Source organism: Henckelia pumila, chromosome 3 (assembly GCF_033568475.1).
Source record: "Henckelia pumila isolate YLH828 chromosome 3, ASM3356847v2, whole genome shotgun sequence".
In the NCBI taxonomy this organism is placed as follows: Eukaryota; Viridiplantae; Streptophyta; class Magnoliopsida; order Lamiales; family Gesneriaceae; genus Henckelia; species Henckelia pumila.
In genome coordinates this window covers 53,050,482-53,163,566 of record NC_133122.1, presented here as the reverse complement: position 1 = coordinate 53,163,566, position 113,085 = coordinate 53,050,482, and the positions used below count along the sequence as shown (strand labels likewise).

General features: G+C 35.4%; 5 protein-coding genes and 2 long non-coding RNA genes across 31 annotated transcripts; 5 read left to right on the top strand and 2 right to left on the bottom strand.

Annotated features, from left to right (window-relative positions):
* The first annotated feature begins 5,568 nt into the window (after positions 1-5,568).
* LOC140887020 (THO complex subunit 4C-like) lies at positions 5,569-8,708 on the top strand. Its single transcript, XM_073294016.1, has 6 exons — positions 5,569-5,775; positions 6,644-6,787; positions 6,871-6,939; positions 7,246-7,430; positions 8,179-8,238; positions 8,340-8,708. The coding sequence occupies exons 1-6, from the start codon at positions 5,569-5,571 to the stop codon at positions 8,506-8,508; spliced, it is 834 nt and encodes a 277-aa protein (XP_073150117.1). The 3' UTR covers positions 8,509-8,708.
* Positions 8,709-10,464: 1,756 nt separating this feature from the next.
* On the bottom strand, positions 10,465-13,256 carry LOC140891563 (glucan endo-1,3-beta-glucosidase 2-like). Of its 2 annotated transcripts, none has more exons than XM_073300117.1 (3): positions 12,914-13,256; positions 10,937-12,190; positions 10,465-10,861 (listed from the first exon to the last, which is right to left on the bottom strand). In XM_073300117.1, the coding sequence occupies exons 1-3, from the start codon at positions 12,969-12,971 to the stop codon at positions 10,686-10,688; spliced, it is 1,488 nt and encodes a 495-aa protein (XP_073156218.1). In that variant the 5' UTR covers positions 12,972-13,256; the 3' UTR covers positions 10,465-10,685. The 2 variants fall into 2 exon arrangements, with proteins under 2 accessions (XP_073156218.1, XP_073156219.1); XM_073300118.1 differs by lacking the exon at positions 12,914-13,256 and adding an exon at positions 12,537-12,668.
* A 2,270-nt stretch (positions 13,257-15,526) lies between these two features.
* LOC140890670 (uncharacterized) lies at positions 15,527-19,709 on the bottom strand. 5 transcript variants are annotated; one of them, XR_012152246.1, is made up of 6 exons: positions 19,201-19,709; positions 18,941-19,047; positions 18,610-18,718; positions 16,484-18,478; positions 16,037-16,406; positions 15,527-15,956 (listed from the first exon to the last, which is right to left on the bottom strand). It is a non-coding gene; the product is annotated as an uncharacterized lncRNA (long non-coding RNA). The 5 variants fall into 5 exon arrangements; XR_012152244.1 differs by having other exon boundaries at positions 19,307-19,709; XR_012152247.1 differs by having other exon boundaries at positions 18,610-18,675; positions 19,307-19,709.
* A 15,796-nt stretch (positions 19,710-35,505) lies between these two features.
* LOC140891537 (uncharacterized) lies at positions 35,506-41,809 on the top strand. 13 transcript variants are annotated; one of them, XR_012152552.1, is made up of 9 exons: positions 35,506-35,731; positions 35,827-36,010; positions 36,134-36,691; positions 37,737-37,855; positions 37,973-38,232; positions 38,313-38,392; positions 39,281-39,331; positions 39,849-39,956; positions 40,052-41,809. It is a non-coding gene; the product is annotated as an uncharacterized lncRNA (long non-coding RNA). The 13 variants fall into 13 exon arrangements; XR_012152544.1 differs by having other exon boundaries at positions 39,471-39,956; XR_012152549.1 differs by having other exon boundaries at positions 38,313-39,956; positions 40,052-40,138; positions 41,299-41,389; positions 41,607-41,809.
* A 3,595-nt stretch (positions 41,810-45,404) lies between these two features.
* On the top strand, positions 45,405-46,346 carry LOC140888732 (uncharacterized). Its single transcript, XM_073296431.1, has one exon. It carries the CDS (start codon positions 45,405-45,407, stop codon positions 46,344-46,346), a length of 942 nt encoding a protein of 313 aa, XP_073152532.1.
* Positions 46,347-47,494: 1,148 nt separating this feature from the next.
* LOC140890715 (mechanosensitive ion channel protein 2, chloroplastic-like) lies at positions 47,495-53,264 on the top strand. Of its 8 annotated transcripts, none has more exons than XM_073298723.1 (10): positions 47,495-47,753; positions 47,874-47,958; positions 48,312-48,448; positions 50,004-50,150; positions 50,288-50,385; positions 50,465-50,575; positions 50,718-50,781; positions 51,961-52,104; positions 52,263-52,319; positions 52,954-53,264. In XM_073298723.1, the coding sequence occupies exons 3-10, from the start codon at positions 48,374-48,376 to the stop codon at positions 53,005-53,007; spliced, it is 750 nt and encodes a 249-aa protein (XP_073154824.1). In that variant the 5' UTR covers positions 47,495-47,753; positions 47,874-47,958; positions 48,312-48,373; the 3' UTR covers positions 53,008-53,264. The 8 variants fall into 8 exon arrangements, with proteins under 8 accessions (XP_073154824.1, XP_073154825.1, XP_073154826.1 ...); XM_073298724.1 differs by having other exon boundaries at positions 48,303-48,448; XM_073298725.1 differs by having other exon boundaries at positions 47,833-47,958; positions 50,013-50,150.
* Positions 53,265-69,776: 16,512 nt separating this feature from the next.
* On the top strand, positions 69,777-71,495 carry LOC140887917 (transcription factor MYB17-like). The gene is made up of 3 exons (XM_073295520.1): positions 69,777-69,979; positions 70,102-70,231; positions 70,863-71,495. The coding sequence occupies exons 1-3, from the start codon at positions 69,847-69,849 to the stop codon at positions 71,377-71,379; spliced, it is 780 nt and encodes a 259-aa protein (XP_073151621.1). The 5' UTR covers positions 69,777-69,846; the 3' UTR covers positions 71,380-71,495.
* Positions 71,496-113,085: the final 41,590 nt, after the last annotated feature.

The window sequence follows — 113,085 nt, the reverse complement described above, 5'->3', positions numbered from 1 at the left end:
ATAGCGTATGCTGGTAAACTAGATCCAACGTAGAATTTGACTTTGGAATTTGCATTAGGTATTTACCGTTGAATATTAAGGAGGCTTATATTTGATTTGATGGTTAAATATATTTCAAAGCTCTTTAGGATGTTAATTGGGCGGCCTAACTTGGGAAATTTCTTCTCAGACACAAGTTTTCTCCTTTTCTCAAATATGTTTTTATGATGACGGTTCTTCGATGTATATTGGATAAATCATCAGAGTAACGTAATAGTTTACAATCATGTTAATGATTAAATAAATCACACTGAACAAGTTTCGATCAACATTTTTGTCGGAAGAAATGTTGATGTGGATAATCAAATTACTTTTTCATTTTTTTTAAACAGACTACCTTTTTTTTCTCCAGTCAATTAGTTATTAATAAATAATAATTGCAAAATTTTATAAAAGTTAAATATTTATTTGAATAAAACATCAAGCTAGCTTTGTGATTTTTGACTTGGACATCTTTGCTCTTCCAGAAAAATTTTACGGGATCGTTCGTTACACACGAGAAGAAGAATAATAAGTATCAAGTCACGTGGTACATATAAATAATATAATGAAGCTACGTACAAATTACAATAATCCTATTTCAAATTTCTGGAAAAACTAAATTTCATTTCTGTCTCATTTGATTTTCAAGTCTACGAAGAGATAAGGTGGCTTTTACTTTTATCTCAAAAGAAAATGTACACCTCCACTACATGAAAATTGAAATAATGAATATTTTCCGAAATGAGTTTGAATAAACTTATTTCTGTGAGTAACGAATGGAAATGTGACAAAAATAAAGTTTTCTCGGTCATTTACTTCTCACCCCTACACGACTACTACACCTATGAATGACACTACACTACATCATGATTAAAAATTCCAAACCAATTTATTTTGGTTGAATTAGTTACTTTATTTGCTTGATACAAGCATATTTCGAGTCTATGCTTAAGTTCCGTTGGTTGTGCGGACAATTTCGCTTTGTTTAGTGTTACAATTTGATGTAATTTGATATCCGATGTACTTGTACTAAAAAAAATAAAAAAAATTCCAAACCAATTGGATCAATAAATGTACTTAATATTTGAGCTAAGGCTAAAATTTTTACTCCAAATCCCACTATTTATAATTAATGGTATTACATAAATCTTTTTAAAATAAACGTAAATAAATTTCATAATACATGTCACGAGATCGGGCCAGCTCGTGTCGTAAGGTTTGATTTTTTGGGCCAGATCAAACCAGAATATAATTCTAAGTCCATTTTCAGGACCCAGAGTGGACTGGATTGGTGTTGTATAGGTCAGGCATCGGCCTTAGCCCCCAAAAGACCAACCAAACCTAGGCTTGTTTCGGAAGTTAGAAAATTGGATGGTATAGAAAAGAAAACAATGAGAATTTCAAAAGCGGTTTGTTTAATTGTTTGGGAGATTTGAAGGGAGGAAAAAATAAAGAAAAATCGTGTGAAAGATTTAAAATAAATTTTTATTTTCGTTTGTTTTTCTTTACTCTTTTATTTTCTCTCTCAACCTCCAAAGTACGCATCAAATCAAAAGAAATGATGTATCCGCTAATATGTTATGTATGTGTGGAGACTTGAGATGATTTGTACTTTGTAATGCTTCAAATGGAGGATTATTTTGTTTAAAGTTAAATTTAATTTAAATGGAATTTTTCTTAATTGCTTTAGATGAGATAGACCTATCATTTTCATTTTTTCTCATTTAATTAATTTAGGTAGTGTTTTAGAGAAATTTTAGAAAGCACTTATCAGCTTTTCATGATATTTACATGAAAAAATAAAAAAAAATATTTATCTTGAATTGATTTAAGCTCAATGACTTCTGGTTGAACTGATATGTTATCTCGTTAATGGTATTAAAAAAATAAACTTCAAAAAATAAATTGTCTTTCAATTTTTAAAAATAATTTTCGGGTTATTTACCCGCATCGAAATCTATATCTATATATATATAAAAGCAGAGTTTTTACTAAATATATTAGTTTCCCGCCAAAACATACTTTTACTATAAATGAAAATTATGGATGAAATTTTTTTAAAACTATAGATAATATTTTCGGTTCAAATAATAATAATAATATGATGATTAAGGTTATAGATAATGTATTCGGTTCAAATAATACTAATAATATTTTTGGTTAAATTTGTAAAAATAAATTTATATTTACTACTTTTATCAATGTTTGTTTTTTTAATTTCAATTGATTTATTGTGTCCATATACAAATTAATCTTACCAAAAATATCGTAAATAATTTAAATATCGTGTATATATATGTCAAATTAATAATAAAAAACTTACGACACAGCCTAAAACATTAATATGATAATTTTTGCTAATTTTTTATGCCTATATATATGCAAAATTTTTCATTAATTACTAGCAACATTGGCACACACGTGTGTAACAAAAAATTTGATAAATGCGTTTGTGCTTAATTTAAATATATTTGATATAGTGTTTCAAAAATTGAGTTAGTTTTGGTTTTCTCTTTTTGTTTTGCATAAGAAAGAGAAATATAATGCTAAGTAATAGAAGAGAGAAAAAATAACTGCATATACAAAGAAAATGGATGTGGAAAGTTATTTTTTGAAATGTGGATTTTACCGATGAATATTATCTACTTTTTCATTGTTTTTTTCTGTAAAATATATAGTAAGGAATTATTTGAAAATTAGAAAAGGCTATACCAACTTATCAAAAAAAATTAGTATGAGACTCACATCTTTAATATAATAGTAAGAGATATTCACCTATCAAATATAAAATTAATTTCAAAACTTTCCAAATTCATATTGAGATTGAAATTAAGAACATTGAAAATATAAAATAACTTTAAATATCTGTATCGATTATAATATTTCATTAATTTTTTTATTTTAGGTTTATCGATTGTTTTCTTATTATTATTATTATTTAATTGATGTATTTTTTTAAAAAATAATAACATTCATAATTATTTCTCATATGTTTATGTGAGTATATTGGTTTTGAAATAATATTAAACAAAATAATATTAATATATTTGCATGCGTGAATCGTGATCAGCATATACATATTATCAATAATAACTACCAGCTATACAACAAATAATAACAAAATTGTAATAAATAATTTGATCCGTCTTTAAGAATTTTTATAATTCATTAAATAAAATAAGTATTATCAATAAAATTTAAAATACTTATTTGAAATATTATTAATTTAATTTCAGTCAATTATGTAGGTGTGTGAAAATTCTCATTAATTGTATATATATGATAATTTTCGGTTCAAAATTTGATATTTGATTGGATATTTCAAATTTTAAAAATTATTGATTGTTTCAATATTTTAGGTTTCAAATTTTTTTATATCATGATTTTTTGTTCAAAATTTATCCGATGTTTCAAAATTTTAAATTTTTTGATTCAAAATTTAAAAATTTTTAATGGTTCAAAATTTGAAATTTGATCGTATATTATCGCTATTTTTTTTATTTCAGTTAGATTTTATGTTCATATATATATATGTGAAAATTTTCATAAATGTTATATATAATAATATACCAATTTTTTGTTCAAATTTAAAATTTGATTGGATGTTAGTATGTTATCAATACTTTATAATTTCAATTAATTTTTGGTCAAATATGTAAAAAAATTTTTTTGTAAATTTTATATATAATAATGTATCAATTCTCGGTTTAAACATTGAAATTTCAAAGGATGCTATAAATACTTTATAATTTCTTCTAATTTTTTTGTAACCATGTATATGTGTAAATTTTGATAAATATTATATATGACGATGTAACATTTTTCAATTTAAAAAAATGAAATTTGATCGGAAGTTATTGCTACTTTTTAGTTTTAGTTAAATTTTTTATGTCTTATGTATATTTGAAAATTTTCATAAATGCAATATATGATGCAGTACCAATTTTTTATTCAAATTTTAAATTTAACAAGATATTATCAATACTTTTTAATTTAATTTCAATTTTTTGTTGTGTACATATATGAAAATGTTCATAAATACTATATATATTGTAATGTATCAATTTTTTTTGTTTCAAAATTAAAAATTTGATAGAAAGTTTCACGAATTCTTAATTTTGGTTGACTTTTTGTGTTATATATATGTAAAAAATTTCAAAAATGTTATTTATAATAATGTATCAATATCGATTCAAAATTTGATTATATATCATTATTTTTAATTAATTTCAGTTAAATTTTTTTTGCCCCTATATATGTTAAAATTTGCATAAATGTTATAAATGATAATTAGGTTTTGCTTAAGATAATCGATATTATGGCTGGACCCACCTGAAAAATATAGAATGCATTAAAATATATACAATGATGTATCATTTTATTCAATTTATGTTATTATTTTGAGTGTTGTGTTACTTTTATATGTTTAGTTCTCACTAATATTTATCATATTAAATATATAAAAAAATTTATATAATATTATTTTTTTGAATTTTTTAAAGAGTATCGTTGTAAATGTTTGGTATATTGATTGTTAGTAAATCAATTTTATATGTATATTAATTATAAACTTGATATAAATTTTTTATGATATATATTCTAAAAAAATAATAATAATTTATTAAAATATTAATACTCTGGGGTGAAATACTAGTTTAAAAATAAAATCCAGGATGTCGGGTCGGGTAAATCGATCAAAATCCTCCACAAACCCAATATATATCAGATATGGGCTGTCTCCTCTGCAATAGTCTTGTAAATCAAGAAACCCTAGCCTCTTCTATTTGTAAGTCTCCCCACGCCGCACGCAGCTCTCGAATCCCCTCCGTCTTTTCAGTATTTAACTAATAGATTTCATTACCGTTCGATTCTTCTTCGATCCGCGCAAGATCTGTTGTTCGCCGTCTTCGCTGTTCGGGATTGATTCTGGTATGGTTTTTTTAAATCAACTGCACGTATTTCGATTTTTATGTTAGAGTTTTCTCTCTTTCATTCTACGAACATGATGATGCGATTTTTTTAGAATGAATTTGCTGCTGAATTTTTTTGATTATTGTGGGAATATTTGTTTTTCTAGGCTTTTCTGCGATGTCGTTAAGATCCGTTTTAATTGTTTAATTTAATGATGTCCTGGGACTCGTTTTTTGTTCTTTGATCTGATTTTACATATCCTGTTCAATGGATTGGTGGATGCTAATTATATTTTCATCTACTTCTTTTCATCTTCTTTATTCATGATAGATGTGCAAATACCATGTTCTAATAATGGGCCCTTTTGGAATTAATTATGTTTCTAACAAAGTTAAATTCTTTAGGTATCGTCTTAGCACATATGTATAGGTGAATTGATTTGCATTTTCCACTTTGAAAGAAATAACTGATTTTGATTTTGTTTTGGATCATGCTGTTGCTCTGATGTGAACTTCTATCATTTTTGTATGGGAAAATCGCCCGATTTGCAATTGGATTCCCACTTTTCTGCCACTGGCACTTATTTAGTAGTGTGGATGGTGTTCTTGTCACAGGAATTTGCTGTATTTGGTTTCAATGGCCTCCTTGGATATGTCGTTGGATGATATGATAAAAAGTCGCAAAAATAGTGAGCGAAACAGAGGATTTGGCAGCTCAAGAGGCTCACGAAGGGGACGAGGGCCAGGAGGGTCATCATCCTGGGGTGTCAGCAGAGCATATGGGCCACCTCGCAGAGGTCCACTGGGACTTAATACTCGACCGTCAGCTCAAATGATTGCCAAGGCAAGATTAAAATTGTGGATGTCTTATGCATTACATAGACAAATCTGCTACGCCCTTAGTACGTTACATGAAGATTTCTTGTTTTGCTTTAGAAATCGAAATCTGAAAGATTTGCGGCACTATTCGTCATTTGGGGGAAGACACGGTTTTGAGCCTGGAAAAATGTTATGTTGTAGCAAAAGTTCCTGAGTTTTCTGACAGTTTTTCTGTTCGTGAGGCGGTTTTTCAGTAAATGTTGGTTTCTGACGAGCAATTTGCGATGGAGCTATATGTCAAAAAGTGGAAGAGTTCCTAGCCCCTTAGGAAAGAATGACACTTTGCATCTTATATAGAGGAGCTTCATTATCTTTATGCTAAGAGCTTTTGCCATTAACATCCATTAAGAACTGAAAGCATGAAACTGCTTTTCCATATTTATCGATAATAATTATTAATCAGGGCCTCTCTGTTTATCGTTACCGGTATTCATTTGGGGGAGTTAACGATGGATTGTTTTGATGTATGAAGAATGATAATATGATCTATATCATCCGTACATGCTGGAGTTATTTGGGGAGTTAGATTTTCTGTCATTTCTCAGTTCATGGCGTTTTGCAAGGGTGGCTTCCTTCGCTGAACTTCAGAACTGGAGCTCCACGTCCGGCATGACACTAGTTGGCATGCTGTGGATTTTATCTCGTCTACCATCAACAATGTAGACTAAATTGCATTCCCTTCTTTTCAATGGATTAGATTCTCTTTTAGAGCGTTTTCAATGTGACTTTGTCCCGGATATTTCCTGATGTTTCAATAAAAGAATCTCAACTATTTTTTTGTGGTCTAATTCTGACGCTTTTCGCAATCTCGATGATTGGTTTGCTTGCATCAGACCTTCCGCAGAACCAAGAATATGATGTGGCAGAATGGTCTTCTTGAGGATAGTCTTAAAGCTGCTGGGTTATCTGGATTAGTAAATGGTACAAAGTTGTACATTTCCAACTTGGACACTGGAGTTTCTATGGAAGATATAAGGGTACCAATTTTGAGCCGTGTCTTTTGCTATTTTATGACTTTGCAATACTTTTCTATAAGTGCTGAAGATGGGCATGGGGACAGGATCTATTTTCTGAGATTGGAGAGCTGATGCGCTATGCAGTTCACTATGACAAAACTGGACGTCCAAGTGTAAGTTGGAGCTATATATGATGAGTTAAATTTTTTATCCCCTTCCTCATATTGGCTGCTGGTCTTAGAAATAGTTAATGGAAAATGTGTTATTGTTTTTGTTTATATTTTATTTGCCCTGTGTAGGAGGGTTGCTCTGTATATTCCGACTAGCTTGTATATTTTTGCTTTTGATTTTGATCGTTCTTACCGTTATTGAGTGGAAAGGAAAGCAACCAAAAGCATTCTCTGTTATTTTTTACTTGCAGTACTTGATTGCTTTAATTAATTTTTCATCTTTTAATAATTTCTTCGCCTATTAAATAGGGATCCGCTGAAGTGATTTTTGTCCGAAGGAGTGATGCATTTCAAGCGCTTAAGCGATATAATAATGTCCAATTGGATGGGAAACCCATGAAGGTCGAGATAATTGGTGCTGATGCTGAGATCCCTGTTTCTGCTCGTCTGAATGTTTTTGGAGGTGCTAATGGAAAAAGAACTGTTGTAATGGGGTATGCGGTTCTAACCTTTTTAATGTGTATTTTTCTTTACTTGGTTGTTATCAGCTACAGTCTATGGTCATTTGAATATAAGGTTGATAAGATATCGAAGTGTTTTTTTTTTCGCCTTCTTGTGTTGATTGGTCTTATGCAAGTTCAAGTGATACTTGTCTGTAAAATTTTCCAAGTTATCAAGAATATCCTGGATAATACCAAGATTTTCTACTTGGATTGATATATCCAGTATACTGATCTATAATCCACTTTATTTGATATGTTCTCTGAAACTAATAATGTTGATCTGTCAAGGGAGATCTGGTCTGATTCTTAAGAGTAACACTCTTGTGTGACGGGTAAATCCTACCCATATTTATAATAATAAGTAATACTTTAAACTTTTGACATAAAATGTAATACTTTTTAATGGTTAACCCATATAAGAGACCCGTCTCAAAAAAATGACCTTGAGACCGTTTCATATGAGTTTTTGTCGATTCTTAATTAACATCAGATGTTAGCATGCTTCCCTTGCTGTACGTGAATATTAATTTAGTGGCCTTTTTACTCCTGGATCCTTCTTTTAAGGACTTCTTAGCTTGTTTGCTGTGTGTGTTATTTGTTGGCAATCCATTTGTTGATGTTTTTATGCTGGAACAGCCCAATTATCGGGGGGTCAACTTTGTTCTGTATATAGCTGTGTCAGTAGCTATAATTTTAGGAAAGGTTGTTTTCATGATACTTTGTGATTGATAATACACAGGTCTGGAACTGGTCGTTTTGGGGGTGGCCCTAGGGTGGACAAGAATAGCCGTGGTCCCATGTAAGTTGCCCCTAAACCCATTGTTTTGTACTATCTCAGTGATTTGTTTTACAGGAGCTGGTTACTATTGTACCAGTAGCTTATTTTCATCACGTTGACAGTCATAGGGGTCGTGGTGGTGCAAATTTTGGTCGTGGAGGTGGACGTGGTGGTGGCCGAGGCCGTGGTCGCGGTCGTGGTGTGGCTCATGGGAGAAAGATTTTGGATAAATCTGCAGATGAACTTGACAAGGAGCTGGAGCACTATCATTCTGAAGCTATGCAGAGTTGATGGTTTACTTCAACCCTTTTCTGAACTTGGTCTGGAAAGCTATGTATTAGATAGATCTTTAGCTGTACAAATTCGAGGTTTAATGTTCTGCTAGATTTGGTTTTGGCTCTATTGCTGATGGTTGCTTGTTTGGGATTTTGGATGATATTACGGTTTCTCCGTGGCGTTCATTTTATGTTTCATTTGCATTATGACGGTGATATGTGGCCTTTTCATTTTCAATTTAGAAGTTTGCAGCTCATTTGAGCCAGTAATGCCCGGTGACACTTTGATATGATAATTTTTTAGATCCTTTTTTATATAGTTGCCTTTTCCTTGGATTTTTTAAATTTTGATTGATAAAATTTTGTAATATTGTGTAGTGATGTTTTAGTCATTTTCCTAATATATTTTTGTTTTGGTTTTTATTCATAATCATGTCGCTTATGAAAATAATAATAATATTAGTTCTCATATGGTATCGCTATTTCAAAAATGAAAAAATAGGTCAATTCTCTAGATGTTCCATATCTCTAATCTCCCATGCCTTAGTTCTGTACAAACGTTATCATTATTTGTGGTTTAAAGAAGAGAGATATATGCTTCTTTTTTAGGCTATAATCTTAATCTTAAGTTTTACAAATGTATATGATATTCATACATTTTATATATTTAGTTAACAGAAAACACAAAATATAATGAGGAGATTATTTTATTTGGAATCTTTCATCGTCATAGTAACAAAAAAATCTCTGATTTTAGTATATACTCTAACTAAGCTTTAACTATATTATAAAAGAGAAGCTCAGTTTTGCAATCCATTACAAGACAGGTACAAAAACAACGATATAATACCACTGCCCTTCCACTCCTGTATAATTGAATATCGTGATTTCAGCATTTTTGTTCGTTAAACAATTTTAATTTTAATTTTTTTTAGCATATTTTGATATGTTATTGAGCTCTCAGATAAAAGGCCAAATTCTTCCACAGCAGAAAACTGAAATGGATCGAATCTCTCAAAGATTTTAAGCAAAGTAAAAGAATTCCCCATTCACATTCGAAAAAGCTTAACAGAGTTCTCATCTTAAACTCCGTGGAGAGAAGATTCACAAAACCACCATTAAGCTGATCCGAAGCTAGACGGCGAAATCTTCCTTTAGCGTAAAATCTAATCGAGATTCCAGATCCATCAGCTTCTCTTCGGTGTGGTTAAAGCAAATACATCATCATCGAGCATTTTTACACTAAAAATCTGAAACAAAAACTTCAAAGAGTGTAGAACTCACGAGAAAACGCAGTAATCTATGGAGAAAAATAGGAATCTGCGTGTCCAGGAGTACCAAAAATATATATGTTTTTATGGCAATCGCTTCTATTTTCTGTGATTTTTTTCACACAGAGGAAATAATCAAATATGCAAACCGATTGCGGCAGGAGACAGCGAGAAAATTGAAAACAGAACCAAAAAAAAAATAAAAACAAAAACTAAAAATGTAAGCAGTGGCTGGGCCGCAGGTATAGTCGCCGTTTATGTTAGTTCCCATGACCTCTATTTATACAAGGAGATTAGGGTTTAGTTTGAGGCGACAAAATATAAAATAGGGTAAAATAATATTTTATAGTTTATTATTTTGTAAATATCTTTTTTTCCTTCTGTTTTTGTTTAAATAGCTTTCATTTTTGAACTTTTTTTCCAATAAAATAAAATAAAATATATTCCAAGCCGAAATGTAAAAATTTTTAGAAGCCAAAACAGAGGAGTTATATAGTAATAGGAGCGAGTGAATAAAATTATAGAATAATCAATTTATTTTTTTCATAAATTTTTTTTTTTTTTTTTACTTGAGAGCACGGTTGCAGTTAAACCTCAAGCACAAAAGAATTAGCCATAAAGTTGGGACCATGATCTCATATGCTTAATTTTAATACTCATTCACAGTCCATAAATATATTTTTTGGCACCATTTGCTCGACTAATGGTCAGTACTTATCATTCGAAACCAATCAATCATTGAATCATTGAAAATAATTGGTGAAGTTCCAATGCCAATCCCCTGGGATATCCTATCCTTGGAAAGGATCGAAACTGGGATTCAGACTAAACAATTCTCCATTTCTTTTGCTTCTTTTTTTTTGCAGGACAAACAGAAACTTGGCCAACAATTCCAACTCCAAGTTACGTCCGAGCATGGAAGCTACAAAAGAACCGAAATCCACCCCAAAATCGCGACTACAATACAGTTAAATGACTGCGAGTTCCCATATAGGAACTTGGCTGGAGAGTTGGAGCTCTTCGAATCCATAGCCGGAATGGTGCTGTTCAGCATTGTGCCATTTTTATCACTTCCACGGAAAATGCACAAACCATGACCTGCAAAGATAGGTAAAATGAGTGAAACAAATCAAATGACTTGTAATTTCTTGAAAAAATAGTTTCTATATTTACTTGGATTTGTAGTCGTAATGGCAGCCACCCCATTGAAATCACAGCTTCCAGACGTCTTTCCCATTTGATGATAATAGGCATCGAATGCATATGTTGCGTGGGCGAACACATTATCTGGATCATAGCATGCTTGCCCCTGCAGTATCGATGAACAATCTACTTTCCCAGGTCCACAAGCCCAATCCAGAGCAGCCTGCACCATTTTGGGGTCGGCGCTGTCTTTTGCTGTGCAATAAGTCTGGTTTGTTGTGTCATTCGCCAACACGGATCCTGAGCCGATCAAGTTCAACACATACACGGGAACCCCATTTGCATCAAACAATCCCCAGTTTTTCTCAGACAGAGGCCCTGCTTTCGTATCCTCGTTGTATAGCTCGTATATGTAAGTGCTGACGCCAATCCCAGGATGTTTTGGAGTTCCAGTTTTGTTCAATATGTGTCGTATCACATTGCTGTTGTAAGTATTGGCATTATCTAAAGTGGCATCAGGCTCATTTGCGTCCCCTTTCGAGGGCCAGCCTGTTTCGGTAACCATAACAGGAAGATTTGTGATGTTTAGTGAAGCCATTGCAAAATACGCGGCATCAACCATAGCATCAAACACATTAGTATAGTGAAGAAGAGTGTTTGCATCAACGGCTTCTTTGTTACTCGGAAGAGGCTTGAACAGGGCATAATCTAATGGGATCACACCGTTTGATTGCATATAGTCAAAGTAAGGATATACGTTGAGCATAAAATACGAGCTTGTTGATTGAAGAAAATCAAGGACAGGTACCAAAACCGGATTCCACGAATGATTAAAGAACGCTTGGGACGGCGGGAATGAGTCAAGAATGATGGAAGATGCAAGTGGTGTCGAAACCTTGATCTGTCTATCAAGATTTGAAGCCACAAGAGCTGAATGGATGAATCTGAGGGCTTTAACAAGAACTGGAGCAACATTCGGCAGGGACGTAAAAACCTCAGAACCAACACAGATTGTTGTAATGTTGGTGGCAGGATAGTGTGCAACCACGTTCTGAGATACCCAATTCGCAGCAGTCGAATTAGATTGACCAAGGCCTAGAAGCTGGTCGTTCGGCACAGAGATAGCAACTCGGATACCTGTGTTAGCAAGAGCAAGGAGCATTCCTCGATCTGCATTGTACAGCCTAACGTGGCGGATTTGCTGAGCTTTGAGGAGTGCAACTACTTGAGTCGGGTGTGGCATATCTGAGAGGTCCGTTCCAATGTTCACTCCAACGAATGCATCTACATGAGACAAGTTAAATTAAGCTGCCAAACTCTATGGAATATAGTTGATATCAATAAGATAACTCGAAACATTTTAAGTTAGCAATAGGATTGTTACCATTAGTTAATCACTTCAACAAACTCGCAGTTAGGATTTTCTTTTCAGTAAAGTTTCACACGATTCAGTAAAAGGACAAGAGATTGGATGGTGGAAAGCAAAAATATTCCCGTGTAATATGAAGCCTATCAAATGGTTACAATTTCCTGCTAGAGCCCGGACAACTTACTTTCACTTTCAGTGAAATAAAGCAAAAAATAAAGGCACATCAATGAGCTGGAAACCATGAATTTATCCTTTTGTTACCTCATTAAGGTCTTATGTTGTCTTCTACTTCGAACAAAAAAAAGAGGTTCCATATTCACACAGACACACAGTGTGTGTGTTTGTGTGTGACAAGATTGCAAAAATGGCAACACATAAGATGTGCTAAAGAACAGATTCTGGCGTTCATTTGAGACGAGTTCCCACCTGCATTTTCAACCATAGTTCTCCCCCTTGCTCGAGGTTTTTGTGCTGTCTAAAATCTATGATATGTGATCACATACACGCATAATCAGATGAACAATATATAATGGCTACACACGAGCAAGTTGTTCGGAAAAAAAAACCCAACTTTAAAATCAACGAAAGCAAATCATGTAAAGAGTTCGATATAAAAAAGTTTGTTGTTTTTTGTTTACCTTCATCAGCTGAAACAACAGATACCATCAGTAGCAAGACAAAAACCACTAAAACCATGTTGTTAAATACTTCGGAAGCCACCACAAAACTGCAAGAAAAGAAGAAGGGAGAGGCTTGCTGGAATAATGGTTAGTAGAAATTAAGGTTGGAGCATATTTGCATTTAAAAGAGAGAGAGTCGTGAAAGAGGTGAAGCACCAATCACCAAAAGTTGTTGTCAGATGATCCAACGGCTATGGAGTCGTCAGTATTCTGTCCTTTTCTCTTTCATTCGTTAATCTTTAGGAGAGGAATGAATTACCTTTTTGCTGCATTTCACATATTCCAATAATTTATTATATACAGAAACCACAAACAGATTCATGTTTGGAATTAATACTTTTCTTGGTAGCCGTTAGAGGGTACAATTTTTCAGATGTTTGGATTATATATTAGTGAGAGTGGAGCGAGTAGATTAATGTATAATAGATAGGGCCATAATGTTGCAAACATTTGACACGATCGCTGAGGTTGTCGGAGAATACAGCCAGCCAGCCTGCTTTCAACGGTCAAATTCTTTCTTCATTTCTTATTTTTCACAATTTTCATTTTTTGTTTAAAAACCAACTCAAAAAAAAAATTTCTTAAAAAATGATGGTTGGTGTCCAGATGTACAGTATAGAAATGATTTTTTGGAAAAAAAATTATTAAATAAAAAAATAGGTTTTAGAAACTAACACCCAAAATTTCCAAGTGTAAAGAATATTTTTTTTTTTAACAAAAAATCAAAATCATAGGCACGCATGGTAGAAAAAGAGAGACTCGTGTATTATACTATGCAAGTGTAACCCAGAACAAGAAAACGCCCTAGAACAGTAGAACTCATTTTTCTTTAATTTGTAACCTCGGAAATATTAAATACACGTGGGATTTGGAACTTGGAAGTATTGCTCGGCAATAGGCCGCCTAGTGTGAATATTTGAAGTCAATAAAGTCCTAAATTCCTAATCATAAGCCCAAATTACAAGAATTTGGATCAAACCCAAAACTGAGAAGAAAAGGTACACAACATGGCTCGATCGCACAGAAAATAAAAAGAGGAGCCCGAGATACAAATCTAAAGTGGGATAAATGATAGATATGTAAAGTGTGATAAATGTAAAGTAAATTAAACCCTTTTTTTCATTTGAAGTGTGATAAATGTAAAGTAAATTTGCGTTCAAGAATTCGAAGTTGTCGCTGCTTTATTACCATGTTTTCGTGCGTGTTGGAGACATCGGAAACAACACGTAGTGCATATTGTTGTATAAATTTTTTTTTGTCTCTCCAGTTTTGGCATACGAAAGTTGCATCTGATTGTATTTAATAGGAGTGCAAACGAGCCGAGCTACTCGTGAGCAGCTCGTGAGTAGCTCGGTCAAAGTTCGACTCGAGCTATGCTCGAGCTCGAGCATACAATCAAGCTCGAGTCGAGCTTTAAATCTATGCGCTCGAGTAGTTCGCGAGCTACTCGATAAGACACATATATAAAAAATATATAATATAAATAAATATATATAAATATAATATAAATATATATATATATATATATAAATATATGCGCTCGAGTAGTTCGCAAGCTACTCGAGCTTTAAACTTGTTGTGATTGATAAAACACAGGTCTGAAAGTGGTCGTTTTGGGGGTGGCCCTGAGAATAACCGTGGTCCCATGTAAGTTTCCCCTAAATCCATTGTTTTGGGCTATTTTAGTGATTTGTCTTAGAGGAGCGGGTTGCTAATTGTACCAGTAGCTTATTTTCACTATGTTGAAGTCATAGGGGTCGTGGTGGTTCAAATTTTGGTCGTCGTGGTGGGAGAGGTCGTGGTGTAGCTCATGGGAGAAAGATTGTGGAGAAATCTGTAGATGAACTTGACATGGAAAGCTATGTATTAGATAGCTTTACAAATTCGAGGTTTAACGTTATGCTAGATTTGGTTTTGGCTCTATTGGTGATGGTTGCTTATTTGTGATCGGATGATATGTACCGTCTTCTCGGTGACGTTTATTTTATGTTTGATAACTTGCTTTTTCATTTTCAATTTAGCAATTTGCAGCTCATTTGAGCCAGTAATGCTACACGCTTTGAATGATTACTAGGTAGGGACACCTCAATTTTTGAAGAGTTTACCCTTGTTTATAGTTAGTATAATAGGGAGGGAATGCATCAAATTTTCATTCAATTCATGTATGATTTCAATTAAAAATTTCAAAATGACGGATTTGAAATAAACAGGTGAAAATAATGGTTTGCATCTAAAACTTAAACAAATAAGTTTCAAAAATTTAACAGGAAAAAGGAGAACAAGGTCGCAGAACAATGGAAATCAGAAGGTTAAATATCAAATGGAAATTTATCCAAAAAGAAAAAAAGTGGCAAGTATTCAAATGTTGAATTAGCATGTCCCACAAGTTTATTAAGGAAGTATTTGCAATCACTAAAAAAAATTGTTTGTTAACTTTTAACTTAAAAAATCATTTTTGTGTGTTTTTTAAACTTAGATTATGTGTTAGCTTATGCTTAACTTAATTAAAATCCAATAGATAGTCATGTGATAATTATGATTCTTCAAAAGTGATTCTAATAAGAAAGATCATTGTTAAAATCACTCTAATAACTTATTTATCAAACACTACCCAACTTTGATTTTTAGATTTTCACATATGTTTCCAAACACTGCCAACTTTTGATTTTTCTTAACTTTTTTATAATTTATAAATTAATCACTTCTACAAAAGCACAATCTATTGCAAACACTCTCTAACTCTACCATGCATCTGACTTTCCAGATTGTTGAATCCTTGGCAGATGTCATACATGTTCCCTCAAACAATCTCTTGCGATCATACGTGTTTTTTGCATGAGTAACGAAATCAGTTCCTGGTTTATATCGCCCTTCCATCATTCTTTCAAACTCTCTCTCTCACTCACCACCTCCTCTCTCTTTGGGAATTGAAGAACCGGGAACAGCTTTCCTAGATTCATTCTTGTCATTGGGCCCCAAGGATATTCATCTTCAAGAAAATCTGATCCATACAAAACATTAAGTATTTGAATAGGAAAACAAATGTCAGATATAACAATTTTATTCATCACATGCACTAACCAGCTTCAAAGCGTTACAGTCAGCATCCTCTTCTTCGACTTTCCGTTCAGTGGCAGCTAGTTCCTCCCTCAAAAGCTGATGTTACACCAACGTTAACAACATGAAAACCCTACTATAAGCAGTTTCCTAACACCATTGAATTATCGATTTCAGATACATGTCACGTGTAAAACTCTCTTCATACCATCCCACAATTCATTTATAAAGTATCTAGAATCTCATTTTGGCAGTGTTCTAAATGTCGGTTGCCTAGGCACCGCTTAAGCAGTAGGCAGTCGTCGATTGCCCCACCTTTGTCTGAGTCTGAGGCAGTTCGAAGCCATCCAGCGGGAGAGGCGGTTGATGAGATGAATGATTTTAAAATTCCAATCTAACATCAAAGTCAAATAATTTTAAAAACCAATCAAAGACAATCAATTTAAAAAACCCTAGATAAAATAAAAATACCTCTCTTTTGAATTTACTTTGGTTTCAAGTGTCATCCACCATCAACCAACCGCCTGCCTCAAACCACTTCCAGCCGCCATCCGCCGTTGTCGCCATCAATCACCACCTTAATTGTCTTGTTAGTTTGCATTTATATATTTATTTGCACTTTTTTTAGATTTTATTATATTGTATAAAGCTTCTTTACGTATAAATATTATTTAGTTACATATATCACATAAACATTATGATTATTTGTGATTCCTGATTACATTGCATGGTTATATATAATTACCTATAAAATAGCTAAAAAATTCAACCGCCAGGCGGTCACTGACCGCCCTGCCACCGCCTCCCGCCATTTACAACATTGCATTTTGGTGCTAAAAATTAGCTGAATATGTTCATAACTATTGACCTAAATAAATTGATTACAAATAAAAGCTTGAACAAATCAGGCACGGGCTTGCTTATTTCTGCTTCGATAACTACTAATTCCACAAAAACTCGTTGTCTACTTGGGGGGTTTTTACAAGAACTTGGCTTTTATTTCCAGATATTCTATATCGATAATATTCATCAAACCACCATCTGTATTTCATAAAACATTCGAACTTTTAACAGAATATTAGGCAGCAAACAACAATTTTATCATCACATTTCAAGAATACATCATATAAATATAGATGTGCAAGCAACACACACGAACTCACGCACTTAAAATTATAATTCCCTACAAAACCAAACCATATATCGGAACACAAGAAATCGAAACCTCTAAGAACTGTCAATTTAGTAACATAAAGAATATATCATATGCATATAAATGCGCACGCAAGCACGCCCACACAAGCACGTATAAAATTACTATTCCCAATAAAACATTATTATTCCCAATAAAACTAAACCCTACATCGGAAGATAAGAAATCGAATTCAAGTTTTAACCTCTAAGATCTACAAATTTGATAATATATATGAAGAAAATATCATATACCTACATATGTGCCACATCACATAAAATTACTATTCATGACAAAACCGAACTATACATCGAAACATAAGAAATTGAATTCAAGTTTTAACTTCTTAAGTTTTATCATCAATTTAATAATTAAAGAATACCTCATATACACATAGATGCACACACGCGCATAAAATTACTATTCCCGACAAAACCAATCCATACATCTGAAAAATCGACATAAAAGGAAAACATACCATAACCATAAAGAAAATTAAATATTGATGTATATTCTTTCAATGGAAAAAATTAAAAAAGGGAAGTAATTCAGAGATTAATCGAGCATTTCTTCTTTTTAGTATTTTCCATTTTGTTAACCTTTTATCAACACTCACTACTAATCGTTCTCAACATTTAATAAAGATAAGTGACAAAATATCAATGCATACAAAAGCAACACATTGAGATGCTGAAAGGTTTGTAAGAGTCAAGAACTGAAGCCCACTATTGTATAATTAATGAGATGTGTGTGAGATCAATAACAAGGATTGAATAAATGTTTCATATGGTCTATAATTCTAGCAGCATGGAGAAATCCTGGGATAGTAAACACGAAAAATAAGAAAAAAACTGATCATGGACAGAATGAAGATGATAGACCATGTGAAAACAAACAATAAAAAAGAAGGCGGTCACTCCTAAAAGCAAAAGCCGACACAACCGTTAACCACTCATGAACAAAGCAGAACACATATCTAAGAAAATTTTAGGCTAACAAAATAGCAGATCTAAAAACAAAGAAACACCGGATTCACAGTAAACACCTATGGACAAAGGAAAACACATAAAAACAGAAATACATTGTATATCATGTATACAAACAAAAAGGAGAATACAAAATGAAAATCAGATCTCAATCTAACAATAAAAGAGAAAGCAAAGAACGTTGTACAACATGTGCGTAAAAAAGTGAAACCAAAAAATCGATGGAAATAAACCTGCACCGAGCTTTGCAATCCCAATCAGAATCCTATCACGCGAGACGGCAAGCACCTATGGACACAAAAATTAAAATCAAATGAGAAGAAAAGGGAAAGCAGATGTGTTAATCAAAATATGAAAACAGAAGAATATTGTAAGTGTGTAGTTAAAGAGAAGAACCAAAAAAGTCTACGGAAACGAACCTGCACCACAATTTGCATTCCAAAAGTGTAGGCGATCGGAAGATGGAAGAATGATACAAGAGAATACTGAGCAAAAGTGATCCTCTTTCAGATTTGAGTAAAAGATTTGCTTCCAAAGAAATAAAAAAAAACGATCAAGAAACAAAGCTAAATGAGAAAGACAGCCTCGGAAAGCAATTAGCATTGGGTGAGACAGTGAACAAAACTTAGAACACGATATAACATGCAAAAATGTTATAAAGATGCAGGAACCCCAAGTGACATGATTTAATTTCAGAAGTCTTCCAAGCTTGTAACAGCATGTGGGAAAAACAAAAAGGAAAAAGTCTACCGTAACAAATCAATATGAAGGTTTCCACTGCGAGGAAGAAGCCGCAAGCCACAGAAAGTCGAAAGAGAAGAGGGGAGAAACCCAAACAAGAGTCAACGGAGGTAGATCTGGCCAACAAGAACAACGATTTACCAAATCAAGACTGTAATAACAAAGCGAAATACAAAATTTTTCAATCCCGTCACAAAACAAAACAAAACAAAAGACATTAAAACTTTGCATTAACGAAGGAGGAGGAGATGACATTCAGGTTGTCAAACCTTTAAACAAAGAGCCGATAAAACAATAAGCACATGTGGACACAAAGTAAGAATGAGATCTGATCCGAGAAGAAAGGAGAAAGCAGCACGTGGGTAAAAAAAAAACCTAAAAAAAACGATGAAACCAAACCAGCACCAAGCCTTGCAATCCCAAACAGATTACGCAACACACTTCCGACTATACGTTTCATCGTAGTGTAGTAAGATGAAAGCGAGCGACAGAGAAGCGGTAATCACTGTTCCCCTCCACCACTCTTCCGTCGACAGGTTTTTCTTGTTGGGCGGCGTAGGTCCAAACATATAGACACGTGTATTTTTGAAACAGGAGAAATTAGCATCGAGCAGATCAAAAGATTGAGGAATTATGCGCAAATGTCATATTGAAGAAGCAGGGAAGAGAGTTGATGGTGACTGGCATCCATTGAAGCGGTGGAGAGCAAATAATTAAACGCGTGTATTGCGGGATGACGGCAAGCGGCAGGAAACTGGTCCTCCTAACAATTAGCAGGTTTTCATATATGTAGATGTAGATATGATAATTTTTTTGATCCTTTTTATAAAGTGGCATTGTCCTTAGATTTTTAAATTTGAGCAACATGTTTTTAATAAAATTTTGTAGTATTGTCTAGAGATGTTTTTTTTTAAAGTAATTTTCCTAATATATTTTTATTTTTGTTTTTTTATTCAAAATCATATCGCTTATAAAAATAATAATTCTCTATCATTATTTCAAAAATGAAAAAAGGTTAATTCTCTAGATTACCATAACTTTAGTCTCGTATGCATTAGTTTTTGTCGATTTAATCTGTAGTGACCCGTGTCGTGATCACCTACTAATCAGAAGCTTAAGCATGCATTTAACTTAATTAATAAATCATCATAATTGACAGCGGAAAAACATAAATAAATCCTCAAATAATGATACAACCAAATCGAATAAATACCAATTAAAATCTTAATCTAAAACTCTTCTGAAAACTCCTGCTACCAAGCCCTGGTCACCGACCAACTACATCTCTCGCTCCTGATCCACCTGTAAACCTGCCCCGTCGAATGGAGTGTCCGAGATAAAAACAGAGACGTGAGCGCTAACGCCCAGTACGTAAAGTAATGAATATACAGGTCTATATGATGCATGCAACATGAACTATGAATGCTCTGGGTAAATAGGGATCATATCTGGAAAATCATGCTCAGTACACAGGCGTCTCCAATATGTGCACGCTGCTCCAAAGATCCAGTGGGTGCCACACATATTGAACCCGATCTTGGACTATCACCGTCCTGGGTAAAACCGCACATGCTGCCCCGTCGGTCCAGTGGGTGTCACACGGTACCCGATCGTATAATAACAACAACCATAGGGCTGAGCGACCTTAGAACAACTTGCTATCTCAAAAGGATAACAAGCTCAACATGATATGCAAATGCCGCATACAAATCATGAACAGTAAATCATGTATATCATGACAGATAATAATGCAACACATAAACATGTATATTCAGCTGGCTATCTCAGTCTGTACTTACGTACCTTAGTTCTACTAGGCAAGCTACACCAGCTCTAATGTCCAAACCTATAGTTCGCACTACAATGCAAAGTACTCATGTATTACCACTTTAATCTAAAAGACTTAATTAGACTATAGCATACTCCCTATTTACTATAAGAAACCAAAGTCATACCTTCGTCCGTCGTCAGCCCGCTGATGACGCATGCCCCAGAGCCTGGGCATAGCCTAGCTACGACCCCTAGACGACTCGCAGAGCTCCGCCGCCTGTCTGCTACTATGGACATTGTTCGCTATAAAAAAAAATACTATTTCCTACTCCAACTCTTAAAGAAAGAGTCCCGAAGCCCTTAAAATAGAGCCATTACCGGGAGAGGAGAGGAAATTGATATTCCAAAATGAGAGTCTCGGACCCCTTTTTGTAGGCCTGGGTTCGGAGGCTCCGAACCGGGCATGGTTCCCACGTGTAGAGTGCATTTTTGACACCTCAATCTGGCGGGAGTTCGGACGGTCCGAACTGGGTTCGGAGGGTCCGAACTGCCACTTGTCCGAACCACTTTTGACACATGTTCTGCACTGAGTTCGGAGGGCCCAAACTCGGGTTTGGAGGGCCCGAAGTGGTCCGTGTGCTCCGAACTGTTTTGTTCCTTCCAAAGTCATTTTTTGACCCCCGGGACCTACCCAACCATTTTCGGACGTTCCAGATCTGATTTTTCACTTATTTTAACCAAATAAGGTCTCCTTAAACATGTTTTGACACTTTTAAAATTATATGTTATTTTCTAACATGTTTAAAATCTCTTAATCTTGTAAAATGGAACCGGGCTACTACATAATCTGTACAAATCGACCGCCACTTTAGTCGTAAGACTATAACTAAATTATCACAATATTATCTTAATGGATTAGACATAGAAATCACAATTTCAAGCCCATAAACGAAACTTTTCAATATACACCAAACAAAGGTGCTTCAAAATAATAAATGAACATAGACTCCATAGTGAAAGTAATAAATCACTTCCAAATTGTCAATTCTTCTATGCATAAGCATGTATCTTTAGTACCATGAATGTAGTAACCCGCATTTCTAATTAGTGATTAATGAGTAATTAATCACGTGATCATGTTTAGATTAAGTAAAAACATGATTAAGTAAGTTCCTGTTGGGATAACGGACTTCAGAAATGGATTCAGAGCACTCGAATTAGTTGAATTGGTTCAGCAGGATCGGACGGTCCGATGAGGAGTTCGGACGATCCGAAGTGGATCGAAAGCTCCGTGCCAGGATCGGAGGCTCCGATCGAGATTGGACGCTCCGTCGGCAAGATCGGAAGTTCCGATCTGGACCAGGGCACACGTCATCGCTTACGTCAGCAAGGTGACGTCATGGCTGACGTAATATTGAGCGATCGGAAGCTCCGAAGGTGCGATCGGAGGCTCCGATCGAGTTCGGACGGTCCAAACCAGGTTCGGAGGCTCCGAACGTTGCCTATAAATAGAGGGTCCGAGAATTCATTTTCTCGCACCAATTTCCTCTCTTTTCTCTGATTCCTAAGCCTTATAACTCAGATCCAGGGAGATCTAGGTGTCCTACGGGGAATCCGAAAGTGGCTTAGTGATCTAGACGTCGTCGCGGAGCTTTGGCCTAGTTTTGAGGCTATCGACAGCAAAGGGCTAACGATGGACGCAGGTATAGCTTTGGCATCCTAAAAATATTTAGGAGTATGCTTTAGATTAGTTAAAGCTTTTAGAGCTTAATTGTTAATGCATGGATATTTGCATTGTAGTAGCAGTAGACTGGACTTGTAGGCTTGAAGTCTAGGTCAGTGGAGCTAAGTTTGACCAGCAGGGTTAGAGGTACGTAAGTACTGACCGAGATAGCCGGCATGATATATTTGCTTATATGTTGCATGAGTATGTGCTATATGTTTTATCATGTTTTAGCATGTTTTACTGTCTTAGCACATACATGATTTTACGTATGACTGCATCCGGAGAGATGTGAGTCATTGACAGTCTCCATAGGGAACAGTGATCTCATATTGGACTCGAGTCAGGTATGACAGTTTCCATATGGGTCTTGTATCCTATTTTAGATTCAGGTCAGGATGGGATTGGCTCAGCCCTGATATGGAGTATACGAGTACCCCGCGGAGTAGCTCTCTAACCGGTAATGTATATTCTCGGCGCCATGAGCAAGTATTTTCACTTGAGTTTTAAATCATCTGTGTGCGCATATTTGTATTTATATCATTGCTTCGTATTGAGCGTTCTAGCTCACGCCCCTGTGTTTGGGTATTGTGTACCTTGTGGCGGGGCAGGTTTGATGCTGGATGGTCCAGGCGGCTCTCAGCAGGATTGAGCTTTGGGAAGTGCGAGGTTGTAGAGGGTAGGGATTTATTTACCCTGAACCTTCGATTTGGTTGTATAACAGTACTTATACACTTATGGTAGCGTCGGTTGTATTATGTCGATTGGATTTGTTGTATTTTAATTATCCATACTTTACGCTTTAAGCTTTTATTGCGTGCGCTTTTACTATAACTTTGATTAGGTAGTGGATCCGGGTTGGGTCACTACATTTTTGGTATCAGAGCGACCATTGCACTGGGAATATCGTAAAGCGGATTAAGTAATTATCTGTTCTTGTGCAACAGATGGCAGATTACGACGAGAGCCACGGCAGCATAGACGGCGGTCGTTGGGGCGATCCGGATGATCGTAGATGTCGGGGACAGCCCGAGGATCGCAGGCGAGTGAGTATGCGCAGATTCATGGAAGTTAGCCCGAAGCCTTTGACGGGTGGCGAGTCAGTCGAAGAGGCGGAGGATTGGCTTGAGAGGATGGAGCAGTGCTTCCAGGAGTTCCATTGCACGGCTGAGGATAGGATGGAGATTCTTGCCTTTATGCTTGAGGGAAGAGCGAGGAAGTGGTGGAGATCTACTTCCGCACCGTTCATAGCAGCTAGAGGTGCAGCTACTTGGGTTGAGTTTCGTACTGCTTACCTGAGGTTGTATTTTCCTCCAGCTCTTCGTCAGGCGAAAGCCAGTGAGTTGTTGAGTTTGCGACAGGGGACGATGTCGATCGAGGAGTACCAGCAGAAGTTCTTTGATCTGCTACCCTTTTGTCCTCATATTGCTGATAGTTCTATGGCGAAGTTTGATCATTTCCTTCAGGGTTTGAATCCTGATATTCATCGGATGGTTGTTGTGGGCGGCGATGGGACTTACGAGGATTTGGTGGACTGTTGTCGCCAGGCCGAGGACAGTATTTGGAGGAACAGGGGACTTTACTCTTCTTCTTCCAAGTCAGCGAGTGCTAGTGCTTTGGGCCCTAGGGGGCAGTCCTTCAAGAAGCCAGGAGGTACTTCTTCTTCTTCTTCTTCTGGATCTGGTGGAGTGCATAACTTTGATGGCCAAAGGCCGAACCGTTGTCATCAGTGCCGACGCAGGCATCCGTCAGGACAGTGTGGTCGATCGACCAATGCGTGTTTCCAGTGTGGCCAGGAGGGTCACATGAAGAGAGATTGTCCTATGCTGGTTGGAGCAGCGAGTGGTTCCGGAGGTTCTCAGGCATCTGTTCAGCCACCTCAGTATCAGCAGCCACCTTTCCAGCAGCAGTATTCGCAGCAGCGCCAGCAGCCGCAGCAGTCTCAGAGACAGCCTACTCAGACTCCTTCTCGGGGTCATTATTCTTTGAGGCCACGTGCCCAGGGTCAGGTCTTTGCGCTTAACCAGGAGCAGGCAGAGGCTGACAGTGATCGGATGATAGCAGGTATCTGTAGTTTATGTGGTTTTCCTGCATATGTTTTAATTGATACCGGTGCATCGCATTCTTTTGTCTCAGCACGTTTTGCTAAGAAGTATAAGTTGCCATATATTCCTTTAGACGTGTTATTAGTGGTTTCTACTCCTATGGGGAGCGAGATTTTAGCCAAACGTCTAGTTGTGGGTTGTATTTTGGATTTCGAGGGACATCAGCTTAGTGCTAACCTGATGAATCTAGCGATGGAGGATTTTGATTGCATCATTGGGATAGATCTATTGACTACCTACCGAGCGATAGTGGATTGCTATCAGAGGTTTTTTCAGTTTCATCCAGAGGATGACGAGTCATGGTATTTTTATGGTGAGGGAGCGCGACCCCTGATGCCAGTGGTTTCAGCTCTGAAGGCCCGGCGTGCTTTAGAGTCTGGCGGGGAAGGCTACCTTATCTACGCCATTGACGCATCCTTAGGAGAGCCAGATATCCGAGAGATACCAGTGGTTCGTGACTTTCCAGATGTGTTTCCGGAGGAGATTCCAGGTTTGCCACCAGTAACGGAGATTGAGTTTGGCATTGAGTTAGTGCCAGGGACCGCATCGATTTCCAGAACTCCTTACCGATTGGCACCGTCAAAAATGAAAGAGCTGCAGAAGCAATTGCAAGATCTTCTTGATAAGGGTTATATTCGACCTAGTGTTTTGCCATGGGGAGCCCAGTGCTGTTTGTCAAGAAGAAGGATGGGTCGATGCGGTTGTGTATTGACTACCGTCAGTTGAATCAGGTGACAGTGAAGAATAAGTATCCTCTTCCGCGGATAGATGATCTCTTTGATCAGTTGCAGAGTACTTCTGTCTATTCGAAGATTGATCTTCGGTCTGGGTATCATCAATTGCGAGTTCGACATGAGGATGTTCCTAAGACAGCATTTCGTATGCGGTATGGACACTATGAGTTTCTAGTGATGCCGTTTTGTCTGACGAATGCACCAGCTGTTTTTATGGATCTAATGAACAGAGTTTTCCGCGAATTTCTGGATAAGTTCGTGGTGGTGTTCATCGATGACATTTTGGTGTATTCTCGCAGCATGGATGAGCATGCCTACCATCTCTATACTGTACTGCAAGTCTTGAGGGAGAGACAGTTGTACGCGAAGCTGAGTAAGTGTGACTTCTGGATTGACCGAGTTGTGTTCCTTGATCATGTCATTTCTCAGGAGGGCGTATCTGTTGATCCTAGTAAGACAGAGGCTATTTTAAATTGGTCACGTCCAACTACAGCTTCTGAGATTCGTAGTTTCCTTGGTTTAGCAGGATACTATCGTCGTTTTGTGGAGAATTTTTCTCAAATAGCTAAGCCTTTGACTCAGTTGACGAAGAAAGACGTTTCTTTCGTTTGGTATGATGCTCGTGAAGAAATTTTTCGTGAGTTGAGACGTCGTTTGACGACAGCTCCAGTTCTTGCTTTACCGTCTGGATCAGGTGATTTTGTAGTCTTCACTGATGCTTCTCTCCAGGGTTTGGGGTGTGTGTTAACTCAGAATGGCCACGTGATTGCTTATGCCTCCAGACAGTTGAAGACTCACGAGGAAAACTATCCCGTACATAATTTAGAGCTTGCAGCCATTGTCTTTGCTCTTAAGATATGACGTCACTATTTGTACGGAGAACGATTTGAGATCTTCACCGATCATAAGAGTTTGAAGTATCTGTTCACTCAGGCTGAGTTGAACATGCGGCAGCGTCGTTGGATGGATCTGTTGAAGGATTACGATTGTGAGATCAAGTACCATCCAGGTTCTTCAAATCCTGTTGCTGATGCGCTTAGTCTCAAAGTTTATGTGAGTTCCCTTCGTACCAGTTCGGTTTCGAAGGCAGTGGAGGAGTGTTGTTCTTTGGGATTCACGTTCCGTCATAAGAAAGAACAGCAAGGGATTCGTGTTTCTTCTATGCTTGCAGAGCCAGCGCTATACAGACGAATCCGTGAAGCTCATAATTCTGATCTGAAAACTCAGAAGTTAGCCCGGCTGGCTGAGAGTGTTAATAATTCTGGTTTCCATCTGCAAGGAGACGGTCTGTTGTGTCTTTTTGGTCGAGTTATGGTACCCGAGGATTCTACTTTGAGGGATGAGATCTTATCGCAAGCTCACCGCAGTCGATTCTCTGTACATCCAGGCAGCATGAAGATGTATAAGGATCTTCGCACTCGATTTTGGTGGAAAGGGATGAAGCGCAGTGTTTATCAGTTTGTATCCCGATGCCTTATGTGTCAACAAGTCAAGGTAGAGTTTAGACGACCCGGAGGGTTACTTCACAGCTTAGAGATTCCTGAATGGAAGTGGGAGCATGTGACGATGGACTTTGTCACCCACTTGCCTTTGTCTTCCAGGAATTGTGATGCTATTTGGGTTGTCGTGGATCGGTTGTCGAAGTCAGCGTATTTTCTTCCCTATAACCGCGATTACACCTTTGATAGGATGGCGCAATTGTATGTGCGGGAGATTGTGCGATTGCATGGGATTCCGTTGAGCATTGTCAGCGATAGAGATCCGAGGTTCACTTCGAGGTTTTGGGGTAGCTTCCAGCGAACCCTTGGTACTACCTTGAGCTTGAGTACGGCTTATCATCCAGAGACGGACGGACAGTCAGAGCGTACTATTCACACTTTAGAGGATATGCTTCGCGCGGCGGTGATGGATTTTGGTCCAGCGTGGCATGATCATTTACCCTTAGTGGAGTTCGCCTACAACAATAGTTTTCATCGCAGCATTGGCATGGCACCATTTGAGGCTCTTTATGGACGCCGTTGTCGTACACCTTTGTTTTGGGACGAGGTTGGCGAGCGTCAGGTAGAGGGTCCTCAGATGATTCAGCAGATGATTGATGCAGTAGAGTTGATCCGACGCAGGGTTAAAGCAGCCCAGGATCGACAGGCTGGTTACGCGAACACTCACCGCAGGCCACTTTATTTTGAGGTAGGGGAATATGTTTTCTTGCGTATGTCACCTTTTCGAAAGGTGATGAGGTTTGGTCGCAAGGGTAAGCTAACACCTAGATTTATTGGTCCTTTCGAGATTCTCGAGAAGGTTGGGGATGTGTCTTATCGTCTGGCCTTGCCACCCGATCTTTCGGAGATCCACGATGTGTTCCACGTGTCCTTGTTGAGGCAGTATGTGGCGGACGAGTCGCATATTTTGCATCTAACTGAGGTAAAGGTAGATCGAGATCTATCGTATGTGGAGAAACCCCTACGGATTTTTGACAGGAAGGACAAGATACTTCGTAACAAACGCATACCATTGGTTATGGTACAGTGGCAGCGCAGAGGTACAAAGGAAGCTACTTGGGAGTTGGAGAGCCGGATGTTAGCCGAGCACCCCGAGTTATTTTGAGATTTTGTACTTCTTTGTATCGAGTTTGTACTTGTTCAGTTGTAATAAGGAACATTTGGTTGGCTAATTATGTTTTCCTCTAAGACTTAAATTTCGAGGACGAAATTTTTTAAGTGGGGGAGAATGTAGTAACCCGCATTTCTAATTAGTGATTAATGAGTAATTAATCACGTGATCATGTTTAGATTAAGTAAAAACATGGTTAAGTAAGTTCTTGTTGGGATAACGGACTTCAGAAATGGATTCAGAGCACTCGAATTAGTTGAATTGGTTCAGCAGGATCGGACGGTCCGATGAGGAGTTCGGACGATCCGAAGTGGATCGGAAGCTCCGTGCCAGGATCGGAGGCTCCGATCGAGATCGGACACTCCGTCGGCAAGATCGGAAGCTCCGATCTGGACCAGGGCAGACTTCATCGCTTACGTCAGCAAGGTTACGTCATGGCTGACGTAATATTGAGCGATCGGAAGCTCCGAAGGTGCGATCGGAGGCTCCGATCGAATTCGAACGGTCCGAACCAGGTTCGGAGGCTCCGAACGTTGCCTATAAATAGAGGGTCCGAGAATTCATTTTCTTGCACCAATTTCCTCTCTTCTCTCTGATTCCTAAACCTTCTAACTCAGATCCAGGGAGATCTAGGCGTCCTACGGGGAATCCGGAAGTGGCTTAGTGATCTAGACGTCGTCGCGGAGCTTTGGCCTAGTTTTGAGGCTATTGACAGCAAAGGGCTAACGACGGACGCAGGTATAACTTTGGCATCCTAAAAATATTTAGGAGTATGCTTTAGCTTAGTTAAGGCTTTTAAAGCTTAATTGTTGATGCATGGATATTTGCATTGTAGTAGCAGTAGACTGGACTTGTAAGCTTGAAGTCTAGGTCAGTGGAGCTAAGTTTGACCAGCAGGGTTAGAGGTACGTAAGTACTGACCGAGATAGCCGGCATGATATATTTGCTTATATGTTGCATGAGTATGTGCTATATGTTTTATCATGTTTTAGCATGTTTTACTGTCTTAGCACATACATGATTTTACGTATGACTGCATCCGGAGAGATGTGAGTAATTGACAGTCTCCATAGGGAACAGTGATCTCATATTGGACTCGAGTCAGGTATGACGGTTTTCATATGGGTCTTGTATCCTATTTTGGATTCGGGTCAGGATGGGGTTGGCTCAGCCCTGATATGGAGTATACGTAGCTCTCTAGCCGGTACTGTATATTCTCGGCACCATGAGCAAGTATTTTCACTTGAGTTTTAAATCATCTGTGTGCACATATTTGTATTTATATCATTGCCTCGTATTGAGCGTTCTAGCTCACGCCCCTGTGTTTGGGTATTGTGTACCTTGTGGCGGGGCAGGTTTGAAGCTGGACGGTCCAGGCGGCTCTCAGCAGGATTGAGCTTTGAGGAGTTCGAGGTTGTAGAGGGTAGGGATTTATTTACCCTGAACCTTTGATTTGGTTGTATAACAGTACTTATACACTTGTGGTAGCGTCGGTTGTATTCTGCCGATTGGATTTGTTGTATTTTAATTATCCGTACTTTACGCTTTAAGCTTTTATTGCGTGCGCTTTTACTATAACTTTGATTAGGTAGTGGATCCGGATTGGGTCACTACAATGAAAGTACTTCATAAAATTTTGCAGCTTTTTAGTGGTCAATAACTAGATTACTTTAATATTTTTCTCTACAAGGTTCTGCTCCCACTAACCTTCTGGTATATATAATGTTTCATCATGTTCTCAACAAAACTCAATGAAGAGAAAACATTCAGAAACCCTAAATAGCATTAATGTGAGACTTGTTTCAATCGATATAACTTTCAATCTTGCATATTAAATGCTAATAAACTCTAGAGAAAAATCCTTAAGATTATTTCATACCACTCTCTTTCTATGGATCACCGCTGAATAATATTGTTGTCACATCCATCTAATGCGAATTTGAAGTAAAATGGCTACTAATTCAATTACCACATGGAAAGAATTTTCTAATACATGAGAAAATATTTTCATGTTAATAATTCTCTTCCTTGAATGAATTACTTAGAAAAAAGTCTAACATTATGTTGTTTGATGTTGCCTAATGAGACTTTCTTTGACTTGAAGACTCATTTAGAATAAATGACAATTGAACCAATGAACCAACTTTTAGACTTCATTAGTTGCTATTGAACTCATCTCATCATTCATAGCATTGTACCACAAATTAGATTCTTTATTGCTCATGGTTTGTGAAAAAACATATTAGGATCATTTTAGATCAAGAATAAATAGTCAAATTATTTCACATACTATATAATCACCTGAAATTTGTTGATCTCTTAATTTCACTAGATCTTCTTAATGTTGCATCAACACTTTCACAAATTTGGATTGTGTTGTTTCAACCACATACTCAATATCTTTATGAGATTTAACATCCACAAGATCATGATCAACAATTTGTGGAATTTGTATGATTAGTTCAACAACACAAAATTTAACTTAAGGGATGTTGTGATATAACTTGTGTAGATGTATGAACATCATAATGATCAATATTCTTTATTTGATCGTTCCCACTAATCAAGTCATTCTTAAGCAATTACAAATTTATGGATTCCACGGACTTTAAGATTTATGAGACTATAATATACATCCTTGATATCTTTTGGTATATCCAATGAGATACCAATGAATGATTCTTGGATGTAATTTGTTTTCTTATGTATTCAACTCTTAACTTATAATACTATCCCCAAATGTGTATATGTTCCAAACTAGATTTTCAACCTTCTCATAAGCCGAATGACGTCTTTTGGACAACCTAAATTGAAATCCGATTTATCATATGCTCAATCGTCTATAAGAGTTTTTAGTTCACAAGAACTTACGAAATTTAGAGCTTTTAATCATGCTCCACAGTCCACACCATGTCCATCCTTAATATATCTACCATAGTGCCTTTTACCTTATCTCATCTCACGATCTTAATTTATATATCACATGGATTCTCTACTTTAACCTTATATGTTTTAAAAAACATCAAACACTTCATATGTATTATGAAGCAAGTAGAAAAACACATATCGTGAGTAATCATCAATAAATGTAATAAAGTATTTATGACCATATAAATCCATATGCGAACAAATATCCATATAAATGTTCTCCAATATGTCTAAATTCCTCTTAGCATCTTTATTTGACATATTGATCTACTTACTCTCAATGTAATCTAATAAGTGTCAAAACCATAAAATCAAGATGTCACATAATAGAGGAATATTAATTCATAACAAGTTTCTTAATATCAATATTTTCTTGAATATACAATGTATAATAGTAGATATAATTTTGTAAATTAATGCGAAAAAGACATTCAAAAAAATATCACTTCCAAAATATCAGATTTATACAGTAAATAAATAATAAATCAGAAAATTAAGGAATATCCATTCGATACTAGTCGTAAAACTGAAATCAAATTCCTATAAAAATTTGACACAAGAAGTCTTTTCCAACTACAAAATTAAATCACCATGTAAAATTAATTTGCATGTATCAATAGTCTCCAAATATGAGAGCATCTAATTTTATGAATAGATGATGCAAGACTCACTTCCAAATGACTTCCTTATTATTTGTAATTATTGCAATATATTGGTAATATGGATTGTAAAATCATAATCAATCCATCAAATGCTATGATTAATATTAAACCATATTGGATTAATAAATAATGAGAATTGAACTAGAAATATCTCATATATCTCAAATTTAATAATCTTAAAATGAGTATTTATATTCTTTATGTGCATGACATGATCACACGCTCGAATTATTAGTGAGCTTTAAACTATATTATTAAGATGTTTGTGATTATATGTACATTATTATACTGTTCGATTGAACCACTGATTCCAATAGAAATATTAATCTTTATAAAACTATTTTCAGAGAAAATGAAATATCTCTCACTTTTCATAAAAATAATCATATGAATAGCTGGTTTCTATAATGACAAGTGGTTCATCTTTCCTAATAGTATAATCAATGTCCTTATACCCTAATGAAGAAAAATTTTCTTCCTCCACACCTTATAATTAGAACCTTGAATTTCTGGAATTTCACGAGTAATATCAAAGTAATTAATAGGACAAAATGTTGTAAATTAAATAAAATACATGCTAAAGTTATCAAATGAAGCAATAAACCATAAGACATGTTTTACCCATGTAAATCATGCTATAAAAATGAATCACTGACTTAAAAATTACCTGTGGGCTAAATTTTTAATTCAATTAGATTCATATGTAACTTGATGATATAACTATTGAATTATATTTCATTCTTAATCCCTGTGGGTAAATTAAAAAAATAATTCAATATCATATCCTAATTAATTATATTTAACATAATAAAACTTCCAGTGGGATAAATTTCATTAGTCAAACATAATTAATTACAATTTATGCCCCTTAACTAGAAGTGATCCAAATAATTCATGTATAATTTTAATTCAATCAAAGATGTTGTTGCTACTCTTCAATGAATTAAAATTATACGGATCACTGGAACATTAATGTCTTTATGCATAAATATTTATTCCCTATAATCATTCATCCAAATAGTTTATCGAAATTAACCAAATACGATAAATTTATGAATAATTATAAAATATATTTTTATGTAATTTATGTCCATTATAACTAAATGTAATTCCAACAATTAATGATAATTTTAATCCAATTAAAGATGATGTGGCTACTCTTTAATAAACTAAAATTATACGAATCACTAGGATGTTAAATTACTCATGTATAAATAATTATGAAATTTATCATAAAAATGTCCTTTATATGACCCAAATATCACTTAATATATAATTTTGCATAATTAAAGGTGCTATGGCTAAACCTTAATTACTTAAAATTATACGGTTTACTTGATATAATTTTGGCTTTACTTAATTTTTTATATATAATAATTGTTCAATAATACAATAAACATGTTCTCAGGGTGCTCTCAGAAAAGATAGGGAGGGCTAATGTCTCTTTAAAAAATATATCTCCTAGACAAAGGAGCGTTCTCAAGAAAGACCAAAGAACTCTATAAGATTATGTTTCCTTATGTATTATTTTATAGTTATTATTCAACTTAATCACCCATACAGATGGATCTTTATAAGCCAAAATTTTTATTAAGTAAATTCATTATTCAAATTTTAACTTAATTTGTTCATGTATTAAAAAAAAACTTAATTTGTTCATATAAAATTATAAGAAACAAAATAATAATTAAATATGAACAATATGTGAATTTTTTTTTGACAAAGACAATATGTGAATTTTAATATGCCAATTATCTTAATGTTATTCGCATGCAATATCACGATAACAATAAACGCAATATCATAACATGAAAAATTGCATGTACAATCAAACATTAATTACACAATTTTGCTATAATGTATCTCATGCAAATAATTCTAAATAGGATAGTATTCAAATTTTGGAATAAAAAATATTTCTAAAATCAAATTTTAGAAATTTATAATTTCTATATATAATATAAATGACATTCAAATATGCCAAATTCCAAAATTTGAAAATTCTTAATAATCGGGAAACAAACCAAACTGCCAAATCAATAATTTTGAATATCAAAATTAATCCAAAAAATATTTTAAAATCGGGTCAATATTTTAATTTTTCAAAAATTTTCAGATCATGTACAAACAAACATGACCTTCAATTAAAATCTCTAATTTGAACCAAAATTTCTAAATTTTCGAAATTAGACTGCCAAACATGACCTTGAATCAGAAAGTCCCCAAATTAAAGACCTAATATTCGAATTAAACTCTAGCCCAAACCCAAAACCTAACGCCGCCTTTGTCGGACCCACGCCGTACCTGAATGGCCGGAACCGAAGGAAAACGCCGGAAAACAGCAAATCATGCAGGAAAAATCCCGACTTCCAGGCCAATTTCCGACAATATTATCCAGCCGACTACTTCATGGGGGTCGTCCCTTCATGGGTTGTCAGTGCATTCTCAAATCTCAATTGCCGAAGTTGGGTTCCAAATAGCGGCCAATCATTTCGATTTTGAAACTCTAGTTCACGTTGATTATCAATTTTGAAATTGATTTTCCCAAACCTGATTTTTGGGTTTTTTTTTAAAAAAAAAAATTGATCCGAAAATTATTTTAAAAATTATGATATAAAATCAGAATTATTTATATCAATCTGATTTTCATAATTTTACCCTAAAATCCCAAAAATATCAAGGCAGGGGCAAAAACCGCTCTAATTACCAACTGTTAAAAATTTAGGGACCATGTATGCCACTATTTATAAGTGTTTTTTAACCATCATAGAGAGTCAAGATTTGACAAATCTTGATGACATTTATCCGAGATATGATAATTCAAATCTTAAAATATTTAACATCAATATGAGATGTCCCTATATTTATCTTGATGAAATATGTTGACCATATTTAAATTATTTTATGAACTAAATTAATATATATATATAACTAAATTAATATATATATATATATATATATATATATATATATATATTGGCCTTGTTCTTAGATTTTTTAATTTATAAGCCACTTGAACAATATAAGTAATTTAAATATAAAGAAATAAAAATACTAATGATATCAGTATATGATGCTAAATCACCTAACAAAGGAGGCCTTTCTTTACATCATCAAATTCAAGCTCCCACATGTTTGGTGCCAAAGACCTTGCCGGTCTTTCATATATATCAGACTTTCTTCATAGCTCTTTTAATTGCTCCACCTAAAATATATGATAGGAATGTTACAGGAACAACACATAATTTCTATCACCCTATAGATCAACAATAATACTTTGAAATACCTTATCTTCAAAATTTGTAACAGGTTCTTCGTCTTTCACAATAACTCGATTTCAGTTTCCATTGGATCCTCCACGTTCAATCTTGACTTGTCATTCTTCTTTAGATGAACACAATCAAATGTAAGTCTGAAAACAAATAGAAAAAAAAAAATATTTCAATCGCATTTATCATTTATAAAGAAGACTGCTATTGTACAAATGTCAATTGTAGGGAATAAAGTTTCCCAAGAATCAGACACCATAGGCTTTATGTATCAATCAACTCCCCATAAAGAAAAGACATGTGTCCATAGTTCTTAAATCTCGAAATCTTTTAACAGACACACGAAAATTACTAAAAATATATGTTTTACGAAGATATACAATATTTAAAAATAACGGGAAAAGTGGAACAAACCTGAGTTAGAGAAACATAATCCTTCAAACCACGGCTCAATTCTAGTTTTTGAGATTTGCACTACAACAAAAATGGTCATTGACAACAGTTGAAAGACAACGCTTTTTACAAAAAGCGTTGTTAAAAAAAGAAACACAACGCTTTTATGAGAAAGCGTTGTCTTTTTTTTTTAAAATTTTGTAAAAGACAACATTTTTTTCATCATCCACAATGCTTTTTAAAAAGCGTTGTAGATGAGCGTTTTTTTAATATCTACCACAACGCTTTTACTATTGTCTTTTGTTTTTTTTTTGATTTTAATATATATATATATATTTTTTTTTTTTTACGTTTTTTTTAAAGAAAAGTCCTCTCTCTCTCTCGTGAGTCTCATGATTCCCCCAAGACCCAACCCTAGCCACCCATTTATTGTTGTCGATTCGCTGCCACGGGCATCGGGAATCTATGATTGGAGCTAGAATTCTATTAGAGCTCATCCTAAGCTTCGTTTTGATGCCAATCTAGCAAGAAATCGTGACTTGAAGATTTGAAGTCGTCGCCCCTGTTAGACCATACTTGTGCGAGTTGTTGTTATTCGTTCTTCAGGTGATTTTCGTCCATGTATCGAGTTGTGTGCATACTTGAAGCTTTTTGTGCGTAATGTATTGTCTTTTTTTTTTTGTATCGGAATGGATCTTCAGGTTCTATGATTTTAGTGACGTTTGCAACAATTGGGCATTGGGTGAATCTCAGGAAGAAATTGCAGAGAAGGAGCGAATTGAGGGAAAGAGAGATGGAGAGAAACTGAACAATTGTGATGAATGTGGTGTTTGTTTCCATAAGCCTGCACATTTGAAGCAGCATATGCAAATCCACTCTCTTGAAGTAAAGATTTTGATACAGTTTATGTTTTTCAGCCGATTTTTCTTTTATTTTTGGCGCTTCTGTGTCACTTGAAAACTGTTTCTTACTTTTGTATGTTGCGATTGAAAAGATATCATCTTTTAGATTGAAGTGAGGTTGGATAACCTATTCATTTTCATCTTGGCGTGAAGCATTGGATCCCACATACAAGAACTCCAAAATGCGAGAGGCATTAAATTTCCTTGAATGGATTAGTACCAGGTGGGGGACTGCCTGAGAAGCTCCATCAAGTGAACCTCTGTCATGTTCTATTGTTTTTCGAGGTTTGAGGATTCTTTTATGTTTTGAGGTGGACTGTGTTATGATACGGAGAACCAATGCTTGAAACTCTACAATCTGAAAAATGTTGGACATTTTTTTATATCTAATAAGCTTTCCTTTTTTGTCTTAAATCTTGATTTTTCGTCCATGTGTCGAGTTGTGTGCATACTCTTGGGTGGTGTACAACATTTATTTGTAGTACCGAATGTTTGAACTATTGAGTTTGGAGTAGAGCCAGAAAATCGAGTGATATAGCTTGTACTTTTAAAAGTTGCTGGAGCTGTCAAAAGTGGGGCTATTTCCTGGGTGGAATTGTAGAGGATTTGAATTACACCGTCGGATTCTTTGATCGGAAATAGAGCGAGTGCTTCTAATTGCAAGGTAAGGCCTTTCGAGGTTGACTTTTTTAGCAGATTTCTATGAATGTGAACCACGATGGTACGATACGTGCGATTTTATAAAACATGTTTCGACTTGTTATATTTGTTTGGTGGTATTCCTTTTTAAGTCACGTATCTCATTTTACTTTGGAATGTTTCAAAGTGTCCATTTGCATTATATTCTCTCTTTGGTTGAAAATAAAAAATTATAATAAAGAATAATTTTCTAACTTTGTTTTTTTGTCATTAGGTGTTATTGCATCATCATATATAAAAATGGTTGATTGGGGCAAACAATTCGGCACTAATTTCATTGTCATTCCATGGTCAGAATAGTGGTGCTGATGAACTAATAATAATTCAGCCAAGACACAATTTTAATGAACAAGTTTATAAAAATGTATTTGGTGCATTCTATATATGGTCCTTGAACGTGATACACAAGTGGAGTTTGGGCAAAGCCCTTGTATTAGAAAAACTACTGTTTTGTTGGAGAAACCATAGTTCTAAGAAATAATTGTTTGTATGAGATTTTGTTTCCTCATTTTCTCACAGGAGGTACGCTACTGGCCATAAAAATCATGTGTATATAATGACAAAGAAATATGGTCAAGTGTTCATGGGAGAAACCATAGTTCTTAGAAATAAGTGTTCTTTTACACCCTTGAAATCAAATTTATTACCAAAAAAGGAATTGATTCCTCCCCTTTGATTTTATTATTTTCTGTTTTGTGTACAGCAGTAGCATGCATAGAGAAGGGGTTTTGGATTTTTGTTTTTAATTTTTGACCGATCTATGTTTTCTTGAGGTAAGAACTTTTGTGTCATTTGTCAATGATTGAGTCTCGTACTTGGTTCTTTTTTCCCTTTTTTTAAAGTTATAATATACTTGAGTTCTTTTTTTTTTTTTTTTGTAATTTCTTGCTTTTTTCCTTCTTGTATGTTTGCTGTTATATGTTATTCCCAATCGTTGGATCTTGACGGGTTTATGATTTCAGAATATTGCCGCCTTGTCTCCATTTGTTGAATGAATGTGATTTGTGCAGATTGGCTCTAAAAGCCTTTACAGATAAAAGTTTCCAGATATATTGGACCATCTCCAGAGCTCTGTGCATGGGAGCCTTCTAACAGAAGATGGCTCACCTGATATCATTGCTATGAAAAGGTATATTTCAAAAGGAGTCCAATTAATTATTCTAGTATTATCTTATTCTGAATGAAATATGTTGTTTGCATGAAAATTTTCTAGTTTTCATTTGTAAACTTTTTTCGGAGACTTCAGGTTGTTCAAGGACATCGATCTTGACCAAGACAACTGTCTATCATACTTTGAATTGAAGCAGCTAGTGACCGATATCCAGGTCGGTGTACTTCCAGGCAATGCTGATATTGCAGCATCGAAAATGATGGAAGAACTTGATATAAATGGAGATCAGATGATTAACGCGGAATAATTTGTGACGGGATTATCCAAATGGTTGAATCTAACTTGCAACAAAAATCCCAGCTCGGAAAAGAGCGAAGACGATAATTATCAAATATGTAAACATCAATAAGTCTTCTAGTTCACGAGTGTTAGCTTTACATCATTGTCTGACTTTGTCTAGCAAAAAATCGTGCAGAAAACATGGGAGCAGACTGATAAAATCATCGAGGACAAGTTCATCGAAAACATGTTTGCTTCTCTTACACGTCCGGACAGGTAAAGATTCTCCATTTTCACAATCATTCTCCAGCTGAAACTGGGCTGCCATGCTGATTTGGGGTACTTGTTTTCTGCTATTGTTCTCTTGATTCTCGCTCACGGGCCCATGAAACTGAGAGTCCGTAAACGGCTGAGGGATATAGGAATCTTTACCCGTGCTGGAAGCTCCTTTTTACTATTGTTTTTGTGGTTTTGTTTCCTTTTACATTTAGTAGCCTGTACAGTTTCTGCTGTGAATAGTGTTAGCGGGAAGATGGTGGGTCTGGGGCTGGACCCGCGAGACAAAAGTGCGCTTTTGGAGTTCAAATCTGAGCTCCAAGACCTTTATCGCAACTTGTCTGGTTGGGACGATTCAGTTTCTGTTGATGGTAATTGGACTGGTGTCACCATTTCCAGCCAGAGTGGGCGGCTCACTGCTCTTAATCGTTATGGCCTCAACTTGTTTGGAAAGATTCACCCTTTTTTTACAACCTTTATTTTCTTGAAACCATCGTTTTATCGCGCAACTGATTCAATGGCTCTGTCCCCTTGTGTTTTAGGCTTTTAGCCTCTTGAGGAACCTTAAGACTATGGATCTTAGTTATAATGTCTTTTGTGGTTCTGTCCCTCAAGAACTTGCAATACTAAAAAATCTGGTTCAGTTGGATCTTAGCCATAATGAGTTCACGGGTAAAATTCCCTTTTGGATTGGAAATTTTTCTTTACAACTTGAGAAACTTGATCTTGGATTCAATCATGTTAGTGGTGAGATGCCGTCGAGTTTGTATTACTTGATGTCGTTGAAGTATTTGGATTTGTCTTAACATTTGGGGTTTTCTCGAGACATGTCCTTGTTTCATAATGAAGTGCTTTTAATGCACAATGCATACCAAAACAATCTTTCAGGTTGATTTTGCCCAAATGTTGGATGTAGAGAGTCTGGGCTTCAATGTGAAGGTTATATTCAACTATCTTCTAGATCCCTATCTACTTGTTTTCCCAAATCGTTTGTTGCCAAATATGTGTGTAAGTTTATTTTTCATTTTGATATATTCATATTTGTTTTATGTTTGTTTTTATTTTTAATAATTTACAGTATGAAGATACAAACTAAAGAAAAAGAAATTGTTGCGGCTTTTATGAAAGTTCGGGAAGTTAACATGTGCTAAAGGGAAGAATTAAAGTTTTTCAAGATTAATGCATAGTTTTTTGTTCATTGATTTATCATCACGAGCTCTGCATTCAAGTTTCAACTCGAAATATTGCTATTTTTCTGTCTTTAACTAATTTATTTTCTAGTGTTCATTGAGTTAGAATTCGATTATTTAAGTTTCAAGTTTCAACTCATGAGATTGTTTAACTCAAACAAATGAAGGAAGGGTAGGAAGAATGCTATGTGGGTAGTAATTTATGTTTAATATATTATGTTTAAATATCTAAATTTGTCACCAACAATTTTTCTCTACTACCATAGGGTCCTCGGCAGCCAGATGCAAAACAATGTGCTCTTTATGTGATGAGATATATGCGACATATTATTCAAGAAGTTGAGAATATCGAGAACGTTTCACTACGATCAATAGTAATCTTTCTTAACTCAAATAACTACAACTAAATTGTTTTAAATTTGCAAAATTATTGTTGATTGATTTTTTATTTACATAATCTATGTGACAGTTCTCACAAGGTGAGTACTCTTTAGAAGAAATTAAAGAGGTGTTTTCGGAGTTGACAGAATGTATACAAGAACACGTTTATGAATAGGTATGCACATGTATTTTGTGTCTTGAATAATGCTACTATTGGAAGTATTCACACAAGCTTGGAGGTAAAATTAAATTCTTGATATATATATATATATATATATATATATATATATAACAGATTTTATTGCACAAAGATAGTTGCTTTAGCCGTTGAAGTTAAAATCTTGGAACTCTGTTTAGCTTAAAAAAAAAAAAGAACAGAATCTAACTTCTTGGATGGAGAGAATTTAGAGTTGACAGAAGAGAGTGAGCACACGCAGGCTTATTATTAGATCAATTCCTTTCTTGTATGCATGTGATCACTTCTCTTCTACCACCTAATTAATTCCCTCTCTATTTTGTCTCTCCTCTTTGTTGTTTAATTATATTAAAGCCCTTTCTGTTCACAATTTTATGCCCTTTCCTGTTATTTGTTTTAGTATTTTCTCTTCTCTATTGGCAGCAATATTTTTTAGATGCTATTGAATTTGTGGTCTTTCTTACTTCGATTTTACTAGCTAGCTAGCTAGAAATATTTGTAAACAATGTTGTTCCACTGAAACGCGTGAATGGTGAAATTAGTGACAGATTATATATATATATTTCATTCTGGAGGAAATATATGTGGTAATTGGAATTGAAATATTCTGTCATTATGAGGTTTATATCTGTTAGTCTATTTTCTGTTTCCTGATGTTTGATATGTAAATCCAACTTATGAACCAAGGAGAGCATCATATGAGCATTTTTCATCGGTTAGATTTGCTGGAAAATGCTGATATTGGCATTTTGGGTTGTTATTTACTTGGATACAAGTGAGATTTGAGCTACTGGTTAGTAAAATTTCTTAATTTCCAGCACGATTTAGATGTAATGACATGGTTTTTTTTTTTTCTCAACTCTTTGGGTAAATAGGCTGTTAACTGCATATAAACTCAAAGTTTTCCTGTTAAAAATGAAAAATCAGGTAAGTATGGTTATTTTTTGGGAATTGAAATATTCTGTTTATTTTCATTACGAGGTTTGAATATGTTAGTCTATTACATCATATCCTGGACTCGGGACGTGACACTATTCTTATTCTACTTGTGTAGGACGGGTATCTAATGTTAAATGAAAGAGCTTTATATTTGTATGATAAATTTGTTCCATTCGATTTGCATTTCATTCTTCGACTAGGTTTGGCCGACCTAATGCCTTTGCTTGAACCTGAATATATTCGAAGTATCTCGAAGGAATCTTCCTCAATTTCATTTGGTGGAAACAAAATGTACTCGTTTACTCGTTATCTATGGCTTTCTTTAATGTTTTAATTGTAGATTCATGCTAGCATATTCTCTCCATTTATTTTTTATGTACTCAATTTCAATTTATTTTATGTTGTTTGCCACTCATCTTTGATTTTCCTACCTTCTCAATTATTTCAAATTTAATTTTCCCCTGTTGTGTTATATATTTAACCTGTGTTATCTAATGTCGTATTTCAGAAGTCTGGTTCTTACTGGTGGCGGAGATCGTCGCTAACTGTGATGGGCATTCCCTTGGGCCTTTCCTTCTGTAGTAACTTGTTTTGTGCGGAAATCACATTTTTTTCATGCTTTAAGGATTGGGACAAATATTATCAAGATTTTTTGTATGAAATGTGTTTTAATATGATTTGGGTACATATCTTGTACTTTTTATGAGAATATTTTGCCCTACGGCTTTGCACTTTCATATATTTTAATGATGTTATTTATATAGAAATTTAAATTTGCAAAAACACGTCAAAAACAACGTTTTTTATTGATTATTTTCGCTCAAATTAACAACGAAGCGCAATGCTTTTTAATCCATCTCTAGAACGCACAACGCTTTTTTACACTTAATAAGCGTTGTCGTAGCTTCAATATACAACGCTTTTTACGCCTTGTCATTTCTAGAAACAACAACGCTTTTGCAGCGTTGTCTTTTACTCAATCTACAACGCTTTTAGGTGTTGTCTTTTCAAAATACCACAACGCTTTTAAAGCGTTGTCATTTCATTAATCTACAACGCTTTTTAAGCGTTGTGTTTTTCAAATACCACAACGCTTTTAAAGCGTTGTCATTGCATTAATCTACAACGCTTTTTAAAGCGTTGTCTTAGCCAACTACGATAATGCTTTTTAAAAGCATTGTCGTTTTCAAATATCACAACGCTTTTTCCGCGTTGTCTTTGACCGCGGTCTTTTACAACACTGCCTACGAAAACGCTTTTTTGGGACAACTACAACGCGGAAAAAGCGTTGTTGTTGGCCTTTTTTCTTGTAGTGTTGAAACATAAAATCCACTATTGAGCAGAAACAAACCGAAAGGGATCCCATTTCTAAACTGACTACAAATCTAAATAGATTTCCAAATGCTAAGCGGCCAGAGTGAAGGGAAAAGAGATGGGAGGCGGCCGTGAGAGATATGGAGAGAAAGAGGGAAAGAGGCGGCTAAGTAGGTGGGTTAGGGTTATTTTGAGTAGCATGTGTTAATTTTAAGTGTTGTGTATGTATATGTATTAGTATGTGTATGTATAGATAGTGTGAGTGTAGGATGAGTGTAAAAGTGTCACTACACTTATTAAAGTGCTACTTTGAATATTACAACTTTAAGTTATAAAATTGCACTCATTTTTTTTTTATTTTTAAAGACAATAAAATATATGTTCAAGTTAGTTGAACGGGTCAATCCAGCGAATTTACCCATCACAACTCACCATGACAGAGCGAGCTGGGATGACTCACCTTTTACACTTCTAAACTTTGGTGGTCTTTTATTCCATACTGAATTATTTTTGAAAATAAAACATCAAATACTATTTCTATAATAATTCTAAAAATACAACTAGTATATTGTACATCAATATTAAATCAAATATATCGTGAGCTTTTACTTTTATATTATGTGATTTTGTATTCAATATATCTTAATATTTTGATAAATTAAAATTTTGTATTGAATTACAAATGTTGTTATGCATGTTGCAATACTTTTAATTTTAATCTCGACATATTCATACAAAAATAAAATTTTGTGCAAAGATTGCATACAAAAATTTTCAAGATCAATAGAAAGATTGACATTGAATAGATGAATGTGTCCATATTAAAACTGAAATTCAACCCATGATCAACATTGTATTCAACTCAATGTACAAATATGAAAACTCCTACCAAAAAACTCCACCATAATGAGAACTCAACTCAAAAATGAAAAACTCCACCTGATATCTTTACGTGGACCTACAATATCCAGGGAGACTAGAGCCAAACTCAATGCGTCAGGCATTGTGACTTTCCGTGCTCGTTCGTCCACAAAAAGGGTCAAGAAACCCCATGAAACAAGGGTAAATTGAAGGAAATACAGACTCAATGTGATATATACATAAGCAATATATGTAAAGTCGTTCGTCCACAAAAAGGGTCAAGAAACCCCATAAAACAAGGCTAAATTGAAGGAGATACGGCCTCAATGTGATATATACATAAGCCAGATATGTAAAATATGCACATCAAAAATTTATAAAGTACAACGCATATAAAAATGCATATTCAGATGAATATCTTAGTCAGTATTTATATTTATATATCTAAAATATACCAGTCTAACATCCCTAAGCTCCGGTCTTAGACAATATGACCAAACTTGTTGGCATCACTAACTGAACATACTAACAATCACCCCCAACTGTAGAAGAGTGGTTAAATTGCATACTTGCATGTCTTCAAATTTTAAATTTTGTGTATGTGTTTAGGTGCGCATATGTCAACATCATTACGACATATGAAATGGACGAATGAAATTTGAATAAACAAAATATAATTTTTTTATTTCGAAAACAAATCTAATGTTTTATTTGAGAGGTTTCTTGCTTGTGTTAATAGTAGCTAATTTTATTAGGATTCATAAATCATTTCGTTCATTTTTTTAAATTTGTAACATGAAAATGAGACAAAGTATTATTTTGTTTCGATATGATGGGAAATGGAAAATTAACGAGCAAGGAAAACCTGAATGGAGTTCGGGGTTGAATGGGGGCTCCGCAACAATAAATATTGATGACTCTGAAGCAACCTTAAAAAATTTGAAACATGAAGTGTTTGAGAAGTGCAGCCTGAACAAAAGTGAGATTGATTTGATATTCAGTTACTTGACACATGTTGGTGATGATATTTTTGGTCCTATATATTTCAGTGGTGATAAGTGTCTACAGACATATATATTATTTGGTGATGCACATCATAGGCCTTTGCTTCACGTGGAAATAACGGAAAAAATTCTAATTAATTGTGACACTAATGTCGATTCTACAAATGATTTGCTTGATGACTGTGGTGGTTCTAAACTAAGTGCATCTATTGAAAATGATTGTATTGGTGATTCTGAATTCTGCCTACATGGAGGTGATCATTGTGTTGGAAATTTTTGTGATGAACATGATGATTATGCTAATGCTGATATTTATCCAGATGAACATTTTGAGGGTGTCTTTATACTAAGTAATGGTGATAAGATACGATCCGAGCATGTGGAAAATGGGAATGAAGAACACGGCGTTGGAGAAAATATAATTAAGAATGTGAATTCTAGTGTCACACAAAGTGCTGAACTTGAGATCCATCAGTGTGAATTAGTAGTCGGTGATGACCATAATTCTTTTTTGTCTGGTTCTAGCAACGAGCAGGTACTTAGTTTTACGGATATATCTAATTTTTTAGTTGGAAAAGAGTTCAACAGCAAAAAATATGTTCAAAGAGAATTGCATAATATAGCCATGAAAGCTTCATTTGAGATGAGAGTTGTAAGATCCACAAAAACTTTTTATTGGGTAAGATGTGTAGATGATACTTGCAGTTGGAAAGTTCGTGTAGCGAGAAAGAATGAGGAGTCATCACGTTTTTCAATCTGGACTTATTGCAATAAGCATACTTGTGACTTGGCTAACAGGAGGAGGAGACACTGGCAAGCGAGTGCAGTTATAGTAGCAGATACATTAGTAGAAAATTTTAGAGGGCAACAAAAAATGCCTTCTTTAAAAGCAATAAGAACAATTATGCAAAATAATTGTGCAGAGATTAGCTACTTCAAAGCGTGGAAGGGGAAACAACTTGCTATAATTCAATTGAGAGGAGGAAAGTTTTAGGTTACTCCCTGCGTACTTGTATATGCTCAAGCAAGTAAATCCCGATTCAACAACATATTTGAAGGTAAACCCGAATGACAGCTTCAAATACATGTTCCTGGCATACCGGATATGTGTTGATGGATTTAAATACATGAGAAATGTCATATCAGTTGAAGGCACATATTTGAAAGGTAGATATAAAGGTGTTATGCTTATAGCAACTGCACAAGATGGAAACCACCACCAATATCCCATTGCTTGGGCAGTTGTTGATTCAGAAAGTGAAGAATCTTGGACTTGGTTCTTTGAGAAGTTGCATGAGTTGATACCTGATGATGATGAACTGATTTTTATTTCTAATAGGCATAAAGGAATCATTAGTGGTGTTGCCTCAGTATACAAGAAAGCACAATATGGTCATTGCTTGTGGCATCTTGGACAAAACATCAAGACAAAACTGAAGTCCAAAGCGGGTGGAGTTGCACTATTTATGCGAACAACTAAAGCTTACACACAGATGGAGTTTGATGAATTATACGATGAGATGAATAACAGTTATCCAAGCATCACAAAGTATCTTGAAGACAACATTTATCGAGAAAAATGGGCAAGATCGTATTTTCATGGTTCAAGATATAATATAATGACAACCAATGGATCAGAATCAATCAATGCAAAGTTGGCACAAGCTCGTGATCTTCCAATAGTTGCTATGTTGGATGCAATTCAAAATCTTACTTCATCATGGTTTAATACTCACCGCATAGCTGATGTTGCTTCAACCGGACATCTTACTCCATGGGCTAAGAGAACGGTTCGATCAAGATTTATCGAGTCACAAAAAATGGAAGTTTTCCAATTGAATACCTTTGAATATCATGTCACTGGAGTTGGTCATGATGCAGTTGTGGGATTAAATAGAAGAACATGTCGTTGCCGAGTTTTTGACATTGATAGACTTCCGTGTTCACATACTATAACAGCTGCAGGTCAACATAATATGAATATTTATGAATTGTGCTCGCATTATTACACGACAAATGTATGGACGTTGGCCTATACAGAAACAGTTTATCCAGTGCCCCCCCTCTAATGAATGGAACATACCTGCTGATATTGCTTTTATGACTGTACTACCTCCTGTGGTTAAAGTACATAAAGGAAGAACAAATAAAAAAAGAATTCCTTACGTTGGAGAATTTGCGAGCAGGAATAAGTTGGTTGTTTAAAGTTTATTATCTGATGGGTCTCATGCATTTATAAAGGCAATAGTGAGTGGAGGCTAACCAACCTAACTTTGATGTAATTTTGAAGGCACAATTTTGTAAGGTGGATGTTTTTTTTATGATTATTGCATGTTTTTGTACCTTTTGAATCATGGTTTAATGTGGTATGGCCAACTGTAGTTCATCTATGGGTTTTTTCTACATTTTGAACATATTAAATCTGAATCCTTAAATTATGAATAGTTATGTAAATTTTATATGATGCAGACCTTTAGCTAGAAGCCTTAAGATATATATATTATTGTGATTTTATTTCATGTAGTTTATTATTGGAATTTTCAATTTTCGAAAACGTGTAATAAGGCATTTGAAGGTATCAATCTTTGATCATTTGATATTAACATTTGTTGATGAGTTTTAGATCGTAACAACTTGTTTTAATTGGTAATATATGAATGTCGATGCAATTTTAAATTATTCCAATGAATTTTATTCTTCAAACTAAATCTGTATGTCGATATAATTTTTTATTTTTATTTTTTCATTTTGAAACAAAGACTTATATGTAATGTGTGAATTTCAATTTTTTGGGTCCCAAGCCTTTGAAATTTTTGTACGATAAGCATATAACAAATAAAATAATTAGATCGAATTTTTTCTTTGTTTTTTTTCTAACTAATGAGATTAATTTATGTGTTGCACGGGAAAGTCTATGCTACCCCAAGGGCCTTTGGGGTGGCGTGACAGAGTATGATTGATTTAAATCAATGAGTCCCATTAATTTTAACCAATCACAGATTGCCACACTACCCATGGGCAGACATAATATTTCTCTGTGTTGTACTATTTTAATTGGTGAACAATAACAAAAAGCATTTTAGAAAGGTAGATGATGGATTTTCTATTTGCTAAACGTTCTTAATTTGTTTTTCATTTAGAAGGGCATAAAAATAAAACTAAATAAATTAAAAGGATGAAGGTCATTTTTCAAAATGTTAGTCAACGAAGGCTAATTGATTAAATATTGCCGGAAAAACTTTTGTGGCCTTGGAGGATGGTATAGGAAGGAGGAATTCCCTCCTAATTTTTTTTTTTTTGGTGTTTTCACCGTAAAAACAGTGTTGCGAGGTCTTTTGGCCTAAATTTATCGTATCGCTTTTCGTTCAACAAAGCCTGTGGCCGCTTATCGTTCAAGCATGGCTCTGACCGATTCGATGCAAGAAGCCATGAAATTTCCAACTTACGGGTACCAACATCACGTCAAAGGATTACGGGTAGAAAATTTAGCATTTATGTTCTTTGGTCTATTTAGGGTTCCATTTCGTCCAATTATACTTTAATTGATATATTTAGGGTTCCATTTCGTCAAATTCTGCTCGAATCCTTTCGTGTAGTGATCAATCTCATTTGAAGGGCCAGAATTTGAGATTGAAGGGCTAGTTATACTTGTTGGGATCTAAATTATCGTCGGTTTCACTGGTATGGTCCCGCTCTTTGAAAGTTCTTTTTTTTTTAAATGTTTAACTAGTTCAAATAATTGTTCGTAGATGGAAATTTTGTTTATTTCCCCAGTTTCATTTGGTTTTATTGTCATCGGTTAAACTAAGTTGACGTAGAATATCATAATACGTATACTGGATAAGGGCGTCTGATTTTCTTCAATAATTGATGTGAAATTCCGCGGATTGTTCACGGTGATCTGCAACCTTATTGGAAAAAAAACCACTGAATAAATTTTCTGATCATAGTGTTTTTTTCCCACGGTATTATCCACTCATGTAATGTTGTGTGGTTCTTCGTGGAACTTGACAGTTTTTCTTAAGTCATTTCAGAAACAGTATTCTCGGAGTACGGGGATTCCCAATAGATTTCTTAAACGGCCTTCCTACCTCCAATGCCAATGCTCCTGAAATTCAGGCCTGTCTTTGGATGCCACTTTGGTGAAGAATGGCACTTTAAATTTAGCATGGTAATTACCCAATTACTACTAGTTTTTCCAGATGGAATTTGTCGTTTCGTTGGAGAATCAATTTGAGTCTCCCTAACATTTGGTGAATTACATGGTCATTTTGTCATGATTTAATTTTGCAACTCAGATGTTGCGATAGTTATTTTTCATAAATCTTGCTCAATTGATCAGTACAAAAACCATGAAATATTCGAATTACTCAGTACCAAATGCACTGTCTGAATGAGGAATATCCCCCTAAGCTGATGATCGTTAGGTTGCTCGGTTTTCTCTAAATTCTTTTGCGTCTCTTGGAATATATTGTCCAACTTATGTATGATAATCGATGAACCAAAGTGAATATAATAAGATTATAAGATGGAATTGTGCTGAAATAAAACCAGAGATTTGTTTCTGCACAAGAGCTCTCTCTCTCCTCCTAGTAATCACGATTTGAGAGGGGTTGATGTTCTGCTCCTCTGCCTTCACTTCAATAAATGCCATTAATTCTATTGGCAAATTCTCCCTCACGTCATTAATATTTTGCCCTCTATTTTGAGAGCTCACCCACCCTGGGAATCAATCAAATTGTCAGTTAGCTCAATCTTCTCGTTTGCATCACAACACACTTCTTCGTAGGACTTTCTTCTTTCAGCTTTTTTTTTTTACGTTATAGCAATCCTTGGTCCCCCTTCACCTCTGGTTTATTCGATCTCACCTCGTCAGTTTGCTTGAGCCCCCAGTCTCCTTTCGCCAATCTCTCCATCGAGCCCTTGATATCACGTTGTTGGTCTGCTCTAGCCCCCATTTTTTTTTCACCCACATCTCCAAGAGATCTGTCAACTCATCAAATTTCTTGCTAGCTGATTACACGCCCTTCTGTAACAACATAATGTTAATATTTTTTCTGGACGCTCCAATCTTCCTTTGAAATGTATGGTTGCCTTTATTTTCTCAACTTTGAGATCCAGCAAGTCAGACCAGTTGTTGCAATCACGATTTATATATGATAAGCGATAATCGATGAAAATAAGATGGAATTATGCTTGTAATGAACCCATGGAATTGTCTCAGTGCAATAGCTCACCCTCCCCTAGTCTTGGCTAGTAAAATTCTTGCAATAAAAATAACGAGCATGCCTGACTATAGCCAACTTCCTCCTATTATATTTCTTTTGCCCCTTTGCCAAGTCATTCCTAGAATTCTTTTCATGACTACATGAGGACTTGGGCCCAATGAATTTAGACCAATGACAGTATCACTACTTAAGCCCAAAGACTTAATTTCTACAGCCCTCTGTATCCTTGAACACTTCAAATTGCAACATGGAGGACTGCATATCCTATTTCCAGTGTGTTAATGCGCAAACAACACACTTCTGTTTGTGTTGACAGTTGAATGCGCAAGAACTACAGTTGTTTGTGTTGTGGTTACATTGGATAAACCAAGTTTCGAAATGTTCATGTGGGGACCATATGAATGTTATTACATTGGAATAGCAATTGATAATCATGTTTGCAGTGGATGTTGTTTGTTACTATTTTGTCTGAAGAAACATTTATTAACATATTCTTAGGTTTTACAGGTCATGTACAAATTGGCAAGGAAGTCCCGTCATTGTCAAATTGGCTTTAGCAGTTGGTGTCGCTATTTTCATATTAAGTGGACTTGGGCCAGTTGTGCGTCTATGCAAGAGCATATGTCAGAATGTATGCATCTTTGTGTAATTAGTTTTCCGCACACTTCTGTTCCTGATTTTTTGAGCGGCCTTGTTTATTGAGTGTACAGAGTTGTCGAACTTGAGATTTTAATTTCATTTTTAATTTTAATGTGAATATTCACATTGATCTTGCTATGCAGAAACACGACAATAGTTGGAAAAAAGGTAGCACATACCATGTTGCAATCTCATATATTCAGTGTTTTTTTGTATGGTTTGGAGCAATGCTCATATTCGGGTTGGCTATTCTCCAAAGACATTTTGAAATTTGGTACCATTAACATACAGAAATTTGAAAGAAAGTAAATATTCTACAGAGCATTGGATTTAGTGGTTCCTCCCACAGAAGCTGGTAAAATTGTGAAGCATTTCCTACATTTTGTCAGCTCAATGTCCACAGCGCTGACATTTCACCTCTCCGCGTCAAGGTGAATTTCCACTTCTTGGTATTTTACTTATTTAGTAGTCGACTAATTAGCTTAAAATGGTTCCAATTGTTTCACCATTACCGATGGATAGGTTCTATATTTGAGTTGCGGAAGACTGATTTTTTTTTTTGTTTTCATGCAGTTTATATTTGCAAACACAAAAATACATGGAGATAGATGGTGCCCTTCTCCTTGATACTAGAAGAGTAAGTTTCACCTGTTAGCTATACAAAAAAGGGATTTTGGTTTCCATTTTTTTTACGTTTGATATCTTGTTATCTCATTGCATTTTGACTATTGGCACCAAGATTTAAGGTTGCATTTGGATTGAGTGATTTGATTTAGAATAAAGCTTTTGATTTGGGGAAGTTGAAGAATAGATTTGAAACGACAACTATCTTGGGTGTATTTCAAATCTATCCAATTACCTGTATGCTTAATTAAATTAAATAAATTATGGATTTGAAATTCAGTCATGATAATTTCATCAAAACAATAAAAAATGTATTTGTAATCGTGGATATGATTTCAACTAGCTCAATGAAATGCACCCTAAATTTATTCATGACTTTGAATTTTCTGAGCAGACACACCGACGTATAATCACATACTTTGTTATTGGTGTTTAAATAGAACATAGGGAGTTCAATACAATAGCGAAAAGAATCCAAAACAGCGGCATGTCATGAATTATACCAAGTTGTTTCTCTTTCTTGGCTCTTTGAGCAGTGAATTGTTTCTGATCCTCGAAGTTGAAATAGCTGAAGGTTTTTTTATTTTATTTTTTGTAGCATGCTTTTGCATTAATGATTGACTCGTGGTATTGAGATCTTAGTATATCATCAGCTGAAAAATGGTTTCTAGGGTGTCGGAACTATCTAATGCTAACGATATATTATAATTGAGAAAACATGGTACAACTTGTTAGAATACATGCAGATCACGAAAGAATACATCCACGAAGGAAGATCAATTCTTGATGAAACTAGTAGTTCTATAGATCATTCAACAAGTGTTCAGATCACCTTTTTTTCTTTTGCGACTTTACAGATGCTGAAACAAGTAGTTCCAGCTAGTACTTGGGTGATATGGAGAGAGGAACAGTAGGATCTTTGGAGAAATGGGATATGAAATCATGGGCTAATTTTTGGGGGTGGTTAGACATGGATATTAAAGGAAAATCCTTTTAGTTCATTATTATTAAATTTTTTGCTTTGTCTCGTAAAACCTGGTATTGTGTTATGTTTTCAGGTTCTAGTTTCATCTCTAACTTGTGCAATTTTTTATTGTGCAAGAATTTTCATTATTTATCGCATATCTATTCATTATCGTGAATTTAATTATAACAATAATTCTCTTTAAACGAATCTTTTGCTCCTTGGCAGATGTTCGGCCAGTGGGTGGTTAACGTTGTGTACTACTGCATGCGTGCTGTGGGTACAAGGGCGATCATGGAGTTATATGGTTGTCGACCGTGTTTCAAGAATGATTTGTCTAACCTTGCCTTTTTAACTTGTGTTGGAGATTGGGTGTGTATTCGTTTTGGTTTCTTGCTTGGTGTTTGTGGTTGATTAGACTTTGGGGATTGAGATCTTGTCATTGCTTTTTAGCAGAAAGGGCTCTTGTCTTGATGCAGTGTAGATTGTTCGTTCACGAATTAATTAATTATCTGTATCTGAATGAACAGATTTGGAGACTATGTATAGCTTATGCGTCAAAGGTCAATTATGCTGCGCGCCTCAAGGTTCGTCGTCTCTCCGTGCTATATCTTTGTCTTTGTTTATTATCAATTTTACCGTAATTTGTGCCAACAGAACATTATACACCAGTAAAGAATATGTTGACACGTTATTTTCACTTTGATAATCCACGTGGTCAGAGTCATATTATTGAAGCTCAATGTGCTGCATCGGCATGCTGTTAATATCATACGACATGGAATTGGTTTTCTAAATTTTTAGGGGAAAATCATTTCCAGCTGACTAATATTTTCAACATTTTCTGTTGTTGGTGCACGCCATAACTTTTAGTTTGCTGGCTAAGTGCTAACCCTATTGGTAAGGAGATAAATGCAATCGTCTCCCGTTTTAATAACCCAAGCTGAAATATTCTCGAGACATTACATTATTTCAGTGTCCCACTGCGAAGCAGTCATTTTTACATTTAAAAACTAATAATTATATGATGTAGGAAGCTAAGAATATCAATTAAGTAGTGCAAATTTGGGGGATAAGAACAGATGTATTATGTGATCCCATGTAGTCTTAACTCGGTGCCCCTTTATTTCGCTCATTTTTTCTTCTTGTGGAATATATATTTGTTGATGTTCTGTTTTGACTGTCCTAAATTGACATATGGTACCCACTTGTTTTATGCAGTCAACTTCTGAAGAGTTAGACGAAGCTCACGCTAGACTCAAGTTCGATAACTAATATCATCCATTTGTTTGGCTACGAAGGTTCCTGCATAAGGGATTTGGTTGGTGAACTTGAGAAGATGGGAGTGCCGAAGGATGTTAAATCAATGTTTATTAAATAGTTGAAGTAAGAGGTATATTTATCTTGTATTTTATTCCTTTGAGATCTTATTATCAAAGGATGTTAAATCGATGTTTATTAAATTATCGAAGTTGGATGTATATTTATTTTGTATTTTATTTATTAAATCCTTTGGGATCTTATTATCTAAATCGTCACTTGTAGACCAGTGAGGTGGTATTTGGAAAATTTTGTGGTGGAAAAATAGATAAATGTTTTTTAAAGCTTCCTTAAACACTATTATTTAAATCACTTTAAATTGGAAGGTAAATCTTTAAAATTTGAAATAGATTAGAGGAGAGAAAATTTGGGTTTTTTTGGTCGGTTCGATTTTGATATGCATAATTTTTAAGGTTTGAGTAGGTTTTTTGTGAGACGGTTTCACGGATTTTTATCCGTGAGATGGGTCAATCCTACCCATATTTACAATAATAAATAGAGTAATACTCTTGTGAGACGGTTTTATCCGTGAGACGGGTTAACCCTATCCATATTTATAATAATAAGTAATACTTTTGTCATAAATTGTAATATTTTTTAATAGATAACTCATATAAGATACCCGTCTCATAAAAATGATCCTTGAGACCGTCTCATAGAAGTTTTTGCCTAATAAATAATACTTTTGTAATAAAAAGTTATATTTTTTTAATGGATGACCCAAATAAGAAATCCATCTAGCATAATTGATCCGTGAGACCGTCTCATAGGAGTTTTTGCCTTAAGGTTTAAAAGACAAATAAAAATAAAACTATTAATCTAGTGAAAATTTGGATTTTTTTTGGGTTCGGTTTTGATATATTTAATCTAAAATCAAATAACTTTAGATTTTAAATTTATTTCCGAATTGAGAAAATTCAATTTTCGGTTCGGTATTTTAAATCTTCGGTTTGGATTTATGGTCTTTCTGTTTTAATTAAAGTTTAAGAACTCATACTATCCACGTTTGTCACATAAATAATTTTCGGAAGAAACTACGAACCAAAAATGAAACAAATTACAAATTACGAAGTGAAATTCACCTTTAATATATAGGACTAAAATTTTTAAAAAACATATAAGTTACATGACTAACAAATTCATTGTTAATAGGACTAAAATGAAAAAAATATAAGTTACAAGACTAAAAATGCAGATAACTGTTAACATGACTAAACATGAAAAATAAATCCAAGTTACATGACTAAAAATGCAAATTTAGTGTTAACATGACAAAATTAATAATTTATTTATTAATAAGAGAGGTCCTTCATTACAAGATTAATCAACCAAGAAAGAATATTTTCATGCTCCCAAACAAATTGAGAGAAGGAATAAATAGTAAAAGCGACGATCGAGTGAGGAACCTGGTTCACCGACCTCTTAATGTGCCGGAGGTTAATAAAGCTGTGAGACTCCGAAAAACTTCTGATATTTGATGCAATAGATCCCACATAGCTGAGATCCTCTTATGACCCTGTGACCGTTGCACGGCGAGTAGAGAATCGGATGTGATTTGATGCATCTAAATGTTCTGCTGTTTAGCGGTATTATTTCCACCCTGAATAGCAAGAAGCTCAACCATCGTGATAGAATGGGGCATCTCAATCTTTTTACCAAAAGCCAGAACCAGCTGACCTTCATGTTTACGAATCACACCTACAATTGCGCAGCTATTGGAGTTCTCCTAGTAAGCCACATCGACATATAATCTAAAATTATTTTATGGCAGAGCAATCCACAACTCCTGATGTCGGCAGGGGACATTCAATAAATGCATGTCTATTAGTCAGCAAAGTTAAAGTGGGTGGATTAAGGTAAGAGGTGCCAACATTGACGAATTGGATGCAAATTCACGTTTGAATTTGCATTCTCCACGCGTTTATACAGGTGGAAGAACTCTATAAATAGAGCCCTTCCCTCCTCATTCTGAGTATCCCATCTCAATTTTCTTTCTTCTGATCTTGAGTTCTTCATCTCCCTTATTTATTTCTATATATATTTGTGAGATAGGTTTTCTCCTGTATAAGAGAGTGAGTGTCTTTTTGGAAACACAGAGAGAGGTTGTAATTCTCCAAATATTATAGTGGAATATTTTGGTCTTGCCCGTAGTTTTTATCCTAATAATTTTTGGGGGTTTTTCACGTAAATCTTGGTGTCTATTTATTCTTCAATTTTCATAGTTTCTATCTCGTGATGCCACACCTGGGACCAATAAGTGGTATCAGAGCCTTGACATAAAATTTCTTAAAATTCTGAGTATGCTCTGTGCTTGCAGCTTTGACTGATCTTCCACATCAGAAAATTTTTTTTGAAGATTTTATAAGGCAGGATTCTTGTAGTCAAGATAACGGCAAAATACGAGATAGAAAAGTTCAATGGGAGCAATTTTTTGCTGTGGAAATTGAAGGTGCAAGCAATTCTGACAAAGGAGCATTGCTTGACAGCTATTGAAGATAGACCGGCGGACGTCACGGACGATCAAAAGTAGAATGAGAAAAGATCTCAAGGAAATGTGGCCAGTACTTCAGGCAGTGGTGAAATATTATTCAGCGAAGCAGCAACAGTTGCGGAAGGCAGACACAAATTTTGTGATGCATGAATTATGGATTCAGGAGCGACGTGACACATGACGTCAAGGAGAGAATGGTTCGACTAGTATGAACCAGTCTCGGGAGGATCTGTATTCATGGTAAATGATCATGCCTTGGAAATCGCTGGGGTCGGTACCATCAAAATCAAAATGTTTGATGGCACTATTCGCACCATACAGGAGGTACGACATATGAAAGGCCTGACAAAGAATCTTTTGTCTTTGGGGCAATTGGATGATATTGGGTGCAAAACCCGTATCGAGAAAGGGATCATGAAGATTGTGAAAGGCGCGCTTGTGGTTATGATGGCGAAAAAGGTTGCTACAAATCTGTATGTATTGTTGGGAGAAACACACAAAGAGGCGGAACTAGCTGTTGCATCAATTGATTCGGGGGAAGAATCTACAGTGTTGTGGCATAGAAAGCTCGGGCATATGTCAGAACGAGGAATGAAAATTATCTCAGAACGGAAGCTGTTGTCGGGGCTTACAAAAATTACTTAACCCTTTTGTGAGCATTGTGTTACCAGTAAACAACACAGATTAAAGTTTGACACATCTACTACCAAAAGCAAAGACATATTGGAGCTGATTCATTCTGATGTTTGGCAAGAACTGGTGGTATCCCTAGGAGGAGCGAGATATTTTGTCTCGTTTATTGATGATTTCTCTAGGAGATGTTGGGTGTATCCAATCAAGAAGAAGTCAGATGTTTTCGAAGTCTTCAAAGTTTTCAAAGCGCGGGTTGAACTTGATTCTGATAAGAAAATCAAGTGTTTGAGGACTGACAATGTAGGAGAATATACCAGTGATGAATTTGATGCATTCTGTCAGCATGAGGGCATTAAACGACAGTTCACGACAGCTTACACGCCTCAACAGAATGGAGTGGCAGAGCGGATGAACAGAACTTTGTTGGACAGAACAAGGGCCATGTTGAATACTGTGGGTCTACCAAAGTCATTTTGGGCAGAAGCAGTCAAAACCGTTTCTTACATCATCAATCGTTCTCCTTCAGTGGCGATTGATTTGAAGACTCCGATGGAGGTGTGGACTGGCAAGCCAGCTGATTATTCTCGGTTACATACATTTGGAAGTCCGGTGTACATTATGTACAATGAACAAGAAAGATCGAAGTTAGATTCCAAATCCAGAAAGTGCATCTTCTTGGGCTATGCTGATGGAGTAAAGGGGTTTCGCTTGTGGGATCCTACTGTCCACAAGCTTATCATCAGCAGAGATGTTATCTTCGAGGAAGATAAAGTGAAGGGAGACAAAGACACACTAAATTCAGAAACTACTATCATTCAGGTGGAAAATAAGATAGACGAAGATCAAGTTTCTTGTGAAGCAGTACCAGAGCACGAGGTACAAGAACCAGTTGAGTCAGAGATTTCCAAAGTGAGGCAGTCAACTCGAGAGAGAAGACCACCATGTTGGCTTTCAGATTATGTCACTGAAAATAACATTGCATATTGTCTATTAACAGAGGCTGATGAGTCATCGAGTTTCCATGAGGCTACTCAAAGCTCGGATGTATCCCTGTGAATGACAGCGATACAGGAAGAATTGGAAGCATTGGACATGAATAAAACTTGGGATATTGTTACACTACCACGAGGGAGGAAAGCTATCGGTAACAGATGGGTCTAAAAGATCAAGCGTGATGGCAATAACCAAGTGGAGCGATATCGTGCAAGATTGGTTGTCAAAGGATTCGCTCAGAAAGAAGGTATTGACTTCAATGAGATATTTTCTCCTGTGGTTCGACTTTCAACAGTCAGGGTAGTATTGGCATTGTGTGCGGTGTTTGACCTATATCTAGAACAGCTAGATATGAAAACGACATTTCTTCATGGCGATCTTGAAGAAGAAATCTATATGCTCCAGCCAGAAGGTTTTGCAGAAAAAGGCAAAGAGAACTTGGTTTGCAGGTTGAACAAATCTCTGTACGGTCTCAAACAGGCGCCGAGGTGTTGGTACAAGAGATTTGATTCATATATCATGATCCTTGGGTACAACAAACTCAGTGCAGACCCTTGTGCGTATTTCAAGAGGTCTGGTGATGATGATTATATCATTTTATTATTGTACGTGGACGACATGTTGATAACAGACCCCGACAAAGATCGGGTCCATGTATTGAAGGCACAGTTGGCTAGGGAATTTGATATGAAGGACTTGAGACCAGCAAACAAGATTCTAGGGATGCAAGTTCACCGAGACAGAAGTAAAAGGAAGATTTGGCTTTCCCAGAAAAATTATTTGAAGAAAGTCTTGCAGCGCTTCAACATGCAAGATAGTAAGCCAATTTCTACCCCTCTTCCTATTAACTTCAAGTTATCCTCTTATATGTGTCCTAGCAGTGAAGCAGAGAGGATGGATATGTCTCGAGTACCGTATGCATCAGCAGTGGGGAGTTTAATGTTCGCCATGATTTGTACAAGACCAGACATTGCACAAGCAGTGGGAGTAGTCAGTCGGTATATGGCGAACCCTGGACAAGAGCATTGGAGTACGGTTAAGAGGATCCTTAGATATGTTAAGGGTACCTCGGATGCTGCATTATGTTTTAGAGGATCAGATTTTACACTTAAGGGCTATGTGGATTCAGACTACGCAGGTGATCCAGATAAAAGAAAATCTACTACAGGTTATGTGTTTACAGTTGCAGGAGGTGCAATCAGCTGAGTTTCAAAACTGCAAACAGTTGTAGCGTTATCTACAACGGATACAGAATACATGACAGCTACTCAAGATTTCAAGGAGGCAATATGGATTAAAAGGTTATTGGAGGAGCTTGGGCACAAACAAGAAAAGATTCCTCTGTTTTGTGACAGTCAGAGTGTCTTGCACATTGCAAGAAATCCAGTTTTTCATTCCAGAACTAAACACATTGAAGTTTAATTTCACTTTGTTCGAGAAGTAGTAGAGGAAGAAAGCGTGGATATGCAGAAGATCCATACAAAGGATAACATAGATGATTTTTTGACCAAGACAATGAATACGGAGAAGTTTGAGTGGTGTAGATCCCCATTGGCCTAGCAGAAATGTAAGTAGCGGGAATGACAAGATTGAAAGGATGTGTGGAGATGTGTTTGATTCTCAATCAAATCTCCAAGTGTGAAAAATGTCGGCGAGGGACATGCAATAAATGCATGTCTATTAGTCAGTAAAGTTAAAGTGGGTGGATTAAGGTAGGAGGTAGCAACATTGACGAATTGGATGCAAATTCACTTTTGAATTTGCATTCTACACGCGTTTATACAGGTGGAAGAGCTATATAAATAGAGCCCTTCCCTCCTCATTCTGAGTATCCCATCTCAAGTTTCTTTCTTCTGATCTTGAGTTCTTCATATCCCTTATTTATTTCTATATATATTTGTGAGATAGGTTTTCTCCTGTATAAGAGAATGAGTGTCTCTTTGGAAACACAGAGAGAGATTATAATTATCCAAATATTATAGTGAAATATTTTGGTCTTGCCTGTGGTTTTTACCATAATAATTTTTGGGGGTTTTCTACGTAAATCTTGGTGTCTATTTATTCTTCAATTTTCATAGTTTCTATCTCGTGATGCCACACCTGGGACCAACACCTGAGAGATATTTGTACTTGGCCCGATAGCTTTAGTCACTACTGCTCGAGCAGCTTGGAATTCCTGCAGCAAACTTTCACGCCAATTGACATTCAAAACACCATCCTTTGCTTTCGAATTGTGAAGGGAGCTATGCCTTTTATTCCAGATGGCCCAAGAGCGCATAGCAAATCCCTCAAATTCTGACTTCAACTTCTCCTTCATCCATAAAAATATATCAAGGCACATCCATATGTCGCACCTGCTTAAGATGGTTTGAGGGTCACATGTTAGTCACCTACTGAAACATCCTAGGCAACATCAAACCGTCCACCACATTTCTTTTCTTTGCAAACTTTTGTGCCACACTCGGATAATATTCATAAGAGAGGATCTGTAACATAAATTTCAAACAATATTTTTATTAAAAATAAAGATAACAAATTCATTTTAACATTCAAAAAATGATATACCTGCAGAGGCAGCACAAAATATACAAATTACAAGATCAAAAGTGTAATTTCAATAATTTTTTTAGTGAAATTTCAATAACAAATTTGTGTATATTTCATTGTGGTATCACCTAATTCATTTGACAATCGGATCTGGGAATTTATCACATGATTGTCCGTATTAATAGTTATAGCATTAATACTATGTGCTTAATCCTTACAATGTAAAATATTTTGTTACAATGGTATAATCCAACATTTTCTTCTGTTACCTCATGATGAAACACACATCGTGGATCTCTAGAGACAGGCTGCACGAAAACTTCTATCATCGATCAATAATATCAAATGGGGAGAAGTATTGTAGTAATTGAATACAATTTGAAAATACCTTGACTTTTATTTATATATATCACAAGATAACTACAAAACTATAAATATCACATCCTTCAATATTCAAACATGTATTTATGATCGTCCAGAGTGATTATTTCTTGTTTACCACTTTAATGTCAAGATCATTTGCAACTATATATTATGTTCATCCCTCATTCACTGTATATCCAATTGATTGAAATACAATATTAGTGATCGTCATACCTACACCAACAAAATTATATATAAGCAACTTTTCAAAACAAAACATTTTACGTTATTATCAATGATAATAAAAAATAAGATAATAATGACAATACATTAAAAAAAAAGACACAATTCATGATATCATGAATTGCTTCATTTCAGTTCATTATGTTCTTGTTGTTGTCACGTGCTCGTTGTATGATGATATCTGTATTGCAGACTTCTTTAGATTATAATGATCATGACATAATCTTAATTGTGAATTGTTGACTTAATTATTATTTTTTCAAAAATAATAATAACAACAACTACAACTTAAAGTATAGTTTAACGTTTAAAATTGAACGAGGGTCTATTCATGATTCATGAACAAATGTATGCTCTCATACAAAAGTGATGTTTCAGAAATAGTATTTGTTTATTCGGATTGTTTTGATAATTATATATGTGCTTCCTTTAAAAAATGAAAAATGCACTCTCCATTTTTTTTCCCAAGTTACTGTTGGGATCAGAATACTGTGCAAAATGAGACTTTTCGGTTAGTGTCTTAACAGATGTTGAAATATGACTTGAGACAGGACAAGAACAGAAAACTTTAAATCGAGGCTAAAGTTAGACTCTATATCTATAAGTCTAATTTGTTTAACACACGATGTTGATGGAGTATGTGAAAGAGTGGGTTCCTTGCTAGCCAACTTGTGGTCAATGGCCTTTTTGACTCTATTTGTAAACAATCTTTGTTTAATATAATTTACACTCGTTATTGGAATTTACTTTATCTTTTATCATATTGTTATGTTGTGACGTGCTATACGATATTTAGATAAAGACCTTGAATATACTAAAGTACATGCAAGATGTGATAGTGGATATGGATGACTATCATGAAACACATCTTGTAATCACTGTATATTCTAAACCAGTTCCTAGTCAATTAAGCCGTCCGCAATAAGGATAAGGATCACTCAAGATTAAGACTAGCATTTGCGATGCCGAGTACCACGTTTCATTGGTATGAAACATAGAGATGTTCGAAGAATGCAAATAAATATTCATTGGATGAATGATCGAACTACCCTATTCAGACTTTCCAAGTGGTTTTCACTAATTGAGTGGAAAAGTCCGTGGTTTTGGTTGTACATCATTAGTCCTTACTACTTGAAACATCATGGAGACTCTATATGCTAGTACTGTACTTTGACTCGTTTACCGACTCTATGAGGGTCATCAGGAGTCGAGATTGAGTACAGTTACGACACATATAGGAGTCAATGCTTTGTTGTCAAGGATTCACCACACGCTTGCGAGTGTGGATATCCTATGCAATCTGAGGAGATATTAGTGTGACAAATCTCTGGCCATAGTACATGATGTGCTTTAGGTTACTTGGTTTCCTAGTTGCACATGCGATGTCACTATTTGATCTTCAAGATTCATTGCATAGTTATCGAATCTCGAACGACTCTCGATATACCAATGATTGTTGATTCGATTGGCATATTTGGATAAAGGGACCGTACTGTACGCTAACCAAAACCCACTAGTTCTTGCAGGCACTATCAGTGATACCTAGGGAATCATGATGCGATGTTGCTAGGCGCTCTTACCATGATTCGATGGGCAAGTCGGAAATTATTGTTCCGAGTCACAAGGAGTTGTGAGCCCACGACTAGCTGTATCCCTGAACCATCGAGGGTTACACAAGTAATAGATTTCTAATCCCCGTTGAGATAGTTAAATTTAATGAGTTAAATTTAGCAAACGAGAATTATGACTTCTTATTAAAGAATAGAGGGAGTGAGATTTCCTAAAATGACATGGGGATGCCATTTTTGGAAACCACTGAATTCGGATTCATAAAATTTATCTTGACTTTAAAATATGCAGAAAAGGTTTCTGTACACATTGGTAAAATTAGTTTATCAATTTGAGTCACGATGAATTTTATATTAATTTCTGAACATGCGGGTTTTGCTTGTCAGACTTGAACTTATGACTAATGGGCCCTAAGCTGTTAGCAGCTCATGTTATAAATAAGTTATTGCAGTACAGAAATTACACACAAGAGCTCATAATTTTCGAAACCTAGAGAGCACTCTCCCTAGGTTTGGCCGCCCCTTCCCTTCTCTGTGTTCGAAAATCCAGTCTGCAAATTTCAAAATTTGCAGTCTGGTTTGACAGATCAAATCTGTTGAATTCTCTTCGTAGAAACTTTTGATAGACTTTCTAGCAGTGTTTTCGGAACCGAACCGGACCGGTCGGTTCGATTGGGAACCGGTCGCCGGACCGGTCCGGTCCGACCCCAAAAACCGGAAAATCGGTCCAACCGGTCAAAACTGGTCAAGAACCGATTGGACCGATCAAGAACCGGAAAATTGGTTAAACCGGTTAAACCGGTTGAACCGTTTTTTGAATTTTTTTTATTTTTTTTTAAATTTAAATCTTTTTTTATTTTTAAACCTTAGATTTAATATTTTTATATATAAAAACATTATTATTTGAAATTTCTACTTCATTTAAAAAAATATTTTAATAATTATTGGTTTTTTAAAAAATAAATAATTCATTTTTTAAATAATTATAATTATAATTGTTATTTTAAATATATTTACATATTTATTTAGCTTTCAAACTATGTTAAATATATATTTTATGTCTATTTATATTATTTTTGAGTTTTTAAAATTCCAAAATATATTATTTATTATATTAAATTATATAAACGGTTTTTCGGTTCGACCGTCCGGTTAAAACGGTCCGACCAGTTGGACCATTTTTTTAAGTAAACCGGTTCGATCACCGGTCCGGTTATGAAAACACTGCTTTCTAGTGCAGTACTTTGTCAGAGGGTTTTAGAATTCTGTTCGTGGACCTAATTCAGGAGTTGATCGATCGAGTCATCAGTTCCTGTGATATACAAGAAGAACAGATTTATCTGTTGGAGTCCATAACCTTAGGTTGAGACTTGAGAGGTAAAATTTACTATTGTTTTATTTTACTTATTTATTTTAATCGTAAGGATTTGATACCCACGATCTGGAATCTTTCCAGATCAGAAAATAAAATTTTTAAACTTTCGCTGCCTTGGGTATCATATCTGACAGATAAGAGAACGTGTTCAAACAGTATGACAATCGTTTTCTAAGATACAACAACATTTTGTAATAGAAGTGCTCCAAATTATAAAACTCAGTGAATGTTGAAGATGTTTTTTGAAATTTTTGAAATGAAGAACATAATATTGATGCATCAAAATGATTGTTCACAAAAATCTATGTATTTTCGATCCAAACTGTGTAACAAAAAAACTTATTCCGTTCAAACATATGAGTTATATTTATTGAGATTGAAAGCCTTAAATGAAAATATGTATCATTTCAAATGAGACTCTTCATCAAAAGATATCAAACATAACTACCTCTTACATACATATATACAACCATTCGGCTGAATGGATTCAGTTTTAATTTGAATGACCGAACTCACATTCAAATTCAAAATGACAATTCTCAGTTGTCACAAGGAGGTACTCGTGGCATACACTGAAGAGGTGCCACTTCAAACCACCAATTCACAATTTTGAACTTGAACTGCCACGGAAAGCAAATCACTTATTTATCTTTTCTTTTCTTTTCATTTAATTATATAATATATAATCTTTTCTATTCAGTTTTTTCATTCGATAAAATCCGAACAATTATTTGTGATATTTTATTAATTTCTCATTTTTTTAGAATAAATAAATTTCGTTAATATCAAATGTCAGCTAATACAAATCTTTCTAACCAAATAAGAAAACCAACTTCTTTCCACATACAAGAAATAGAACAAGATAAAGCAAAATGAGCCAGGCTGTGTGCTGCTCTGTTGGCCGATCTTCGCATATGACTAATGATCCCATTGAAACCATTCATCTTTAAAAAAAAACGAATCTGAGAAATCAATCCAGACTTTATCACAAAGATTTTATCGATTTTAAATGGATACATAACTCAAATTTTCAACCATTGCTACAAGTCTACAACAATAAAATTCTATTATCCAACTTAGCTTGTTTTGTTTTGTTTCCCTTCCAATACAGTGGAGACAAATGTTCTTAAAGGATTTTGAAATCACGTCCATATATAAAGCAAAAAAATTGCACCCGAGAAGATATTTCATGCATTTCCACACTTATTGATCATGAGGTTGATGAATGATGACAACGTTTGAGACAATTTTTTTGAGTGATTTTGAATTCGACGAATGTTCATTTTCATAGTTTAGTTTTTCCTTATGTGAAATCACTGTTTTATGAATATCCAGTACTTAATTGATAAATGAAATGTACGAGAAATGTTGGATCGAAAGAATATATTGTAGACAACAAAAAAATGATTTGAAAACACAAATTAAGCGAAACCTAACAAGCTCAAAGATAACATGAAAAAAATGATCGGAATATATATGGTAGAACATAGGAGAAACAAGCGAGCGAAAAATTCAATTGATCTTGAATACAATTCGGTGTCACCAAAACAATATGTCTTCCATTATTATTATTATTATTATTATTATTATTATTATTATTGGAATCGGGTTTTCGAAATGGATACAATTAACAGGCAAGATATAGGATATCATGTCCACTACATAGTCTGGGGCATATCCACAAGGTAAGTAGTGAAATCCTATAGCTCCTCTTCTTCAAAAAATGATTAAAATAATTATGACTTTAAGGTATATGTACACTGCCATATCAACACTATGAATAAAAAATACTAAATTTATTAAACATTGAAAGACTCATAACTAAAACTAAAATATATAAATCATAAGAAAACAAACATATATAATCAAAATCACAATTTTCACTAAATTAATATTGCTGGTTGATCTCAAATTATATATATTTAATTTATTTGCAACGTTAAGACCAGTACTAAAAATGTAGTTATTATTAACCGTGTTGCACACATTTTCCGTTTATAAATTAATTAATAATTAAAGAAAAAGGACGTCTAAATATAAACAAAAGATTTCAAAGATAAAATCATATGATATATCTATCGATCTATATCTATTATATTAAGTGTGAGACCACTCCAAGTTGGTATAATATTGGTGTGACCTCTTTGTTTTTAATTTCTTTTACAATGATTTAATATATTTTTTTCTATAATTATTTAATAAAAACGAATCGTACATAAATGCAACTTATACTATATAATGCAACGCAATGATAGCATACTATAAGACGAAAATTGCTCATCAGCCGCATAAAAATTAAAAATGTGTGGCGCGTACTATTTAATTATACATAATCGAAATGCAAAGCCCAGTACTACTCTGTATAAATTCAAACCTGATTTTTCCGAGCGGTCCACCATGAAAAATAAACCACCAAAAAAAAAAAAGTGCACCATAACTGCTGACGTGAGAAACACATCACAAACTGGCTTGCTTAGGTCATCATGCACATTAGAAGACACAAGAATTTGTTTGCAGAAGGCATATATCTCATGATATGTCGAGAAATTATAATTATGAGCAACCATGTAAATATTATTATACCTTTGATTTATCAAAACTTAATCGACAAAGTGCTTAATTTGGATATTGACATCATGTCATGTTTTTCGATCAAAAAATTTAATGAATTGAGGGGACGAATACATTATTATAACAATCCAAGATATAACAATGTAACCATTAATATTTGTATTCACTTGTGACGTTTTAAAAAAAAAAAAACAATGTTTGAATAGATAAATGTGAAATTACACACATGTAATAATTTAATACATGCCAATTTTATTGCTGGAAATGACTTTGTTACTACTGAGTTTCAAAGATGGGGATCTCATCTCAAATTTAAGATTAATTTCATTAAAGATGAGTTATTAAAAGCCGGGACAAATTTGAATTCAAATGGCAGTTTATTTGGTTTTATAAAATAGAACTTATAATTTTTTTTTAAAAAAATAAATTAGAACTTAGATATTGTAATAAATATTTTATTAAAACTTTGGGAATGCGATACGATATAAAATAGAAATAAATAATGCCGGGGCCACAAGGCATTTGTGATCTTAGGCCTTCATCATTATGAAAAGCTAGGGTTTCGTTTGCTTTCCTCTTCATCCACGGTCCACCTCACTATCCCACTGAACGTTTCCTTTTCCAACCGTATCATACATTCCAAAATTCACTACTTTGTTTTGCCAGGAGAATCATTATTCTATGGGATTTAAATGAGACTTTTTTTTTTATTTTTTATTTCGACAATAGTGTAATATTATATAAAAATTTATTTCTAATATTACTTAATATTTCATGGGATTTAGATGTTTTACTGAAATTAATGTGGATCTTATTAATTAACTGAAAGTCGCTATTTTTCGATGCGCACTGGACAAGATTTTAAAAAGCGCGAAGCATGACAAAGTGTCACGGTCAAGCTTCACAAGCTTAAACGAGTTTAGAACAACCTTAAGCATGAAAATACATTTTTCATTTTTTGTTTAATTTTAATTATATTAAATTAATTAATATAATAATTAACATATAAACTTAAAGATTTTAAAAATAAATACATAAATTTTCAAGTTATAAAAAATGTAAGTCTCAAAATAACAAATTATCTCGAGTAAAATGTTTGTGTTAGGTCACGTTTTATCTCTTAGTCGCAAATAAATATTTATCATTTGAAATAAATTTAAAGAATAAAAATTAAACTTAAATATATTTTTTAAAAAATTTATTTTTTCACGTTTTTTCACATTGTTTTGCGTTTAATATTGTCAACCAAACTAATGTAATAGCTTGGAAATTACGTTGACTAAATAAACTGTATTTGACAAGTGCTGCAGACTAGTCCAAAAAAATATTAATACGCAACTGAAAGTCCATATTTTCTTTTTATTGTTAAACTACATTGCACGGCCATATGTCAATATTGTTAAATATCTATCTTTATTGAAGGAGAAAAATCTTCCTCAAAAATTTTTATACTTGTATTAATTAAAGTCTAAATTTTACAATTGATTCAAAAATAAAAAAGTCTAAATTTTACACGTCTTTGGTCAATTTCATTTGATGAATGTAAATCGTCGATGGCGGACCTGAGAGAGATTTCACACTGGATTCAACCACAGACTATGAGAAAAATGATTGGATCCCATCCCTCCTTTGACTTTTGGCCCCAATCGTTTTTCAGAAAACGCGTATTGATTTATTCGGTGGATATAATTTATCATGGATTTCATTTTCCACCTTTAAATATATATTATATGGACATCTTAATTTATTTTCATTTTTACGATTTGGGTTCAACCTGGAAATTCTAACATGGGGAGTTTTATTTATGTAAAATTGGTGTATAATATTTTATCTGCAAGTTTAGAGTATTTATACATATCATTAAGTGGTCAAATACATCGCTTTCTATTTGTGTATATATATATATATATATATATATATATATATATATATATGATGCTTGTACTCTAATTCTACACTTGAATATTACATACATACACCGAGTGTAACCGAGGAAAGCAACATCTAAGAATTTGTTCATTCCCAAAAAATGACGCAAATTTGTGGAGTTGGGGAGTCCATCTGTTTTAATAAATGCAAGCGTCAAATTGTCCTTTTCCCCATCCTCCATAAAAAAAAATCATATATATATAATAAAGTAATTTTTATTTTTTTTATTTTGACCTCAAAAAATATTTTAATTACCAAGTTCTGTGTTGCGTAGGACGTTGACATTTGAAGTAAGAAACCAAATGCTCTAAATTACTGTGTTCAATATCAATAAATAAATACATATATAAGTAAAACAAAGGGAAGAGAACCCTACGTACCCCTTTATGATGATGTTTTACCTTTGACTTTTATTAGATGAATTCACAGATTTCAGAGTAATTCTTATTGACTTTGAACCTTCTCTTGTCGTCCATACGATAGACTCATTATAATATCTTAGTACTTGTCGCATTTAGAATTTCATTCATATATATTAATTAGTTTTTCAAATTTGAACTTTTGGATTAATTTCCAATGTATATATATATATATTATGTCAGTTTTCATTAAAACTAGTGTCAGTATGCTAAAATAATTTAATTATAATGAATATTAATAATTTTTTTGCAAGTTCATATATATATATACTTGCTGAATAAATCGATAAAACTCGAAAAAATAAGCTCCATAAAACTCAACTTTTGTGTATCATATGGCCCTAGCTAGCTAGCTAGCTAATTTTAATGAAATGTTTGGATGAATAATATATATATATATATATATATATATATATATATATATATATATATATATATATATATATATATATAGTCATGGTCCACTGCACACTTGTGCAGAGATTTTGAGTGCACCGCGAGATTTTCGCGCGAACATCTAAAAAAAAAATCAGATGTTCGCGAGAACATCTAAGATGTTCACGCGAACATCACAGGGTGCACACAAAATTCCTGCACACTGGTGTGCAGGGGAACAAGATTGTATATATATATATATATATATATATATATATATAACATTAGTACATTACATACTTTTATTTTCTACTTATTAACCCACAATTAATTAATAATATTGTGTCTTAATTAAAATATTGTCAATCAAATATATCTTATATTATGTATTAGATATTGATAAACATATCTTTAAAATTATAAATTTTTAACGTGTGTGTATATATATGATGGAATTTCAAATCTTCACACTGTTAGTTTAGTAAGCAATACAGCCAAATCCCACGTGTGTGTACGTCAACCTCTGAAAGTGCTACCTCAACCGCTCATAATTTCTTCTTCCTTGAATTCCAAGCGATATATATACATAATTATTATTAGAAAAATGCTAAATGTACAGTTTGGTGTACACTTTTACTTAATTTTTTTATTTCTCTCATTAAATACAAAACTATCCATGACAAAAAAATAAATATCTAATTGATCAAGAAAAATTTTGTAATTAATAAGAATGTAAATCAAGGTGTACCATTATTTTTATTATCTTGTGAGCAGATACGTACAAGTAGATATATACCGACATTCATTATCTCATTTTCTTGCTCAGATTGCCAAACATATATATGAATTTATATATGGAAATTTGATCACAATAGTCACTTCAGAAATCTCAATATATAAAATCAACGCCGCATGAAAATTAATTATATATATGTTTAAATCTAAACATTTCTACCATAAATTTAAAGGTGCTGGTGAGAAAAATAAACTAATTAATCGAATAATGCATATTTTGAAGACAATAAATTTAATTTAATTCAATAAAACGATCAAATAAAACGTCCACAGTTTCCTAAAAAAAAAAGAAAAGGAAAACGTGATTAGTTTGAAATCAGTGGGGCTGCCACGTGGAGTAATTAAGATGGTTGTAATCAGTATATATAAGTAGGCAGGCAGGTTGGTGTAGAATATACAATAGAAGCAGATATAGCTAGTAAGCCTAATACATTCTTATCTTGCTTCAAAATATCTTTTTCTCTACATTGGAATATATTAATTCTCCACAAGATGGGAAGGCAACCATGCTGTGATAAAGTTGGATTAAAGAAAGGGCCATGGACTGGTGAAGAAGACCAAAAACTGATCAATTTCATACTCACCAATGGCCAGTGCTGCTGGAGGGCTGTCCCTAAACTCGCCGGTACGTACGATCGATCTTCGCCAATATCGAAATTTATATCATTTACCTTTTTTTTTTTTTTCTGTTACAATTTTTATGTTTCTTTTGCATTATTACAATCTGAGAGAGTAATTATATCATAGGATTGTTGCGATGCGGGAAGAGTTGTAGATTGAGATGGACGAATTATCTTAGGCCGGACTTGAAAAGGGGCCTTCTTTCGGAATATGAAGAGAAGATGGTTATTGATCTTCATGCCAAGCTTGGAAACAGGTATTTTTTTTTTCCTACTAAACACACACAAATATTTTAATTTCATGTATTTGAAAATACGAAAGCCCTACTATGATATTATTTTTTGGAGCATGCGCTACGTATAGTGGCAGACAGAGCCAGAAAAAAAGTTCGTAACCCATCTTTCACACTCCCGAACTTGATATTTTTCTTTTTCATTATTTTGCCATTTTAGTGTATTCTTGGTCTCGTTCAGTGTCTAACCGCAAATATGTTCCTTTTTACCCCGCCCTCATTTTTCTTTAAAGAATCATTCCAATATATTATGCCAGCTATATTAATTATTTAAATGTTGATAACGGTGATGATTTAAATAAAGAGAATTTAACTTTTAAAATTCCAATCATCGACTAGCCGAACCACGCTCTAGAGCGTGATCCACAACTTATTGTATTTTATTATATATATATATATATATATTTTAAAATTTTCAACTTTCAACGATAACGGATGACAACTAGTTCTATATATCTATCCTTAATTTGTTGGCTTGCCATGCACACATCACACACAAAATATTATCTAGCAAATAAAATTTTACTTACTTTTTTTTTTGTTTTGCAGTAAAATATTTTTTAAATTATTTCGAATTTTTTTTTTTGGGTAACAGATGGTCTAAGATAGCATCTCATCTCCCGGGACGAACCGATAACGAAATAAAGAATCACTGGAACACCCATATCAAGAAAAAACTTAAGAAAATGGGAATAGACCCTCTCACCCACCAGCCACTCCCACCACCCCACCAAGCACAACCATCGAGCTGCCAAGAACCAACCCCGCCGGATCATCATAAAACCGAAGTCGTCGCACCGCCTCATTCGGCCACGGAAACCACATTGCCGCCGTCCGCCGCCGTTGAAGAGAATACCATGCAGGGATTAATCGATACTAGTGATTTTTGCATCGATGAAATCCCCGTGGTTCAACCTCACGAGATTATAGTCCCTTGTGAAGGAAACTTATACTCTACGCCGGTATCGTCATCGTCTTCTTTGTCCAATCTAGCAGAACAACTTCTGTTTTCGGATTATTTCAGCGAAATAATGAATGATAGTATATGGGAAGATGAATATAGAGGTTTGGAATTGTTTATTGATAACGATAGTTACTTGTTAAAGTATTAGCTAGTGGGGAAATCCATCGGGTTCCTTTGTAATTTAATGTACATTGGTTAACATGTAACATGTTCATTTCTGTAATAACTTTACAATACATTAAATAATGTGAAGGATCAATATAGTTCCTTATAATATTGCATTCCATCCAATTAATTAAAATATACTTTTTGAAAGCTAATAAACGGCCACCGAAAGTGGTCATTAGGCATTACATCGATTTAATTACATTGTCTTTTTTAGCTTTTTATTTATAAGTTTTAATAAAAATATATAAGAGTAATCCTATATTAATTATACGGCATTAATTGAGTGTTTACAAGAGCTCAATATTATATATATTTTAAATTGTATTTAGAATCCTTTTGAAAAGTATAAACTTTGTTAAAAGATTTTAGCTTTATATATTTAGGGATTCATAAGTATTATTTTTCCGGTCTATTAAAAATTCCTAATTCATTGCTTCTCTAAGACTTTTATCGTATTCCTATATATAGTCTTAGAGAAGCAATATTGAAATTAGGAATTTTTTATAGACCGCAAAAAATACTTATGAATCCCTAGCTAGCTAGTGTCTATCTATCTGACCAGATTGTTTCCTTTCAATTAATTAGTATAAATCCAATATATTTGACATATACTAATTAAATCATTTACTAATTATTAATGTTAGACCTCAAACAATAACAAATTGACTCGTGATCTGACCGCGGTAAAGATGAAGTATATCTGTATATTATACGTACCATTATGAAGTCCAAGAGATATTTAATTAATGTTTTTATAAATTAAATGACTCTGCAATATTTATTTATGTGAACATCATGTCCATATATTTAAAACTTTGGAGAGACTCGACAAGAAAATCCGTATGAACTCCGCGGTTTTTGCTCATGAACAATTTCGAGATAAAATTATTATATATATTATATGTTGTCATTTTATATAATATAATTAACATCCATATGTATATATATATGAATGGACCTAAACATTTTAATCAAGCAGAAATTGATATATATCTGCTCATGATCATATATATATATATATATATATATATAGTTAATTAAGCCGAAGTGTTCTTTATTATTATTATTATTATTATTATTATTATTATTATTACACTACTCATAAATCTTAATTCCTTACATACGACTATACGAGATACCGTAATATCGATATATTTTTGGCAAATCGTTGTTAATTCGACTTGAAATACGACATATATATTGCTCATCTTGGCTCTCTCGGAGGGTAAGTTAGATCCTACCTATACAGGCACTGCCTTGATTGAAATACGACATATATATTGCTCGTCTTGGTTCTCTCGGAGGGTAAGTTAGATCCTATCTATACAGACACTGCCTTGAGGTAGATCTAACTGTGGACAATTATCAATAAATGTGAGATCCTTTTTTTTTAAGTGGACCCCACGTGTATTGATAAATAAGGACTCTTAGATCTATCAGAGCTGGAGAGATGTATTACGTGGAATTCTAGCATATATATATGGCCATATATATAATATATAATGCATGTGGCCGGAGGTCTTCGCGATGAATATTTTAAACTAGTCATGCTTTAATGTGTTCAGTTTAATCAAATTGGAAACCTTTTGGCGAGTATAAGGTATATGTATGTTAAATATATTTTGATTTCGATGTAGTTTTTGTTTCAAAATTGTTCGATTCAAATTAATTGAGCTGTCTTCATGATTCTTTAAGTCATAATTAAGTAACGGAAGAGTGTACTGATATATGAGATTTTGAATATCAATTTAATCCATCGTGATGAATCACACACAAAATTTTGTTTATATATTTCAATGCGGATCGAAAATGAATGCATGTTTTAAAACAAATTAAATAGAGGAGCATGATGGATTTTCTATTCAATTCGATTGATTAAAAATATTTTTTTTAACATCGTCAAGCGTGTTACTTTTCATCATAAATAACTTTTCATCATAGATATAGTTGGATTGACTTGTCTCACATATATAAATCCGTGAGACCATCATATGAAACTCACTCGAAAGTTTGTTCAGTCTCATCTGAATTTAACCGCAAATAAGAAAAAATTACTCCCAACCATCAAATATAATCTTTGTTCCACTTTAAAAACTGCATAATCTTGCATGATTTTAAATTCTTTATATTTTTACAAGGCTTCGGATCTAGATCGACCTCCAAGTTAACATGTTTGGATAAGTTAATATATAAATAAAAAAATTCATTTTTTCCTCGGAGAATTCTTTAACTTAACTCGACGAGATTTTTTTTATAAAAGAAATAGAAATACGGGTATTGCCCGGCTCAAGTTGAAGTTGAAAGTTCACCTTTCATTTTGTTTCTTCACCATTGTCTTTTCCTAAAAAAACCAATCAATAGGATGAGTGCCGATGCTTGATCAACGCGGAGAGAGTACATGTCACGCAAAATTTGAAATTAATGTTAGCCGAAATATAAGAATGTCGATGGTGACATGAGCCGTTTTTTTGTCAAACAATTGATAATGATTTTTGGCTTTAAGTTTAATTAAGAGTCAATTCACTCATCATACATACAAGAAGCTTCTCACTTCAACCGCGCCTCTCTCCATAGTCCAAAGAATTTTCTTAGAGATACATGGACATTTGTTATTTTTTTAAAACTTTTAATTATTATATGCGTTCATATGAGCATATCTCATCTAATTATTCTTATATGGGGCTATATTTAATATCAGACTGGATACATAACATCATGCAAAATATTTCACACACACACATATATAAAGCTCACAAAGCTCGTAAACATGTTAAACGGAGATATATAAACTTCTTGTGACTTGAGCTAGTACGTAATTAAACATGTTAAACAAATTTTTATGCCCCTTAATCTGAATCAACCCGAATACGTTATCAGCTAGCTTGTGAATCAAGTTTAAGCTCCATTCTTTTGATCAAGCTCGACTCGTTTATTTTATATATCTGCAGATTCTCTTAATTACAGGGCCTTGTTGTAAATATATATAATATGCGAATGCGACGTACCTAGCTAATTCAAAATCATTTCGACATTTACATATTCAAAAGTTCTCTCTCACAACATTCAAATTATTAGTTGTATCATAATTTAATCAAATCTATGGTATACAATTTTCTTTATTATAGGAGTGATCGGATCATTAAAAGTCGCATACGATCGTCATACTCATAGTCATAGTTAACACAAATATTAATTTATCAAATATTTGACGTGACAACAAAAACAAATAATTAATGAAACCATATATCAATTATATCAAAATATTAATTATTTTCGTTTACTATATATATGCAGTATGCTTCTCCCACAAAGCGATCATTGGAAGGAGTAAATTAAAAATATGATCAAATTCAAATGGCTAATTTAAATAATTCTAGAAACATCTTTTTTTTTAAACGAAAAATAAATAGATAAAATAATAATAATAATGGCGATTACTAAGTCAATTTAAGTTACAATGAAACTTGACGAAGTTTTCAAAGTCTTCGCCTTAGATTCTACCTTAGCATTTCTCAGTGGTCTTCGAATCCAATATTTAAAGAATTATTTATTTGTTTAATATTTAATTTGTCAAAGTAATCGACCTTTTCCTCCCAGCTCTCTTTCGATGGAGATAATAATAATAATAAGTATGCCGACGAAATGGATTTTGTGAAAATATTATGAAAGCAAAGCAAAAAAAATAAATTGTCTGGGTTTTTAGAAACAAACAGAAATTACTTATCAATCGAATACTTGAATTATGTCAGTTTTGGTTTGTAGCAGAAAATTTTAATAATATTACATGCTCTTAATAAAATATTTTGGAGAGGGACGAAAAAGTTAATAAAAATAAAATTATGTTACAATTATAAGTTCTTATAAAATAATAATAATAATTTTCATTATAATAACATCGACAAAAAGGTGACATTTATTTGTTTTCAAGCTAGTGACATTCCTTTCATGTTAAGAAAAAATGATTCAGTTAAAATATCATTTTGCAATTTATTAAATGTTTGTATTTGGATTAATGAATTTGAGATGATATACTGATTTCAGATTCTCGATATGCTTGGACAGTTGGATTTATATGATTGAAGTTTAATTCTAATGGTCAAAAAAAGTTTAATTCTAATGGTAAGTAATATCAAATGATGCAATTTCCGTTTCTTACTAGGAAATATATGAGTGTTTTTTTTTTTTCTAAAAAAAAAAATTTAAATCAAATGTCCATGCATAAAACAATTATTGGTGAAACACGCACACACATTATATGTGCAAAATGACCATGCATTGATTTATGTTAGTAAAGTGATGATATTAACTCATCGTGTACATAATTTCTTAAAAAGGAAAATAAAATAAAAAAAACTCGTGTACAAAATAATGGTCATAATTTTTATAAGTAATATGATGATATTATTTTTTTTATTTCATCGTACACTTAATTTATGTCTGACTGGTCAAAATTCAAAAACTAACTCTCACTTATATTACCTACATCACATAATTGATTTCTAAATTTTTTTAAAACAATACAAATTTTATCATAAATTATTTTTTAATATGATAAATTGATAAATACAAGCATATATTGCATGTGCATCGGGTACTAGTAATATAATAATATAGATGTGATATATATACATATATATATGATTATAATTTATATATATCTTTATTATATTATAATGGTTTCGGTATCCTTTAAAAAAATTGTTTTGGTAATGGAAGTGTTAGGAAAAAAATTGCTCTACTTCCAAAATTATAATTACATGTATTGCTAACTAAAAACAAAATGCAAATATTTTATACACACATCCAAATTAGTCCTAAAAATCCACATATCAACTTCTTAATATCTAACACACACGTTGATACCACAAACCCACTAACTAAGTTCTTCATTTTTTTTTTTTTTATAAATTCATAGTTTTATCTTTCAACATCTTGAAATTATCTTTCTTATTTTCAAATTAAATTTTATCTAAAAAAAGTGCATGATTGTCTAAAAATTTTCAAGATATTTAATAGTCACAATAAAAGGGTTAAATGTTGGTAGACTTTTGAATTAGTAATTCTTCCAATCAAAACATTGTTTTAAGCCTTTACCAGAGAAGGCAAACAAATGGGCCCTAAAATTATGAACTATGTATATTTTTAAAAGTGGCGACAGGACGATTATTGATGACCTATTTTCTATCTCGGGCTATCTTTATTTTTAGTCAGAATTTTCATATTTTGTCTTCCAAGTTGTGGATTTTGGATATTCACCTAATTGCCTAAGTCGTTCATTGATATGCCAGAATGTCATTTGCTTTATGCTGGTTTTCATGTGATTTTGTAAGCAAAGTCAGCAAGACAATGTAGCAATCTTTCCTCTATTTTTTTAAATAAAAAATGTTCAAATTTTATAAATGACCTTTGAATATGATATATATGCATCAACAACTTTGTAGCAGTATTATGCCTCATGTATAAAACCAATTCAGTTGAAAGTATTGCATCAATTGGAATTTCAGTAAAGGTTTGAGTTAAATGTGAGTACAAGGCAAAGAGTGGACTAATGTTGTGGTGTTTAATGATCAGTTCTCAATTGGGGTTAGGGATGTCAATGAGACGGGGACGGGGATTCCTTCCTCATCCCCGTCCCCGAATTCAATCATCGTCTCCATCCTTGCCTCGATTCTCATAATTTTTTATCAAGGATTCCCCGTTCTCATCCCCGAGAAATATTTATTATTGATAAATTTCATTATAATTATAATATATATATATATATATATATATATATATATATGATATTAGTAAATTTTATTATATAAGAATAAAAACTTACTATTCAATTTTATGATAAAATACGTTAAAAATTTTGGGTCAAAATTTTGATTATAATATTAAATTTTAAAATTAATCAAAATATGTTAAATAACAGATATCACTATCAATAAAAATTATTATTTTAAATAAAATACAACATATAAATAATTTCACTGGTTTGATTTTTTCTTTTCTGTTTATAATTCATGTACTTGTGCCTGGTTTATTTCCCCCGTTTTTGTTAAATAATTTGATGTAAAAAGACATGTGATTTTCTATTATTTTTCGAATTTTAAGTGTGTTGGGTTCTAATAATACTTCCGTACCTCATATACTAGGCAAGCTAGACCAGCTCTATGTTCAAGTCTATAGTCCGCACTATAATGCAAAGTACTCATGTATTATAACCTTATTCTAAAAGTATTAACTAAGCTACACCATACTCTCTATTTACTAAAAAGAGCCAGAGCTATACCTGCGTCCGTCGTCAGCCCACTGATGACGACTGCCCCATAACTTGGGCACCTCTCCGCAGCAACCTCGGAGTGCCTCGCCAACCTCCGAACCAAGCCTAGGAAGGCTGGAATCAACCCAAAACGCTTAGAATACACTAAAGATCGAGAGAGAAACTTGGATCGGAATTGGTGTGAATGAAATGAAATTCGAAACCCCTATTTATAGGGCAAGTTCGGACGCTCCGATTGGCCAGATCGGATGCTCCGATCTGCATGTTCTGCCACGTGTCACAATCTTGTGACATCTGTCCCGTCACCACATCGGACGCTCCGATCTCCGCCACGTGTCAGTCCCAGCTTGACACCTCATTGGTTGGGTTCGGACGCTTCGTTCCTGGATCGGACGGCCCGATCCTGCCCAAGCTCAATTTGAAATTTAGTCCCTTAATTAATTTTTAATCACCTTTAGGTCCTTTAATATTGTAAAATGGAACCGGGCTACTACAATAATCAATCTAATTTAAAGCATCAGAATGTGAAGATGATAGGTCAGTCACGTTTTTGGCCTCTAAAGCATACTCGGATCAATCTCATTTCAAGAATCAAAATGCGAAGACGATAGACATGTCAAGTTTTTTGGCCTCTAAATCATACTCGGATTTACAGGTACTGGCATGGTTTTGAAACTTCTTATTTTTCTTTAACTCATTTAAAATTTAAATATTAATTCCATGTTATAAATCTCATTCGGGATTTGAAAATGCAGTTATCGGCCTCTAAATCATTGGTGGGTTCAATGGTATGGCTCTTCTTACTTTTCTTTTGTATTTTTCTATGTTGTGTCATACATTAACAAAACTTGCATTTTTTTAAAATGTATTGCAGTTTTCGGCCTCCAAATCACTTGCATTTTTTTAAAATGTTCTTTGTTACGTAAGACAAAATTTGTCCCATTATGTTTGGTTTCAGAAGACCAAAACTTAGTGAGATAAAATTTACTGACTGTTTTGATTGTGCTTCTCTGGAAATATTTATTTATAATTTTGTTTTCCATTTTAATCAGAGCACAATTGCATCATCAATATGTTCTCTGACATGTGTGGAGAAGATTTTACTTGGTGTTTACTTTGGATCAGTGATTGTATTACTGCCCGTTTGAGTATTGCTAAAATCAGTTTTGGTAAAAATGTTAAATGTATGTATCTTATGTTTATATTTATTCAAAATTTTAATTTATTCAATACAAAAAAAATGTAAATAATATATCATTGTTTGTTTTGGCAGATTAACACTTCAATGACATCTGAATTTCTTATATAATCCATGCATGTTTGGCTATTCAAACACATTTTATCGATCTATATCAATTTATCTTGATCCGCGACTCTACTCTCCAAGATCATATCATTTATTCCAACAAAATTGCTGATTTCGATGTGGTACAGTTGACTCTTGGATCATTTCAAGTTATTAGTTTCAGATTTCTCATCTCAGGGGATAGAATAAATTTAAGGATCTTTGTTTTTCTACCATCATTTTATTATATTAATTAATTTATTACCAAAATTTGTAATCATTTAATGCAGGACGTTATTTAAGATGTAAATGATATTGTTAAAGGATACATTGTGGGGAAAAAAATCAAATCCCAAACACGACACTGTGGAGAAAGACGTTGTGGAGAAAAGCAAAGAACAGTCTGTGGAAGAAATGGACAAGAGGAGCAAAGAGTAGTCTATGGAAGAAATGGACAAGATGAAGTTTATTTTATCATAAAAATTGACAAAAAAATCAAATGATGTTGAGGTTAGTGTAGTTAGTTATTGATCAACAGTTACAATCATTTAATTTAATGCAAGATATCATATGAAACGTGGATGACATGGAGATAAAATTATAATTCCTATAAGCTACTTGAAGGATGTCAAAATTTTTGTAGTTAATAGTAGACAAAATTTTATTGTAATGTTGACTCATTATCTTGTCTTTTCTTATGTTATATTTGCAGGTACTTGTATCATTCCCTATGAACGTTCACGACCTTCAAGAATACCTTCAAATGAAGGTGAGTTTTTGTAGATATACAAGGATATAGTATGTCGTATCGCTTGTTACAGTAGCTAGATAAAAGAATGATTTAAATATGACATTTTTTTTTATATTTACATATATGTATTTTATAGTTGTAGATTTACTAATATTATATATATATATATATATATATTATAATCAAATATATTAATAATATATATTCTCGGGTATGGGGACGGGGATAGGGACTTCGTCCCTGCGGAGATGAGGAAGGGGTTTGAATTTGGGGACCGAGATGGGGAAGGCATCCCCGTCCCCGCCACTCCCCGCCCCATTTCCGTCCTTGCCTCTAATGTTCTCTGACAAATTCAAGCTTTCTCTTTACCACTAATTGCAGTTTTTACATCTAATAAGTGAAAACTAATGATCATATGGTTGTTTGTGTCATTATGTTTTGGTTCCGAAGGCCAAAACTTAGTGAAACAAAATTTACTGCCTGTTTTGATTGTGTTTCTCTTGGAATACTTATTTATACTTTTGTTTTCCATTTTAATCACGACACATTTGCATCGTCAATATGTTCTCTGGCACGTGTGAAGAAAATTTTACTTGGTATTTACTTTGGATCGGTGATTGGATTGTTGGCAGTTTGAATATTGCTAAAATCAATTTTGGTAAAAATATTAAATGTATGTATCTTCATGTTTATATTTATTCAAATTTTTAATTTGTTCAATACAAAAGAAATGTAAATATTACATCATTGTTTGTTTTTGGCAGATTAACACGTCATCTGAATTTCTTATATAATACATGTATTTCTCTTTCTTGGCCCAATTTGTGTCATGATGGATTACAAGGGTTAGAAGCTGCCAGCATATACTGGCTGCCTAGACAATGTTTTATATTCCTTGGTTGTGAAGGCGGTAAGTGACATATTAAATTTAGTATTGATCTAATGTTTTGAAGATTGATGAATCTAGCAATAACAATAATATATATACTACAATTAACCTTATATACAGATTACGAGTGTATGGAGTTACAACAAACTCAGAGTTGGTGATCTAATCTGTTTTATAGATAAACACGGTGACGAGGTGATTGGGAAAGTTGAGTTAAGTTGTTTTTCTTACAATAATTAATGATTGTGTTATTAATGTAGAAGAAAATTCAAATTTTTCTTATTTTCTTGTTTCCGTGCTTATTTTATAGAGTATGAGATTATCCCCTCCCCCCCCCTCTCGATCCGCGACTCTACTCTCCAAACTCATACCATTTATCCGGACAAAATTGCTGATGCCGGTATAGTACAGTTGACTCTTGGATCATTTCAAGTTATTAGTTTCAGATTTCTCACCTTAGGGGATATAATAAATGTAAGGATCTTTGTTTTTCTACAATCATTTTATTATATTAATTAATTTATTATCAACATTTGTATTCATTTAATGCAGGATATTATCCGATATGGGAATGATATTGTTAAAGGATACATTGTGGGAAAAAATCAATTCCAAACATGAAACTGTGGAGAAAAACGTTGTGGAGAAAAGCAAAGAGCATTATGTGGAAGAAATGGACAAGAGGATCAAAGAGCAGTTTGTGGAAGAAATGGACAAGATGAAGTTTATTTTATCATAAATATTGACAAAAGTTCAAAGAATGTTGAGGTTAGTGTAGTTAGTTATTGATCAATAGTTATAATCATTTAAATTACTGCAAGATATCATATGAAACGTAGATGACATGGAGAAAAAATTAAAATCCCAAAAAGCTACTTGAAGAATGTCAAAATTTTTGTAGTTAGTAGTAAACAAAATTTTATTTTAATGATTTAATGCAAGACGGGGATAGGGACTTGATCCCCGTGGAGATGAGGAAGGGGTTTGAATTCGGGGAAGGGGATGGGTAAGACATTCCCGTCCCCGCCATGCTCCATTTCCGTCCCTGTCTCTAATCTTCATTGACAAATTCAAGCTGCCTCTTACCACTAATTTCATTTTTTACATCTAGTAAGTGGAAACTGATGATCATATGGTTGTGTGTGTCATTATGTTTGGGTTCCGAACCAAAACTTAGTGAGACAAAATTTACCGACTGTTTTGATTGTGTTTCTCTTGGAATACTTATTTATACTTTTGTTTTCTATTTTAATCACGACACATTTGCATCGTCAATATGTTCTCTGACACGTGTGAAGAAAATTTTACTTGGTATTTACATTGGATCAGTGATTGGATTGTTGGCCGTTTGAATATTGCTAAAATCAATTTTGTTAAAAATATTAAATGTATGTATCTTCATATTTATATTTATTCAAATTTTTAATTTGTTCAATACAAAAGAAATATAAATATTACATCATTGTTTGTTTTTGAAAGATTAACACGACATCTGAATTTCTTATATAATACATGTATTTCTTTTTTTTGGCCCTATTTGTGTCATGATGGATTACAAGGGTTAGAAGCTGCTAGCATATACTGGATGGCTAGACAGTGTTTTATATTCCTTGGTTGGGAAGGCGGTTAGTAACATATTAAATTTAGTATTGATCTAATGTCTTGAAGATTGATGAATCTAGCAATAAAAATAATATATATACTACAATTAACCTTATATACAGATTACGGGTGTGTGGAGTTACAACAAAATCAAAGTTGGTGATCTAATCTATTTTATAGATAAACACGGTGACGAGGTGATTGGGAAAGTTGAGTTAAGTTGTTTTTCTTACAATAATTAATGATTGTGTTATTAATGTAGAATAAAGTTAAAGTTTTTATTATTTTCTTGTTTCCGTGAATTTTTATAGAGCATGAGAATTTTTCCCCCTCTCTCGATCCGCGACTTTACTCTCCAAACTCATATCATTTATCCGCACAAAATTGCTGATGCCGCTATAGTACAGTTGACTCTACGATCATTTCAATTTATTAGTTTCATATTTCTCACCTGAGGGGATAGAATAAATGTAAGGATCTTTGTTTTTTTACAATCATTTTATTATATTAACTAATTTATTATCAACATTTGTATTCATTTAATGCAGGACGTTATCTGAGATGTGAATGATATTGTTAAAGGATACATTGTGGGAAAAAAAATCAATTCCAAACACGACACTGTGGAGAAATACGTTGTGGAGAAAATCAAAGAGCAGTCTGTGGAATAAATGGACAAGAGGATCAAAGAGCAGTTTGTGGAAGAAATGGACAAGATGAAGTTTATTTTATCATAAATATTGACAAAAGTTCAAAGGATGTTGAGGTTAGTGTAGTTAGTTATTGATCAACAATTATAATCATTTAAATTACTGCAAGATATCATATGAAATGTGGATGTCCCAAAAACCTACTTGAAGGATTTTAAAATTTTTGTAGTTAGTAGTAAACAAAATTTTATTGTAATGATGTCTAATTATCTTGTCTTTTCTTATCTTATTTTTGCAGGTACTTGTACCACTACTTGTGAACGTCCACGACCTTCGTTACAGCACTTAGATGAAATAATGATTTAAATTTGTGTCATTATGTTTGGTTTCAGAAGGCCAAAACTTAGTGAGATAAAATTTACTGACTGTTTTTATTGTACTTCTCTGGGAATATTTATTTATAATTTTGTTTTTAATTTTAATCACAGCACAATTGCATCATCAATATGTTCTCTGACACGTGTGGAGAAGATTTTACTTGGTGTTTACTTTGGATCAGTGATTGTATTGCTGGCCGTTTGAGTATTGCTAAAATCAATTTTGGTAAAAATGTTAAATGTATGTATCTTTATGTTTATATTTATTCAAAATTTTAATTTATTCAATACAAAAAAAAGTAAATAATATATCATTGTTTGTTTTGGAAGATTAACACTTCAATGGCATCTGAATTTTTTATATAATCCATGCATGTTTGGCTATTCAAACACATTTTATCGGTCTATATTAATTTATCTCGATCCGAGACTCTACTCTCCAAGATCATACCATTTATTCCGACAAAATTGCTGATTACGGTGTGGTACAGTTGACTCTTGAATCATTTCAAGTTATTAGTTTTAGATTTCTCATCTCGGGGGATAGAATAAATTTAAGGATCTTTGTTTTTCTACCATCATTTTATTATATTAATTAATTTATTATCAACATTTGTAATCATTTAATGCAAGACGTTATTTAAGATGTGAATGATATTGTTAAAGGATACATTGTGAGAAAAAATCAAATCCTAAACACGACGGTGTGGAGAAATATGTTGTGGAGAAAAGCAAAGAGCAGTCTGTGGAAGAAATGGACAAGAGGAGCAAAGAATAGATTGTAGAAGAAATGGACAAGAGGAAGCTTATTTTATCATAAAAATTGGCGAAAATTCAAATGATGTTGAGGTTAGTGTAGTTAGTTATTGATCAACGATTATAATCATTTAATTTAATGCAAGATATCATATGAAACGTGGATGACATGGAGATAAAATTATAATTCCTAAAAGCTACTTGAAGGATGTCAAAATTTTTGTAGTTAGTAGTAAACACAATTTTATTGTAATGTTGACTCATTATCTTGTCTTTTCTTACGTTATATTTGCAGGTACTTGTATCATTCCTTGTGAACGTTCACGACCTTAAAGAATACCTTCAAATGAAGCTGAGTTTTTGTAGAAATACAAAGATATAGTATGTCGTATCGTTTGTTACAGTAGCTAGATAAAAGAATGATTTAAATATGACATGTTTATTTCTTTTATATTTACATATATGTATTTTGTAGTTGTAGATTTACTAATATTATATATATTATAATCAAATTTATTAATAATATATATTCTCGGGTATGAGGATGGGGATAAGGACTTGGTCCCCGCGGAGATGGGGAAGGGGTTTGAATTCGGGGACCGGGATGGGGAAGGTATCCCCGTCCCCGCCACGCCCCATTTTCGTCCATGTCTCTAATCTTCTTTGACAAATTCAAGTTGCCTCTTTACCACTAATTGCAGTTTTTACATCTAGTAAGTGGAAACTGATGATCCTATGATTGTTTGTGTCATTATGCTTGGGTTCCGAAGGCCAAAACTTAGTGAGACAAAATTTACTGATTGTTTTGGATGTGTTTGTAGTGACCCTGTATGGTATCACCTACTAACTGGCAACTAATAGCATGCATTAACTTAATACAGCAAAATAACTTAACAGAGTAAAACGTGCGGAATCATAACTATAAATTACATATCAGCTTAGTATAAAAGTGTCAAGCTTATTCATCAGTAGTGAGACAACCATATCGAAATACTTAAACAGTAAACATTATACAGCTATATCGAATCCTGCTGTATAATAAAATCTTCAAGGCTCCTGCTCCCTAGTCTTGCCTTGAACTACCAGCTCCGTCCATCCTGCGACCTGCCCCACGGAGTAGGGTGTCCAAGATAACAACTAGGACGTGAGCACTAATGCCCAGTACATAGACATGAGTACATATAAATATGATGCATGCAACATGATGACTGGTCAAGGGTCATCTGAAAAGTCATGCTCAGTACCGGCGCCACATGAGTGCTGCCACCGCACGGATCAACCTCTGGGTGCAACCACACTCGTCTAGTACACCAGAGTAGACAGACATAAATGCCTCCGTCATCGCGGTACTCTTAGTGACAGACTATCGAGTATAGAGCTGAGCGGCTCTATAGTCAGGTATAACAAGATATAGGCTCAACGTGTATATGCACATGACATATGAATATAGAAAGCGGTAAATCATATATCATGCCATATAATAATGCCAAATAAATGCAACATATAAACATGTATACTCGCTGGCAATCTCAGTCAATGTGTACGTACCTCTAGGCTAGTTCAAGTATAGTAGGATCCTAGGTTCCAAGCCTATATTCAAAAGTTTACCGTATCACTACACAAATTCTATAAGCCTTAACTAAGCTAATAAGTACTCTCAAAACTTAAATAGATTCCCGAACCATACCTTCGTCCGTAGTTAGCCCTTTGGAGTCGCTAATCCCGGATGACTATAACCACACCTTGGTTATTTCAGAACCTCTATTATAACCGATAGGGCCCTCAAGTGTATATCTCACACTATATAACTGAAGAAAGAAACTCGGGAATTCGTATTTAGAAATGAATCGGGGAAGCCCTATTTATAGGCAAAATTCCCGGCCAGGATCGGAACCACCGATCTCAGGATCGGAGCTTCCGATCCAGCTCACACCTTGCATGTATGACACGCCGGGATCGGAACGCCGGATCCAACGATCGGAGCTTCCGATCCAAAGATCGGAGCTTCCGATCTCGCCTCTGATCAACACTTGTCAAAACTCGTGGCTGAGTCATCGGGTAAAGCTGGCAACCGGAGATCGGAACTTTCGTTCCAGGATCGGAGCTTCCGATCTCTGTGCTTCCGATGAGGTTCCGAAGTGGCTGGAATCGGAGCTTCCGATCTGGGTTCAGAGCTTCCGATCCGGCCCAAAATCACAAGCCCAAATTCTCTTCTAAAGCCCAAATTAAACTTCGAAATCAGTTAATTACTAACCCTTAATCATGTTTAACATATTATTATCTTAAAATGGAATCTGGGTTACTACATTCTCCCCACCTTTAGATATTTCGTCCGCGAAATAACATCTAAAGACAAATCAAGATAACAATATGAAACATCAAACCATGTTTTATTACAACAACTGTAATTACATCATACATGGTAAATCAAAAGTACAAAGCAAACAACTCAGGATATTCCGCTTGCATACGACTCTCAGTTTCCCAAGTTGCTTCTTCAACGCCTCGGCGCTGCAACTGTACCATTACAAGTGGTATAGTCTTGTTCCGAAGAACTTTCTCCTTCCTGTCTAGGATACGGATTGGTCGTTCAACAAAAGACAAATCTGGCTTTAGCTGAATATCAGTAGACTGAATCACATGAGATTCATCAGCTATGTACTGTTGAAGCAACGACACATGAAAAATATTATGTATACTGGAAAGATTTGGCGGTAAAGCCAAACGATATGCAACATCTCCGATCTTCTCCAGTATCTGGAAAGGTCCAATAAAACGAGGAGACAACTTTTCTTTCACGCCGAATCTCATCACCTTCCTGAAAGGTGATACTCGTAGAAACACATATTCACCAGGCTCAAACTGAAGTGGCCTGCGACGAATATTAGCATAACTGGCTTGTCTATCTTGAGCAAATTTGATCCTATACTTGATCAAATCTACCTTGTCTACAATCTGCTGCACCAATTCAGGACCCTCGACTTGTCGTTCCCCGACTTCATCCCAGAATAACGGAGTACGACACCGTCGACCATACAATGCCTTGAAAGGTGCCATATCAATACTACGATGATAACTGTTATTGTAGGCAAATTCGATCAAAGGTAACTGATCCTGCCAAGATAAGCCAAAGTCCATGACAGAAGAACGTAGCATATCCTCCAAAGTACGAATCGTCCGCTCTGACTGCCCGTCAGTCTCCGGATGATATGCAGTGCTTAAACTCAGAGTGGTACCCAACGCCTCCTGAAAACTACCCCAGAAACGTGAGGTAAATCGCGGGTCTCTATCACTAACTATGCTCACTGGAATCCCATGCAATCGCACTATCTCCTGAATGTATAAACGTGCCATGCGATCATAAGAATACTCTCGGTTATAAGGAATAAAGTGTGCTGATTTCGTCAAACGGTCAACAACGACCCAGATAGCATCACACTTACATGAAGTCATAGGTAAGTGGGTAACAAAATCCATAGTCACGTGCTCCCACTTCCATTCAGGAATCTCAAGATTCTGCAGTAATCCACCTGGTCGTCGATGCTCAGCCTTGATCTGTTGACAAACCAAACATCTAGAAACAAATTGATACACACTCCTCTTCATCCCTTTCCACCAGAATCTAGTTCGCAAGTCCTTATACATTTTCATGCTTCCAGGATGAACTGATAATCGACTCCTGTGAGCTTGAGATAGAATATCGTTTTTGAGCTCCGCAACATCAGGTACAACCACTCGTTTCGATAAGCATAATAAACCATCTGTCTGATAATGGAATCCAGATGTATTAACTCCATTGGCTAAACATGCCAAATGCTAAGTCTTAACATCAGATATCTGAGAATCTCTGATTCGAGAATACAATGCTGGCTCAGACAAAATAGTATATAATCGAATCTCATTCCTTCCTTTCTTGTGCTTGAGCGTAAAACTCAATGAACATCACTCTTAAATCATATGAGATATTTCATTAGTCTGAAGTGCAGAAAGTCTCACCTGCCGACTCAAGGCATCAGCAGTAAGATTGGCAGAACCTGGATGATATTTGATTTCACAATCATAATCTTTCAGGAGATCCATCCAGCGTCTCTGCCGCATATTCAACTCCGCCTGAGTGAATAAATACTTCAAACTCTTATGATCCGTAAATATCTCAAATCTCTCGCCATAAAGATAATGCCTCCAAATCTTGAGTGCAAATACAATGGCGGCCAACTCGAGATCATGTACTGGATAATTATTCTTATGCGTCTTCAACTGTCGAGAAGCATAGGCAACATGTCCATGCTGTGTCAGAACACATCCTAACCCCTGACCAGAGGCATCAGTATAGACAACATAACCTCCTGATCCAGAAGGTAGAGCTAGCACAGGTACAGTAGTAAGACGTCTATGCAGCTCGTGAAATGACTCCTCACAATCCGAGGACCATATGAAGGAAACATCTTTCCGTGTAAGCTGTGTCAAAGGTCTGGCCAACTGTGCAAAATTCTCGATGAACCGACGGTAATAACCCGCTAGACCCAAGAAACTACGAATCTCAGCAACCGTCATCGGACGAGACCAGTTCAGCACTGCCTCTATCTTACTAAGATCAACAGATATCCCTTCATTAGAAATCACATGACCGAGAAACACTACCCGATCAAGCCAGAATTCACACTTGCTCAATTTCGCATACAGCTGCTTATCTCGTAACGTCTGCAATACAATCCTCAAATGCTGTGCATGCTCATCCTTGTCATGAGAATATACAAGAATATCATCAATGAAGACGATGACAAATCTATCCAGATATTCTCGAAATACTTGATTCATCAGATTCAAAAAGACTGCCGGTGCATTCGTCAAATCAAATGGCATAACCAGAAATTCATAATGTCCATATCTGGTCCTAAAAGCAGTCGTAGAAATATCTGAGTCTCGTACCCGCATCTGATGGTATCCAGATCTCAGATCTATCTTGGAGTAGACAGAAGTACCCTGTAGTTGATCGAACAGATCATCAATTCGTGGCAAAGGATACTTATTCTTGATGGTGACACGATTCAACTGCCTGTAATCAATACATAATCGCATCGATCCATCCTTCTTCTTGACAAATAAAACAGGTGCTCCCCACGGAGAAACACTCGGACGAATATATCCCTTATCAAGCAGATCCTGTAACTGCTGTTTCAATTCCCTCATCTCTGACGGTGCCAGACGATAAGGTGCTCGGGATATAGGCGTAGTTCCTGGTACTAGATCAATACCAAATTCAACCTCTCGCACCGGAGGAAAACCAGGAATCTCAGCAGGGAATACATCATGGACATATCAACTGCATAGATGAGGTAGCCCTCCCCACCTGACTCCAAGACATGACATGCCTTCAGAGCCGAAACAAGTGGCATCGGAGATCGCGCACCCTCACCATAAAAATACCAGCTATCACCCTCAGTAGGATGAAACTGTACCAGACGCTGATAAAAATCCACAGTAGCATGATACAAAGTCAGCATATCTATTCCCAAAATACAGTCAAAATCTACCATCGCTAATATCATCAAATTAGCCGATAACACATTACCCTCAAATTCCATAAGGCAACCCATCACTAGACGCTTAGTTACTATCTCTTGCTCTAGTGGAGTAGTGTAAGAGTGGGTGCCCAGTGAGCCAACTGTGTGGCTATGGGCTTTGTTGACTCTTTGTATAAACAATCTTTTGTTTAATATTATTTACACTTTTATGGCAATGACTTTATATTACTTCATATTGTTATATTATGATATACTATTGTTGTTTTGATAAAGACCTTGAATATACTATAGTGTATGTAAGATGTGGTAGAACATGGAGATGTCTATCATGAAATACATCTTATAGTCACTGTATATTCTAAAACCGTTCCTAGTCGATTGAGCCGTCCGATAATAAGGATAAGGATCGCTCGAGTTTGAGACTAGCATTTGCGATGCGGAGTACCACGTTTCATTGGTAGGGAACATGGAGATGTTCGAAGCATGCAAATGGATATTCATAGGATGAATAATCGAACTACCCTATCCGGACTTTCCAAGTGGTTATCACTTATCGAGTGGATAAAGTCCGCGGTTTTGGTTGTACACCATTAGTCCTTACGACTTGAAACATCATGGAGACTCTATATGCTAGTACTGTGCTTTGACTCGTTTACCGACTCTGAAGGGGTCATCAGGTGTCGAGATTGGGTACAGTTACGACACATATAGGAGTCAATGCATTGTTGTCAAGGATTCACCACATACTTGCGAGTGTGGATATCCTATGCGATCTGAGGAGATATTAGTGTGACAAATCTCTGGCCAGAGTACTTGATGTGATTTAAGAAATGGTTTCTTAGTAGCACATGCGATGTCACTAATTTGATCTTCAAGATGCATTGCATAGTTATCGAATCTTGAGCGACTCTCGATATACCAATGGTTGTTGATTCGATCGGGATATGGATGAAGGGACCGTACTGTACGTTAACCAAAATCTACTGGTTCTTGTAGGCACTATCAGTGATACCTAGGGAATCATGGGGCGATGTTGCTAGGCGCTTTACCATGATTCGTTGGGCAAGTCGGAAAGTGTTGTTCCGAGTCACAAGGAGTTGTGAGCCCACGGCTAGCTGTATCCCTGAACCATTGAGGGTCACACAGCGTAATGGAGTTTTAATCCCCGTTGAGATAGTTAAATTTAAAGAGTTAAATTTAATGAACTAAGGAGTTGGACTTCTTAAATAAGAGTAAGGGAGTAGGATTTCCTAAAATGACATAGGGATGGACATTTTTGGAAACCACTGAATTCGGATTCAGGAAAATTTATTTTGACTTTAAAACGTGCAGAAATGGTTTCTGTGCACATTGGTGAAATCGTTTCATCAATCGGAGTCACGATGAATTTTATATTAATTTCTGAACGAGCGGGCTTTGCTTGTCGGGCCCCAGCTTATGACTAATGGGCCCTAAGGTGTTAGTGGCCTGCATTATAAATAAGTTATTTCAGTACAGAAATTACACACGATAGCTCATTATTTTGAGAAGCAAAAATCGAAAACCCTAGCCTCTCAAAGTGATAATCGGCCGTCCCCTTCCTTGCTCTGCCCGAGAAAATTCCGGTCTGTGATTTTGAATCGCAGTAAGGAATAACGAATCAGATTCGTGTATTCTCTTCGCAGAAAACTTCTGATAGATTTTCTAGTGCAATCTATCAGAGGGATTAAACCTCTGTTCGTGGACCTGATTGAAGGCGTTCATCGGTTCCAGGGAGAGACAACAAGAGCAGAATTGTTCTGTTGGTGTCCATTAATCTCGTTGCGAGATTTGAGGTAAAATTTATTTAATTGTTATTTAAATTTTACACACACGTAATTCAATCGATGAACGGTTGATACCCATACCATGGAAACGTTCCATGAAAAATTTTAAACTTCCGCTGCACCGGTATCAATCGTAATTGGTCTGGGAACTCGCCAGTTTTCCAACAGTGGTATCAGAGCCAGGTTGCTCAGATCAATCGATTGAATTAATCAATTGTACAAAATTTTTGAGTCTCGGTTTATGAAACAAAATAAATATTTTTAAATAAAAATTTTTTTTCGGGGCAAAACCCGGGCAGCGATTGGATCGCTGCCCGGTGGGGCAGCAATTGTTGCTGCCCCGGGCGGCGCACGGCGCCGCCCAAAGGGGGCGCACGGCGCCGCCCAAAGGGGGCGCACGGCGCCGCCCAAGGCGGCGACCGTCGCCGCTCAGGGCGGCGCACGGCGCTGCCCAGGGCAGCGCTGTGCGCTGCCCAGCGCAGCGCTGGGCGCTGCGCAGGGCAGCGCTCGGCGCTGCCCAGGGCGGCGCACAGCGCCGCCCAGGGGCGGCGCTCGGCGCCGCCCAGGGCGACGCACGGCGCCGCCCAGCGGCGGCGCCAGGCGCCGCCAGGGCAGCAAACGTTGCTGCCCTAAGGGGGCAGCCGGGCTGCCCCGGCCCGCGCCCCGGGTGCGGGCCGGCCCGGAGTGTCCCGGGCGGCCCGCGGGAAAAATTATATTTTTAATTTTAATATTTAAAATTTTATTTTTGGTCCGGTCAAAAATTGTTTTTGATTGGTTCACGAGATTTCGGATCGAATTGTTCGAGTCCGTAAATTTTAAAATTGATTTTGGATAAATTTGAATTTTTGGAAAATTTTAATATTTTATCCGTAAATTGAATTTTGAAATCAATTATTTTGGTACAATTGATGATAAGATATGATCTTATGATATATTAGATAAAATATGATTTTATTTGTAAAATTGGATTTTATAGATAAAATATGATTTTATTTGATATGGAGATAAAATATGATTTTATATGTGAAATGTGATTTTATATATAAAATATGATTTTATCTTGTTTAAATTTGAATTGCCACAGCATGTTATCCAATAAATTAATTTTGAATTAAATGTTATTGGATAAGGATGATCGATTGCCATGACCAATTTTGTAGGTGTATGTTAGGAATTTACATTTTGTCTTTATTGTTGTTGGTTTTATTAATGGGCCTGGTTTATGGCCCGATATGAATGTCATATGTAATAAAAGTGGGCTTGGTTTATAGCCCGTTCCCACCCCCTAAAATGTATCCCCTACTTGTCATTGTTATTTAATTGTAAATACATTAGATTTAGTGGGAGATCAAGATTTGAAGATGGTGGGCCCAGCAGACAATGAAGACTGAAGAAATGTAAATTGGAAGCATATGTAATAGGATTGCATTTGCATACTGCATATTACCTAGGATTGGACTAAGACCCGTGATTGGCAACCACGGGTCAATTAGAAATGGAATCGATCATCCTATATAATATGTGATATTATGATTGTATGCATGTTTAGACATAAATTGCGTGAATCCGGCAATGCATGCAATAAATTAAAATGATGAGACAAATATTTTTATAAATAAAAATCCCTCATTTTAAATATGATTTAAAATTTATATCAAGATAAATAAAGGAAATTTAAATATTGTTTAAATGTTCCTACCTTCCATCAACGGTCAATGTATGTGATGCTACCCGCGGATACGGTCCGACTCATATTATTGGGGGGGCCCGTCCGTCGGAAAGCTGTACATTGGATCGACAAATGTTGTAAGTTGGGTGGAACTCCCATGGGATCGGCTCATATTATTGGGGGATCCACATGGCGACCGTCCATCACAACTTAATATTGATGGGTCATCTTGACATGTCACTTTAAACGGCGTCATATTATTGGGCCCTTATTGGACATGAGGTAAATACATGGGGGTTGCTTTGGAAGCAATTGGGCTCTACCTTTTGAGAATTATGGTTGGCTGATATTATTCGGGACCATAAGTTTGTCAATTGGACTCCATGTTCTCACTAAGGAAAAAGTTTCCCGTTTTCACTAGAGGGTGGTGAAATCGTTAAAATAGTGGGAGTGAGATTCATAAAATTAAATTCGCCTATTTTATGTCTTAGTAAATTGTTAAACAATCATTGATATATGTCTGTTTTTCCTTTTCAGTATTTCATACAATGAATTCGCGAAATCCTTTATTCTCGATCCTCGAACAAAACAAGCTGACTGGCGCCAACTATACGGAATGGTTCCGGAAGTTGAAGATTGTCTTAACTTCGAGAAAATGCTCTACGTGTTAGAGAAAGCACCTCCGAAGGAAGCACCAGCTGACATAAGTCCGGAGGAATTGGCCAAACTTGATGCATGGTGCGACCATGACATCAAGACCAAATGCTATATGCAAGCCTCGATGTCTGATGAACTCCAGAGGCGATTTGAGGACACGGTGAATGCTGCTGACATTCACACGCAACTCAAGGAACTTTTTGGGGCTCAGTCGAGGGCTGAAAGGTTCTCTACTGTTAAGGAGTTGATGACGTGCCGCATGCGTGAAGGGACTTCGGTCCGTGATCATGGGGTACGAGTGATTTGGCTCATACAGAAGTTAGCGACCCTTGATTTGGTGTTGGAGCATGAACTCAATGTGGACTTGCTGCTTCTATCTCTTCCTTCTTCATTTGATGGATTCGTGATAAATTTTAATATGAACAAGATAGAGGCCACCCTTGAAGAGATGGTCAATATGCTCGTTACATATGAATCCACACTTAAGAAGGATAAGCCAGCTTTCTTGGTGGGCTCCTCATCTTCTGCTAAGAAGGGGCCAAGTATGAAGGGCAAGAAACGTTCTGCCCCACCCAAGAAAGTGGAACCCGAGAAGAAGCAAAAGACAAAGGCTTCAAACGATGGAAAATCCAAGGATGTTTGCCATTACTGCAAGAAGCCGGGTCATTGGAAGCGCAACTGCAAGGAGTATCTTGAGCAGTTGGGAACTGCAAAGGGTATGTTCTATATCGAAATAAACATGTCACTTAATACAACTTCTTGGGTATTGGATACCGGATGTGGTTCTCACATTTGCAATGATTTGCAGGTGATGACAAGAAGTCGCAGGCTTAGAATGGGTGAGACCCAGCTGAGGCTCGGGAATGGTTCCAGAGTTGAAGCTACGGCCATTGGAGATGTTTGTTTGATTTTGCAGAATGGTTTTAAATTATTGTTGAGAGATGTTTTATTTGTGCCAGATTTAATTAAAAACATTATTTCTATTTCTATGCTTGATAGAGATGGTTATTCTTGTAATTTTGTGAATGGGATTTGCAGTATTTACAAGAATGAATGTTTAATTGGAAATGGACAACTTGAAAACGATCTATATAATTTAAAACTAAAAGACGTTCCAGTAAATTGTATTGACAAACCGCGACAACAAACAAAAGGAAAAACGATAGTCAAAACCCGGCAAACCTTTGGCACGCTAGACTAGGTCATATTTCCTCAAGGAGGATGAACAAGCTAGTGGGAGAGGGCATGTTTGATATGTCTGATATTAACTCTCTACCTACTTGTGAATCCTGCCTAAAAGGGAAAATGACTAAATCCCCTTTTAAGGGGAAACCTGAGCGTAGTCAAAATCTGTTGGATTTGATCCATACAGATGTTTGTGGTCCATTTAGAGTAGGGACTCAACATGGCCACACCTACTTCATTACCTTTACTGATGATTATTCAAGGTATGGGTATTTATATTTAATGAAATATAAGTCTGAAGCATTTGAAAAGTTCAAAGAATTCAAGGCTGAAGTAGAAAACAAGCTAGGTAAAAGTATTAAAGCACTTCGATCGGATCGAGGTGGAGAATACTTGAGTACCGAGTTTTTGGACTATCTGAAAGAGAATGGGATTCTCTCTCAGTGGACTCCTCCTATGACACCACAGCTTAATGGTGTATCGGAGCGTCGTAATCGAACTTTGTTGGACATGGTTCGATCTATGATGAGCTTCACTGAGCTTCCACCTTCGTTTTGGGGCTATGCGCTTGAAACGGCGGTATTGTTGTTGAACAACGTCCACACTAAAGCAGTGGACAAAACACCATACGAGTTATGGAATGGCAAAGCTCCTAAGTATTCGTACTTGAGGATTTGGGATGTCCTGCTTACGTGAAGCGGACAGTGGGAGATAAGTTGGATAGTCGATCCAGCTTGTGTTATTTTGTGGGGTATCCGAAGAATTCAATCGGATATTATTTCTATTATCCTGCTGAAACAAAGGTGTTTGTTTCACGGAATGCCACCTTCTTGGAGAAGGAGTTCTTATTGGATAAGAAAGGCGAGATGATGGAACTCGAAGAAGTTCGAGAAGAACCCGAAATACAAAATAACGATCCCACACCTCAGGAACCATTGCTGGACACGCCTGCACCTAGAAGATCCGAGAGGACTTCTAGACCTCCAGTTCGATATGGTCTTCTTCTTGAAGAGGGTCAAGATGAACCCGACATTGGATTGATCCAAGAAGCTTCAAGGAAGCAATTTCTGATGCGGATTCGAATTTATGGCTTGAAGCTATGCAGTCAGAATTGGATTCGATGCATACTAACCAAGTCTGGACTTTAGTGGATCCTCCCGATGGAATTGTTCCAATAGGGTGTAAATGGATCTACAAAAGAAAGCTTGGGCCTGATGGTAAGGTATTGACCTACAAGGCGCGATTGGTGGCTAAAGGTTATACTCAAAGGCAAGGAGTTGACTATGACGAAACCTTTTCACCAGTTGCAATGTTCAAGTCCATAAGAATCCTTATTGTCATAGCTGCATGGTATGACTATGAGATATGGCAAATGGATGTGAAGACTGCTTTTCTTAATGGAGACATTAAAGAAGAAATCTATATGAAGCAGCCTGAGGGGTACACATCCATGGGAAGCGAGCATAAGGTATGCAAGCTTCAGAGATCAATTTATGGTCTAAAACAAGCATCAAGAAGTTGGAACCAGAAATTTGATGAAACAATTAAAGACTTTGGTTTCATCAAGAACCCGGAGGAACCTTGCGTGTACAAGAAAGTAGTTAAGGATGCGGTGACATTCTTAGTACTTTATGTTGATGACATCCTACTCATTGGGAATGATGTAGGGATGTTGCAGTCAACAAAGATATGGTTATCAGGTAGATTTTCGATGAAGGATTTGGGTGAGGCATCCTACATTCTTGGGATACAGATCTATAGGGATAGATCTAAGAGAATGATAGGACTCACTCAATCAACCTACATCGATACCATATTGAAACGGTTTTCAATGGATGGGTCCAAGAGAGGACATCTACCCATGTGTCATGGAGTTTCTCTATCCAAGTCTATGTGTCCCAAGACTGATGCAGAGATAGAGAATATGACACATGTACCATATGCGTCAGCTATAGGTAGTATCATGTATGGGATGATATCTACCAGACCGGATGTAGCATTTGCTCTGAGTGTCACGAGCAGATATCAGTCTAATCCTGGTCAGATGCATTGGAAAGCCGTGAAGGACATTCTTAAGTACTTGCGAAGGACTAAGAATATGTTCATGGTTTATGGAGGACGAGAACTCAAACTGGAAGGCTATACCGACTCTAGCTTCCAAAGTGATGTGGATGACTCGAAGTCAACCTCTGGATTTGTGTTCATGCTCAATGGCGGTGCTGTCTCTTGGAAGAGTTCCAAGCAGGACACCACAGCGGATTCCACCACTGAGGCTGAATACATTGCAGCATCAGCTGCTGCTAAAGAGGCCGTTTGGATGAGGAATTTCGTCCAAGAGTTGGGCGTCATTCCTGAATTTGTTGGTCCAGTCCCGGTGTACTGCGACAACACGGGTGCCGTTGCTCAAGCAAAGGAACCAAGGTCTCATCAAAGATCCAAACACGTACTGAGGAAATACCACATAATCCGGGAGATTGTGGAAAGAGGAGACATCAGTGTCGAACGAGTGGCCTCTGCAGACAATATCGCTGATCCACTTACTAAGCCTTTGCCAGGACCATTGTTTGACAAACATCGCGAAGCAATGGGTCTACGTAGTATGACTAGTTGGCTATAGGGCAAGTGGGAGATTGTAAGAGTGGGTGCCCAGTGAGCCAACTGTGTGGCTATGGGCTTTGTTGACTCTTTGTATAAACAATCTTTTGTTTAATATTATTTACACTTTTATGGCAATGACTTTATATTACTTCATTGTTATATTATGATATACTATTGTTGTTTTGATAAAGACCTTGAATATACTATAGTGTATGTAAGATGTGGTAGAACATGGAGATGTCTATCATGAAATACATCTTATAGTCACTGTATATTCTAAAACCGTTCCTAGTCGATTGAGCCGTCCGATAATAAGGATAAGGATCGCTCGAGTTTGAGACTAGCATTTGCGATGCGGAGTACCACGTTTCATTGGTAGGGAACATGGAGATGTTCGAAGCATGCAAATGGATATTCATAGGATGAATAATCGAACTACCCTATCCGGACTTTCCAAGTGGTTATCACTTATCGAGTGGATAAAGTCTGCGGTTTTGGTTGTACACCATTAGTCCTTACGACTTGAAACATCATGGAGACTCTATATGCTAGTACTGTGCTTTGACTCGTTTACCGACTCTGAGGGGGTCATCAGGTGTCGAGATTGGGTACAGTTACGACACATATAGGAGTCAATGCATTGTTGTCAAGGATTCACCACATACTTGCGAGTGTGGATATCCTATGCGATCTGAGGAGATATTAGTGTGACAAATCTCTGGCCAGAGTACTTGATGTGATTTAAGAAATGGTTTCTTAGTAGCACATGCGATGTCACTAATTTGATCTTCAAGATGCATTGCATAGTTATCGAATCTTGAGCGACTCTCGATATACCAATGGTTGTTGATTCGATCGGGATATATGGATGAAGGGACCGTACTGTACGTTAACCAAAATCTACTGGTTCTTGTAGGCACTATCAGTGATACCTAGGGAATCATGGGGCGATGTTGCTAGGCGCTTACCATGATTCGTTGGGCAAGTCGGAAAGTGTTGTTCCGAGTCACAAGGAGTTGTGAGCCCACGGCTAGCTGTATCCCTGAACCATTGAGGGTCACACAGCGTAATGGAGTTTTAATCCCCGTTGAGATAGTTAAATTTAAAGAGTTAAATTTAATGAACTAAGGAGTTGGACTTCTTAAATAAGAGTAAGGGAGTAGGATTTCCTAAAATGACATAGGGATGGACATTTTGGAAACCACTGAATTCGGATTCAGGAAAATTTATTTTGACTTTAAAACGTGCAGAAATGGTTTCTGTGCACATTGGTGAAATCGTTTCATCAATCGGAGTCACGATGAATTTTATATTAATTTCTGAACGAGCGGCTTTGCTTGTCGGGCCCCAGCTTATGACTAATGGGCCCTAAGGTGTTAGTGGCCTGCATTATAAATAAGTTATTTCAGTACAGAAATTACACACGATAGCTCATTATTTTGAGAAGCAAAAATCGAAAACCCTAGCCTCTCAAAGTGATAATCGGCCGTCCCCTTCCTTGCTCTGCCCGAGAAAATTCCGGTCTGTGATTTTGAATCGCAGTAAGGAATAACGAATCAGATTCGTGTATTCTCTTCGCAGAAAACTTCTGATAGATTTTCTAGTGCAATCTATCAGAGGGATTAAACCTCTGTTCGTGGACCTGATTGAAGGCGTTCATCGGTTCCAGGGAGAGACAACAAGAGCAGAATTGTTCTGTTGGTGTCCATTAATCTCGTTGCGAGATTTGAGGTAAAATTTATTTAATTGTTATTTAAATTTTACACACACGTAATTCAATCGATGAACGGTTGATACCCATACCATGGAAACGTTCCATGAAAAATTTTAAACTTCCGCTGCACCGGGTATCAATCGTAATTGGTCTGGGAACTCGCCAGTTTTCCAACAAGTAGATACAACTAAATCCATATCTAATGATACATAAGGTAATCTGTGTCTCTTAACAAAGCGACTAGAAATAAAGGAATGCGATGCTCCAGTATCAATTAAAACAAGTGCAGGAATACCACATAACAAAAAAGTACCTGCCAACATGCGATCGCTTCCCTCAGTAGCCTGTTCTTGAGACAGAGCGAATACCTGCCCTTGAGTCTGTGGACGGTAACCAGAAGAACCCTGTGGTGCTGGCTGCTGTCGTGGAAAAGTAGAGGCCTGAGATCCAACCTGGGATCCCGATCCACTAGCAGAACCCATGCGCTGAGGACAATCTCTCCGCAGATGTCCCTGCTGACCACAAATATAACAAGCCCCAGTAGCCCTCCGACATGAAGCTGTAGGATGCTTCCCTCCACAATGGCTACAGAATTCCTCTTTCTTCTTCTTCTTTCCGAAACGGAATGCACCTCGTGAACTACGAGAACCAGACAAAGTACTAGGAGTAGAAGAAGACGTAGGTACAAATTGTACAACAGATTGAGCTCGAGGCTCAAAAGATCCACTAGGTTGTCCTGGCATCATCAACTGTGCCCGCCTGTTGCTAGTCTCTACAAGACGGCAACGGTTCACCAAAGTCTCAAAAGATACCGGGTCATCACAGACGACAACCTGAGAGTAGATATCTTGGTTCAAACCTTGTAGAAAGATATCATACTTCGACGCATCACTCTCATTGATATGAGGACTGAAAGGTAGCAGATCAAGAAATCGTTGCTGATATTGATCAATAGTCATTGATCCTTGCCTCAAAGTAAGCAACTCCATCAATCGTGCTTGGCGAACAGCTGGAGGAAAATACAGTTTCTGGAACTGCTGACAGAAATCTCCCCAAGTCACCTGTCCTCTCTCAGTACGTGCCTGAGCAGCTTTGGCATCCCACCAAAAACGTGCTCGATCCTCTAGAACAAATTCTAGAACTTCCAATTTCTGATCCTCAGTACAATCGAAAGCACGAAAAGTACTCTCGAGTTTAGACATCCAACTTCTTGCTTGTTCAGGATTCTCGCCTCCCACCAAGGGTTTCGGTCCTACTTGTATGAACTTATTAATAGAGTAGCGACGTCTACCCTCATGATGACGATGCTGATCATTATGATGGCGGTGATGACGATGATGATGACCACCTCCCTGGCCAACACTACCGTGACTCTCGTCAGCCATATCCTGAAAAGAATTGCACATTAAAATCCCAAATGCGCAAGAATTACTCAAAACTAATTCTAAATCCCAAGTACTAATCCCAAAATCTAAGCATGCTCTGATACCAAAAATGTAGTGACCCTGCATGGTATCACCTACTAACTGGAAACTAATAGCATGCATTAACTTAATACAGCAAAATAACTTAACAGAGTAAAATGTGCGGAATCATAACTATAAATTACATATCAGCTTAGTATAAAAGTGTCAAGCTTATTCATCAGTAGTGAGACAACCATATCGAAATACTTAAACAGTAAACATTATACAGCTATATCGAATCCTGCTGTATAATAAAATCTTCAAGGCTCCTGCTCCCTAGTCCTGCCTTGAACTACCAGCTCCGTCCATCCTGCGACCTACCCCATGGAGTAGGGTGTCCAAGATAACAACTAGGACGTGAGCACTAACGCCCAGTACATAGACATGAGTACATATAAATATGATGCATGCAACATGATGACTGGTCAAGGGTCATCTGAAAAGTCATGCTCAGTACCGGCGCCACATGAGTGCTGCCACCGCACGGATCAACCTCTGGGTGCAACCACACTCGTCTAGTACACCAGAGTAGACAGACATAAATGCCCCCGCCGTTGCGGTACTCTCAGTGACAGACTATCGAGTATAGAGCTGAGCGGCTTTATAGTCAGGTATAACAAGATATAGGCTCAACGTGTATATGCACATGACATATGAATATAGAAAGCGGTAAATCATATATCATGCCATATAATAATGCCAAATAAATGCAACATATAAACATGTATACTCGCTGGAAATCTCAGTCAATGTGTACGTACCTCTAGGCTAGTTCAAGTATAGTAGGATCCTAGGTTCCAAGCCTATATTCAAAAGTTTACCGTATCACTATACAAATTCTATAAGCCTTAACTAAGCTAATAAGTACTCCCAAAACTTAAATAGATTCCCGAACCATACCTTCGTCCGTAGTTAGCCCTTTGGAGTCGCTAATCCCGGATGACTATAACCACACCTTGGTTATTCCAGAACCTCTATTATAACCGATAGGGCCCTCAAGTGTATATCTCACACTATATAACTGAAGAAAAAAACTCGGGAATTCGTATTTAGAAATGAATCGGGGAAGCCCTATTTATAGGCAAAATTCCCGGCCAGGATCGGAACCACCGATCTCAGGATCGGAGCTTCCGATCCAGCTCACACCTTGCATGTATGACACGCTGGGATCGGAACGTCCGATCCAACGATCGGAGCTTCTGATCTTGCCTCTGATCAACACTTGTCAAAACTCGTGGCTGAGTCATCGGGTAAAGCTGGCAACCGGAGATCAGAACTTCCATTCCAGGATCTGAGCTTCCGATCTCTGTGCTTCCGATGAGGTTCCGAAGTGGCTGGAATCGGAGCTTCCGATCTGGGTTCGGAGCTTCCGATCCGGCCCAAAATCACAAGCCCAAATTCTCTTCTGAAGCCCAAATTAAACTCCGAAATCAGTTAATTACAAACCCTTAATCATGTTTAACATATTATTATCTTAAAATGAAATCTGGGTTACTACAATGTTTCTCTTGGAATACTTTTTTATACTTTTATTTTCCATTTTAATCACGACACATTTGCATCGTCAATATGTTCTCTGGCACGTGTGAAGAAAATTTTACTTGGTATTTATTTTGGATCAGTGATTGGATTGTTGGCCGTTTGAATATTGCTAAAATCAATTTTGGTAAAAATATTAAATGTATGTATCTTCATGTTTATATTTATTCAAATTTTTAATTTGTCAATACAAAAGAAATGTAAATATTATTTCATTGTTTGTTTTTGGCAGATTAACACGGTATCTGAATTTCTTATATAATACATGTATTTCTCTTTATTGGCCATATTTGTGTCCTAATGGATTACAAGGGTTAGAAGCTGCCAGCATATACTGGCTAGCTATACAATGTTTTATATTCCTTGGTTGTGAAGGCGGTAAGTGACATATTAAATTTAGTATTGATCTAATGTCTTAAAGATTGAGGCTTCCAAAAAAAAAATGTCTTGAAGATTGAGGAATCTACCAATAACAATAATATATATACTACAATTAACCTTATATACAGATTACGGGTGTGTTGGAGTTACAACAAACTCAGAGTTGGTAATCTAATTTGTTTTATAGATAAACACGGTGACAAGGTGATTGGTAAAGTTGAGGTAAGTCGTTTTCTTACAATAATTAATGATTGTGTTATTAATGTAGAAGAAAATTCATTTTTTTTCTTATTTTCTTGTTTCCATGCATTTTTATAGAGTATGAGATTTTTTCCCCTCTCTCGATCCGCGACTCTACTCTCCAAACTCATACCATTTATCCGGACAAAATTGTTGATGCCGGTATAGTACAATTGACTCTTGGATCATTGCAAGTTATTAGTTTCAGATTTCTCACCTGAGGGGATATAATAAATGTAAAGATCTTTGTTTATCTACAATCATTTTATTATATTAATTAATTTATTATCAACATTTGTATTCATTTAATGCAGGACGTTAACCAAGATGTGAATGATATTGTTAAAGGATACATTGTGGAAAAAAAAATCAATTTCAAACACGACACTAGAGAGAAATACGTTGTGAAGAAAATCAAAGAGCAGTCTGTGGTAGAAATGGACAAGAGGAGCAAAGAGTAGTCTGTGGAAGAAATGGACAAGATGAAGTTTATTTTATCATAAAAATTGACAAAAATTCAAATGATGTTGAGGCTAGTGTAGTTAGTTATTGATCAACAGTTATAATCATTTAATTTAATGCAACATATCATATGAAACGTGGATGACATGGAGATAAAATTATAATTCCTATAAGCTACTTGGAGGATGTCAAAATTTTTGTAGTTAGTAGTATACAAAATTTTATTGTAATGTTGACTCATTATCTTGTCTTTTCTTATGTTATATTTGCAGGTACTTGTATCATTCTTTGTGAACGTTCACGACCTTCAAGAATACCTTCAAATGAAGGTGAGTTTTTGTAGATATAGAAGGATATAGTATGTCGTATCGCTTGTTACAGTAGCTAGATAAAAGAATGATTTAAATATAATATTTTTATTTTTTTTATATTTACATATATGTATTTTATAGTGTTAGATTTACTAATATTATATTTATTATAATCAAATTTATTAATAATATATATTCTCGGGTATGGGGACGGGTAGGGACTTGGTCCCCGCGGAGATGAGAAAGGGGTTTGAATTCGGGGACGGGGATGCGGAAGGCATCCCCGTCCCCGCCACGCCCCATTTCCGTCCCTGCCTCTAATCTTCTTTGGCAAATTCAAGCTGCCTCTTTACTACTAATTGTAGTTTTTATATCTAGTAAGTGGAAACTGATGATCCTATGGTTGTTTGTGTCATTATGTTTGGGTTTCCGAAGGCCAAAACTTAGTGATACAAAATTTACTGACTGTTTTGATTGTGTTTCTCTTGGAATACTTTTTTATACTTTTGTTTTCCATTTTAATCACGACAAATTTGCATCGTCAATATGTTCTCTGGCACGTGTGAAGAAAATTTTACTTTGTATTTAATTTGGATCAGTGATTGGATTGTTGGCCGTTTGAATATTGATAAAATCAATTTTGGTAAAAATATTAAATGTATGTATCTTCATGTTTATATTTATTCAAATTTTTAATTTGTTCAATACAAAAGAAATGTAAATATTATTTCATTGTTTGTTTTTGGCAGATTAACACGACATCTGAATTTCTTATATAATACATGTATTTCTCTTTCTTGGCCCTATTTGTGTCCTGATGAATTACAAGGGTTAGAAGCTGCCAACATATACTGGCTGGCTAGACAATATTTTATATTCCTTGGTTGTGAAGGCGGTAAGTGACATATTAAATTAATTATTGATCTAATGTCTTGAAGATTGATGAATCTATCAATAACAATAATATATATACTACAATTAACCTTATACATAGATTACGGGTGTGTGGAGTTACAACAAACTCAGAGTTGGTGATCTAATCTGTTTTATAGATAAACACGGTGACGAGGTGATTGGGAAAGTTGAGGTAAGTCATTTTTCTTACAATAATTAATGATTGTGTTATTAATGTAGAAGAAAATTCAAATTCTTCTTATTTTCTTGTTTCCGTGCATTTTTATAGAGTATGAGATTTTTCCCCCCTCTCTCGATCCGCGACTCTACTCTCCAAACTCATACCATTTATCCGGACAAAATTGCTGATGTCGGTATAGTACAGTTGACTTTTGGATCATTGCAAGTTATTAGTTTCAGATTTCTCACCTGAGGGGATAGAATAAATGTAAGGATATTTGTTTTTCTACAATCATCTTATTATATTAATTAATTTATTATCAATATTTGTATTCATTTAATGCAGGACGTTAACCGAGATATGAATGATATTGTTAAAGGATACATCGTGGGAAAAAAATCAATTTCAAACACGACACTGTGGAGAAAGACGTTGTGGAAAAAATCAAAGAGCGTTCTGTGGAAGAAATGGACAAGAGGATCAAAGAGCAGTTTGTGGAAGAAATGGACAAGATGAAGTTTATTTTATCATATTGACAAAAGTTCAAAGGATGTTGAGGTTAGTGTAGTTAGTTATTGATCAACAATTATAATCATTTAAATTACTGCAAGATATCATATGAAACGTGGATGTCCCAAAAAGCTACTTGAAGGATTTCAAAATTTTTGTAGATAGTAGTAAACAAAATTTTATTGTAATGATGACTAATTATAAGGCCCGAGATTATTTAATTTTAATTCGAGAATATTTAATTTGGAAATATTTAGAGTTTAGAATTAAATTCTAATATTCTTAAATGAATAAGGATTTAAATTGAATTAAATTGCTTTTTCGGGGACTGAATTGCAAATAGCCAAAATTTCAGGGACTAAAGTGTAAATAAGCTATATATATCATCAAACCACTTTATTTCCTTACCATTTTAACGTGTACTCAGCAGAAAAAAAGGGAGAATCGAACAGCAGCAAGAAAGACTCCATTTTTATCTCTTAAAAGCTTCGATAACTCGCGATCCGGTAGTCAGAAATTCCAGATAAATATATATCTGTGATCACTGCTCCGAGACCTTCGTTTTGGTACAACTTTTATTGAGCTTTCTCATACTTTATTTTTATGTTGAAGATGGGTTGATATTCTTTTTGAATATATATGTGATGGAGCTAGTACCGGTTATGTATTCGCAAACGGTTCGGAAAAAGACTGTCGTTCGGATTTTATATGATTTATAGAAGCAAATATCGAAATCTACAATTCTGAGATGTTGCTGAACGTGCATGTATATTGATGTTTTGTTGGAGATTAAGTTGGTATAGCTTAGTAGATTGATTGTGATATTGATTCGGATTGCCGGTTTTTAGCCGTTACGCTGTCGGATTATGATCACAAGCTGTTTTGAGTTGTATGGATTAAACCATAGATTGAGGTGGTTGGAATACTGAATTTCAATTGTACATACATGTTATTTTCAGATTATATTGATGTGATCAAGCTCAAGAATTCAGATTTTGAATTGGCAAAGAAGTCAAGAAGGTTTGAAGTCTTTTGCAATTGAAGTTTGAGTTGAATGTTGAGCAGCCTTTTGATATGAATTATCATTGATGTAATTGCAGATTTGAAGTACTTTCAGACGTGTTATTGACAGGTATAAATGACAGCTAATCTAGATAGGATAGAACGCTCGAAATAGCTATTGTTACGAGTATTCCCTTATTAATCACGTACTTGGTTGATTATGTGTTTTATGTGATTAAATGATTTGATTGTTTTGCTTGCTTATTTAAGTACATGTTCAAGGTGTTTTATAGCATTTAATGCATACAGACCATGTTGCATTCATCTTGAACTCTAGCCTGATAAGCACAGAGGGTTGAAAAGCCTAGAGTGCATATGACGTTTGGCGGATTGTAGTTGAGTGGATCGGAATGTAGACTTACTTTCAGAGCCAGAAGACTCACTATAGTTGCACCAAAGTCAGAGGAAATAAAGTATTTAACTTCACCTCGATTGGGTGAGTTGGTGTTTGTTGACGATTTTATTTCCTTGGGATCCCAAGAACTTATATCCTATTGATATCAGCTTGATAGCCTCTTTTGTGATGACCCGGTTCTTAATCTCTCAAATCACAAAATTAATCCAAAATCATGAATTAAATCTAAATTTAAGATATAAAGAAAAGGAAAAGAAAATAATTTTTTTTTTAAAATGAGCTGCGCTCGCACGGCTAAAAAGTGCCGTGCGAGCGCACCCTGTTTTACTCAAAACAGAGGTGCAGCTCGGGGCTGCGCGCGAGCTGCTCTTTTCTACAGCTCGGGCGTGGTCCTGGGCAGAAAAATATTCAGAAATTCTCAACCTTTTCTCAGCTTAGAAAACATTCTCAATCATCTATACCAAGTCTAAGAAATCTCATACAAATTCTAAAATGTATTAGACAAGGTAAATGAAGTCACGAACAAGAGCATAAACATTTCTCAAACTTGAGTTTACTCAAATAGTTCAAACTATATTACATTAGCAAAGAACCACACTCTAAACAAAGTTCAAGTGTAATACATAGCCAAGGAGTAGAAACTCTAGACAATAACTCAACTCCAACAGTTCATACATCCACTCTTGTTCTTAACATAAAGTTAACAACATCTTGACTTCTAATCCAGATCATCATCTAATCTCTCTTCCCTTGTTCTTCAAGTTCGCTTTTGTCCAGTTCCAATCCCGCCTATTGCCATGACACATACAACACAACAATAGCCGGATAACTCCGGTGAGAAATACATTTCCCAGTAAAAGCAACTAAACATGCATATACAACATATATCAAGCTCATGATATAAATAAAGACAATGCATTTTTAAAAACAAAGTTTATTCAAGAACTCTCTCATTTCGTCGGTTGAGATCCCGAGAAGAAGATATCATAGCTAACCACCGACTCTCCCGATCGAGGTGGGGCTACTTATCCTACTTCTCTAGACTTTGAAGCCACTATATATGCACTTCAGACGCTAGGCTACGTCAACCACCCAGGCCATACATATATAATCCCTCAAATTGTCTATTCGAATGTTTCCGTTCATTTCAAAATCAAGGAATAAGTCTTGCAAGATGAATGCAACATATATCATCATAAAAGCATTCATTAACATCAAAGACTCATTCACCAAATCATAGAAGAGCATATAAAAGCAAATAAGTATGTGATTTAGGGAACTCGATACAAACCATCTCGAGTTGTAATCCCAATCGAATAATAGTTCACTTTTACCTTTCAAATAAGATGTTTAAGATGTCTTCTAGCTTGTCAAAATCTGTACAAGTATCAACCATAAACCTATTCTCAAAATCTGCTCAAACTTCAACTAAACTTCAAGGCAAAACGCTACCAACCTTGTTCTTTCTTCTATCGGTTTCGTAGTCGGAATTCTCAAGTTGATGTTCCCTGTTTATGAACTGAAATCATAGCATAACAACCAAGAAAATATCAGCTAATACTCAGCTCAATAGCAGCTCGAGCAAAAGATAGCAAAACACTTCAAATCAAAAGTTCGACGGCATATCGGTATCATTCGGCGATCCCGAACTCAACTAAATCAATTCTAACATTCATATCAGCTGTATAGGATTCAAAACCAGCATATCAACAGGTATATAGGTCGAGTAGTGACTGGAACATCATAAGAAACTGATACAACAATCATTCCTCAACCCAACTTTCAATATGACAAAGTATAAAAGTTCATCAACCTCAATTCACAACAAATCTGATCTCTGTAAATTTTGAATTATCAAATCATAATGAACTAAGAGAAAACTTACATCAAATCTAAGGTCTCGTTGCAAGGATTCCAGAACATCTTTCGCAATCGAAATCGGATAACCGGATCAAAAGATACGACAATTTGAAAATCAATCACAAGAAGGGAAAAGGAAGAACTCGACCCTCTGTTCCTATTTTCTTTCGAATTCTGAATTGGTTCACACACATATACGTATAAATGCTGACCATGCTTTTACAATTCTGATAACTTCAATGATTATTGCAATTTAGCCCCTCAAATCTTCAAAAATTGTAATTTGGTCCTCAGCTTCTCAATTCATTCAATTTCAATCCTAAATAATTTAAGAATATTAGAATTTAAGTCAAAACTCTAAATATTCCCAAATTAAATATTCTCGGATCAAAATTAAATAATTTCGGGCATTACAATTCTCCCCCACTAAGACACGATTTCGTCCTCGAAATTTCAAGTAGTATCAACAGATCATATAACATAAAGAACAGAAAGACTAAAGGAGACTCACATCATTGAAACATCTCTGGAAATCGTTGCCTCATATCTGATTCCGTCTCCCAAGTTGCTTCTTCAATACCATGACGACTCCACTGGACTTTCACAAGCAGAATAGTCTTTGTTCGAAGTTGCTTTTCTTTTCAATCAAGAATCTGAATTGGCTTTTCAAAATAACTCAAAGTTTCATCGAGTTCAGCCTCATCAGATCGAAGCACATGAGATTCATCAGCAAGGTATTTTCGAAGCATCGATACATGAAAGACATCATGTATCCCAGATAAAGCCGGAGGAAGAGCTAATCGATAGGCAAGATTGCCTATTTTCTCAAGAACTTCATAAGGACCAATGTATCGTGGAGACAACTTTCCTCGCTTGCCAAATCGTGCAGTGCCTCTGAATGGAGAAATCTTCAGAAACACCATATCCCCCTGTTCAAAAGAAAAAGGTCGACGTCGAATGTTGACATATTTTTCTTGTCTATTCTGTGTTGTCTTCATTCTTTTCTGAATAAGCTTCACTTGGTCAGTCATATCTCGAATCATATCAGGTCCAATGTCAGGTACTTCAATGATATTATCCCAGTACAGAGGAGATCGACACTTTCTACCATACAGAGCTTCAAACGGAGCCATTTCAATACTCGATTGATAGTTGTTGTTGTACGAGAATTCACAAAGTGGTAATGAATCTTGCCAACTCGTGCCAAAATCAAGCACGACAGCTCTCAACATATCTTCTAATGTCTGAATGGTACGCTCAGACTGTCCATCTGTCTGTGGATGATAGGCTGTGCTCAAGTATAACTGAGTACCCAAAGCACTCTGTAAACTGTACCAGAAGTGAGATGTAAATCGAGGATCACGATCTGATACAATAGACTTCGGTACTCCATGCAATCTGACTTCTCGGACATAAATCTCTGCCATCTGGTCGTGTCTATATGTCATGCGATAAGGAATAAAACACGCTGATTTCGTCAATCTATCACCCAGATAGCATCGCAACCTCTAGAAGATCGAGGTAACTTCGTCACAAAGTCCATGGAAATATGATCCCATTTCCATTCAGGAACTGATAAGCTATGTAACAAACCAGGCGGTTTCTTCCTCTCAGCTTTCACCTGTTGGAAATTAAGACATCGAGACACATAATCAGTGATATCTGACTTCATTTGTTTCCACCAATATTGCATCTTCAAATCGTTATACATCTTCCTACCACCAGGATGAATGCTATAACGGCTACAATGCACCTCTTTCAGTAGTTGTTGTCGTACATCAGAAATATCAGGCACTACAAGGCGATTGTTTACATACAAAAGATCATCTCGAACCTGGTATTCAGATACATGCCCTGATCGAACTGTCTCAATCGAATTCTGCACATTCTGATCAAGTTTCTGAGCTTCTTTAATTTTCAAAAGTAACTCTGGTTCAACTTGAATTTGATAAAGTCGCAGAGGCTGATAATTCATATCAAATACTAATCCAGAACAACAACAGTCTTCAATCAAATGGGATATATCAATCGTCGATAGCGATAAGGAACATACCTTTCGACTCAGTGCATCAGTAGCTGCATTCGATTTTCCCGGATAGTATTTAATCTCACAATCAAAATCTTTAAGCAAATCAAGCCATCTACGTTGTCTCATATTCAATTCTGACTGTGAAAACACATATTTCAGACTCTTATGATCAGAATAAATCTCAAACTGTTCCCTGTACAGATAATGTCGCCAAATCTTCAAAGCAAATACGATGGCGGCCAATTCAAGATCATGAATCGGGTATCTGGTCTCGTGAGGCTTCAACTGTCTCGAGGCATAAGCAATCACATGCCCTCGCTGCATCAAAACACATCCCAAACCGCGATGAGATGCATCACAATAAACAGTGAAACCACCAGTACCTGAAGGAATCGTCAAGACCGGTGCACTGGTCAATCGTTGTTTCAACTCAATAAAACTGGATTCACAGGCTTCAGACCAGATAAATGGAGCATTCTTCTGAGTCAACTGAGTAATCGGCTTCGCAATACTGGAAAAATCTTTAATAAAACGACGATAATACCCAGCCAAACCCATAAAACTACGAATTTCAGGAATAGATGTAGGTCTAGACCAATTGATCACTGCCTCGACTTTACTGGGATCAACAGATATACCATCTCCGGATATGATATGTCCAAGAAAAACAACCTGTTTCAGCCAAAACTCACATTTCGACAGTTTAGCATACAGTTTCTCAGATCTCAGAGTCTTCAACACTATTCTCAAATGCTCAGAATGATCAATCAAATTCTTCGAATATATCAAAATATCATCAATAAAAATTATCACGAAGTCATCGAGATATTTCTGAAAAATACGGTTCATCAAAGCCATAAACACAGCTGGAGCATTTGTCAGACCAAATGACATAACTATAAACTCATAGTGGCCATACCTGGTTCTGAAAGCAGTTTTCGGAATATCAGAATCTCTAACTCTCAGCTGATGGTATCCAGATCTCAGATCGATCTTGGAATAAACAGAAGAACCCTGCAACTGATCGAATAAATCATCAATACGAGGCAAAGGGTATTTGTTCTTTACCGTTGCCTTGTTCAATTGCCGGTAATCAATACACAATCTCATTGAACCGTCTTTCTTTCTGACAAATAATACTGGAGCTCCCCAAGGAGAAACACTAGGTCGAATGTATCCCTTGGCCAGTAAATCTTCCAACTGATCTTTCAACTCTTTCAATTCCACTGGTGTCATTCGATAAGGTGCTTTAGAAATCGGTGCAGTACCTGGCATCAGTTCTATATTGAAATCAATCTCACGGTACGGAGGTAGTCCTGGAATCTCATTAGGGAAAACATCCGCAAATTCACTAACCACTGGCAAGTCAGCCAGGTTCGGGCTAGTTTTCAAAATATCAACTGCATATACAATAAATCCCTCCGCTCCTTTCTGCAAAATTCGGGTCATAGATAATACAGAAATCAGAGGAATCTTAGCACGAGAACCCTTACCATAGAATTTCCATTCTCCAGCCATCTCAGAGTCGAACCTTACTATCTTTTGAAAACAATCTACAATAGCTCTGTACTTGTTTAGCATATCAATCCCAATAATGCAGTCAAAATCAGACAAACTAAGCACAAAACAATCTATCTTTATCTCATTACCGTTATACTGTAGCACACAATTCTTAACCATCTGAATAGATATAAGACATCTCCCCAAAGGAGAAGAAACAGATACTACAACAGGTAATGTTTCAACAGGCAAAGCATGTAAGGATGCAAATCGTGCAGAGATAAATGTATGGGATGCACCTGTGTCTATCAATACATATGCAGGATAACCACAAATAGAACAGTTACCTGCAAACACATCATTTGGTGCTCCCTGTGCCTGTTTCTCCGTCAGTGCAAAGACATGAGCCTATTGTCTCTGTGGCTGACTGCCTGTCTGACTTCCTCCTGGCCTTGACTGTTGTTGTGGATGTGGTGGTTGAAAGGAATGAATAGAAGAGGCTTGCCTCGCAGGTTGAGCCACTGATCGTGATGACTCTGCACCTCTTGACTGTCCAGAACCTCTCTGAGGACATACCCTCGCAAAATGGCCAGTCTGATGGCATATATGGCACCTTCCAGATACACCTCGGCACTGATCGGTTGGATTTCCTCCACCACAACTGTTACAAAACACTCCAGGCTTCGGTTTCGGACCACTGGAAGTCGAAGAATTGCTCCCTGACTTCTTAAACTGCTTTTCTCGTGCTTGCAAATATCCCTTCTTGCCACTGCTGCTACCACCACCTTCAAATCGAGGAGGTTGTGAACTTGGAGCTGGGGATTGAGGCTGTCTCGGAGGCTGAGCGATATACGAAGCTCCTTGCTGCTGTACCAAGCCAGCTTCCGCTCCCTTGGCACTGTTCAAAGCGTCAGCAAAAGTATTCGGTCGTCTTGTGTTTACTAATGTAAAGACTTCTGGAGTCAGTCCATTAATGAACTGATCAGCCATTGCCTCGTCACTATCAGCCACATGTGGAGCAAAACGTAGTAAGGTAGAGAACTTTGCTGCATACTCTTCAATGTTTAAGTGTCCCTGCTTCAGGTTAGCAAATTCTGCACCTTTATCATTGCGGTAAGACACTGGAAAGAAGTGTTGATAAAACTTTGTTTTGAAGACATTCCAC

Bases quoted from the DNA above. Each gene is read 5' to 3' on its own strand.
- LOC140887020 (XM_073294016.1), top strand. From the start codon at position 5,569: ATGGCCTCCTTGGATATGTCGTTGGATGATATGATAAAAAGTCGCAAA. The intron at 6,788-6,870 runs GTACCAATTTTG...GCATGGGGACAG, and splicing joins TTTCTATGGAAGATATAAGG to GATCTATTTTCTGAGATTGG. The intron at 8,239-8,339 runs GTAAGTTGCCCC...TCACGTTGACAG, and splicing joins AAGAATAGCCGTGGTCCCAT to TCATAGGGGTCGTGGTGGTG.
- LOC140891563 (XM_073300117.1), bottom strand. From the start codon at position 12,971: ATGGTTTTAGTGGTTTTTGTCTTGCTACTGATGGTATCTGTTGTTTCA. The intron at 12,191-12,913 runs GTAAACAAAAAA...TGTCTCATGTAG, and splicing joins TGTTGTTTCAGCTGATGAAG to ATGCATTCGTTGGAGTGAAC. The intron at 10,862-10,936 runs GTAAATATAGAA...CTATCTTTGCAG, and splicing joins CATTACGACTACAAATCCAA to GTCATGGTTTGTGCATTTTC.
- LOC140888732 (XM_073296431.1), top strand. From the start codon at position 45,405: ATGAGAAATGTCATATCAGTTGAAGGCACATATTTGAAAGGTAGATAT.
- LOC140890715 (XM_073298723.1), top strand. From the start codon at position 48,374: ATGCCAATGCTCCTGAAATTCAGGCCTGTCTTTGGATGCCACTTTGGT. The intron at 48,449-50,003 runs GTAATTACCCAA...ACATATTCTTAG, and splicing joins GGCACTTTAAATTTAGCATG to GTTTTACAGGTCATGTACAA. The intron at 52,105-52,262 runs GTGTGTATTCGT...CTGAATGAACAG, and splicing joins TAACTTGTGTTGGAGATTGG to ATTTGGAGACTATGTATAGC.
- LOC140887917 (XM_073295520.1), top strand. From the start codon at position 69,847: ATGGGAAGGCAACCATGCTGTGATAAAGTTGGATTAAAGAAAGGGCCA. The intron at 69,980-70,101 runs GTACGTACGATC...ATTATATCATAG, and splicing joins GGCTGTCCCTAAACTCGCCG to GATTGTTGCGATGCGGGAAG. The intron at 70,232-70,862 runs GTATTTTTTTTT...TTTGGGTAACAG, and splicing joins CATGCCAAGCTTGGAAACAG to ATGGTCTAAGATAGCATCTC.